Source organism: Leucopleurus acutus (assembly GCF_964270905.1).
Source record: "Leucopleurus acutus genome assembly, chromosome: X".
In the NCBI taxonomy this organism is placed as follows: Eukaryota; Metazoa; Chordata; class Mammalia; order Artiodactyla; family Delphinidae; genus Leucopleurus; species Leucopleurus acutus.
In genome coordinates this window covers 40,408,252-40,552,430 of record NC_139148.1, presented here as the reverse complement: position 1 = coordinate 40,552,430, position 144,179 = coordinate 40,408,252, and the positions used below count along the sequence as shown (strand labels likewise).

Below are 144,179 nucleotides of genomic sequence, written 5' to 3'. Positions count from 1 at the left end.
AGACTTTTTAATGATGGCCATTCTGACCGGTGCGAGGTGGTACCTCATTGTAGTTTTGATTTGCATTTCTCTAATAATTAGCGATGTTGAGCATCTTTTCATGTGCCTATTGGCCATCTGTATGTCTTCTTTGGAGAAATGTCTATTTAGGTCTTCTGCCCATTTTTTTTATTAGGCCGTTTGTTTTTTTGTTATTGAGTTGTATGAGCTCTTTGTATATTTTGGAAATTAAGCCCTTGTCGGTCACATCACTTGTAAATATTTTCTCCCATTTCATAGGTTGTCTTTTCATTTTGTTTCTGGTTTCCTTTGCTGTGCAAAAGCTAATGTTTGATAAGGTTCCATTTGTTTATTTCTGCTTTCATTTCTATTGCCTTGGTAGACTGACCTAAGAAAACATTGGTAGGATTTATGTCAGAGAATGTTCTCTTCTAGGAGTTTTATGGTGTCCTGTTTTATATTTAAGTCTTCAAACCATTTTGAGTTTATTTTTGTGTGTGGTGTGAGGGTGTGTTCTAACTTCATTGATTTACATGCAGCTGTCCAACTTTGCCAAAACACCTTGCTGAAGAGACTGTCTTTTCTCCACTGTATATTCTTGCCTGCTTTGTCAAATATTAATCGACTGTAGGTGTGTGGGTTTATTTCTGGGCTCTCTATTCTGTTCCATTGATTCATATATCTGTTTTTGTGCCAATATCATGCTTTTTTTTAACATCTTTATTGGGGTATAATTGCTTTACAATGGTGTGTTAGTTTCTGCTTTATAACAAAGTGAATCAGTTATACATATACATATGTTCCCATATCTCTTCCCTCTTGCGTCTCCCTCCCTCCCACCCCCCCCATCCCACCTCTCCAGGCTGTCACAAAGCACCGAGCCGATATCCCTGTGCCATGCGGCTGCTTCCCACTAGCTATCTACCTTACTACGTTTGTTAGTGTGTATATGTCCATGACTCTCTCTCGCCCCGTCACAGCTCACCCTTCCCCCTCCCCATAACCTCAAGTCCGTTCTCTAGGAGGTCTGCGTCTTTATTCCTGCCTTACCCCTAGGTTCTTCATGACATTTTTTTTCTTAAATTCCATATATATGAGTTAGCATACGGTATTTGTCTTTTTCTTTCTGACTTACTTCACTGTGTATGACAGACTCTAGGTCTATCCACCTCATTACAAATAGCTCAATTTCGTTTCTTTTTATGGCTGAGTAATATTCCATTGTATATATGTGCCACATCTTCTTTATCCATTCATCCGATGATGGGCACTTAGGTTGTTTCCATCTCCGGGCTATTGTAAATAGAGCTGCAATGAACATTTTGGTACATGACTCTTTTTGAATTTCGGTTTTCTCAGGGTATATGCCCAGTAGTGGGATTGCTGGGTCCTATGGTAGTTCTATTTGTAGTTTTTTAAGGAACCTCCATACTGTTCTCCATAGTGGCTGAACCAATTCACATTCCCACCAGCAGTGCAAGAGGGTTCCCTTTTCTCCACACCCTCTCCAGCATTTATTGTTTCTAGATTTTTTGATGATGGCCATTCTGACTGGTGTGACATGATATCTCATTGTAGTTTTGATTTGCATTTCTCTAATGATTAATGATGTTGAGCATTCTTTCATGTGTTTGTTGGCAGTCTGTATATCTTCTTTGGAGAAATGTCTATTTAGGTCTTCTGCCCATTTTTGGATTGGGTTGTTTGTTTTCTTGTTATTGAGCTGCATGAGCTGCTTGTAAATTTTGGAGATTAATCCTTTGTCGGTTGCTTCATTTGCAAATATTTTCTCCCATTCTGAGGGTTGTCTTTTGGTCTTGTTTATGGTTTCCTTTGCTGTGCAAAAGCTTTGAAGTTTCATTAGGTCCCATTTGGTTATTTTTGTTTTTATTTCCATTTCTCTAGGAGCTGGGTCAGAAAGGATCTTGCTGTGATTTATGTCATAGAGTGTTCTGCCTATGTTTTCCTCTAAGAGTTTGATAGTTTCTGGCCTTACATTTAGGTCTTTAATCCATTTTGAGCTTATTTTTGTGTATGGTGTTAGGAAGTGATCTAATCTCATACTTTTACATGTACCTGTCCAGTTTTCCCAGCACCACTTATTGAAGAGGCTGTCCTTTCTCCACTGTACATTACTGCCACCTTTATCAAAGATAAGGTGTCCATATGTGCATGGGTTTATCTCTGGGCTTTCTATTCTGTTCCATTGATCTATCTTTCTGTTTTTGTGCCAGTACCATACCGTCTTGATAACTGTAGCTTTGTAGTATAGTCTGAAGCCAGGGAGCCTGATTCCTCCAGTTCCTTCTTTCGTTCTCAAGATTGCTTTGGCTATTCAGGGTCTTTTGTGTTTCCATACAAATTGCAAAATTTTTTGTTCTAGTTCTGTGAAAAATGCCAGTGGTAGTTTGATAGGGATTGCATTGAATCTGTAGATTGCTTTGGGTAGTAGAGTCATTTTCACAATGTTGATTCTTCCAATCCAAGAACATGGTATATCTCTCCATCTATTTGTACCATCTTTAATTTCTTTCATCAGTGTCTTATAATTTTCTGCATACAGGTCTTTTGTCTCCTTAGGTAGGTTTAATCCTAGATATTTTATTCTTTTTGTTGCAATGGTAAATGGGAGTGTTTTCTTGATTTCACTTTCAGATTTTTCATCATTAGTATATAGGAATGCCAGAGATTTCTGTGCATTAATTTTGTATCCTGCCACTTTACCAAATTCATTGATTAGCTCTAGTAGTTTTCTGGTAGCATCTTTAGGGTTCTCTAGGTATAGGATCATGTCATCTGCAAACAGTGACAGCTTTACTTCTTCTTTTCCGATTTGGATTCCTTTTATTTCCTTTTCTTCTCTGATTGCTGTGGCTAAAACTTCCAAAACTATGCTGAATAAGAGTGGTGAGAGTGGGCAACCTTGTCTTGTTCCTGATCTTAGTGGAAATGCTTTCAGTTTTTCACCATTGAGGATGATGTTTGCTGTGGGCTTGTCATATATGGCCTTTATTATGTTGAGGAAAGTTCACTCTATGCCTATTTTCTGCAGGGTTTTTATCATAAATGGGTGTTGAATTTTGTCAAAAGCTTTCTCTGCATCTATTGAGATGATCATATGGTTTTTCTCCTTCAATTTGTTAATATGGTTTATCACATTGATAGATTTGCGTATATTGAAGAATCCTTGCATTCCTGGAATAAACCCCACTTGATCATGGTGTATGATCCTTTTAATGTGCTGTTGGATTCTGCTTGTTAGTATTTTGTTGAGGATTTTTGCATCTATGTTCATCAGTGATATTGGCCTGTAGTTTTCTTTCTTTGTGACATCCTTGTCTGGTTTTGGTATCAAGGTGATGGTGGCCTCGTAGAAGGAGTTTGGGAGTGTTCCTCCCTCTGCTATATTTCGCCTGTGAAGCCATCTGGTCCTGGGCTTTTCTTTGTTGGAAGATTTTTAATCACAGTTTCAATTTCAGTGCTTGTGATTGGTCTGTTCATATTTTCTATTTCTTCCTGATTCAGTCTTGGCAGGTTGTGCATTTCTAACAATTTGTCCATTTCTTCCAGATTGTCCATTTTATTGGCATAGAGTTGCTTGTAGTAATCTCTCATGATCTCTTTTATTTCTGCAGTGTCAGTTGTTACTTCTCCTTTTTCATTTCTAATTCTATGATTTGAGTCTTCTCCCTTTTTTTCTTGATGAGTCTGGGTAGTGGTTTATCTATTTTGTTTATCTTCTCAAAGAACCAGCTTTTAGTTTTATTGATCTTTGTTATTGTTTCCTTCATTTCTTTTTCATTTATTTCTGATCTGATTTTTATGATTTCTTCCCTTCTGCTAGCTTTGGGGTGTTTTTGTTCTTCTTTCTCTAATTGCTTGAGGTGCAAGGTTAGGTTGTTTATTTGAGATGTTTCCTGCTTCTTAAGGTGGGCTTGTATTGCTATAAACTTCCCCCTTAGAACTGCTTTGGCTGCATCCCACAGGTTTTGCGTCGTTGTGTCTCCATTGTCATTTGTTTCTAGGTATTTTTTGATTTCCTCTTTGATTTCTTCAGTGATCACTTCATTATTAAGTAGTGTATTGTTTAGCCTCCATGTGTTTGTATTTTTTACAGATCTTTTCCTGTAATTGATATCTAGTCTCATGGTGTTGTGGTCAGAAAAGATACTTGATACAATTTCAATTTTCTTAAATTTACCAAGGCCTGATTTGTGACCCAAGATATGATCTATCCTGGAGAATGTTCCATGAGCACTTGAGAAAAATGTGTATTCTGTTGTTTTTGGATGGAGTGTCCTATAAATATCAATTAAGTCCATCTTGTTTAATGTATTATTTAAAGCTTGTGTTTCCTCATTTATTTTCATTTTGGATGATCTGTCCATGGGTGAAAGTGGGGTGTTTAAGTCCCCTACTATGAATGTGTTACTGTCGATTTCCCCTTTTATGGCTGTTAGTATTTGCCTTATGTATTGAGGTGCTCCTATGTTGGGTGCATAAATATTTACAATTGCTATATCTTTTCTTGGATCGATCCCTTGATCATTATGTAGTGTCCTTCTTTGTCTCTTTTAATAGTCCTTATTTTAAAGTCTATTTTGTCTGATATGAGAATTGCTACTCCAGCTTTCTTTTGGTTTCCATTTGCATGGAATATCTTTTTCCATCCCCTTACTTTCAGTCTGTATGTGTCTCTAGGTCTGAAGTGGGTCTCTTGTAGACAGCATATATAAGGGTCTTGTTTTTGTATCCATTCAGCTAATCTGTGTCTTTTGGTGGGAGCATTTAGTCCATTTACATTTAAGGTAATTATCGATATGTATGTTCCTATTCCCATTTTCTAAATTGTTTTGGGTTCGTTATTATAGGTCTTTTCCTTCTCTTGTGTTTCTTGTCTAGAGAAGATCCTTTAGCATTTGTTGTAAAGCTGGTTTGGTGGTGCTGAACTCTCTCAGCTTTTGCTTGTCTGTAAAGGTTTTAATTTCTCCATCAAATCTGAATGAGATCCTTGCTGGGTAGAGTAGTCTTGGCTGCAGGTTTTTCTCCTTCATCACTTTCAGTATGTCCTGCCACTCCCTTCTGGCTTGTAGGGTTTCTGCTGAGAGATCAGCTGTTAACCTTATGGGGATTCCCTTATGTGTTATTTGTTGTTTTTCCCTTGCTGCTTTTAATATGCTTTCTTTGTATTTAATTTTTGACAGTTTCATTAATATGTGTCTTGGCGTATTTCTCCTTGGATTTATCCTGTATGGGACTCTTTGCACTTCCTGGACTTGATTAACTATTTCCTTTCCCATATTAGAGAAGTTTTCAACTATAATCTCTTCAAATATTTTCTCAGTCCCTTTCTTTTTCTCTTCTTCTTCTGGAACCCCTATAATTCGAATGTTGGTGCGTTTAATGTTGTCCCAGAGGTCTCTGAGACTGTCCTCAGTTCTTTTCATTCTTTTTTCTTTATTCTGCTCTGCAGTAGTTATTTCCACTATTTTATCTTCCAGGTCACTTATCCGTTCTTCTGCCTCAGTTATTCTGCTATTGATCCCATCTAGAGTACTTTTAATTTCATTTATTGTGTTGTTCATCGTTGCTTGTTTCATCTTTAGTTCTTCTAGGTCCTTGTTAACTGATTCTTGCATTTTGTCCATTCTATTGTCCATTCTATCTCCAAGATTTCGGATCAACCTTACTATCATTATTCTGAATTCTTTTTCAGGTAGACTGCCTATTTCCTCTTCATTTGTTAGGTCTGGTGCATTTTTATCTTGCTCCTTTATCTGCTGTGTGTTTTTCTGTCTTCTCATTTTGCTTATCTTACTGTGTTTGGGGTCTCCTTTTTGCAGGCTGCAGGTTCGTAGTTCCTTCTGTTTTTGATGTCTGTCTCCAGTGGCTAAGGTTGGTTCAGTGGGTTGTGTAGGCTTCCTGGTGGAGGGGACTAGTGCCTGTGTTGTGGTGGATGAGGCTGGATCTTGTCTCTCTAGTGGGCAGGTTCACGTCTGGTGGTGTGTTTTGGGGTGTCTGTGGCCTTATGATTTTAGGCAGCCTCTCAACTAATGGGTGGGGTTGTGTTCCTGTTTTGCTAGTTGTTTGGCATAGGTTTTCCAGCACTGTGGCTTGCTGGTCGTTGAGTGAAGCTGGGTGCTGGTGTTAAGATGGAGGTCTCTGGGAGATTTTCGCCATTTGATATTATGTGGAGCTGGGAGGTCTCTTGTTGACCAGTGTCCTGATGTTGGCTCTCCTACCTCAGAGGCAGAGCCCTGCCTCCTGGCTGGAGCACCAAGAGCTTTTCATCCACACAGCTCAGAATAAAAGGGAGAAAAAGTAGAGGGAATTAGTAGAAGTATGAGGAAAGAAAGAAGGAAAGGAGGGTAGGAAGGAAGGAAGAAAGAAAGAAGCAAAGAAGGAAAGAAGGCAAGAAGGAAAGAAAGGAGGGAGGAAGGAAGGAAGGAGGGAAAGAAGGAAAAAAGACAGAAAGAAAGAAGATACAGTAAAAATAAAATATAATAAAGTTATTGAATTAAAAAATTCTTATTTAGAAAAAAAAAAAGGGATGGATAGAACCTTAGGACAAATGTTGGAAGCAAAGCTATACAGACAAAATCTTACACAGAAGCATACACATACACCCTCACTAAAAGAGGTAAATGGGGAAAAATCATAAATCTTGCTGTCAGAGACCACCTCCTCAATTTGGGATGATTTGTTGTCTAAAGGAGGGAAGGAAGGAAGGAAAGAAAGAAAGAAAGAAAGAAAGAAAGGAAGAAAGAAAGAAAGAAAGAACGAAGGTAAAGTATAATAACGTTATTAAAATTAATTATTAAGAAAAAAAATTAAAAAAAAAACATGGACGGATAGAATCCTAGGACAAATGGTGGAAGCAAGACTATACAGACAAGATCTCACACAGAAGCATACACATACACATTCACAAAAAGAGGAAAGGGGAAAAATCATAGATCTTGCTCCTAAAGTCCACCTCCTCAATTTGGAATCATTCCTTGTCTATTCAGGTATTCCACAGATGCAGGGTATATCAAGTTGATTGTGGAGCTTTAATCCGCTGCTTCTGAGGCTGCTGGGAGAGATTTCCCTTTCTCTTCTTTGTTCTCACAGCTCCCAAGGCTCAGCTTTGGATTTGGCCCTGCCACTGCGTGTAGGTCGCTGGAGGGCGTCTGTTTTTTGCTCAGACAGGATGGGGTTAAAAGAGCCGCTGATTCGGGGGCTCTGGCGCACACAGGCCGGTGGGGAGGGAGGGGCACGGAGTGCGGGGCGGGCCTGCGGTGGTAAAGGCCGGCGTGACTTTGCACCAGCCTGAGGCGCGCTGTGCGTTCTCCCGGGGAAGTTGTCCCTGGATCCCAGGAACCTGGCAGTGGCGGGCTGCACAGGCTCCGCGGAAGAGGGGTGTGGAGAGTGACCTGTGCTCGCACACAGGCCCCTTGGTGGCGGCAGCAGCAGCCTTAACGTCTCCCGCCCGCCTCTGGGGTCCGCGCTTTTAGCCGTGGCCCGCGCCCGTCTCTGGATTCCGCGCTTTTAGCCGCGGCTGGCGCCCGTCTCTGGGGTTCACGCTTTTAGCCGCGGCTCACTCCCGTCTCTGGAGTTCCTTTAAGCAGCGTTCTTAAACCCCTCTCCTCACGCCCCAGGAAACAAAGAGGGAAGGAAAAGTCTCCTGCCTCTTCGGCAGGTGCAGACTTTTCCCCGGACTCCCTCCCGGCTAGCTGTGGTGCACTAACCCCTTCAGGCTATGTTCAAGCCGCCAACCCCAGTCCTCTCCCTGCGCTCCGTCCGAAACCGAAACCCGAGCCTCAGAGCCTCAGCTCGCAGCCCCGCCCGCCCCGGCGGGTGAGCAGACAAGCCGCTCGGGCTGGTGAGTGCCGGTCGGCACCGATCCTCTGTGCGGGAATCTCCCCGCTTTGCCCTCCGCACCCGTTGCTGTGCACTCCTCCGCGGCTTCGAAGCTCCCCCCTCCGCCTCCCGCAGTCTCCGCCCGCGAAGGGGCTTCCTAGTGTGTGGAAACTTTTCCTCCTTCACAGCTCCCTCCCACTGGTGCAGGTGCCATCCCTATTCTTTTTCTCTGTTTTTTCTTTTTCTCTTTTGCCCTACCCAGGTACGTGGGGAGTTTCTTGCCGTTTGGGAGGTCTGAGGTCTTCTGCCAGCCTTCAGTAGGTGTTCTATAGGAGTTGTTCCACGTGTAGATGTATTTCTGGTGTATCTGTGGGGAGGAAGGTGATCTCCGCGTCTTACTCTTCCGCCATCTTCCGCCTTCCCCTTTGATGTGATTTTAAAAGGGGTTGTTTTTTTACTTTCCCTTTCTGATATTTCACTGTTAGTGTAAAGAAATGTAACTGATTTCTGGATGTTAATCTTGTATCCTGCTACCATGCTGAATTTATCAGTTCTAGTAGTTTTTGTGTGGAGTCTTTAGGGATTTCTATATATAGTATCATATCAGGCTTTTGATTTCTTATATATAACATCCTTCTTTCCAGTTTCCTTGACCAGTGGGGAATCTTTCTAGTTCCTGTTTAACACACATGGATGCCCTTTGTGGCGCCTACTTTTAGTGCAAATTATATTCTAGTTTCCTGAACATTTGTGCCCTGTGGTCTGGATTCCCCTGCAAATCTTCAACCTTCAGTTTCTGTTCACCCCATCCCTTTAAACTCTCACTTCAGTTTTGACACCTAAAAACTTTCTTTTCTTGGTTTTGAGCTTGACTGGGTATTAAATTATTTTCTGTTAAATGTGGGCCAGCATTTGTTTGTATTTACAGTTGAGGGAGGTGGTGGTGGTGGAGCATAGGGAGGTTTCATTCACATCAGCTCAGGTCCATTAATAGGAGTTCACAGCAGGGCATTTATGAATGAATTTTATGCCATAACATTATAGTAGAAATATTTACAAGTTTGATGATTCATTGCATTTTTTCCCTAGAATTCTGGCAAGTTGGTGACCCAATAGATAATCATAAGGAAAGCCAAGACAAACCTCTGTGGCAAGCTGCATCCGTTGATAAGGAAACACTGAAGGATGGAAGTGGCCCAAAATTCAGAACATACAGAAAAATCATTTATCCAAGCACAAACTTTGTTTCTATAAGACAAAGACTCCCTAAATATGATTCATGGGGAAAGTGTTCAAAACATAATTTAAATTTTCTTAGTCAAAGTAGAAGCTATGTAAGAAAGAAAGATGATGAATGTAAGGCATATTGGAAATTATGCTTCCATTCTAATCTTGATAAAGCTCAACCTGGAGAGAAATTCTTTGAGCTTAATGAACATGGAAAAGCCTTCCACCATAAGCAATCCCTTAATAAAAGTCCAAGAATTCAAACTGGGGAGAAATTCTATAAATGTTCTGAATGTGGAAAAGTATTTATCCAGAAAGCAAACCTTGTTGTACATCAGAGAACTCACACCGGAGAGAAACCTTATGAATGCTGTGAATGTGCAAAAACCTTCAGCCAAAAGTCAACCCTCATTGCACACCAGAGAACTCATACAGGGGAGAAGCCGTATGAATGCAGTGAATGTGGGAAAACATTTATCCAGAAGTCAACTCTGATTAAACATCAGCGAACTCATACAGGAGAGAAACCATTTGTATGTGGTGAATGTGCAAAAGCTTTTAAGAGTTCATATCACCTTATTAGACATGAAAAAACACACATTAGACAAGCATTTCATGAAGCTATCAAATGTGGTAAGTCCAGCCTTACACATCAAAGGACTCATACAGGTGAGAAACCTGAGTGCAATAAACATGGGAAAGCCTTTGATGAGACGCCCACCCCCATTAAACATCAAGGAACTCATACAAAAGAGAAACCTTATGAGTGCAGTAAATGCGGAAAAGGCTTCAGGGGAAAGTCACACCTTTCTGTTCATCAGAGAGTTCATACAGGAGAGAAACCCTATGAATGCAGCATATGTGGGAAGACTTTCAGTGGAAAATCACACCTCTCTGTCCATCAGAGAACTCATACAGGAGAGAAACCTTATGAATGCAGAAGATGTGGGAAAGCATTTGGTGAGAAGTCAACCCTTATTGTACATCAGAGAACTCATACAGGAGAAAAACCCTATAAATGCAACGAATGTGGGAAAGCCTTCAGTGAAAAGTCACCACTGACTAAACATCAGAGAATTCATACAGGAGAGAGACCCTATGAATGCAGTGACTGTAGGAAAGCATTCAGTAGGAAATCAACTCTCATTAAACATCAGAGAATTCATACAGGAGAAAAACCCTATGAATGTAGTGAATGTGGCAAAGCCTTCAGTGTGAAATCAACTCTCATTGTACATCACAGAACTCATACAGGAGAGAAACCTTATGAATGCAGAGAATGTGGCAAAGCCTTCAGTGGGAAGTCAACACTCATTAAACATCAGAAAAGTCATACAGGAGAGAAAACCTATTAAGATACTTTACTGTGAGATAATTTCACTAGTTACACCTCATTATATTATATATCAATTCATCCTGGGGAGTAACCTTATAAATATCAAAAAATGTCAAAAACTCTTCATATATTATTTAATGTTCATTTAACTTAATAAAAGGCACAAAAGTATAATTCCAGAAGGATATAATAAATGTGATCAATTTTTCACTCAGAATTCTTACACAAGTGGAGAACTGTATACCAGAGAATTCAAAAGTGGGAAAACTGTGAATATATTGATGTGGAAAAGACTTTAGAAAGAATTTAAATATCCTTGCCTATCCGAGTATTTATGCTGACCTATCAGAGTATTTATGCTGAGGAAAAACAAAGAATTTAATGAGTTTAGAAAACTGTGTTAGAAATTATGAGAGAAATATGTTCCATAGTCTATACCACACATTTTGTGTGAAAGGTGCAGAGGTTGCAAACAAGCACTCAATAATTAAGATATGTTCACTGTGGAGTAGAGGATGACATTTTTGAAATAAAAATATAAAGCAAAAATTGTTAATCCTAGCTAGGGCAAACTCCCAGTTTACTTCTTAAACAAAATAGAAAAATTGCTTCCTTAAGTGGTGTGACGGAGGATGAGTCATCATGATCCCTGAAACAAAGGAGCTCAAACAGGAGATCTCACACATATTCATCAACACTTTCAGTGCAGAAATGCAAACCCCTTACAGAAAAGGCATATATTAAGCTTTGACACACCTCACTTAGGAACAGTGCTTATAACTTAATATTTAAGGGTAATCATTTTATGGTTACATTTATGCCTCATTTTATTAGTCAGTAAAAGTTCTTTAATTTTCAGCTTATCTACCTTAACATAATACTATTTAAAACAGAAAAAAAATAAATTGAATATCCAATAGTCAATTGATTAAAAACTGACATATCAATAAGATAGAATAGTATGTTCTAATGAAAAATTTTTCATGTTTGAGGATTTGGGGAAATGTTCATGGTAATTGGCTAAGTGAAAAAACATAAAACAATGTACCACATAGTTTACATTATAAAAAAATACATCAAGGATGGATAATGCACCATTATATCAGTGACTCTGGATGGCAGAAAAGTAGCAGTTTTATGCTGAGTAAAATTATTTGCACATATATATGTGTACAAATATATTTGTTTTATATTTGTATCTGTTGTAGGTGTGTGTGTATAGGTAGACACAGAACAAAAAGCTCGGAAGGAAATACAACAAATTATTAAGCAGATTATCCAGATTATCGTTTGGGTGGTAGGATTATTGAGTTTTTAATTTTTTAAATGTCATCTGCAGAAACTACCCATAAAATGATCTTGTGCATAGTAGATTCTGTCTTCCAATCCATTTTCCCATTCAGCTTTGTCTTTAATATGTGACACAATTCTCTTCTTAAAATGATCCCATTTTCACATATGTCTATATATTCCCTATTCCTTTTCCATGTGGTTGTCTGAGTGTATGGTTTTGAGTATATGTTTTGCACCTTAAAAATGGGTATCCTGTGATTGTAATATCTGTATGTGATTTTTTTGGGTAAAAATAAGTTATCTCCATAGTTCTTTACACTGTAACCACTGAATACTGTTACATAAATTATCAGCTAACAAACTTTACAGGTGAGGAGAGAGGTAGTAAATGGTCCAACTGATAAGTATATGAATTCCAATTATACACTAGAAGACTGAGGAAATCACCACTGGATGGGTCTGCATGTGCAGTGGGCTACTGTGAATCAGGTTTAAGCGAGGACTCAGTGTAACACCTGTACCCAGTAAGCCCCCACTCTTAACAGGAGGGCCATGGTGATGCTTTGCATATCTGGGTATTAATGTCAACTCAGAAAGCTGTGTCCAATAGTCCTAAAAATATTCCCTTTTCCCCAATGACCATAGTCACCCAGATAAATGGCCATAGGTTCCCTTGGAAAAGGACTAAGGTAAGTATTTTATGTTTGCTACAATGTTGTAGGGTTCTTCCTATAAGGGACATGGGCACCTCTCTAGACAATTGGTTCCAGATCTAAAATTTGGCTCAGGTCTGGGAACTCAGCAAGGGACCCTCACTTTTTAATGAAGCATTTGCCCTCAGACTTCTCTCTTTGAATCTTGCCTTTTTTTTATTTTTTGCCGTACCAGCTGGCTTGCAGGATCTTAGTTCTCTGACCAGGGATCGAACTCGAGCCCCCTGCAATGGAAACACAGAGTCCAGTGGTTAGTCCCTGGTTAGGCCAGGGAATTCCCAAATCTTGCCCTTTTCTGATTGTAATATTAAACTGCAATTCTGTTGGTGCCCATCAATCTTACTCCTAGGGATGCCAGGCTCATCATAGACTCATTACAACCAAGGAAAGAATTAATGAGCTTGAGAGAAAATGTTTAGGCTTGTACCATTCAATATGGTGTTGGCGTTTTATAAATGCCCTTTAACAGACTGAGGAAGTTCCTTTCTATTCCTAGTTTATTAAGGGATTTTTTAAAATCATGAACATATATTAATTTTGCCACATTATTTTCCTGTAACCATTGAGATGATCATATGCTTTTGCCTTTATTCTGTTAATATATTTAATTAAATTGAATTCTGAATGTTAACCTTGCATTCATTTTCAAATATTATTGGATTCCATTTGCTAAATATTTTGTCAAGGGTTTGTACATCAATATTCATGAGATTTATTGGTCTGTACTTTTCTTTCCCTTTAATTTCTTGGTCAGGTGTCAGGGTAATGCTGGTCTAAAAAACTTGCTGGGAATTATTTCCTCCTTATTTTCCTAAAGGGTTTGTATAGGATTGATATTGTATCATTATAAATATTGGAGGACAATCTCCATGAGACCATTCTCACTTGCCTGGTAGAGCTGAAGGCCACTAGCAAAGCCTTTTTTTTTTGTCCATCCCAACTCCAGTAAACCAGGTAGGATAATTTCCCTGAGGTTAAAGACTCTGCGTTTCAGACTTCGAGGGCCCACAGTATGCCAAGTAAAGAGGAAACATCACCCCTCCATCTGCTTGTCTTCTGATGAACACACAAATGCCCAAGAGATGGGGAAAGTCCCAACAGCTTCCAGAAAGGAGAGGGAGGAGGAAGGAGACAAGGCTGGGCACGTCTCCCTAGCCACCCAGATGCTGGAAGGTGGAGACGGGATCTACAGAACAGCAGTGGCTGCCTCTGTCTGAACCCCAAGAACAAGGGGCTGCAGAGGGGCAGCAGGTGGGGCATCGTGTGGCTATCACAGCAGCTCGTTCCATCAGACCCGAATTGTGTCCCCAAGTCTGGGGTTTCTGAGAAGAACTCCTGGGCGCGCCCCCGAGGCCAAGCTCTCCCTGACCCACCAGGTCCCCTTGCCCTGGCCCAACTGGCCCGGCACGGGCTCACCTGGACACCTCCGTGTTGGGCTTTCTCCAGCTGCCATCCTGGCCTCCTCTTCTCCTTGTCCCAACCTGAAGGTCCTACCTGGTTGGGCCACGAGGAATCCTGTTAAGGGGAAATGACAGAGGACTTTCTAATTGACACATGAGGCATTCCGGAACCGAGGCCCATCCTTGCAGGGCAGAGATGGTCTGGCCTCGGTGACTGCCCCGTGAGCCCAGCTAGTGGGCCCTCAGTGCAGACCATCCACAGAGAAGGTGAGAGCACAGACATCCCGTGCAGGGTGCAAACGCCATTATGGATTCTTGACCCTGAGCCTGAGGCCCGATTCATTCAGGGCCCAGACGCCCCTGAGCTGCAGCAGCCGACAGACAGGGAGCCCCGGGGGGTGCGTTCCAGTCACCCTGTGAAGGGTCCCTCACCCACGGAGACAAGGTGGCTGTAGTTCTCCAGCATGACATCCTTGCAGAGGTTCTTCTGAGTGGCATCCAGCTGCTGCCACTCCTCCAGGGTGAAGTCCACAAACACATCCCTGAAGGTCAACATTTCCTGCAACAGCACACTCCTCCTTAGCCCACTGTCAAAACAAGTGGGCAGTGGGGGGGGGGGGCACTGGCATCTAGAGGGTAGAGGCCATCGATGTTGCTAAATATCCTCCAATGCACATGGCAGCCCTCCACAACACAGCATTATCTTGCCCAAAGGTCAAGAGGGCAGAGGTGAGAAAACCTGGGGTTGAGCAGTGAAATGGAATGATCATGAAAAGGACTAGAATGTGCTGTAATATGCGAAAAGAAGAACAGAAAAAGGGATTCATATCAAGATAGATAAATAGGCACACATGATTTTTGGAAGAATGCATGAAAAAATGAAGGAGACACAAAGACGGGTGAGAGGGAAAATTATTTTTCACCTTTTGATGAACAAAGTTTTGTTTGAATTTTTTGCCATATGCACAGAGTACTTTTTAAAAGACTCAATTCAATTTATTAATGCTCTATTCAGAACATGTTTTTAGAATTTTGGCATCCATATTCTTAAGTGAAAGTGGTCTTTCACCTTTTGCTTTCTTGTAGTATCTTCCTTGAATTTAAGTTAACTGGCATCATAATATGTACTGGGTTCCTTTTCACCTTTTAACAGCCTGGAAAAGTTGAACACAGAAATTATCTGCTCTTTAAAATTTTGTGAAAGCAGCAATTAGTCCAGGATTTGGAAGAGCAAATTTAAAGTGTGAACACCTTTGATTCAAAAATCCTACTTCCAGGTGTATTCTCCATAAATACCTGTACTAATGGGCCAAGAGATACATAGAAAGTTGTTCCTGAGGCACTGTATATAATAGAAAAGAAAATTAAAAATCTAAGTGTCCATTTGTAGAGAAATAGTTAAATGATACTTCTATACCACGAAATAGGAACTGAAATAATCTTTATGTACTGATGAGGAACAAAACCCAGAATATAATCAGGTGGGAAAAGCAAGATGGGTATGGGAGTGTGATGGCACTTGTGCAAAAACACATGTTACATATATGTCTATTTCTAGTTAAATTGATGTAAATGTATCTACAGCACCTTATCACCAAATTGTTAACAGTGGGCATCTGCGAGGAAGATGTGGTACTGGGGAGAGAAGAAGTAGGGATCTTTTGGATACTGTTTTTATGCATATTGGAACATGAGACATGGATTTACTTTCATTATTTCAAACATAATGAAAAAGCAAAAAGTGAACTGAAAGTGAAGAAATAGAAAAAGCAAGATGAGTCTATGTATTTAAACAATCTTCTCTGAGAAGGAAAAGAAAAAAAAGAAGAGCAGTCCCAAGAGTAAGAAGTAGATTTTAAAAGTCTTTTCCTTTCTATCTTGTTCCTTTTTTTTTTCTCTGTTTTTTTGGTGGGGAGGGGAAGGATTGGAGAATCTGAGGTGGATGACAGGTTGAACAGAAAACAGCCAGAGCTAAGTGGACTAATAGATTTTTCAAGGCTGCAATATAATTTCCTAATTGCTGCCTCAAATTCACTGGAAACAAAGTAGGGGGTAAATTAGGAACTCACCTGGGACACGGCCATCTGGCTCTGCCCTGACAAAGGATGGAGATCTAGGAAGGCAGAATTAGGAGGGTCGAGATCAGTGCATACAGCCATGAGACCACCATCACCAGCTTAATAACAATCACTCTTGCCCCACAGTGGGGATGATCTGGACACGTGGCCTGGTAGCTCCAGCCTGTTCCCCTGGGACACGGCTAAGATCCTGTGGGTTTTCCACATGAATTTATTTTCTCTTCCTGTACAGATTTATGACTTGTGTTTAAAGACATCTCCTCAGAAGCCATTAACAACCTGACATCTCCTTTCTCTCAGGAATTCTATGCCTGGAAATTTATCGTAAAAAGGCAATCATAAATAAGCACAGGCTACAAGGATGTTAACTGTAGGTGTTTCCACCATTCAACAATTTGGAAGCAACTAAACCTCCAGCAAAGTGGACTCAGATCAGAAATTAGACACACAACATGGGAAATACCGCATGGGCTTTAAAAATGCAATGCAATCCTGTTCTCATTTCTTAACATATTTAAAAGTAGGTTACCAGAAAGCAAGTGTAGTGCGATCCCCTTTGTTAAGCAATATGTATTTATTGAGGAAGAGCAGTCCAGAAGAGCATTTATGAAAACGTTGACACTGCTTACATTCCAGTGGTAATTCCACCTTTCCTCTTTTATTTACTTGCATTTTTTCATTTTTCACAATATCATTTACTAGTAAAACAGAAAGGAGAAATTATTACAAATCACCTCTTATCACACTGAGCCCTGGAGGTGATAGACCCTGAGCAAAGTCTGGAGGACAGGGACAGCTTGCTGTGGTTTGGAGGAAGGAGACAAACCAGAGCTGAGCGCAGGGCAGAAGGGAGGGGCGAGGAGGGAGGAGAGGCGGGGGGTAGACGGAGGTTAAGGGCCAGGCATTGGTCACTTCCACATGGAGCTGGAAACCACCGACCTTGCGCCAGGCTCCTTCGGACCTACAGTGGGCCACCGCCACCCTGTTCCCGCCCCAATACTTCCTTATTTCCCATTATGTCCATTTGATCGCCACGCTCTCCCTTATTTGGCGGTGTTCAAAACACAGTTTCAGCAAGGAGCTTTTGTTAACCATTGCTACTGTAGCAATCCCTGCCTTAGGATCAGGACAACAGGGCTCAGCAAGATGCAGCTTAATGAGTCACTTCCCAGACCCAGTTACTAGCATCAAAATGAGAGGCAGCAGAGCTAGGTGATGGCCTACCTAGAGACCACGCTGAAAGGTCACAGACACACAGAAACCAAAGACACCTCTTGGGTCATCTAGTCAGGGTAGAGGAGATTCAACAGAAAAGGAAAGAAGCAGCTCTATTCAGAACATGCCATCATGCGAGTAATATGCTCTGAAGTTTATTTATTTTTTTAATACATAGAGATAACACAAAAGACAAAATAATTGAGTGGGCGGGAAGTATTGACAAGAGGAGGAATCTAACAACAGGCGGAAAAAGTCAGATTTGGAAGAGCCTCAGAGAAATAAGAAAACAGAAAGCTGTGTGAAATGGACACTGTTTAACCACAAAGTGAGGGCAGACAAGGGCATGGTGGTACTTGGCCTGGTGGAGCTGAAGGCCACTAGCAAAGCCTTTTTTTTTTTGTCCATCCCAACTCCAGTAAACCAGGTAGGATAATTTCCCTGAGGTTAAAGACTCTGCGTTTCAGACTTCGAGGGCCCACAGTATGCCAAGTAAAGAGGAAACATCACCCCTCCATCTGCTTGTCTTCTGATGAACACACAAATGCCCAAGAGATGGGAAAGTCCCAACAGCTTCCAGAAAGGAGAGGGAGGAGGAAGGAGACAAGGCTGGGCACGTCTCCCTAGCCACCCAGATGCTGGAAGGTGGAGACGGGATCTACAGAACAGCAGTGGCTGCCTCTGTCTGAACCCCAAGAACAAGGGGCTGCAGAGGGGCAGCAGGTGGGGCATCGTGTGGCTATCACAGCAGCTCGTTCCATCAGACCCGAATTGTGTCCCCAAGTCTGGGGTTTCTGAGAAGAACTCCTGGGCGCGCCCCCGAGGCCAAGCTCTCCCTGACCCACCAGGTCCCCTTGCTCTGGCCCAACTGGCCCGGCACGGGCTCACCTGGACACCTCCGTGTTGGGCTTTCTCCAGCTGCCATCCTGGCCTCCTCTTCTCCTTGTCCCAACCTGAAGGTCCTACCTGGTTGGGCCACGAGGAATCCTGTTAAGGGGAAATGACAGAGGACTTTCTAATTGACACATGAGGCATTCCGGAACCGAGGCCCATCCTTGCAGGGCAGAGATGGTCTGGCCTCGGTGACTGCCCCGTGAGCCCAGCTAGTGGGCCCTCAGTGCAGACCATCCACAGAGAAGGTGAGAGCACAGACATCCCGTGCAGGGTGCAAACGCCATTATGGATTCTTGACCCTGAGCCTGAGGCCCGATTCATTCAGGGCCCAGACGCCCCTGAGCTGCAGCAGCCGACAGACAGGGAGCCCCGGGGGGTGCGTTCCAGTCACCCTGTGAAGGGTCCCTCACCCACGGAGACAAGGTGGCTGTAGTTCTCCAGCATGACATCCTTGCAGAGGTTCTTCTGAGTGGCGTCCAGCTGCTGCCACTCCTCCAGGGTGAAGTCCACAAACACATCCCTGAAGGTCAACGTTTCCTGCAACAGCACACTCTTCTTTAGCCCAGTGATGGGCTTGCAGATGGAGACAGTATGTTACATCAAGTGCCCACTCTGTGCCCATCCTATGTCCTTCACACGTAGAAAGATTTCAGTCCTCCCCACCACCCAGGAGAACCCTGACAGATGAGGACAGGAAGGCTCACAGAGTGTGAGGTCACCTGCTCAGGATCACACAGGTAGGAATTAAGGATTAAAGTCCATTCAGTCTGGTTTCCGCACGCACTTTTTAGACACTGCATTGCCTTTCTCTACGTAATTGTTCTTATGCTATTCACCATCCACAATTTGACACAGTATAGTATATAGGGTGCTTATGTAACTAAAATTATTTTAAACTCTATGGGGAAAGAGATCGAGTGTTAGAAATATTTTACCCTGGAAATTCATTCTTCCAACACATATTTATTGACTGGAGAGCAAGCTGCTAAGTTCTAAGGATGTAAAGGTTAATAAAAACAAACACCTCCTGAATTGAAGGAGCTACATACAGTCTAGTAGAGGGAGAAAAACAACACTTACAAACTCATACATGAAAGGGTGGGAGGAAAGGAAGGAGGCAATGGCAGAGGTAGGGCAGGGAACCCAGAAGTGGAAGAAGTCAGTTCTGCTTAGGGCTGACAGAGAAGGCTTTGAAGGGGATGTAGATCTAGAAGAAACAGTTCGAAACACAGCTACTCAATCATGACCAACAGTGCTGATTATCCAATCAATCATGAGTCAAAGAACAGGACTATATCTGGCCTGGTCAGCAGATTGAGATAAAAAAGGAAAGGTCTGTACTTGATCTTATCACCACCAAATAAGAATTTACTTCTCTAAGTACCTGGATTCCTATCAGAGAGCAATAATCCACCTATTTACATTCTGGATTCCATCCTGTCCCACCCACACTTGGTGGCTTTAAATTCAAGGAGACATTTTGCACCCACAAGGCCCCCATGGGCCATATGTGGCACCAGTTTACTCAGCTTTGCAGAGGGAGACAGGAAACAGTGGGCCAAAGGGCAGTGACACCAGCAAGAGGAGTTCTCAGTAGCTCAACCTGCCCCTGCCCACCTGAGGTGCCCGGGAACAGGGCCACACTGGCAAGTGCAGGCAGTATCTGGCTTGGAAGCCAGAAGCTGCTCCATGTACCAGTATCTCTTGTAACAGGCCCCTGAGCACATCTTCCAAGGTCCTGGCAAAGGACATGCCCAGTTTATGAGAGTTACACTGGACTCAGGAAAACCCAAATCGGTGGCTTCCTATCAGCTATTTTCAGTTATTCACAGTCCTCCCAGTCCAGGTGCAGTCATTGTGGCTTTTACATCCGGGAAGCTTCGAGTTTAGGTTAAGGAAGCTGAACTAATTGTTCCAGTGGATGATGGAAACTGTAACAAGGTATCAAGAAATCCAAAGCGATATGAGTGAAGTCTTATTTAGCATCCTGCAGTACACTGCTAAACGTGATCTTAAATCTCAAGTGTGGTATTTAAACGGAGAATAAATGAGTGCTTCCTTGCTATATAAATAAAATGCTTGATTTGTACAGATTAAAAAGAAAAGAGTCATTTTGATCCTACGTAACAACGCCTGGTAATACAGCTGTCATTCCACCATTATTGGGTTTCCAGGGACACAAAGCTAAAACCAGGTTAACTCAAGGTCAGATTTCCCTAATGAGGAGGAAGAATTTTATTCATGCTATACTTAGTGTTATGCTTCAGTAATGACAATGAAGAAAGTTAAAAACCCCTAACAGATCCTACACACACAGGGTCAGAATTTAGTTCAGAATGAAAGTATCTCAAATCGCTGTAGAAAAGAAGTCATTAGCAAAATCTGGCTAGGTATTTATGCAGGGAAAAAGCATACCATAAAGCTGCATTAGCTATCTCACTCCGAACTCCAAAATAAATTACAGATATGTCAGAGATTTAAATGTGTGCAGGATGACCATAAAATTACTAGTTGAAAGTTTTTATAATTCTAGAGTGGCGAAAGTCTTTCTAAGCCATCCCCAAATTCAGAAGACATATAGCTAAAGACTGGCAAACTTGATTACCTAGACATTAGAAATTTCTAAATAGCAGAAAGAAAATAATTTTTTAAATTCTCAAAGATCAGTATCAAAGTGGTAAAAATATTTGTAAGCTACATAACAATGATCTAATTTCCTTCATACACTAAAATTCTAACAAATCTTTAAGAAAGAGACCACAACCTAATACAGTATAACTGGAGGAATGTGAAATAAATTTATAATAGTATACCATTTATCACCCTTCAGATTCTTTTTCTTCTTGAGATATAATTAACATATAACATTGTGTAAGTTTAAGATGTACAATGTGTTGATTTGATACATTTACATTTTGCAGTATGATTACCAACCGTCCAGTAGCATTAGCTAACACCTCTATCACGTCACACAATTATCATTTCTTTTTTGTAGTGAGAACAATTAAGATCTAGTCTCTCGGCAACTTTGAAGTTTATAATACAGTACTGTTTACTATAATCACTATGCTGGGCATTAGATCTCCAGGATTTATTTATACCCTTCAGCTTCTTCAACATTCAACAGGTTGATAATACCTACTGCAGTCAAGTGTGTAGAAAAACACCAAAGAAGTTATAAACTATTTATTGCCTTCGGGGGGAGGGGGTGGAGCAACAGGTTAATATACATCAAAATGTATGTTGCAAATACTCTTTAATGCAGCAGTGCCCTTTCTAGGATTGTTACCCTAGACTTTTTGATGTCAGTTAAGAAAAGACAACTCAATAAAATAGACAAAAGATTCATAGCAACAAAAATATAAGCATAAACATACAAATAGATTATAAACCTCATTAAAGTTCAAATACATGCTAATTAAACAGTAAGATACTGTCTTTTACCTTATAAGGTTGGTAAACATTCAAATGATAGAGAAGAGCCACTGTTCACGAGCGGCTCACTGTTCGTGAGCCACTGTTCCTCATATAGGAACATGAATACTCTCATAGAAGGCTGGTTGACAGGTAGTTTGGCAGTACCTATTACATTTTTTCTCATATTTTAACCAGGACTCTATCCTACTGAAATATTTATATGGGCATAAGGATGGTCAAGGCAGCATTATTTGTATTAGCAAAAAATAAGGGGAGATGACCCTCAATGTCCTGTGTTCCTGGGAATCTAATAATGGTGGCATGACAGCTATATCACCAGGCAACATTGATTCTGATAAGAATGAACCCTGATAGTCAACAAGCTGCATCTGGACTGGTGGATGACAGAGTGGTTAAATAAATTGTTATGGCTATACTCTAAAACGGCCATTATAAAAATTGGCTGACATGAAAGGATGTCTGATATATTTTTGTTAAATGAAAAAAAGCAGAGTATGCATAGTAGTAGCATATTTTCATTAAAAATAACCCGTGCAAAAATTTTGGGTTTTTTGTACACACACACACACACACACACACACACACACACACACACATACACACTTCCACCTGGAAGGCAAACAGTTAGCAGAAGGGCCAAGACTGGTTTCATTTGTTGGAATGCAACAGAAAAGGAGGAATAAAAATGAGCCATAAGGAAAAGGTAAACATCTTCCCTTATGGCATCACCCACTTTTTTTTTTGGATTGTCTGTATTATCTTTCTATTTTTCTATCACATTTTTGGTCTTTTTTGTATCATCAGTTTGCATTTTCTGTATATAAATCCTCTGTGTACCATGCACCGCCTTTCAGCCTCAAATGTCTTTTGACTGTACAGATTTTAACATTTTAATGCAGTCTAATCTGACAGTCTTTCTCTGTATGGTTTCTGGGTTTTGTATTTCATTAAAAATATTTCTTGCATTGAGCAAGGTTACAGAAATATCCTCTTAAATTTTCATCTAATTCCTCAAATATATATGTAGTTCTTTAATCAATCTGGCATTTTACTTTCCTATGATGTAGAAGAGTCTAGCTTTGTTTCCATCCAGATGGAAACTCAGTTGTGCCACCATCATTCATTAACCACTCCTTTTCCCATAACTGAAATGACATTTTTATAATCTTGACTCACAAAAGCCTTTTGAAGCAATACATGAAATCTGGAAGCCACTAAAGATTGTGAAATTAGATCACATTTTAAAAATTTAAGTGTCTACTCTCCAAGATATGTAAACCCAGTCAAATGAGAAACCATGAAAAAATATTTACAACATACATGATAGAGGTCTAATTTACTTATTAAGTTAACATAAAGAGCTAGCAATCAGCAATCAAAGTAATTCCACACCCAAGAGAAAAATGTGCAAACAACTTAGAATAATCATCTGAAAGGAAAAAGTGCAAATGACATTTAAAAATATGAACAGACACTCAATTCAAGAAATGCAAATTAAAATGCACCACTCTTTTTTCCCCTCACAATGGCAAAAATCACTGTGATTGCCTGTTTATGGGAAAAGGCATCATACTGCTGCTAGGAGTACAAACTGCTACGTGCTATTTGGAGGGCAATTTGACAATCTTAAATCAAAATTCAAAATGTCTGTAACCACTGACCTAGAAATGTCACTTCTAGAAAGATATACTCATATGCATACAACTGGAATGTACATGGATATTCACTGCTATGTTGTTTATGGTAGCAAAAGCCTAGAAATATCCTAAATATACATCACTAGTAGAAAGGTAAATAATAAATGGCATTTCCATCCAGTAGAATATCAAGTGGCTATTTTTGTAAATAAGGTAGACCACTGGTTTGAAACCTTGTGTAATTTTGTCCCCCAGGAGACACTTGGCAATGTCGGGAGACATTCTGGTTGTCAAAACTGGGGGAGGGAGTGCTACTGGCATCTAGCGGATAGAGGCCAGGGATGCTGCTATACATGGTAAAATGCACAGGACCGTCCCAAACAACAAAGAATAATCTGGCCCAAAATGGCGAGAGTGCCACAGTTCAGAATCCCTGGGATAAGCTATGTACAACTGCAATGGAATGATCATTAAGACAAGGACCACAATGTGCTTTAATTTGCAAAACAAATTTTTTAAGAGATTCATATATCTAGATAGAGATGCATACATTATCTCTGGAAGAATGTATGAAACACTGAAGGAGACATGGGGACAGAGTGAGAGGGAGAATTACTTTTTACCTTTTCTTGAACAAAGCTTTTGCTTGAAATTTTTACCCTGTGCATGCATTACTTTAAAAAATGTGTAATTCAATTTATTACTGTTCTATGCAGAATATTTTTAAATTTTGGGAATTCATATTCTTAAGCAAAGCTGGTCTATAATTTTCTTTTTCGTAGTATCTTCATCAAATTTTTTTTTTTGGCGGTATGCGGGCCTCTCACTGTTGTGGCCTCTCCTGTTGTGGAGCACAGGCTCCGGACGCACAGGCTCAGTGGCCATGGCTCACGGGCCCAGCTGCTCCGCGGCATGTGGGATCTTCCCGGACCGGGGCACGAACCCATGTCCCCTGCATCGGCAGGCAGACTCTCAACCACTGTGCCACCAGGGAAGCCCTCTTCATCAAATTTAAGTGGCTTCATAAAATGAATTGGGTGCCTTTTCATCTTACATTTAAATTTGTACTCCCAAATCCTTCATAATTACTACTTTCATTAATTTTCGAAGACCAGATAATTTCTGTGATCCAATTTTCCAGGCTTTTATTCAGCAATCTGATTTCCATGTGAACACTCCACAACACTTATACTACTGAGCTTATAGGTATATAGAAAGCTGTTCATGAGGCACTGTTTATAATAGTAAAAAAAATGAATAAAAACCCCAATATCTACGAATAGAGAAATAGTTAAATGATACATCCATACCACGAAATAGGAACTGAAATAATCTTTATGTATTGATGAGAAACAACACCCAGGATATAATCATGTGGGGAAAGCAAGATGGGTATGGGAATGTGATGGCATTTGTGCAAAAACATGTTACACATATGTCTATTTTCACTTAATTACACTGATGTAAATGCATCTACAGTGCCTTATCACCAAAATGTTAACAGTGGGCATCTATGAGGAAAATTGAGGTACTGGGGGGAGAAGAAATACGGATGATTGGGCTACTATTTTTATATGCATTTTAAAACATTAAGCATCAATTTACTTTCATTATTTCCCCTAATTAAAAAGAAAAAAGTGAACTGGAAGAAAGGTAAGTCTATGTATGTAAACAATCTTCTCTTAGAAGGAAAAGAGGAAAAGATGAAGTGCAGTTCCAAAAGGGAAGTAGTTGGGGCTTCTGGGAAGATGGCGGAAGAGTAAGACGCAGAGATCACCTTCCTCCCCACAGATACACCAGAAATACATCTACACGTGGAACATCTCCTACAGAACACCTACTGAACGCTGGCAGAAGACCTCAGACCTCCCAAAAGTCAGGAAAGCCCCCACGTACCTGGGTAGGGCAAAAGAAAAAGAATAAACAGAGACAAAAGGATAGGGACAGGACCTGGACCAGTGGGAGGGAGCTGTGAAGGAGGAAGGGTTTCCACACACTAGGAAGCCCCTTCGCGGGCGGAGACTGTGGGTGGCGGAGGGGGAAGGTTTCGGAGCCGTGGTGGAGAGCGCAGCCACAGGGGTGCGGAGGGCAAAGCAGAGAGATTTCCGCACAGAGGATCAGGGCCCACCGGCACTCACCAGCCCGAGAGACTTGTCTACTCACCCGCCGGGGCAGGCGGGGCTGGGAGTTGAGGCTCGGGCTTCGGTCGGAGCGCAGGGAGAGGACGGGGGTTGGCGGCATGAACACAGCCTGCAGGGGGTTAGTGCACCACGGCTAGCCGGGAGGGAGTCCAGGGAAAAGTCTGGACCTGCCGAAGAGGCAAGAGACTTTTTCTTCCCTCGTTGTTTCCTGGTGCACCAGGAGAGGGGATTAAGAGCACTGCTTAAAGGAACTCCAGAGATGGGAGCGAGCCGTGGCTAAAAGCGCGGACCCCAGGGACGGGCATGAGACGCTAAGGCTGCTGCTGCCGCCACCACAAAGCCTGTGTGCGAGCTCAGGTTACTATCCACACCCCCTTTCGGGGGAGCCTGTGCAGCCCGCCACTGCCAGGGTCCCGGGATCCAGGGACAACTCCCCCGGGAGAACGCACAGCTCGCCTCAAGCTGGTGCAATGTCACGCCGGCCTCTGCTGCCGCAGGCTCGCCCCACACTCCGTGCCCCTTCCTCCCCCCCGGCCTGAGTGAGCCAGAGCCCCCGAATCAGCGTCTCCTTTAACCCCATCCTGTCTGAGCGAAGAACAGATGCCCTCCAGCGACCTACACGCAGAGGCGGGGCCAAATCCAAAGCTGAGCCCCTGGGAGCTGTGAGAACAAAGAAGAGAAAGGGAAATCTCTCCCAGCAGCCTCAGGAGCAGCGGATTAAATCTCCACAATCAACTTGATGTACCCTGCATCTGTGGAATACATGAATATACAAGGAATCATCCCAAATTGAGGAGGTGGACTTTGAGAGCAAGATTTATGATTTTTTCCCCTTTTCCTCTTTTTGTGAGTGTGTATGTGTATGCTTCTGTGTGAGATTATGTCTGTATAGCTCTGCTTCCACCATTTGTCCTAGGGTTCTATCCGTCCATTTTTTTTTAACAATTATTTTTTTATTTTAATAACTTTATTATATTTTATCTTACTTTTATTTTACTTTATCTTCTTTCTTTTTTTCTTTTTTTCCTTCCTTCCCTCCTTCCTCCCTTCCTTCCTCCCTCCCTCCTTTCTTTCTTTCTTTCTTCTTCTACTAATTCTTTCCTTCTACTTTTACTCCCTTTTATTCTGAGCCGAGTGGATGAAAGGCTCTTGGTGCTGCAGTCAGGAGTCAGTGCTGTGCCTCTGAGTTGGGAGAGCCAACTTCAGGTCACTGGTCCACAAGAGACCTCCCAGCTCCACATAATATCAAACGGCGAAAATCTCCCAGAGATCTCCATCTCAACACCAGCACTCAGCTTCACTCAACGACCAGCAAGTTACAGTGCTGGACATCCTATGCCAAACAACTAGCAAGACAGGAACACAACCCCACCCATTAGCAGAGAGGCTGCCTAAAATAATAAGTCCACAGACACCCCAAAACACACCACCAGATGTGGACCTGCCCACCAGAAGACAAGATCCAGCTTCATCCACCAGAACACAGGCACTAGTCCCCTCCACCAGGAAGCCTACACAACCCACTGAACCAACCTTAGCCACTGGGGACAGACACCAAAAACAACGGGAACTACGAACCTGCAGCCTGCAAAAAGGAGACCCCAAACACAGTAAGATAAGCAAAATGAGAAGACAGAAAAACACACAGCACATGAAGGAGCAAGATAAAAACCCACATGACGTAACAAATGAAGAGGAAATAGGCAGTCTACCTGAAAAAGAATTCAGAATAATGATAGTAAAGATGATCCAAAATCTTGGAAATAGAATGGACAAAATGCAGGAAACATTTAACAAAGACCTAGAAGAACTAAAGAAGAAACAAACAATGATGAACAACACAATAAATGAAATGAAAAAGACTCTAGATGGGATCAATAGCAGAATAACTGAGGCAGAAGAACGGATAAGTGACCTGGAAGATAAAATAGTGGAAATAACTACTGCAGAGCAGAATAAAGAAAAAAGAATGAAAAGAACTGAGGACAGTCTCAGAGACCTCTGGGACAACATTAAACGCACCAACATTCGAATTATGGGGGTTCCAGAAGAAGAAGAGAAAAAGAAAGGGACTGAGAAAATATTTGAAGAGATTATAGTTGAAAACTTCCCTAATATGGGAAAGGAAAAAGTTAATCAAGTCCAGGAAGCACAGAGAGTCCCATACAGGATAAATCTAAGGAGAAATACGCCAAGACACATATTAATGAAACTGTCAAAAATTAAATACAAAGAAAACATATTAAAAGCAGCAAGGGAAAAACAACAAATAACACACAAGGGAATCCCCATAAGGTTAACAGCTGACCTTTCAGCAGAAACGCTGCAAGCCAGAAGGAACTGGCAGGACATATTTAAAGTGATGAAGGAGAAAACCTGCAACCAAGATTACTCTACCCAGCAAGGATCTCATTCAGATGTGATGGAGAAATTAAAACCTTTACAGACAAGCAAAAGCTGAGAGTTCAGCACCACCAAACCAGCTTTACAACAACTGCTAAAGGAACTTATGTAGGCAAGAAACACAAGAGAAGGAAAAGACCTACAATAACGAACCCAAAACAATTAAGAAAATGGGAATAGGAACATACACATTGATAATTACCTTAAAAGTAAATGGACTAAATGCTCCCACCAAAAGACACAGATTGGCTGAAGGGATGCAAAAACAAGGCTCATATATTTGCTGTCTACAAGACACCCACTTCAGACCTAGAGATACATACAGACTGAAAGTAAGGGGATGGAAAAAGATATTCCATGCAAACGGAAACCAAAAGAAAGCTGGAGTAGCAATTCTCATATGCGACAAAATAGACTTTAAAATAAAGAGTATTAGAAGAGACAAAGAAGGACACTACATAATGATCAAGGGATCGATCCAAGAAGAAGATATAGCAATTGTAAATATTTATGCACCCAACATAGGAGCAGCTCAATACATAAGGCAAATACTAACAGCCATAAAAGGGGAAATCAACAGTAACACATTCATACTAGGGAACTTTAACACCCCACTTTCACCAATGGAGAGATCATCCAAAATGAAAATAAATAAGGAAACACAAGCTTTAAATGATACATTAAACAAGATGGACTTAATTGATATTTATAGGACACTCCATCCAAAAACAACAGAATACACATTTTTCTCAAGTGCTCATGGAACATTCTCCAGGATAGATCATATCTTGGGTCACAAGTCAAGCCTTGGTAAATTTAAGAAAACTGAAATTGTTTCAAGTATCTTTTCCGACCACAACGCTATGAAACTAGATACCAATTACAGGAAAAGATCTGTAAAAAATACAAACACATGGAGGCTAAACAATACACTACTTAATAATGAAGTGATCACTGAAGAAATCAAAGAGGAAATAAAAAAATACCTAGAAACAAATGACAATGGAGACACAACGACCCAAAATATACGGGATGCAGCAAAAGCAGTTCTTAGAGGGAAGTTTATAGCAATACAATCCTACCTTAAGAAACAGGGAACATCTCGAATAAACAACCTAACCTTGCACCTAAAGCAATTAGAGAAAGAAGAACAAAAAAACCCCAAAGTTAGCAGAAGGAAAGAAATCATAAAAATCAGATCAGAAATAAATGAAAAAGAAATGAAGGATACAATAGCAAAGATCAATAAAACTAAAAGCTGGTTCTTTGTGAAGATAAACAAAATTGATAAACCATTAGCCAGACTCATCAAGAAAAAAAGGGAGAAGACTCAAATCAATAGAATTAGAAATGAAAAAGGAGAAGTAACAACTGACACTGTAGAAATACAAAAGATCATGAGAGATTACTACAAGCAACTCTATGCCAATAAAATGGACAACCTGGAGGAAATGGACAAATTCTTAGAAATGCACAACCTGCTGAGACTGAACCAGGAAGAAATAGAAAATATGAACAGACCAATCACAAGCACTGAAATTGAAACTGTAATTAAAAATCTTCCAACAAAGAAAAGCCCAGGACCAGATGGCTTATCAGGCAAATTCTATCAAGCATTTAGAGAAGAGCTAACACATATCCTTCTCAAACTCGTCCAAAATATAGCAGAGGGAGGAACACTCTCAAACTCATTCTACAAGGCCACCATCACCTTGATACCAAAATCAGACAAGGATGTCACAAAGAAAGAAAACTACAGGCCAATATCACTGATGAACATAGATGCAAAAATCCTCAACAAAATACTAGCAAACAGAATCTAACAGCACATTAAAAGGATTATACACCATGATCAAGTGGGGTTTATTCCAGGAATGCAAGTATTCTTTAATATACGCAAAACAATTAATGTGATAAACCATATTAACAAATTGAAGGAGTAAAACCATATGATCATCTCAACAGATGCAGAAAAAGCTTTTGACGAAATTCAACACCCATTTACGATAAAAACCCTGCAGAAAGTAGGCATAGAGGGAACTCTTCTCAACAAAAGAAAGGCCATATATGACAAACCCACAGCCAACATCGTCCTCAATTGTGAAAAACTGAAAGCATGTCCACTAAGATCAGGAACAAGACAAGGTTTCCCACGCTCACCACTCTTATTCAACATAGTTTTGGAAGTTTTAGCCACAGCAATCAGAGAAGAAAAGGAAATAAAAGGAATCCAAATCGGAAAAGAAGTAAAGCTGTCACTCTTTGCAGATGACATAATACTATACATAGAGAATCCTAAAGATGCTACCAGAAAACTACTAGAGCTAATCAATGAATTTGGTAAACTAGCAGGATACAAAATTAATGCACAGAAATCTCTGGCATTCCTATACACTAATGATGAAAAATCTGAAAATGAAATCAAGAAAATACTCCCATTTACCACTGCAAGGAAAAGAATACAATAGCTAGGAATAAACCTACCTAAGGAGACAAAAGACCTGTATGCAGAAAATTATAAGACACTGATGAAAGAAATTAAAGATGATACAAAGAGATGGAGAGATATACCATGTTCTTGGATTGGAAGAATCAACATTGTGAAAATGACTCTACTACCGAAAGCAATCTACAGATTCAATGCAATCCCTATCAAACTACCACTGGTATTTTTACAGAACTAGAACAAAAAATTTCACAACTTGTATGGAAACACAAAAGACCCCGAATAGCCAAAGCAATCTTGAGAACGAAAAACGGAGCTGGAGGAATCAGGCTTCCTGAATTCAGACTATACTACAAAGCTACAGTAATCAAGACAGTATGGTACTGGCACAAAAACAGAAATATAGATCAATGGAACAGGATAGAAAGCCCAGAGATAAACCCACGCACATATGGTCACCTTAGATTTGATAAAGGAGGCAGGAATGTACAGTGGAGAAAGGACAGCCTCTTCAATAAGTGGTGCTGGGAAAACTGGACAGGTACATGTAAAAGTATGAGATTAGATCACTCCCTAACACCATACACAAAAATAAGCTCAAAATGGATTAAAGACCTAAATGTAAGGCCAGAAACTATCAAACTCTTAGAGGAAAACATAGGCAGAACACTCTATGACATAAATCACAGCAAGATCCTTTCTGACCCACCTCCCAGAGGAATGGAAATGAAAACAAAAATAAACAAATGGGACCTAATGAAACTTCAAAGCTTTTGCACAGCAAAGGAAACCATAAACAAGACCAAAAGACAACCCTCAGAATGGGAGAAAATATTTGCAAATGAAGCAACTGACAAAGGATTGATCTCCAAAATTTATAAGCAGCTCATGCAGCTCAATAACAAAAAAACAAACAACCCAATCCAAAAATGGGCAGAAGACATAAATAGACATTTCTCCAAAGAAGATATACTGACTGCCAACAAACACATGAAAGAATGCTGAACTTCATTAATCATTAGAGAAACTGAAATCAAAACTACAATGAGATATCATGTCACACCGGTCAGAATGGCCATCATCAAAAAATCTAGAAACAATAAATGCTGGAGAGGGTGTGGAGAAAACGGAACCCTCTTGCACTGTTGGTGGGAATGTAAATTGATACAGCCACTGTGGAGAACAGTATGGAGGTTACTTAAAAAAGTACAAGTAGAACTACCATATGACCCAGCAATCCCACTACTGGGCATATACCCTGAGAAAACCATAATTCAAAAAGAGTCATGTACCAAGATGTTCATTGCAGCTCTATTTACAATAGCCCGGAGATCAAAACAACCTACGTGTCCATCATCGGATGAATGGATAAAGAAGATGTGGCACATATATACATTGGGATATTACTCAGCCATAAAAAGAAAAGAAATTGAGCTATTTGTAATGAGGTGGATAGACCCAGAGTCTGTCATACAGAGTGAAGTAAGTCAGAAAGAGAAAGACAAATACCGTATGCTAACACATATATATGGAATTTAAGAAAAAAAAAGCTCATGAAGAGCCTAGGGGTAAGACAGGAATAAAGACACAGAACTACTAGAAAATGGACTTGAGGATATGGGGAGGGGGAAAGATAAGCTGTGACAAAGCGAGAGAGAGGCATGGACATATATACACTACCAAACGTAAGGTAGATAGCTAGCGGGAAGCAGCCGCATAGCACAGGGAGATCAGCTCGGTGCTTTGTGACCGCCTGGAGCGGTGGGATAGGGAGGGTGGGAGGGAGGGAGACGTAAGAGGGAAGAGATATGGGAACATATGTATATGTATAACTGATTCACTTTGTTATAAAGCAGAAACTAACACACCATTGTAAAGCAATTATACTCCAATAAAGATGTTAAAAAAAAAAAAGGGAAGCAGTTGAGAGGTGTCTTTCATTTTACCCTTTTTTTTTTTTTTTTTTTTGGTGGGGAAGAGAAGGATTGGAGAAACCTGAGGTCGATGACAGGTTGAACAGAAAACAGCCAGAGCTAAGTGGACTAATAGATTTTTCAAGGCTGCAATATAATTTCCTAATTGCTGCTTCAAATTCACTGGAAACAAAGTAGGGGGTAAATTAGGAACTCACCTGGGACACGGCCATGTGGCTCCGCCCTGACAAAGGATGGAGATCTAGGAAGGCAGAATTAGGGGGGTCGAGATCAGTGCATACAGCCATGAGACCACCATCACCAGCTTAATAACAATCACTCTTGCCCCACAGTGGGGATGATCTGGACACGTGGCCTGGTAGCTCCAGCCTGTTCCCCTGGGACACGGCTAAGATCCTGTGGGTTTTCCACATGAATTTATTTTCTCTTCCTGTACAGATTTATGACTTGTGTTTAAAGACATCTCCTCAGAAGCCATTAACAACCTGACATCTCCTTTCTCTCAGGAATTCTATGCCTGGAAATTTATCGTAAAAAGGCAATCATAAATAAGCACAGGCTACAAGGATGTTAACTGTAGGTGTTTCCACCATTCAACAATTTGGAAGCAACTAAACCTCCAGCAAAGGGTACTCAGATCAAAAATTAGACACACAACATGGGAAATACCACATGGGGTTTAAAAATGCAATGCAATCCTGTTCTCATTTCTTAACATATTTAAAAGTAGGTTACCAGAAAGCAAGTGTAGTGTGATCTCCTTTGTTAAGCAATATGTATTTAGTGAGGAAGAGCAGCCCAGAAGAGCATTTATGAAAACATTGAGAGTGCTTACCTTCCAGTGGTAACTCCACCTTTCCTCTTTTATTTACTTGCATTTTTTTCATTTTTCACAATATCATTTACTAGTAAAATAGAAAGGAGAAATTATTACAAATCACCTATTAACACACTAAGCCCTGGAGGTGATAGACCCTGAGCAAAGTCTGGAGGACAGGGACAGCTTGCTGTGGTTTGGAGGAAGGAGACAAACCAGAGCTGAGCGCAGGGCAGAAGGGAGGGGCGAGGAGGGAGGAGAGGAGGTGGGTAGAGGGAGGTTAAGGGCCAGGCATTGGTCAGTTCCTCATGGAGCTGGAAACCACTGACCTTGCGCCAGGCTCCTTCGGCCCTTCAGTGGGCCACTGCCACCCTGTTCCCGCCCCAATACTTCCTTATTTCCCATTACGTCCATTTGATCGCCATGCTCTCCCTTATTTGGCGGTGTTCAAAACACAGTTTCAGCAAGGAGCTTTTGTTAACCATTGCTACTGTAGCAATCCCTGCCTTAGGATCAGGACAACAGGGCTCAGCAAGATGCAGCTTAATGAGTCACTTCCCAGACCCAGTTACTAGCATCAAAATGAGAGGCAGCAGAGCTAGGTGATGGCCTACCTAGAGACCACGCTGAAAGGTCACAGACACACAGAAACCAAAGACACCTCTTTGGTCATCTAGTCAGGGTAGAGGAGATTCAACATTTCTGCTACAGGTAAGTGGGTTGTGTATACTATGGGACTGACTCAAATCCAAAAATAGCCCAGGGGACTTCCCTGGCCGAACAGTGGGTAAGACTCTGTGCTTCCACCGCAGGGGGCGCGGGTTCCATCCCTGGTTGGGGAACTAAAATCCCGCATGCCGCGCGGGGCAGTCAAAAACAAAAAACAAACAAACAAAACAAAAATAGCCCATGGCACAAGAGGGAAATATAATGATGTGTGCACAAATGTGTCAGGAGTGGAGAAAGTCCCGTGAGGCAGGTGGTCAATCTTTCCAGCCTGATCCTGCCTTTGCAGGCACTACAGCAGGGCAGCGTCCCTCCATCCGTCTGTAACTTTCATCCCTCTCCTCTAATAGGGGTTCAACTGACCACCATCACACAGCTCTTGATGGTGGCTAGAAGTTGAGTCACCGAGTCAGCCTTGCTCTCTCTCAGCTGAAGGAAGGGACAGAGGGCACTGAAGGTCCAGTTCTTCTAGGACCTGCTATCCTGTGAGCTCCCTCCCTCTAACCAGAGCATCTGGGTCTGTCCTGTGAGCCTTCCCCCTCTGCCCCTGGGGTCTGGGCTGGCGCTCCTCTTCCAACTCCCCTCAGAGGAGCTATTTTATTTCTAAGGAGGCAGGACCTAAGGATTCAAAGACAAAGGTACCTTTGCTGGGACCATCACTTCAGGACCATGTCTCTGCCTCTGACCCGAGGAGCTCACCTCCTTCTGAGGCCTCAGACTGGGTCTTCTGTAGTCTAACTAAGGAAGCCCATGGCAGATCAGCTGGTGTCTGAAGCTGCTGAGCCGTGGGCTCACTTATGAACCCTGACCCTGGAAAGGCAATGACCACACAGGCGATGCAATTAGCAACCTCCATGATGGAGCGAAGTTGAGGAAAACCCCAAAGTTTTCCTTGCCATCAGAAGGCACAGTGCCTCACTGTAGTTTTAAGAATTGACATTCAGTAAGAGCTCAATTACCGCCCGATAAGGTCTGGGCTCTGGAACGAAACTGACTGCCTGCTCTGCCGCTTTTATTCGTTTCATAAGAGGTCAGGGCCTACTGTGTGCCTGTTGTTCTACGGGTTCTACTGTTCTACGTGAACAAAACTTCAGAGTTCCGCCATCTTGCGGAGCCATACTCTTAGCAGGGGAGATACAGACAGTGAGCCAGCAAAGTGATAAATTTAGGGTGCGTTTGTTGGAAAGGCATAAGCGTTATGCCGAAAAAACGAAAAAAGAAAAAGGATCCCTCCACTTTACTGTGTGACTTTGGTTAGGTTTCCCACCCTTTCTGTTCTTGCTTTCTCTCTGTAAAACAAAGAGCATCGTAGTACCTACTCACAGGGCTATTGTGAACAGACTACTGTGAAACACAGGGGTGTCCGGCATTTACTAGGCACTGAGGAAACGGTCGCTGAATGAATCAAGCAATGAACCAATCACTCGCTGACCCCCGTAGCCCCCCCTCCCCTCACCACCGCGGCCCTGTCACTCAACCCCCCAGGGGCGCGACCTCATTGCCCAAGGCTCCTCCAACCTCCCCATCCAGCCCATCCCCAACTCCGCCTCCCCTTACTCCACCTCCAGGAACCTGAGGTCTCAGGGCAGATAACAACCGGAAGCGTCAACTCGCACCGCCCTCGGGGTCAGCAGGGCACTTCCGCTCGCCCTCGCCCTGGGAGCCCGAGCGCTGTGCACGCGCAGGAGCGGGCTTTGGGGGCGGGGGTACAACACAGCCAATGGGCAACACGGCGCCTTTCGGGGACAAAGGATTCTGACGTGGTTCCCTCTGAGGTTAGATGGAGCGACGAGAGCGTGCGAGCATTTTCCGCGACGAGTCGTATGAGAATCTGGGGAGGCGTGTCGGGCGGCGGGAGGCGAGCGGGCTCCGCGCGGACTGTCGTGGCGATCCGAGTCCGCCGCCTCCGAGGCCGAGGCCCGCTCTCCCAGTCCGTTCTCCCGCGCGGCCCGGCCTCCTTGTTGCTGTGCTCCCTGGGGAGTTCCCGCCCCTCCATCTTCCAAAGCCACGCTCTCCTCTTTCTTTAGATCCTCAGAATAAGAAACCGGTAGTCGTGCCTGCTGCCTCCACGGCGGCACATGGGCGCGGCCATCTTGGGCGCGGGGTGGAGCCGTCGGAGCCGGACTCTGGTCTCAGGCCAGGGGTCGGGGAGCAGGGTTCAGGCTCAGTCGGGGAAGCAGCATGCAGGAGGGGCTGGGAGTTGTGCTGCAGGGCAGGCAGCATGCACAAATGAGGAAACCATGATGCCTGATTCTCCTGAAATAAATGGAGGAACTCCGGTTTCTGGGACCTTGGGGATCCTTGGAGACTCTGGGCTTTGCCGGTTGGAAAGCACAGCATAAAGTGGAGGGAGAGCTGTTTCTCTGACGATGCCAGCCAGTGGCAACATGGCCTGCTAAAAGTCCTGTAGTGCCCTTGAGGAAAGTTTTCTGTTCCCTGTCGGGGTCTGGGGAAAGAGGCCAAGTGTGTGCCGTGTGCTTGTGGTACCCGCCTGGTCACCAAGCAGAACTCCTTGGGCTGGGCAAGGCAGGGTCTGGGCTCAGTACACCCAATTCCTTCTGTGCTACAGCCAACAGGTGCCAGGCACTGTTGAGAGAAGCAAGTGACAAAAGCAGTCATGGAAGCCAACATACATTTATTTACTCTTCCATCTGAACATACTGCTTTCTCCCTGTCTTTCCCTTTCGCCTCTGAGGAGGTGGTGGCATGTGTGATATTCCCAGGTTGGTTGGATGAACCATTGCCCAGATCTACAACCTGGAGGTCTCCTGGGAAGTGACTCTGTCCCAGTCTTGTGTAGAAGTCCCGGGAGAAGAGTGTGTTTTCTGTCAGGCACGTGACTGGGGACTTGGCCCCCACTGTGATTCTTTGTGCCTTAAATGTTGGCCAGGTTTAGGGATGCTAACCTATTTATTTCCAGAAGAGAGGTGACCTGATAAGTTTTTCTGACACCACTGTCAGGAGGCAGGAGAAAGTTAATAGAATTAGTATGACAGTGTCCTGAGGACAGTAGAGAAACCCCCAGCTGCAGAAAGACCTGGTCATTGGCCCTGGTCAGACGCTCCGCATATCCTGACTCTGCAGGAATGAATGCTTTCTCAAAGAGAAGGGGCTGGCGAAGGGCGTGCAGTTGTTGCTCATGCCGTGCCAGCATGTCCTAGTGTGACTTGGGCATCCAGGAACCAAGAAACATGCCAAGGTGTTCTTCCAGCCCACACTCTGCCCAGCTGTTGGGATCTACCGATCCGTAGAAGAGAAGGCTTGCCTCCACCACTTACCGGCCCTTTGGGCCTCTTGTACGTCATAGGTAAAGACCGCACATCCCAACGGGCTGTCAGGATTGTTTAAAGGAACATCTCTAGCGCCCCCAGCCCAGAATGTGTCCTAAGGCCGGCGCCTGGTAAGTGGTGATATTACCAAAGCAAGCTTGGGTCCACTCACCCACACCCCATAAAACTTATGTACTGACACCAGGTCGTGGTGAAGGAAAGTACAGCATGTACTGCAGGGCACCAAGCAAGGAGTCCAGGCAACGTGCTCAAAAGGCCTGAACTCCCCGATGGCTTTCAGGGAAGGGTTTTTAAAGACAGAGTGAGGCAGGAGGTTGTGGGATGTGTGATCAGCTGATGGCCATTCTTCTGATTGGTTGCTGGTGAGGTAATCGGGGAGTCAACCTCATCAACCTTCTGCTTCCAACCAGTCTGGGGTCTAAGTGCTTGTGGTCAGCATGCAGTTAAGGTCTTCCACCTGATGGGGATTTCAGTATCTGCAAAACAGCTCACAGGATATGGCTCCGGATATTATCTATAGCCCTTGGGGAGGAACTAAAGGTCCTTGACTTTGTTTAATGGCTAAACTATTATTTTGTCTTGCTGACTGTTTTCCTTTGTTTCTGCATTTTCTGACTTATCTGATTAAATTATTCTTTGAAACTTGGGGAAGACCAAGGAGGCTAGAGGTTTTCTACAGATGAGAAGCAGGTGGAGGACATGGGAGGGGTCTGTCCCGGGAAGGCCTCTAGGGTCCTGCTTGGTTACCATGGCAGTTTCTGCTGTCCTCTCCCCAACACTAGGGGGCGTGCTGGTGCCAATGCTGCTCCTTCCTGCACTGTGTGCTTCCCTCCCCTTCGCCACCAACCTTGCCCAGGGTCACCACTGAAAACGTCTGTTTTTTTTTTGTTTTTGCCCAGGGCCCAGGAGTGAACCCGGGCCCTTGGCGGTGAGAGCACAGAGTCCTAACCACTGGACCGCCAGGAATTCCCTGAAAACATGTTTTTAAATGGCAATTAGGCCTCTAATTAAGTTAAAATTCATTGTAAAGTGTAACCCCAGCAGGCCCAGGTTACTCAAGCCCTTACGTTCCAAGAAAAGCCTGTCTCGGGAAGACTGGTCCTTGCCCCACTCCTGGGAGAGCGCCACAAAGAGCCTGGCGTGTTCTGCCTAGTAGGGTATTTCTGTAATCCAGGCACCTCTGTTCCATCTGACCAGGTGCTTCATGCTAATGGTGTGACGTATGGTGAGGGTCTGTTTTGTATGTCTGAGGCCCTTGGCTGTGCTGTATTAGTTTGACATCTGGGGGCTGTAGACCGAGTAGCTAAAGTGAGTGACGTGGAAGCTGCATGCCTGCACGACTGACCTCCAGTCAAATCTCTGGACCCCTAGGCATGGGTGAGCTTCCCTGACTGGCAACACTTTGCATGTGTTGTCACACATCATTTCTGGGAGAATTAAGCATTGTCCATGTGACTCCTTTGGGAGAGGACAACTGGATCTCACCACTGGTTTCCACTGTACTTCACCCCTGCACCTTTTGCCTTTGCTGATTTTACTTTCACTGTCATAAATCCTAACTATGTGTATGGGACTTCCCTGGTGGTCCAGTGGTTAAGACTCCATGCTCCGAATGCAGGGGGCCTGGGTTCGATCCCTGGTCAGGGAACTAGAGCCCGCATGCCACAACTAAAGAGCCCGCATGCCACAACTAAGACCTGGTGCAGCCAAATAAATAAGTAAATAAATAAATAAATTTATTTAAAAAAAAATAATAATTCTGTATATAACAGCTCAGCTGAACTCACAGACTCTGAAAAGAACTAACAGCTTTTCTGAGTTCCGAGTCCTTCTAGGGAATCTTCAAGCCTGAGGGTGGTCCTGGGGAACCCGAACGTACTGTTCCTGTAGATTCTGAGGTTGGTTTGTTTCAACCATCCCAGTGGGTGGACCTCATGAACACAGTGTGACTCCGCCCCCAGCAATACACTTGCTTGGTGCTTGTGCGGAGGTTGCAGACCTGAGGAGCAGCAGCCGAGGGCACTGCTGTGATTTTCCCGCCTCCGAGGAGCAGAGGTCCTGAGCACTTGCAGTGGGCGGCAGCTGAGGGAGCTTGCTGTCTTGCTGTGGTGCAGGGTTCTGCTGAGGGTCCCTGGTACCTGCCTCTTCCTGGAAGTTTTCCCTGCAGTGACTGAGGTGACAGGTCCATCAAGCAATGTCTTGATGGCGTTCTGCTCTTTGAACTGGGTGAGTTCCTGTAGGAAAGGGAAGGCCAGTTGCAAGTGTTCATCTCCTGCTGCACTGCATCGCTGTGTGTGCCACTGCCTCTGCAGATTTCCCACAGGCAGGAGAGAGTGCAGAGTGAATGGGGCTGGAATAGACAAAATGGGAATCCACCCCAGGGAACTGGTTGATGGCTCCAATATGTTGGCATGAAGCCAATCACATGACTGTCAGGTGGCACAGAGGTTAGAGCTTCAGTCTTTGGATGACTGTGTCTGTTAGTTGAGAAGTGTGTGTACCACAATAAACCCCAAAGGAGGAAGACTTCAGCTAGCTGATGACGATTCTACTTTCAAGGTCTTTCTGTTATTGAAGGATGTTGTAATAAGCCAGAGTATAATAATATGTACTGTGGACTGAGACTATGCCAGGCACTGTGCTATGTTATTTATATTCATTTGTAATTTAAAATTATTAGTAGAATACCTCACTATTATTATACCATACCTTCCAGATCGGGAGACTGAAGCATACAGATGTCAAGTGAGTTATCCAACACTTCACAGCTAATAAATGAAATAAAGAGTTAAGATTAGGCGGTTTGGCTCCAGAATGCATACCCTTGACTTCTATACCATTCAGTAGTCATGAGCACATCGTCATTTAAGAAAAGGATCTGGATGTTTACATGTCTTGGTGAATTTTGTGGAATAAGTAAGTGGCAGAACTCAAACTAGAATTTAGGTGTCCTGACTCCAGATCCCATTCATTTTTCAAGGTGATTCGTCTTTTCCCCCCGTCCTCTGGAGCAGTACATCTTAGACTTGAATTTATATAGGGTTCCCCTAGGGATCTTGTTAAATTGCAGCTTCTGATTCAGCAGTTCTGTTGGGGATGCTGAGTGTCTGCATTTCTCACAAGCTCCCGGGTGGTGCTAATATGCTGGTCCTCAGAACACACTTTGAGTCCAAATAAGGTTTTACGGACCCTCTGGTTTAGCAGCTATGACTTCTGCTTGGAACACACACACACACACACACACACACACACACACACACACACACACACACACACACATACACATGGAGACACAGTGATGAGGGAGTAGGATTGGGGTGCTCTCTGATCTCACTAGTGAGACCCCTCACTAATTCCCTTTTGGGGTTAAAGACTCTGAGGCCCATGGAGGGAGAGGATGCTTGAGGGAGTTGTTAACAGGCTGAGACTGGGACCTGTTCCACTTGACTTCCCAGCCAATGTGCCCCTCTCCTCCTTCCCTCCCTCTGTTGCACAGGAGCTTCTGGGGGAAGAGAATAGTAAAGGAATGGGCATTGTTCAATGATGGATTATTTAAGACTTTATAAGAACCACCAGCGTGATCTCCATTCTAGGCCTCCTTGTCTCCATGTTGTACTGAACACAGGTCTCAGCGGCCCAAGAGGACCCAGCTGTACTGAGCCCAGGTCAAAAGGTCAAAATATTGCGTTGGCCAAAAAGTTTGTTTGGGTTTTTCCATAAGATGTTACAGAAAAACCCGAACAAACTTTTGGGCCAACCCCAATAGCTCTCCTCATAGGTCTGCATACCCATGCAGGCACCACTCTGGGGAAAACGGACCCACAGAGGTCTCTCTGATGGTCAGACACTATTTGTAAGCACACCGCTGTCTACAACCCCAGGGACTACCAGTAACTAGATACATGCTACAACTCTTATATTAGTCTGGGTAAGCCAAACTACTGGAATAATTAGACGGAAAATATAATGGCTCAGACACAACCTTTCTTGCTCACATAAGAATCAACCATGGGTAGTCCATATTGACCGGTGGTGTTCCTCCATATAGATCGAGGCTGTTGGCATCTCTGCCCTCTTCAGCATGGCTTCCAGGGCACTCTGTCATCATTCCTGGAAGTGAGAAAGAGAATGGAGGAGCACAGGTCAGGAGCCACCACTAGCTTTCAGGATCACCATGGTACAGAAAGTCAGGAAGTTTTTTCTGAGACCCAGAGGTCAAAAAACTGCAGAAAACCATTGCTGACAGCACAGGTGTCCCATGGCCCCAGGGTGGTTGGGTGATTAGCATAGCAAGGAGTCTAGCAGGTGCTGCAAAACTCACATCTGCTTACAGCAGAAATTAATACAACATTGTAAATCAACTATACTTAAATAAAATTAAAACCAAACAAAACTCACATCTGCTGAAAAATACTTGCCTACTCTTCCTGCTAGAGGAAAAGTATGGTTTCTAACTCTTCCTTCCAAATTTCATGCAGAGAGGTCACATTGGCAAGCAAGTCTGAGAAATGTAATCTCAATGCTTCCAGCCCCGGCAGTACAGGAGAGGGGATGGGAATGGGAATGTCGCAGAGTGCCAACAGACAATACCTGGCACATCTTTGAAAATCCCATTAAAATTGAAAGATTAGTCTCCCTTTTCCTCCTTCCAGACTGAAGTTGATCCCTGCCGATGTCTCCAGTGTCACTCTGCAAACTGAAGCATCAACTGCTGAGGCAAGCAACAGTGGTTTGTGTCATGGAATTGTCTTCTTCTCCTGGCCCTGGACCCTATGGATATCAAGTGAGCCCTAATTTGTGCTCCCCACTATCTTTGTACACACTTGTACATGTATGTTCTTATAGATGTGCGGGTACATACACACAGACCCACATCTCAGACAGCAGATCCTCAAGTGCAAAGTACTGGCCTCCAAAGCCCTGAGCAGCTTCACAGTGGAGAAGCCCAAAACATTCATAGGTGTTAGGGCCAAGGAGGCTTCAGAGAGTTGGGAGAAATTTCTGGATTCTGCCCAAATGCCCCTGACCTCAGAGGCCAAGGCTGTAGTCATGGGGGCATTCGGGTAAAGAGCATCCTCCTGGGTACTGAGCTTGGAGATGGATTCCAGGATTTATTTCATATGACACCTCTGAGAGCATGCCTTTCAATGGAAAGAATTTTCTCCCCTTCCTGAGAGACCAGTCTACTCAGTAAAGACTCAGTGAACATGAGCAAATTATAATGAATGAAGACTCACATTTCCCAAGTTGTGTTCCTGTTGGAGGAATTCTTAAGTCACCGATTCTGACCTAGAGGAATCTTTTGCCAGAGAAAATAAAGCTAGAGAACCTAGATCAAGACTGGCAAATCTGTTGCCCTTATGCTGCCATTATATTCTACATACACGGCAGCTATCGTTTGTCAATAATGTGAATTGGGAGATTGGGATTGACATATATACACTAATATGTATAAAATAGATAACTAATAAGAATCTGCTGTATAAAAAAATAAAATAAAATTCAAAAAAAAATGTTACTCTTTCTGGTCAAGGTCAGACAGGCTCTTAGAATTCTTCTCAACAGTATGTTCTAGTCTACCTCTACCAATCAGAGTTGGTAATTATGTTGGAACCTATTTGCTATGCCTGCCCTAGGTCAGCATTTCACAAAATGTCTTCCATGAAACACTGGTTCTCTAGCTTATTAACAATCATGATGTGAGTAAAAGGTTCTATGATCATAAAAACTTGGGAAACATTGTTTAGATGTGGTTTTTTTTTTAATGGAGAGACTTCTACAACCACTAGGATACTATGTAGGTAGGATACTATATAGATCTCCCAAAAGGTCTGTAAAATACAGCATTTTCCAGGGGCTTCCCTGGTGGTGCAGTGGTTGAGAGTCCGCCTGCTGATGCAGGGGACATGGGTTCGTGCCCCGGTCCGGGAAGATCCCACATGCCGCGGAGCAGCTGGGCCCGTGAGCCATGGCCGCTGGGCCTGCGCGTCCGGAGCCTGTGCTCCGCAATGGGAGAGGCCACAGCAGTGAGAGGCCCACGTACCTCAAAAAAAAAAAAAAAAAGGTGAAAAAAAAGGTAAAAAAAAATACAGCATTTTCCAAATGTATTTCACCATAGAACTCTTTCCAAAGAACGTGTTGGGAGACAAAAAGGATTATACGTGGAATAATAAGAGGCTTTCTCTGGGTGGCCTGACAGTGGGCTAGGCGGGACCAGTGGCTCCTCCTCCCCCAGATAGAGTGAGGGGCTTCTCATGATCTCAACTTCCCACAAGGTTGCTGGGCAGCTGTCATTTTCAGCATTCCCCTGAACATCTGGCACCTGAGCTCAAATACTTTTCCTCTGCTTACAATGGCACTTTCATGCTCATGCTGTGAAAAGGAAGATTGTCAGGGGTGGTCCTGGTCCAGCTGCACCTAACCCAAGCATGTCTCTCTACAGGATAACGAGAGAATGTGAGACTTGTGCTTTGTGCTGATCCATGTGTCTGTGACCCAGCCTGCCTCAATGATGCTTGCTAGTGATTGAGCCCTTTGCCTGACAGTGGTACCTAATGTGGAGTGAACATGGCAGAAAAGTTGAACTGTTTCACTTGAGGGGTGGGAAGCATCCTCTCTGGGGTTGAGGACAAATCACCAGTAGTGCTAATGATTGAATGGCCTCATTTTCTGTGGGCCACAAATGCCCCTGAACTGGCAGGCCATGTGAACTTATGGCCTTATGATTGTATGGCCACAATGTCTATAGGTCCCAGAAACACTGCTGAATGGGCAGTTCATTTGCTTCTTGGTGGCTAGTCACTGTGTAGTTAAAATGTCTAGGGGCCACAGATGCACACCTGAATGGGCAGATAATTTGGCTGTGTCACTATGAAAAACTGAGGCTGAGAGACAAGGCTGCCTGTTGTTAGATCTCTCGTTTACTCTACTTTTGAGCTTTTTTTTTTTTTTTTTTTTTTTTTTTGCGGTACACTGGGCTCTCACTGCTGTGGCCTGTCCCGTTGCGGAGCACAGGCTCCAGACGTGCAGGCTCAGCGGCCATGGCTCACGGGCCCAGCCGCTCCACAGCATGTGGGATCTTCCCGGACCAGGACACGAACCCGTGTCCCCTGCATCGGCAGACAGACTGTCAACCACTGCGCCACCAGGGAAACCCTACTTTTGAGCTTTAAAGATGAAAAGAAAGGGACAAGAGAGGGCCCCTCAAATCCGGACACCACTGTGGCAGCTGATGCAGCCCAACCCCTCAGATTTTATCATCATTCAGTGTACCAGATAGAGGACTTTTGGAGAAAGTCAGGTGCATGTAAAAATGTGACACTTCATGGAAATAGTAAGGCTTCCCCCAAGACTGGTACCATGAAGGGCTGAAGGAATCTGAGAGATTGGATAATTTGTCTAGATGAATCAATTAACTTTTTTTTTTTTAAATTTTTGGCTGTGCCACATGGCATTCGGAATCTTAGTTCCCCGACCAGGGATCGAACCCATGTCCCCTACACTGGAAGCACGGAGTCCCAACCACTGCACCACCAGGGAAGTCCCTTGATTAACTTTTATCATTCCATTTCCCTTCTATTGCCCTGTTAGTTTTGCAGTCTTTAATTATTATTTTTTCTTTTTTTTTTTGCTGTACGCGGGCCTCTCACTGTTGTGGCCTCTCCCATTGTGGAGCACAGGCTCCGGACGCGCAGGCTCAGTGGCCATGGCTCACGGGCCCAGCCGCTCTGCGGCATGTGGGATCTTCCCAGACCAGGGCACGAACCCATGTCCCCTGCATCGGCAGGCGGACTCTCAACCACTGCACCACCAGGGAAGCCCCCTAATTATTATTTTAGTGGTTACCCTAGAGATTATGACATACATGCCTCAATTTATGTCTTCTGTAGATTAATACTTTTACTGCTTCTTCCACCATTCAATGATAGAAAATATTTTAGGTCAATCCCCTCTTATCATTTATACTATTGTTGACCTGAATTTTAATTCTACATATATTTTAAGTCTCTCTATGCATTATTATAATTGCTTAATACAGGCAGTGTTCATATAGTTTTATCCACATATTTACTCTTTATTCTTCATAACGCTTTCACTTTTTATTTTTTAAGCATCATTATTTCCTAACTTTAAGAAATCCCTTTAGTGTTTATTTTAGTGTAGGTCTGCTGGCAATTAATTATATCAGTTTTGGTTTTTCTGAAATCAGCTTTATTTCATCTTCGTTTAAAAGGATATTTTACTTGAGAATAGAATTCTAAGTTAGCAGTTATTTTATTTCAGCACTTTAAAGATATCATTTCATTGTATTTGTTGAAAAGTCAGTTGCCGTTCTTATTGTTTCTCCTTTGAATGTAATGTGCCTTTTTTCTCTGGCTGCAATTAGATTTTCCTTTTTTCTCTTTTGTTTTCAGCAGTTTGACTATGATGTGCCTAGTTATGATTTCCTTTGTATTCATTCTGTTTGAGATTAGTAGAGCTTTTTGAGTCAGTGGCTTGATATCATTTGTCAATTCTGGTATCTTTTCAATCTGGTATTCCTTCCAATTAAACATATATTGAACCTTTACACCATGTTCCATGTCTCTTACACTCTTCCCATTATTTTTCGTTCCTTTTTTTCATAATGCTCCAGCCTGAATAGTCTCTGCTAACTCATTTCCAGTTCACTAAACTTCTATTATGCTATATCTAACATCTACTTAGTGCTTAATTTAAGCTGTGTTTTTTAGTTCTAGAATCCCCATGTGATTCTTTCTAATGTCAATAATTTTGTCACCTAATTTCATTTTATTTTTATGTGGACCATTTTGAAAGTTTTTATTGTATTTGTTACAATATTGCTTCTGTTTTATGTTTTGGTTGTTTTGGCTGCGAGGCATGTGGGATCTTAGCTCCCTGACCAGGGATCAAACCTGCACCCCCTGCTTTGGAAGGTGAAGTCTTAACCACTGGACCACTGGAGAAGTCCCTGTCACCTAATTTCTTGAACATAATAATCATAGTTTTTTTTTTAAAGTTGTGTCTGATAACTCAAATATTTGGATCACTATTGGGTTTATTTATATCACCTGTTTTATCTTGGTTTCCTTCATCTGATTCATGGCATGTCTGTGATATTTTTTTGTTGTTGAATGCCAGAAATTGTATATGAAGTGTTTTAAAAAATTTCTCTGGATAATGTTTCATCCTCTAGAAATAATTTACTTTTCTTCTGGGGGCCAGATATAGTAGAAGCAGATAACCTTGGTCCATCAAGGATTAAGATGAGGTCTTCCCTGGTGGCGCAGTGGTTAAGAATCTGCCTGCCAATGCAGGGGACACGGGTTCGAGCCCTGGTCCGGGAAGATCCCCCATGCTGTGGAGCGACTAAGCCCGTGCGCCACAACTACTGAGCCTACACTCTAGACCCCGCGAGCCACAACTACTGAGCCCACGTGCCACAACTACTGATGCCCATGCTCCTAGAGCCCGTGCTTCAGCAACAAGTGAAGCCACCGCAATGAGGAGCCCACGCACCTCAACGAAGAGTAGCCCCTGCTCGCCGCAACTAGAGAAAGCCCGTGCGAAGCAATGAAGAACCAACGCAGCCAAAAATAAATTAAATAAATAAATAAATAAATTTTAGAAAAGGATTAAGATGATCTGAGAATCTATTTCATCTTCATGAGGGCTGATGTATAACTGGTTTGCCTCTCCTAGGACAAAGCCATTCAGGATTTTTACCTGAAAGCCTGGTAGACCCTGATCTCTAGTTTTCTAGTTTTTGTCTCTGTTACTATGAGACTTCCAAAAGCTCTGCTTAAGTTTTTAGCTTTTTAGTTGCTGCTTTCTGCTTGACTTCATGACATCTTGTCTTGTGTAGTTTAGAAATTGAACTATGCTCACAATTTGGAGCTCAGTTTTCTGTGGTTCCTTTTTTTTTTGTTGGATCTTGACCTTCAAGTCTTGGCTGCCTTAATAACAAGCAGTAAATCCAATTTTTGTGCCCTACTTCATGAGACTTCTCAAAGCTATGAATCGCTATTTTCTGCTCTTCACCTTGGCTCTTCACCTTGGCTCCACACAGCTTAGGAACTGACAAATGCCTCAAGGGAGAAAGAAGCAGCTCACCTCAGTGTGTTTCCCTTTACTTAATCATCTAGACCTCTCTAATGCTGGTTTCCTTGCTTTATCTCTGATGCCTTTAAAAAGCTGTGATCTTTTGGTGTTTTGTCTAGTTTTCATAGTTTCTATCAGCCAAAGAATTGGTATGAGAGAAGATAACCTGTCACATTTGGAAGAAAAAAATCCTTGCTATAGAATTTCTGTAGATATCAGTTACCAGTTGAAGAAAGATTCCTTCTATCCCTGGTTTGCAAAGAGGCTTTAATATGAATGGATGTTACATTTATTAAATGCCTTCTCTGTATCTATTGAGATGTGATTTTTCTTCTTTATTCTATCATTATAACATTGCATTCATTGATTTATGAATATTACATTCCCAGAATAAACCCAGTTTAGTAATGACCTATTATCTTTTAATATATTTATGGAGTTAATGTACTAATGTTTCATTTAGAATGTCATGAAAAAGATTGAACTAAATTTTCCTTTCTTGTAATGTTCTTGTCAGCTTTTGGATCAAAGTAATGCTGACCTCATAAAACGAGATGGAAAAGGTGCCCTTCATTCTTCTCTTTGAAAGAGTTCCTTTTCTTTTTGTTTTGTTTTGTTTTGTTTTTTCTTTGCGGTACGTGGGCCTCTCACTGTTGTGGCCTCTCCCGTTGTGGAGCACAGGCTCCGGACGCGCAGGCTCAGCGGCCATGGCTCACGGGCCCAGCCACTCCGCGGCATGTGGGATCTTCCCGGACCGGGGCACGAACCCGTGTCCCCTGCATCGGCAGGCGGACTCTCAACCACTGCGCCACCAGGGAAGCCCTGAAAGAGTTCCTTTTCTTTGGAAGAGTTTGTGTAATATTGGTGTTAGTTCTTCCTTAGCTCCCTGATAAAATTTGTCAAGTAAGCCATGTGAACCTTGAGTTTTCTGTATGGAAAAGTTTTAAATTATGGATTAAATGTTTATAAATAGATGCAGGAAAGTTTAGATTCTCTACTCATGTGTCAGTTTGTTACAGTATTTCCTTAGAATTTAGCTCATTGCATCTCAGTTTCATATTTTTAGTAAAAGCTTTTCATAATCTTTTCTAATGACCTTTTTAGTGTCTGTAAGATCTGTGGTGATATTCCCTTTTTCATTCCTGATATTAATTTATTTGTGACCTCCCACCTTAATCCAGTCAGGTATTGAGCTAATTTAAGTCCAAGCTTCATTCCTAGGAATGATCTATTTCAGTTCACACTTATTCCAGTTAAAATCTTGGAGTGTTTATAAAGACCTCTCTGCATTGGCATGCCCTGAACTTTCAACGACCATGAGAGTGCTGAAATCTCTGAGTTGCAGCTCTCACTTGTAGAATGCGCAGAATGGTGATCACTTTGAGAGGAAAGCCAGCCGTTCTTGGCTTCCTTCTACTTCTGGGTCTTAGCTGTACAAAGTCTTAATGCCTATGATTCTATGATGCCTTCAAACAGTTGTTTTTATATTTTCCCCAGGTTTTCTAGTTGTTTTCCCTGGGATAGTTGGTCCAAAACACGTAATTCATCTTTTGCTAGAATTTTTTCTTATATGATGTTAATATTATACCTCAGTTATATTGAGAAAACTAAAAATTCTTCTCCAGTGAACAAGGATCACATTTTTTATAGTGTATCTTGTCTTCAGATACACATACTAAATATAAGTACTTTGAGGTCTTTTTGTTCAAAGGAATCCTTTTTTACATGAATCAAGCTTTGTCACACTTTGTCAAAGTTTTACCTAACGGAATTATCTAGTGGGAAGAATGTTGGCTTTAGTGCAGATACCACAAGAGGTACTTTCAACATCCATTCTTGATTCCTTCTAACTTTCCCTCCTTTTAACAGTTATTGGAAGTTAAGAAATAAAACCCCTCAGTTTTCTCACCTACCTTATATTGAGTTGAACTCGTGACAGTTCTGTCCAATAATGATTAAGTGGAATTACATGGAGAGGGCATCTTTCTCAAATTAAAAAAAACAAAGCCTGGAAAGGAGAAAACTTTTTTACCATTAACCTCTTTATCTTTGCTTATTTTTGCCTAGAATATAGATAATATCTGGTAGGAGCCCAGTCATTTTGTAAGAACAAGAAAAGAAACATGAGAACAAACTAAGAAGTGGTTAAATAGTAACAATCGGGGTCCCTGACAGGATTATTGAGCCATTGCATCAGTCCCAGACTGGCTATCATCAGACTCCTTATTAGAGGAGCTAACTAAACATCTTGTTTTTCCCAGGCCATTGTGAGTCAGCTTCCCGTTATTTGCAGCTGAAAATATTTCTAACTAATAGAGACTGAGATTCAGGAGAACTTGGTTCTAATTCTAATGTGACCACAGTGAAATGTCTATGCAAAAGTAAATTGTATTTCTGTATACCAGCAAAAAGACATTTAGAAAATGAAATTAAAAGAAAACATTTTATCCCTGGTGCCCAGATCTTGATCTTTAACCACCATTCCCACTAAAAGGGAACCAGAGATTTTTAGAGAAATACCTGATTCTGGGTCTGGACCTAGAAGAATACATGATGAGCATAGGTTATCTTCTTGTGCTAGAAAAGACACACTTAAAGATTAATGTCTAGGGCTTCCCTGGTGGTGCAGTGGTTGAGCGTCCGCCTGCCAATGCAGGGGACACAGGTTCTTGCCCCAGTCCGGGAAGATCCCACATGCCGCAGAGCGGCTAGGCCCGTGAGCCATGGCCGCTGAGCCTGCGCGTCCGGAGCCTGTGCTCTGCAACAGGAGAGGCCACAGCAGTGAGAGGCCCACGTACCGCAAAATAAGTAAATAAATAAATAAAAGATTATGTCTAAAGGACATAGGAGGCATCATGAAGGGCCTTCACTGGCCACATTTGATCATTTGAGCACCAAGACGAAAATGGCTGCAATTTGTTGTAATACATTAAATAAATACAAAACCATGAGTTCATACTGATACTCCAAAAACAGTCAAATGAAAAAAAGATGAAAGAAAAAGAGAAGAAAGCTCTTTGTCATTGTCTTAGAATGAGTTCTGGGTTAACAAAAATGGAAAGTTACATACAGAAGGTTTATTGGGGAGAAACATCTGTAAGAGGTTGAGGAAGATAGGATTGGACAGAGGGAGAATTTATCCTCAATGCAGTTGCAACTGAGGCCTCAGACAGTCTTACAGGGAGCTCTGGAGCTGGGATGGCCCTTCAGAGTTGTCCCAAATGGAAGGCTGGACCTTTGTGTTCCTGCATAAGACATTTAATACTGCCTGCTCCCTGAGCAGAGGTGGAGAGGTGAGGGCATAACTTTGAGTGAGGCAGTTGCCTGTAGCTGAGGGCAGTTCCCAATGAGAGAGATAGCTATGAGGTCAGTAATGATTTTCCCAGAAACTGGGGGATAATGTATTGGCCCCGAAAAAGAGATTTGAGTGGAGCAACACAGTATTCACTACAGCAATTATTTATAGAAGAATGCCACCCAATAAATAGAGTAAGAATTAGATAATTGATTCAGGTAAGGAACCTCAAGAGATGTTACTTTAGTCAGCTTAAGGTGTTAAAACAAAATGCCATAAACTGAGTGGCTTATCAACAACAGAACTTTATTTTTCACAGTTCTGGAGCCTGGAAATTGGAGCTCATGGTGCCAGTATGGTTGGGTTCTTGGTGAGGGCCCACTTCTGGGTTGTAGCTAGCTGAACTTCTTGTTGTATCCTCACATGGTGGAAAAGGAGCAAGCTAGCCCTCTGGTCTCTTCTTACTAGGGCAGCAATCCCATTCATGAGGCTCCACCCTCCTGACCTAATCAACTTCCAAAGGCCCCACCTCCTAACACTATCACATTGAGGGTTAGGATTTCAACATATGGATTTGGGGGGGATACATTCAGTCCATAGCAGATGTTAAATGCATTTGATAAAAGGTTGTTTGAACAAGATGCTCACATAGAACCAAAATGTTATTCTACAAATTATTTGCTAATTGCATCCTTAATAGGGGGTTGCATAGTAGCACCTATGAAATATTCTTGGCAGTTATTAAGTATTTGTGTTAAAAATGCTTAACCTGGGCTTCCCTGGTGGTGCAGTGGTTAAGAATCCGCCTGCCAATGCAAGGGACACGGGTTCGAGCCCTGGTCCGGGAAGATCCCACATGCCGCGGAGCCACTAAGCCCATGTGCCACAACTACTGAGGCTGCGCTCTAGAGCCCATGAGCCACAAATACTGAGCCCACATGCCACAACTACTGAAGCCTGCGCACCTAGAGCCCGTGCTCTGCAACAAGAGAAGCCACTGCAACGAGAAGTCCGCACACTGCAACGAAGAGTAGCCCCTGCTTGCTGCAACTAGAGAAAGCCTGTGCACAGCAACAAAGACCCAATGCAGCCAAAAATAAAATAAATAAATTTAAAAAAATGCTTAACCTAAAACTGATCAAACTTCTATACCTAACTTCAAGTCTGTAGAAAATACAGGAGAGAAAAGAAAAGTTGAGATGAGAGCATAGGAAACAATCAGATGACACGGAACATGGGACATTCTACAAGTCAACTAGCACTGTTTCTTCAAAAAGTCAGTATTAGGCTAACAGGTCATGGCAAGGTGATGATGGTGTAGATTTGATTTCTCTAAATACTGTCTTAAAAATAGAACCATTATGATAGCAAAAGAAAAACTTCACAGACTACATTTTGAACAAAACAAGGTGACAAGCATCCCCAGGAACCTTATAATGCAAATGAGTGAAACCAGAACATTAATAACAGCAAGATCTTTGCACAGGTTTAGCAGTACGGAAGAGTACCAGATGGAATATAGGGTCATTCTGATGGTCCATGATCCCAAGAGCACTGAATTCCTCAGTGTTTACTCCTCAGCTCACTTACTTACTGCCTCAGTTTCTACCACAGGGGTTACCCCTACCCCTAGTGTCCTCACCTGACAGACTGTCCACTTGGGTCAAGACCCTTTAAGATTCTTCCAGCTGGATGCCTTCTGTGGCATCCACTTGGCCCCTGGGAAAACCCAAACACTCTCACTCCACCAAACTCTGGACATGCAAACTGTCTTCACCACTGCTCTTTCTTCATCTTGCCATTTCAGGCTGCTATACCAGCCTCTGCTCTACAGGTTCATCTAGGTGGGAGAAGTCATCAGTCATTATCTTCACCAACACTCCAAAGTCCTGAGGACAAGCTTTACCAACAACTCTCTCAAGTTGCACCCAAGAGACAGGATTGGTCTGTGAATTTCTGCAGCTCAGCAGCTGGGGAAGAAACAGATGTCAGCCTCCCCATCAGAAAGGCAACCTCCATTATTCTGAGTTATCTTGGGACTCCCCTTCTTAACTTGAGGTGGTGGTGGTGAGATCCAAAAGAAAGCAGCAAAGTAATCTCTAAAGCAAGATTTCCTTTCAAAAAATACTTTTAAAAAAGAAATATCCAACCTACTCTCAAAAAGGTTGAAGGAAAATGATGGACTGATAACCCAAGAACTTGGCCACCTTACAGTTAAATTTTCCAGAGTGTGTCTAGACACCACATAAGAGAATGAATCTTCCAGAAATTAATAGATATAAATAAAATATTTGTACTCTTCCCATTTTATCTTTGTACCTGCCTGTAGGATGGGATACCTAGTATTTTGTAAAGCCAAAATAACCTTATTTTTAATTTTTAAAAAAATTTAATTTAATATTTTTTAACATCTTTATTGGAGTATAATTGCTTTACAATGGTGTGTTAGTTTCTGCTTTATAAAAAAGTGAATCAGCTATACATATACATATATCCCCATATCTCCTCCCTCTTGCGTCTCCCTCCCACCCTCCCTATCCCACCCTCTAGGTGGTCACAAAGCACCGAGCTGATCTCCCTGTGCTATGCGGCTGCTTCCCACTAGCTATCTATTTTACATTTGGTAGTGTATATAAGTCCATGCCACTCTCTCACTTTGTCCCAGCTTACCCTTGCCCCTCCCCATGTCCTCAAGTCCATTCTCTACGTCTGCGTCTTTATTCCTGTCCTGCCCCTAGGTTCTTCATAACCATTTTTTTCTCAGATTCCATATATATGTGTTAGCATACGGTATTTGTTTTTCTCTTTCTGACTTACTTCACTCTGTATGACAGACTCTAGGTCGATCCACCTCACTACAAATAACTCAATTTCGTTTCTTTTTATGGCTGAGTAATATTCCACTGTATATATGTGCTACATCTTCCTTATCCATTCATCTTTCGATGGGCACTTAGGTTGCTTCCATTTCCTGGCTATTGTAAATAGAACTGCAATGAACACTGTGGTACATGATGCTTTTTGAATTATGGTTTTCTCAGGGTATATGCCCAGTAGTGGGATTGCTGGGTCATATGGTAGTTCTATTTTTAGTTTTTTTAAGGAACCTCCGTACTGTTCTACATAGTGGCTGTATCAATTTACACTCCCACCAACAGTGCAAGAGGGTTCCCTTTTCTGCACACCCTCTCCTGCATTTATTGTTTGTAGATGTTTTGGTGATGGCCATTCTGACTGGTGTGAGGTGATATCTCACTGTAGTTTTGATTTGCATTTCTCTAATGATTCGTGATGTTGAGCATCCTTTCATGTGTTCGTTGGCAATCTGTATGTCTTCTTTTGCGAAATGTCTATTTAGGTCTTCTGCCCATTTTTGGATTGGGTTGTTTGTTTTTTTCATATTGAGCTGCATGAGCTGCTTGTAAATTTTGGAGATTAATCCTTTGTCAGTTGCTTCATTTGCAAATATTTTCTCCCATTCTGAGGGTTATCTTTTCGTCTTGTTTATGGTTTCCTTTGCTGTGCAAAAGCTTTTAAGATTCATTACCTCACATTTGTTTATTTCCATTTCTTTAGGAGGTAGGTCAAAAAGGATCTTGCTGTGATTTATGTCATAGAGTGTTCTGCCTATGTTTTCCTCTAAGAGTTTTATACTGTCTGGCCTTACATTTAGGTCTTTAATCCATTTTGAGCTTATTTTTGTGTATGGTGTTAGGGAGTGTTCTAATCTCATTCTTTTAAATGTAGCTGTCCAGTTTTCCCAGCAGCACTTATTGAAGAGGAGGTCTTTTCACCGTTGTATATTTTTGCCTCCTGTATCAAAACTAAGGTGACCGTATGTGCGTGGGTTTATCTCTGGGCTTTCTATCCTGTTCCATTGATCTATATTTCTGTTTTTGTGCCAGTATCATACTGTCTTGATTACTGTAGCTTTGTAGTGTAGTCTGAAGTCAGGGAGCCTGATTCCTTCAGCTCCGTTTTTCTTTCTCAAGATTGCTTTGGCTATTGTGGGTCTTCTGTGTTTCCATACAAATTGTGAATTTTTTGTTCTAGTTCTGTGAAAAATGCCATTGGTAGTTTGATAGGGTTTGCACTGAATCTGTAGTTTGCTTAGGGTAGTATAGTCATTTTTACAATGTTTATTCTTCGAATCCAAGAGCATGATTTATCTCTCCATCTGTTTGCATCATCTGTAATTTCTTTCATCAGTGTCTTATAGTTTTCTGCATGCAGGTCTTTTGTCTCCTTAGGTAGGTTTATCCCTAGGTATTTTATTCTTTTTGTGCAGTGGTAAATGGGAGTGTTTCCTTAATTTCTCTTTCAGATTTTTCATCATTAGCGTATAGGAATGCAAAATATTTCTGTGCATTAATTTTGTATCCTTCTACTTTACCAAATTCATTGATTAGCTCTAGTAGTTTTCTGGTAGCGTCTTTAGGATTCTGTATGTAGAGTATCATGTCATCTGCAAACAGTGACAGCTTTACTTCTTTTCTGATTTGGATTCCTTTTATTTCTTTTTTTTCTCTGATTGCTGTGTCTAAAACTTCCAAAATTATGTTGAATAATAGTGGTGAGAGTGGGCAACCTTGTCTTGTTGCTGGTCTTAGAGGAAATGGTTTCAGTTTTTCACCATTGAGAATGATCTTGGCTGTGAGTTTGTCATATATGGCCTTTATTATGTTGAGATAAGTTCCCTCTATGCCTACTTTCTGGAGGGTTTTTATCATAAATTGGGGCTGAATTTTGTCGAAAGCTTTTCCTTCATCTATTGAGATGATCATACGGTTTTTCTCCTTCACTTTGTTAATATGGTGTATCACATTGATTGACTTGCGTATAGTGAAGAGTCCTTGCATTCCTGGGATAAACCCCACTTGATCATGTTGTATGATCCTTTTAATGTGTTGTTGGATTCTGTTTGCTAGTATTTTGTTGAGGATTTTTGCATCTATGTTCATCAGTGATATTGGCCTATAGATTTCTTTCTTTGTGACATCTTTGTTTGGTTTTGGTATCAGGGTGATGGTGGCCTCATAGAATGAGTTTGGGAGTGTTCCTCCCTCTGCTATATTTTGGAAGAGTTTGAGAAGGATAGATGTTAGCCCTTCTCCAAATGCTTGATAGAATTTGCCCGAAAGCCATCTGGTCCTGGGCTTTTGTTTGTTGGAAGATTTTTAATCACAGTTTCAACTTCAGTGCTTGTGATTGGTCTGTTCATATTTTCTATTTCTTCCTGATTCAGTTCTGGCAGGTTGTGCTTTTCTAAGAATTTGTCCATTTCTTCCAGGTTGTCCATTATATTGGCATATAGTTGCTTGTAGTAATCTCTCATGATCCTTTGTATTTCTGCAGTGTCAGTTGTTACTTCTCCTTTTTCATTTTTAATTCTATTGATTTGAGTCTTCTCCCGTTTTTTTTCATGAGTTTGGCTAATGTTTTCTCAATTTTTAAAATTTTCTCAAAGAACCAGCTTTTAGTTTTATTGATCTTTGCTATTGTTTTCTTCATTTCTTTTTCATTTATTTCTGATCTGATGTTTATGATTTCTTTCCTTCTTCTAACTTTGGGGATTTGTTTTGTTCTTCTTTCTCTAATTGCTCTAGGTGTAAGGTTAGGTTGTTTATTTGAGATGTTTCTTGTCTCTTGAGGTAGGATTGTATTGCTATAAACTTCCCTCTTAGAACTGCTTTTGTTGCATCCCATAGGTTTTGGTTCATCGTGTTTTCATTGTTATTTGTTTCTAGGTATTTTTTGATTTCCTCTTTGATTTCTTCAGTGATCTCATGGTTATTAAGTAGTGTATTGTTTAGCCTCCATGTGTTTGTATTTTTTACAAATTTTTTCCAATAATTGATATCTAGTCTCATAGCATTGTGGTTGGAAAAGATACTTGATACGATTTCAGTTTTCTTAAATTACCAAGGCTTGATTTGTGACCCAAGATATGATCCTTCCTGGCAAATGTTCGATGAGCAATTGACATGAAAGTGTATTCTGTTGTTTTTGGATGGAATGTCCTATAAATATCAGTTAAGTCCATCTTGTTTAATGTATCGTTTAAAGCTTGTGTTTCCTTATTTATTTTCATTTTGGATGATCTGTCCATTGGTGAAAGTGGGGTGTTAATGTCCCCTACTATGATTGTGTTACTGTTGATATCCCCTCTTATAACTGTTAGCATTTGCCTTATGTGTTGAAGTGCTCCTTTATTGGGTGTATAAATATTTACAATTGTTATGTCTTTTCCTTGGGTTGATCCCTTGATCATTATGTAGTGTCTTTCTTTGTCTCTTGTACTAATCTTTACTTTAAAGTCTATTTTGTCTGATATGAGAATTGCTACTCCAGCTTCTTCTGATTTCCATTTGCATGGAATATCTTTTTCCATCCCTTCATTTTCAGTCTGTATGTGTCCCTAGGTCTGAAGTGGGTCTCTTGTAGACAGCATTTATATGGGTTTTGTTTTTGTATCCATTCAGCCAGTCTATGTCTTTTGGTTGGAGCATTTAATCCATTTACATTTAAGGTAATTATCAATATGTATGTTCCTATTACCATTTTCTTAATTGTTTTGGGTTTGTTTTTGTAGGTCTTTTCCTTCTCTTGTGTTTCCTGCCTAGAGAAGTTCCTTTAGCATTTGTTGTAAAACTGGTTTGGTGATGCTGAATTCTCTGAACCTTTGCTTGTCTGTAAAGGTTTTAATTTCTCCATCGAATCTGAATGAGATCCTTGCTGGATAGAGTAATCTTGGTTGTAGGTTTTTCCCTTTCATCACTTTAAATGTGTCCTGACATGCTGTTCTGGCTTGCAGAGTTTCTACTGAAAGATCAGCTGTTAACCTTATGGGAATTCCCTTGTGTGTTATTTGTTTTTTTTCCCTTGCTGCTTTTAATATTTTCTCTTTGTATTTAATTTTTGATAGTTTGATTAATATGTGTCTTGGTGTGTTTCTCCTTAGATTTATCCTGTATGGGACTCTCTGCGCCTCCTGGACTTAATTAACTATTTCCATTTACATATTAGGGAAGTTTTCAATTATAATGTCTTCAAATATTTTCTCAGTCACTTTCTTTTTCTCTTCTTCTTCTGGGACCCCTATAATTTGAATGTTGGTGCGTTTAATTTTGTCCCAGAGGTTTCTGAGACTGTCCTCAATTCTTTTCATTCTTTTTTCTTTATTCTGCTCTGCAATAGTTATTTCCACTATTTTATCTTCCAGGTCACTTATCCGTTCTTCTGCCTCAGTTATTCTGCTACCGATTCCTTGTAGAGAATTTTTAACTTCATTTATTGTTTTGTTCATCATTGTTTGTTTGCTCTTAAGTTCTTCTAGGTCCTTGTTAAACGTTTCTTGTATTTTTTCCATTCTATTTCCTAGATTTTGTATCACCTTTACTATCATTACTCTGAAATATTTTTCAGGTAGACTGCCTATTTCCTCTTCATTTGTTTGGTCTGGTGGGTTTATACCTTGCTCCTTCATCTTCTGTGTGTTTTTTTGTCTTCTCATTTTGCTTATCTTACTGTGTTTGGGGTCTCCTTTCGCAGGCTGCAGATTCGTAGTTCCCGTTGTTTTTGGTGTCTACCCCCAGTGGCTAAGGTTGGTTCAGTGGGTTGTGTAGGCTTTCTGGTGGAGGGAACTAGTGCCTGTGTTCTGGTGGATGAGCCTGGATCTTGAATTTCTGGTGGGCAGGACCCTGTCCAGTGGTGTGTTTTGTGGTGTCTGTGACCTTATTATGATTTGAGTCAGCCTCTTTGCTAATAAGTGGGGTTGTGTTCCTGTCTTGCTACTTTTTTGGCATATGGTGTCCAGCACTGTAGGTTGCTGGTCGTTGAGTGGAGCTGGGTCTTAGCATTGAGACGGAGATCTCTGGGAGAGCTTTTGCTGTTTGATATTATGTGGAGCTGGGAGTTCTCTGGTGGACCAATGTCCTGAACTCGGCTATCCCACATCAGAGGCACAGGCCTGACACCCGGTCAGAGCACCAAGAGTTTGTCAGCCACATGGCTCAGAAGAAAAAGGAGAAAAAAAGAAAGGAAGAAAGAAAAAAATAAAATAAAGTTATTAAATTTAAAAATAAAAAATAATTTTTAAAAATGAAAAAAATTTAAAAGTAATAAAAAAAGAAAATAAAAGAGAAGGAAAGAAGAGAGCATTCAAGCCAAATAACAAATCCACCAATGAAAAGCACCAAAAACTGTACTAGAAAACAAAAACAACAACAACAACAACAAAATAATGGGCAGGCAGAACCCTAGGACAAATGGTTAAAGCAAAGCTATACAGACAAAATCACACGAAGAGGCATACCCATACACACTCACAAAAAGAGGAAAAGGAAATATATATATATATATCGTTGCTCCCAAAATCCACCACCTCAATTTTGGGATGATTCATTATCTATTCAGATATTCCAGACATGCAGGGTACATCAAGTTGATTGTGGAGATTTAATTCACTGCTCCTGAGGCTGCTAGGAGAGATTTCCCTTTCTCTTCTTTGTTTGCACAGTTCCTGGGGTTCAGCTTTGGATTTGGCCACGCCTCTGCATGTAGGTCGCCTGAGGGTGTCTGTTCTTCGCTCAGAGAGAACGGGGTTAAAGTAGCAGCTGATTATGGGGCTCTGGCTCACTCAGGCCGGGTGGGAGGGAGGACCATGGAATGTGTGGTGAGCCTGCGGCAGCAGAGGCCATCATGACATTGCAACAGGCGTGCTGTGTGTTCTGCTGGGGAAGTTGTCCCTGGATCACAGGACCCTGGCCGTGGTGGGCTGCCCAGACTCCTGGGAGGGAAGGTGTGGATAGTGACCTGTGCTTGCACACAGGCTTCTTGGTGGCTGCAGCAGCAGTCTTAGCTTTTCATACCCATCTCTGGTGTCTGCGCTGATAGCCACAGCTCACGCCCATCTCTGGAGATTGTTTACGCGGTGCTCTGAATCCCCTCTCCTCGTGCAACCTGAAACAGTGGTCTCTTGCCTCTTAAGCGGTTTCAGACTTTTTCCTGGACTCCCTCCCAGCTGGCTGTGGCACACTAGCCCATTCAGGCTGTGTTCATGCAGCCAACCCCAGTCCTCTCCCTGGGATCTGACCACTGAAGAAGCCAGAGCCTCAGCTCCCAGCCCCCACCTGTCCCAGCCAGCGGGCGAGCAGACAAGCCTCTCAGGCTGGTGAGTGCTGGTCGGGCACCAATCCTCTGTGCGGGAATCTCTCTGCTTTGCTCTTTGCACCCCTGTTGCTGTGCTCTCCTCTGTGGCTCTGAAGCTTCCCCTCCGCCACACCCCATCTCCGCCAGTGAAGGGGCTTCCTAGTGTGTGGAAACTTTTCCTCCTTCACAGCTCCCTCCCAGTGGTGCAGGTTCCATCCCTATTCTTTTGTCTCTGTTTTTTCTTTTTTCTTTTGCCCTACCCAGGCGCGTGGGGAGTTTCTTGCCTTTTGGGAAGTCTGAGGTCTTCTGCCAGCGTTCAGTAGGTGTTCTGTAGGAGTTGTTCCACATATAGATGTATTTCTGATGTATTTGTGGGGAGGAAGGTGATCTCCAAGTCTTACTCCTCTGCCATCTTGAAGGTCTCTCCAATAACCTTATTTTTTATAGACAGATTTTTTTTCTAGAAATAATACATATAGTCCTTCAAGCTGACAGGAAATGACACTAGGTGGTAACTCTAATTCACCTAGAAAAATTAAAAGTTCCAGAAAAAGATAAAATGTAGGTAAATATAAAATGCTATATATATTTAAAACATTTTCTTAACAAATTTAAAAGAAATAAGGTGTCATAAAATAATAATTATAAGCCTCTTTTGTTCAGCTTGTAACATATAAAGATATAATATATGACAATAATAGCACAAAGAAGGGGGAGGAAGAAATGGAGCTATGTTAGTGTAATTTTTCTATATTTTGCCAAAGGTAAGTTAGTATTAATATGAAGTAGATAGTGACAAGTTAAAATACATATAGTAATCCCTAGAGCAACAACTAAGACCATAACTTAAAAAAAATAGTGAAACAATTCGGCAAAGGAATTTACATGGTATAATATAGAAAAATGTATAACAGCAAAGAAGAAAGTAAAGGAGGAACAGTGAAACAAAAAAGACATGGGACATATAAATAATAACAAAATGGGAGATGTAAATCCACCATATAAATAATTACATTAAATGTGAGTAGATTAAGCATTCCAGTCAAAAACCAGACATTGTTAGGACAGAAAACAAGATCCAACTTTATGCTGTCTGTAAGAGACACACTTTATTTTGGAGGACACAGGTACATTAAAAGTAAAAGGATGAAAAAAGATATACAATGCAAACAGCAACTAAGAAAGTGTTGAAGTGGCCATGCTAATATCTGACAAAATAGAGTTTAAGACAAAAAAGTATTATCAGAGTTAAAGGAGGATATTTCATGATGATAAAAGTGTAAATTGACCAGGAATCTATAACAATTATGAACCTATATGCACATGACAATAGAGCCCCAAAATGCACTAAGCAAAAGCTGATAGAACTGAAAGGAGAAATAGACATTTAACAATCATAGCTGGAGATGTCAACACCCTACTCTAAATAATAAATAAAAATCTAGATAGAAAATCAGCAAGGATATAAATTACTTGAACAAGATTAGCAAACTTGAACTGACTGACATCTATAAAACATTCCATCCAACCAAAGCAGAATACATATTATTTTCAAGTGCAAATGGAACATTCTCTAGGATAGACCATATTAGTCCATAAAAAGTCTCAGTAAATTTAAAAGATTTGAAATCATGCAAAGCATATTCCCTGGCCACAACAGAAATGTATTAGAAACCACAAAGAATGAAATTTGGGAAATTTCCAAATATTTGGAAACTAAGTAACAAACTTCTAAATAACTCTTGAGTGAAAGAAAAAATCAGAAAAGGAATTTAAAAATATGTTGAAGTGAAAGAAAATGAAAATATAACATATCAAATTTTATGGGATGCAGCTAAGGCAGTGCTTAGAGGGATATTTTATAGCTTTAAACACGTATATTAGAAAAGATAGAGAAGATACCAAGTCAATAACCTAAGCTTATGTCTTAAGAAATTAGAAAAAGAAGAACAAACTGAAACAAACAGAAGGAAGAATATAATAAAGATTAGAGGAGAAATCAATTAAATAGATAACAAAAACAAAACTTTTGAGAAAATCAATGAAACCAAAAGTTGGTTTTTAGAAAAAAATCCACGCATTTGAAAAACCCTTAGTTAGACTGACTAAGAAAAAAAGAGAGGCACAAATTACCACAATCTGGCATGAAAGAGGCATCATCATTATTGATCTTTCACTATTGATGAAAAGAACGGTTGGGGAATACTATGAACAACTTTATGCGAACAAATTAGAAAATGTAGATAATATGGACCAGTTATTAGAAATATATAAATCACCAAAACTGATAGAGTATAGATAAAACTGATAGAAATAGAGAATCTGAATAGACCTGTAATAAGTAAATGCAGTGAATTTAGTAATTAAAATTTTGCCCACAAAGAAAAGTTGAGGCTCAGATTGTTTCACTGGTGAATTCTATGTAATATGTAAAGAAGAATTAACATTGATTCTCACAAACTTTTCTAGAAAACAGAGAAGGGAACACTTCCCAATTCATTCTATGAGACCAGTATTACCCTGATACCCAAACCTGATAAGGATAGCACAAGAAAAAAGTAAATAATACTGACTGATAACCTTCATGAACATAGATACAGTAATCCTCAACAAAATATTAGCAAACCAAATCCAACAGCATATTAAAAAGATTATACACCATTACCAAGTGGAATTTATTTCAAGAATGCAAGATTGACTTTATCATCTCAAAATCAATTTATATAATAAATTGTATTAGCGAGTAATGGATTAAAAATGCATGAATCATTTCAATAGATACAGAAAAAACATTTAATAAAATCTAACATTCAAGATAAAAACACAAACCAAAACCTGTCAGCAAACTAGTAATAAGCAGGGACTTCTCAATTAGATAAATGGCATCTATGAAAAACCTACAGGTAAAATCCTATGTAATAATGAAAGACTGAATGCTTTCCCTAAATTGGGAAAAAGGCAAGATGTTTACTCTTGCCACTTTTATTCAACATTGAACTGTATGTTCTAGCCAGTGCAACAAGAGGAAAAATTAAAGGTATCAAGATTGGAAAGAAAGAAGTAAAACTATCTTTCTTTGCAGATTATAGGACCCTGTATGTAAGAAAATCCTATGGGAATCCACAAAAAGCAATTACTAGATCTAATAAACAAGGTGAAAAAGGTTGTGGGACACAAGATTGATACACAAAAATCAATTGTATTTTTATATACTAGCAATGAACCATCTGAAAATGAAATTTAAGGGAAGGATTCCATCCACACTAGCACCAAAGACAATAAAATACTCAGGAATCAATGTAACAAAAGAAATGCAAGACTTGTACACCGAAAATACAAAATATTGCTGAGGAATTAAAGAAGATCTAAGTAAATGGAGAGACAGTCCATGTTCATAGATTAGAAAACCAAATTCTGTTAGCTAGATCTATAGATTCAACTCAATCCTTACAAAAATCCTAACTAGCTTCCCCCTGCCCCCCAGAAATTTACAAGTTGATCCTAAAATGGCCCAGAATAGCAAAAGGATTTTTGAGAAAGAAGAACAAAGTTGAAGGACTTTCACTTCTTCATTTCAAAAACTTACTAAAAAGCTACAGTAATCAAGACAGTGTGGTACAGGCAGACAGTGGTACAGAATCAAGACTCCAGAAATAAACCCTTATATTTATGGTCAGTAGATTTTTGACAATTGAAATGCCAAACCCAATAATGCCAAGAGAGAAGAGGAGACCAAGATGGTGGAGAAGGAGGAGGTGGAACTCAACTCCCCCTATGAACACATCAAAAATACATCCACATGTGGAACAATTTTCCCTGAAAACTAACAGGAGACTGGCAGAACTACTCCTGTACAGCCAAGGCTGTAAGAAAGGTCCACACAGAATCGGATAGGAAGAGAAGAGAAGTGATCAGGGTGGGACCTGTGCCCCTAGGAGGGGACTCAGAAGAGGAGGGGGATTACACAGGTAGAGATCCTCCCTGGGGAGTGGTGGTTTGAGCCACAGGTTGGGTGCCTCAGCCCTTGGGTCTGACACTAGGAGGATGAGTCCCCTTGGCTGGTTGGAGGGTCAGTGGGACTAACAGGAGGGCTGTGGGAAGCCTGGACTTCACTCATGAAGAGTGAGCACACATTTACTCCTGAAACAGGGTAGAGAGGGCAGATTGAATCTTCATGGGTCACTGGCCAGTTTCCCCCACCACCCTGGTGTGCACCCCAGTCTGAGCTGAGTGACAGCTTCATGGCACAGCTCCACACTGGGGCAAGGACTGCCGCAGCCAAGGATAAAGGTGACCCAGTCCCAGAGCAGCATCTGAGCAGGGCAAGGGCAGCCATTACTGGTGCTTACACAGGCAAGGCATCAAAAGCGGTCAGGGTCACTGACTGTGGCTTGACCCCCACAGCCTGCACCCCAACCCATGCCCAGCACCTGCATCAACTCCTGCCCCAGCACTGCTCCCCTCTGGGGCGAGGGTGCTGGTGCTGGGAATGGGCAGAGCACACACTTAAAGGGAATGGAGCTAGCTGGGACTCAACCCTCAGGGTTTCTACTCCAGCAACTTGAGATCCAGTCCCAACCCAGAAAGGGCAGGGATGGCCACTGAGCAGAGGAGAACCCTCAGCTCACACCTGGCTCAGCCCCTAGCCCCTCAATCTCCAGCCCTACCTCCTATCAAGGTGATAACTGCCTGCACACCCTGGGGAAAGATGTGACTTATGTTCATGTCAGATCCAGTTCCTCCTTCAAAGCCACGGGACACATGCAGGCAGTATAGTGTTGCTCCCACACAAGGACACCCCTTCAAGACCGCAATAGGTAACTGTTTCACCTACTTTCATAGAGACAGAGAAAGTTAAGCAAAATGCGAAGACAGAGGAATTTGTTTCAATTGAAAGAGCAAGAGAAAACCCCTGAAAAAAGCAACTAATGAAACAGAAATAAACAATTTACCAGAACAAGAATTCAAAACATTAGTAGTAATAATGTTAACTGAATTAGGGAAAAGAATAGATGAACACAATGACAATTTTAACACGGAAATAGAAAATGTTAAAATGATCCAGTCAGAACTGAAGAATTCAATAACTGAAATGAAAAACACACTAGAAGGAATTAACAGCAGACTAGGTTATATAGAAGAACACATAAGTGATCTGAAAGATAGGATAATAGAAATCACCCAATCAGACAGCAAAAAGAAAAGCAAATAAAAAAATTAGAAAGGGATCTTTGGACAATATTAAGCATACCAACATTTGCATTATAGGGGTCCCAGAAGGAGAAGAGAAGAGAAGGAGGTAAAAAAATGTGCTTGATGAAATTATGGCTGAAAACTTTCCAAAAAAGAAGAAGGAAACAGATATCCAGGTATAGGAAGCAGAGAGTCCCAAACAAGATGAACCCAAACAGACCTACACCAAGACATAATTAAAATGGCAAAAGCTAAACATAGAGAATTCTAAAGGCAGCAAGAGAAAAACAAAGAGTAATATAGAAGGGAACCCCTGTAAGGCAATTGCCTGATTTTTCTGCAGAAACGTTGCAGGCCAGAAGTGAGTCACATAATATATTCAAAGTGCTGAAGGGAAAAACCTGCAACCTAAGATACTCTACCCAGCAAGATTATCATTTAGAATTGAAGGAGAGATAAAGAACTTCTCAGACAAGCAAAAACGAAAAGAGTTCATCAACACTAAACTGACCCTAAAAGAAATGGTAAAGGGTCTTCTCCAAGTGGAAAAGAAAAGGCTATAACAAGAAGTATCTATAGGAAAAGAAATATCGCACTAGTAAAGACAAATATATGTTAAAGGCTGAAGATCAACCAGTTATATAAGCTAGTACAAATATTAAAAGACAAAAATTGTAAAACAACTATAACTACAATAATGAGTAAGGGGATGAACATGAAGATGTAATATAGGACATCAAAAACACAAAATGTGTCAGAGGAGAGGAAAAATGTAGATCTTTTAGAATGTATTTGAATTTAAATGACTACCAGTGTAAAACTAGTAGATATAGTTATAAGTCAACATATATGAACCCCATGGTAACCACAAATCAAAAACCTACAGTAGATACATAAAAACTAAAGAGAAAGGAACTCAAGCATACCACTAAAGGAAATCATCAAACCACAAATGAATAAACTAGAAGACTTAGAAAAGAACAGAGAAGAACTACAAAACAACAAGAAAACAAGTAACAAAATGGCAATAAGAACATACCTATCAATAATCACTTTAAATGTCAATGGACTAAATGTCCCAATCAAAAGACATAGGGTGGCTGATTGGATAAAAAAAAAACAAGACCCATCTATATGCTGCTTACAAGAGACTTACTTCAGAGCTAAAGACACACAGAGACTGAAAGAGAGGGAATGGGAAAAGGTATTTCATGCAAATGCAAATGACAAGAAAGCAGGTGTAGCAATACTCAGACAAAATAGACCTTAAAACAAAGTCTATAACAAAAGACAAAGAAGAACATTATATAGTGATAAAGGGGTAAATATTAGAAGAAGATCTAATGCTCATTAACATATATGCACCTATTACAGGAACACCTAAATACATAAAGCAAATATTAACAGACATAAAGGAAGAAATTGACAATAACACAATAATACTAGGGTACTTAACACTCTACTTATATCAGTAGACATATCATCCAGACAGAAAATCAATAAAGAAACAGTAGTCTTTTAAGACATATTAGACCAGTTGGACTTAATAGATATTTACAGGACATTCCATCCAAAAACAGCAGAATGCACATTCTTTTCAAGTCCACATGGAACGTTCTCCAGGATAGATCACATGCTGGGGCACAAAACAAGCCTCAACAAATTTAAGAGGTTAGAAATCATACCAAACATTCATTCTGACCACAACAGTGTGAAATCAGAAATCAATTACAGGAAGAAAAGTGGGAAAAGCACAAACATGTGGAGACTAAACAACATGCTACTAAAAAACCAATGGGTTGGGCTTCCCTGGTGGCACAGTGGTTGAGGGTCCACCTGCCGATGCAGGGCACGTGGGTTCGTGCCCAGCTCTGGGAGGATCCCACATGCCGCGGAGCAGCTGGGCCTGTGAGCCATGGCCGCTGGGCCTGTACGTCTGGAGGCTGTGCTCCGCAACGGGAGAGGCTGCAGCAGTGAGAGGCCTGTGTACCGCAAAAAAAATCCCCAAAAAACAACAAAAAAAAATGGGTCAATGAGGAAGTCAAAGAGGAAATCAGAAAATACCTTGAGACAAATGAAAATGGAAACACAATTTTCCTAAATCTATGGGATTCAGCAAAAGCAGTTCTAAGAGGGAAGTTTATAGTGATATAAGCCTACCTCAAGAAACAAAAATCTTAAATAGACACTCTAACCAACCATCTAAAGGAATTAGAAAAAGAAGAACAAACAAAGCCCAAAGTCAGCAGAAGGAAGGAAATAATAAGGATAAGAGAGGAAATAAATAAAAGAGATCAAAAAACAATAGAAAAGATCAATGAAACCAAGAGCTGTTTTTTTTTGAAAAGGTAAATAAAATTGATAAATCTTGTCAGGCTCATCAAGGAAAAAAGAGGACCCAAGTAAAATGAGAAATGAAAGAGGAGAAATAATAATCAATATCATAGAGATACAGAAAATAATAAGAGAAATTATGAACGGGTATATATCAATAAATTGGACAACCTAGAAGACATGGAAAAATTTCTAGAAACATAAAATTTTCCAAGGCTGAATCAAGAAGAAATAGACAATCTGAACAGACTTATCTCTAATAATGAAATTGAATTTGTAATAAACTCCCAGCAAGCAGAAGTCCAGGACTGGATGGCTTCACAGGGGAATTCTACCAAACATATAAAGAAGAGCTAATACCTGTCTTTCTCGAACTATTCCAAAAAATTGAAGAGGATGGAATACTCCCAAATTCATTCTATGAGGCCATTATTACTCTGATACCAAAAACAGATAAACACACTACAAAAAAAGAAAATTACAGGCCAATATGAATTAGATGCAAAATCCTCAAAAAGCTATTAACAAACTGAATTTGACAATGTATAAAAAGGATCATACACCATGATCATGTGGGATTTATTCCAGGGAGTTTCAATATTTGTCTACAAATAACAAATGTTGGCGAGGATGAGGAGAAAAGGGAACACTTGTACACCTATAGTGGGAATGTAAATTGTTGCAGCCACTATGGAAAACGAGTGTGGAGGTTCCTCAAAAAACTAAATATAGAATTACCATATGATCCAGCAATTCCACTGCTGGGTATATATCTGAAAAAAACCCCAAAAACACTAATTCAAAAAGATGCATCACCCTAACAGTCATAGCAGCACTATTTACAATAGCCAAGATATGGAAGCAATCCAAGTGTCCATCAACTGATGAATGGCTAAAGAAGATGTGGTACATATATACAATGGAATATTACTCAGGCATAAAAATGAATAAAATTCCGCTACTTGCATCAGTGTGGATGGACCTAGAAGATATTATACTTAGTGAAATAAGTCAGATGGAAAAATACAAATACTTTATGTTATCACTTATATGTGGAATCTAAAAACTAGGGACTTCCCTGATGGCGCAGTGGTTAAGAATCTGCCTGCCAATGCAGGGGACACGGGTTCGAGCCCTGGTCCAGAAAGATCCCACATGCTGTGGAGCAATGAAGCCCGTACGCCACAACTACTGAGCCTGCACTCTAGAGCCCGTGTGCCACAACTACTGAAGCCCGTGCGCCTAGAGCCTGTGCTCTGCAACAAGAGAAGCCACTGCAATGAGAAGCTCGCGCACCACAACGAAGAGTAGCTCCCTCTCTCCACAACTAGAGAAAGCCCGCGCACAGCAACGAAGACCCAATGCAGCCAAAAATAAAAAAAATAATAAGTAAAATAAAAAAACAAACGAATGTATATAACAAAATAGAAACAGACTGACACGTAGAGGACAAACTAATGGTTACCAATGGGGAGAGGTAAGGGGGGGAGGGGTAAAATAGGGATATGGGGTTAAGAGATGCAAACTACCGTGTATAGAATAAATAAGCATCAAGGATATATTGAACAGCACAGGGAAATATAGCCATTATTTTGTAATAACTTTAAATGAAGTATAATCTATAAAAAAAACTGAATCACTATGTTGTACACCTGAGACTAATATAATATTGAAATCAACTATACTTCAGAAGAAAACTGTGCCAAGACAATTCAATGGAGAAAGGGTAGTCTTTTCAACAGATGGTGCTGGGATAATTGGATATCCATATGTAAAAGGATAGATTTGTACCCTTAATTCACAACATACACAAACATTCAGTTAAAATGGATCATAGACCTAAATGTAAGTGCTAAAACTGTAAAACTTTAAAAGGAAAATGCAGGAGAAAATCTTGGTGGTGTTGGGTTAGGCAAAAATGTCTTATATATAACACCAAATGCAAAATACATGAAAGAACAAATTAACAAATTGGACTGCATCAAAATTATAAAACTTTTGTGTTTCAAAGGACATTATTAAGAAATTGAAAAGACAATCCACAGACCAGAAAAAAATATTTGCAAATTGTATTTCTGGCAAAGGACTGTGTCCAGAATGTAAAAAGAACTTTTATAACTCAATAATAAAAAGGCAACTAAATTTTAAAATGGGCAAAATTTTGAATACACATTTCACCAAAGAAGACATACAAATGACCAATAAACAGACGAAAGGTTGCTCAACACTCATTAATCTTTAGGGAAATGCAAATAAAAACCACAATGACATACCACTTCATACCCATTAGAATGTTGGTAAGGATGTGGAGAAATTGGAACATTCACACATTGCTGGTGAGAATATATAATAAAATGTGACAACCACTTTGGAAAAAACCAGTTTGGCTGTTTCTTAAATAAAGTTACCATAAATTCAGCAAATCTCTAGCTATCTAATGAAGAGAAATGAAAACATAACATAGAAAGACTATATCTTGACCTTCAATGTTCATAGTAACATTATTCATAATAGTTGAAAAGTGGGAAGAATTCAAATGTCCATCAACTGACATATGAATACAAAATGGGTTATATCCACTCAATGGACAAGTAAAAGGAATGAAGTACATATACATGTAATAACATGGAAGAAGCCAGAAGCAAAATAACATGTATGATTCCATTTATATGAAATGTCCAGAAAAGGCAAATCTATAGGGATGGAAAGCAGTTTAATGGTTGCTTGGAGTGAGGAGTTGGAGTGGGGATTGCAAACATCATACAGGATATTTTTGGAGTGATGGAAATGTTCTTAAACTCGATTGTGTTGATGGTTTCCCAATTCTATAAATTTACTAAAAATCATTGAATTGTACATTCAAAATGGGTGAATTTTGTGGCATATAAATTATTCATCAATAAACCTGTTTTTTTAAAAGTCAAAGCAGGCATGGTTTATACCCATGAGATGCAAGGTGCCTGACATTTAGCTGAGGTAACAGACAGATCTCTAAATGTAATATTTTAAGCTAATTTCATTTATAGAAATATATTCAACGTGCCATGGTTTTCTTTCCCATTATATTTCATACCTGATGTTAAAATTCAAAATTCTTCTTGGGAAAGGTGGATTTAAATAATAGTATCCTGAACTCTCCTCTCATTATTGTGTGTCTCTCTCTCCATATATATATCCCATTGTAATAGTGTAGGAGAAGGCAAAATGGAAAGGCAACGTGCAGTCCTTACTTTTGAATAGTTTATATATAAGTTCCTACTCATTCTTTCTCTTTGTCTTTTTTTCTTTGTCTCTTTCTATCTTTGGCTCTGTTTTTTCCTTCGGGTGGAAGATACTGAATTATTGGCTTGAAATAAATATGGGAGAATAATTTGATTCAGTAGTTGTTGGCCTCTGTACAGAGAAAAACAAATGTATTTGCTTGGCTAAACTTACTGCATGACAGATTTTTAAGGAGTGGGTGTAGGATGGAAAGATTATTTGAAGGAGACCTGAAAATAACAGATATGAAACTTGGTTGAAATTCTTCACAACTCTCACAGCACGTAGCTAAGATGTTGGTTGAAGTAGCTTCCATAATTTGCTTACTGAATTCCTGGACATGAACTGTTTTACCAGTTTGGATATTGCAGAAACTTATGGAATTTAGAATGCCAGAACAAGGGCCTTCAATTCAGAAAGATAAACCAGAATTTACTACTGGGATCTCTTAGGCTGTCTTGGAGAGATTTAATTTTTTTTCAATTTTTATCATTGGATTTTCTTAGGGACACAGAAAAAGAGAAGCCCCTTACCCAAGACTGTACCCTTATTCTCCACAATTCTTAATTTCACATTTTTGATGTTGGTGTGTGAGACGTACTTTCATGTGATTAAGGAAAGTAAAGGATGAACTGTGGCCACATGGGGGCAGCAGACACTTGGCTTTTCTAGCTTTCTCTCCTGGAACTGTGGTAAATGGAGAGATCGATTCTCTTTGATCTAAATGCCTTTTCCAGACTGCCCGACTAAGAGAAATGACTATCCTTAAAATACTAATAACAGAAACTGCACGAGTTAATTAGAGGTTGGGCAGGAGCTTGCTTTTTTTTTAATGAATTTTTCAGTGGTCACTGAGAGCAAGGGACTGTTTTTTAGTCATTGGATATCCTCAGGGCAATCATAGTGCCTGGCGTTTAGTGAGGGCTCAATAAATGTTTGGTTTTCATTAGTGTTTTTAGAAGGTAACTGCTACAACTCACCAAAGCATAAACTCTAAGCTCTTGGACCACCGCATACAGAGGGGGCTATATCTCTTTAGCTAAGGGTGCTCACACTGTCTAGAAGATCTGCACAGTTTCTACAGTTCTACTGTCATGAATCTATACATAATTCAGTCACTGGCTTCTCAAGGAAACTTATAAAATCAGTGATTCTGGGGGCAAGAACATGGTGCTGGGGCAAGAACTACAGTGGAGGTCTGAGGTTGGGAGGGCCAAGGTTGCCATCCTGTGTGTATCACGCCCTTCATCCTGCCTGTCCCCCTACCAGCCTTAAACATCAGGGCCTCCTAGAGGAAGTGAGACACTTATGCCCACCCTGCCAACTGCCTAGCTCTTTAGCTCTTTCACTGGCTCTACCTCATTTGTTTCACCCATTTGTTGAATGCCTACTCTTCCTTAGGTGCTCCTCACATATAACTCATTTAATATTTCACTACATTGTAGGAAAGCTGGTTCATGTCTTATTTATTAAAAATAATTTTATTTATTTATTTGGTTGCATCGGGTCTTATTGCAGCATTTGTGATCTTTAGCTGCAGCATGTGGGATCTAGTTCCCTAACCAGGTTTTGAACCCAGGCCCCCTGCACTGGGAGTGTGGAGTCTTAGCCACTGGACCACCAGGGAAGTCCCTGTTCACATTATTTTTGCAGGTGCTACTCTTTCTGCCCAGAATACCCTTTCCTTTTTCTCAATCTAATTCCTATGTGTCTTTACAGTCCAGCTAAAAGCACACCCTGTTCTGGGAACCCCGGTACAATTTAGATGTGGCCTCAATAGACTCTCATAGCACCTGGTCTTACCCTGAGCACAGTGCTGGATCACAGAGCTCCTCTTCCTCTCCTATGAGACCATAAAGTCCCTGAGGCCAGAGCTCTGTCTCATTTGGCTTTGCCTTCCCAGAGTCTAGCAGAGTTCCTGGCACCTTGGAGCTGCTCCATACATGTTTGTGGAATGAGTAAATGAATCAATCCATTTATCACTGAATGAGATGTTTCCCTTCCCTTCCTTTCCCGAGTTAAAATGCCTTGATATTTTAAAAAAAATCTTCCTTACAAAATTATTTTTAAAACAAGCAGTCAGCTTTTACCTCCTACACAGGGGACATCAGAAAATACCAATGAACTGTAATTTATAAGTGGGACTTGCTGAAGGAAGAAGCTTGTAGTGTGAACTTCTCAACATCCCAGGCTCTGTGCAGTCCTATGGTGATATGGGCCTAGCTCCAGGCATGCAGCCCTGGGAGATGCCCCCTATCGGGCTTCCAGAAGCCTCTCAGTGTTCTAAGGATGCTATTTGTCAATTCTCACAGCATCTCTGAATGATAAGCAGGAGAAATGGAGAATTTCTTTCCTTCCTTCTCTCTCTCTCTTTTTCTTTCTCCTTCTTTCTTCCCCCGCCCCTTCTTACAGTTGGAGAGTTACAACACAGAGAAAGACCTAAGCAAATTGCCTAGCATCACTTAAAAGAGAACAGTCAAGCCAGGACACACTCTGGTGCTCATTCCACAAAGCTGTGCTTCCTGTAGCAGAAACAGGTCTGTGTTTTAATGAATTCGTGGCATATGGGCCATAATAATCAAAGTGCCTGGCATTTCCTGGAATTTATGATCAGGTGGGGGATAGGTTATTTCTACTTTTGAATGAATTCTCACATGCCTAGCTCTGGAGTTAAGAAACTTGACATAAGTGAAAATAGTTTCTGGAATAAGTAAGGCTTTTTTGTTTGCTTTTTCTACTATCTGGGCCCGTATCTTCTCTTTCTCACCTCAAACCTCATCCCTACCCATGAACTGCCATAACTCTTTCTTCCCTGGCATTTTAATAGTGAGTGCAAGATATTGTCCTCAAAGTCGGTGTCATGGGGGAAGAAACATTATTTTGTTTGCTAGCTTCTCTGCGAAGAGAAGTTCACAGTCCTTCATCAACCTACAGTTGTTGCACACTTGCTTGTAGACAAAGAACTCTCCTTCTGTCTATTTTCTTTTTCTGGTTTCCAAAAAGCCTTGTCGAGCCAGGTAGCAGTGAATGTCTGTGAATTCCAAACTAGCCTGACCAATGTTTTCTATGTTTGGCGGTCTTCTGGAGTTTTCTTGAGTGTAAGAACAGTAGCTGGATCCCGAGGATCTGTTAGGTCCCACTTGCTGAGAAAGTTGCCATTGAGTATTTGTTGTGGCCATTTAATTCTCAGTAAAGTTTACACCAATTGATGCAGTGAGCTTAAGCAAATACCTGTGCTACTGATATTGATGTTTGTGTTATGTTCTTGAAGTGAATTGAAGTTCCCCCTAAGCCTGACCTTTTCTTCTCCAGCAAATCTCTGGTTGCAATGATGGCAGATTGTTTTTCCTAAGAACTTCAAATTGAGTTTCTCAGGAGTACCTTTGAAAGGAGATTTCTCCATGCTTTTTTTTTCTTTCTTTCTAATATCTTATGTGTGCAGTTCTTGCCAGCTTATAAGAACTCTTTAAAGTGGAATCCCTGAATATGTCTGTGAAGTGCATTCTTTTCTAAGACAGACTGTCATGGGAGCTATTTAGAGCCCACATCATTCTGTTTCAGAGCTGAATGATGCACTTTTCCAAGCATATTCTTAACTCAAACAACAAAAGCCTGCAAGTTTGTTGAATATTTCCAGGCCCAGGCAATTTGTCAGTGAACGGTAGATCTTCAGGATCTTCTCTCGCACCAGCAGCCCTCCAGAAGCATCCCTGGAATTTCCAGAATGAGTCCTCAGCATGTTGAAGCCACTGGCATGACCCTAGGTTCACTGGCATCCAGGAAAGTCCTTTTCTCTGTGTTAAAGTTACCCCTGCCATACACCTTGGTTAAAATATTTGGAATTCCTAAGCTAATATAATAATGAGGAAACTTCTAGGTTTCAGAGGTCCCAGTTCAAATCTAAACATCAGGAAAAGTAGAAAGTAAGTCTCCTGGGTTTGGAATTCATTATAGATGTGCAAGTCTTGGGGTGTATGGGGGCACACAAAGCCCTCCTCTAACTGAGGAGAGACAGATGCTGGGGGAGAAAAGAGAAGCATCTCCCAGGGAACTCAATTCAGGCAGGTACACAGTATCTGCATCGGATCTTGTTAGTGTCTGATGGGGCAAGAGGGTTCCAATGGCAATTCCCTGAGGTTAATCAGCTGTGACAGGAGAAAGTGATAGCCACATGATTCATGAATGTGTATAACCAAACTGTCCCAGGCAAAGTTCACGGGGTCACATAGAAACCAGTGTCTGAGGTCAGGTTTCAGGCCGCTGCATGTGCTGTCCTCTGAGCAGACAGAAAGAGAAGCAGTAAGTGTCAACCTGAATAATACCCCCATCCATGATTCAACACCACTTAGGATGGAATTTGTTAGGGGCATAAGATGAAGTGTTTTTTCTCTTTCTTTCTTTCTTTCCTCTCCTAGGAGAAAAATAGAAAGCTCATAATTTTACTTGGATTTCATTGAGAGTAGACTGGTATCATTTAATTGATTTGGATCTTATAGGGCTTCTCAGATTCACAACTGACTTACCTGGTTTGTGAATTGGTTATTTTAAAACTTGAATGATGCACAGTAACATTCCACAGTTCACCGTGGGAAGAATTTAGAAGGGGAAAAAAATGACCCATGGTGTAAGGCCGTAGGCATGTCAAAATCAGAATCTGTACTAGCTAAAATAACTTCCTCTTGAATCTCAGATTACCTTGGGAAAATGTATGATTTTCTGTACCAGTACTTCAAAACATTTAAGCTTCCGTAATGCCTGCTTGATTTAATTCCAAATGCATCACCTTCTACAGATAGAACATGAGAGCAGGGATTGACTTTGTAAATAGTGTAGATCAAATGAGGCCCAGTGACTTGCCCAAGCTAATAAGTGCCGAAGCCAAGACCAGAAAATCAGAATACAGGGTTTGTTTTTCTTTTTTTAATTTATTTATTTAATTTATTTATTTTTGGCTGTGTTGGGTCTTGGCTGTTGCGCGTGGGCTTTCGCTAGTTGCGGCGAGCGGGGGTTACTCTTCGTTGAGGTGCACAGGCTTCTCATTGTGGTGGCTTCTCTTGTTGTGGAGCACCGGCTCTACACGTGCGGGCTTCAGTAGTTGTGGCTCGTGGGCTCTAGAGCACAGGCTCAGTAGTTGTGGTGCACTGGCTTAGTTGCTCTGCAGCATCTTCCCGGACCAGGGCTCGAACCCGTGTCCCCTGCATTGACAGGTGGATTCTTAACCACTGTGCCACCAGGGAAGCCCCGGGAATACAGGGCTTTATCTTCTGAGCTAGTTTACCTTAGTTTTTACTCCCTTTGGCTGCCCAAACAGTGTTAAATTTTGAGGTGATACATTTATCAGATGGATTCTACTTCAGTCATTCAGTCGTATACTTTCCTCTTTTTCTTACAAATAGTAGTACAGGAAAGAAATGTTGATATTACATTTTCAGATTTGTTATTTACATTTTGTATCACATGAAGCACAAACAAAATTGAAGTCACTTTTGTGTGCTTTTATAGTGTTAGGTTTAGAAATCTTATCTTAGTAGAATAGACATGTTTATAAATGTTCTTGAATTTTTTTGAGTAAATCTAGTGTTATAAGAAACTGCTCTTCAAGCCAGTAGTTTAAAAACTTGCTTTCCTATAAGCATAGGCTTAGAATAAGCCGAAACCAGATTGAGCAGGCTTATCAACTGAAGTTCAAGAGGCATTGTTGATCTCATTATAACACATTTCTATTTTGACAGTTAAGTTAGTGAATTCTTTACTTTAAAATGGATTCTATTAAGAATGATATATTAAACAATGAGATTGCTTAATCCAGCATAAGTTTTGCCCTGTATTTTCAACTAGTCCCACAATTGGTAGGGAAAAGTCCTGGTTTACAATAATGAGACAGTCCCTTTTACTCTTTTAATTTATTTTTTGATTTTTATTTTCAAGTAATACTATTATATTTTTGCTTGTAGCGGAATTGTGGAATGCCTTTTATCCTTTCACAGAGAATGGAAATCCTACTCATGTTCCATGAATATGTTCAAATACTAGTTCCTTTGTGAGGCATTATTGATTTCTACCCCTCCACAGATACTGGAATAGATTCCTTCCTCTTCAATATTCTCAAGGCTGTTTCATTACACATCTATTCTGGTACTTAATTTAAATCTGCCTTCTGAGTTGATTTATTTGTTGGGCCCCTCTATGTATTAGGTGCTAGTCTGGGCCTAGGGATAGAACAGTGAATGAAATAGACTGAAGTGAATGAAATAGACAGTCTCCAGTGTCATGGAGATTATGTTCTAGTGAATAAATGAATAACCATTGAGAAGAAAACAAAACAATGTAAGAGAGTTAGGGAGTGCTAGAAAGAGATAGGTTACTATTTTTTATTGGGTGATTGGGGAATGCCTTGGCGGGAAGGTGACATTGGGTAAAAATCTTAAGGAAGGGAGGAAGTGAGCCATGCAGATATTTTGGGTAAGAGCATTCCAAGCAGAGGGAAGAAAGGCCCTAAGGTAGGATGGTGCTTGGCGTGTTTGAGGAAGGGCAAGGAGGACAGAGACGTAGAGTGAGTGAGGGGGAAAGCATAAGATAAAATTGGACTATGGAAAGGACTTGGGTTTTTACTCTGGTGGGATGTGAAGCCACTGGAAGGTGTTGAGTTGAGGAATGACAGGGCTGCAGTGTTGATAGACTGTTGATGGGCAAAGAGTGAAGAGCTGATAGTGGCTTGCACTGGGAAGTGGTGAGAAGGGATCATCTGGACATAGTTTTTGGGTAGAGCAGAATTGTAGAATTGATGGATTGGACATGGGGTATCAGAAATCAAGGATGACTCCAATGTTTCTGCCCAGAACAGATAGAAATACTGAATTGCTAAATCCCAGGATGGGGAAGATGGTGCAAGGAGCAGGTGAGGGGGGCAAGATCAGGAGTTTTATTTTGGATTTGTTACATTTTTTTTTACTTTAAAAATAATTTTAATTGAAATATCACATTCTAACAGAAAAGTGCTCATTGAATTTTCACAAAGTGACTGCATGCATAACCTGCATCTGGCTCAAGGAATAAAACACTATAACAGACACAGAAGTAGAGATTTCAAGTAGACATTTGGGTATACAAGTCTGTAGCCCAGCGGAGAAATAAATTTGAGATTTGTCAGCATATAGATGGTAGTTAAAGCCATGAAACAAGATGAAATCACCTAGGAAGAGGATATGGTTAAGGAGGGGGTTTGAGGACCGAACTGTGGGAACTTCTAACCTTTAATGATTGGGGAGATGAAGAAGACAACAAAGGAGACTGAGAAGGAGCAGACACGGAAGTAGGAGGAGACACCAAGAAAGAATGAGAAGAAAGGAAGAGCACCTACTAAGTATAAGATTTCTGCTAGGTATTGGGGATAAAGCAGTGAACAAGATCGACCATGTCCCTGCCCTCATGGACCTTATGTCAAGTGGGGTATACAGACAGGTTAAAAAAAATCATCCATATCATCTATCATCTCTCTCTCTCTCTGTGTCTCTTTCTCTCGGTCTCTCTCTCTCTCTCCCCCGCTCTCTCTCATTATGGAGTATAATACAGGCTCTGAAGGAAAAGCATAATGAAAATATATACAGGGGGGATCTGATTTAGTTAGGAAAGGCTTCTCTGAGGAAGTGATATTTTAGTCAAAGATTGAAGGATAGAAAGGGATCATCCAAGATAAAATTGGGGGGATATATTAGTTTGATAGGGCTGCCATAACAAAATACTATAAGCTGGGTGGCTTAAAACAACAGAATTTTATTCTCTTGCGGTTCTGGAAGTTAGAAGTCAGAAATCAAGGTGCAGCAAGACCAAGTTCTCTCTGAAGACTCTAGGGAAGAATCCGTTCTTGCCTCTTCCAGCTTCTGGTAGCCCCAGGCATTCATTGGCATGTGGCAGCATAACTCCAATCTCTGCTTGTGTCTTCACATAGCCTTCTTCTCTGTGCATATGTCTCCGTCTCCTCTCCTCTTATAAGGACACCAATTATTTGATTTAGGGCCCACCTTAAATCTAGCATGATTTCATCTTGAGATCCTCAACTAATTAAATCTGCAAAGCCCCTATTTCCAAATAAGTTCACATTCAGAGCTTCTGAGTAAGCGTGAATTTTGGGGGAATACTATTCAACCTACTACAGGGGATGACCAGAAGAAATAATATGTTTGAAGCAGTGATGTGCGGAAGTTGGCTCGAATGCACTCTTAAGAGCTGATTGTTAATTTTTCAGCAATTTTGTTATTTGGTTGACTTTACATCAGTAACTTGAAATTGGCCGTGATGGGAGTACTTACACCATGGAAATTGTTGAATGCTACAAATCAGATTTGTTTATTTTTCTTCTGGAGAGGCAATTGTTAAACATTCAATCAGTGCATTACTGTTTTAAAAACCTTGAGTCCAAAAAGAGATGTGTCTCACTAATTATTAGAGAAATGCAAATCAAAACTACAATGAAGTATCACCTCACACAGATCAGAATGACTATCATCAAAAAGTCTACATGTAAATGCTGCAGAGGGTGTGGAGAAAAGAGAACCCTCCTACACTGTTGGTGGGAATGTAAATTGGTGCAGCCAATCCTCAAAAAACTAAAAGTAGAGCTACCATATTACCCAGCAATCCCACTCCTGGGCACATATCTGGAAAAGATGAAAACTCTAATTCGAAAAGATACGTGCACCCCAGTGTTCATAGCAGCACTATTTACAATAGCCAAGTCATGGAAACAACCTAAATGTCCATTGACAGATGAATGGATAAAGAAAATGTGGTATATATACAATGGAATATTACTCAGCCATAAAAAAGAATGAAATAATGCCACTTGCAGCAACATGGATGCAACTAGAGATTATCATACTAAGTGAAGTAAGTCAGAAAGAGAAAGACAAATATCATATGATATCACTTATATGTGGAATCTAAAATATGACACAAGTGAACCTATCTACGAAACAGAAACAGACTCATAGACATAGAAAACTAACTTATGGTTACCAAAGGGGAAAGTGGGGAGGGATAAATTAGGAGTTTGAGATTAACAGATACACACTACTATGTGTAAAATAGATAAACAAGGACCTACTGTATAGCACAGGGCACTATATTCAATATCTTGTAATAACCTATAATGGAAAAGAATCTGGAAAAGAATATATATATATATAACTGAATCACTTTGCTATACACCAGAAACTAACACAACATTGTAAGTCAAGTATACTTCTATTAAAAAAAAAAGACATGTGTCTCCTATGGCTGGACCATAATGAAGTGTGGCTGGAGGGGAGGTGCAGACCAAGTCATACAGGGCCTTGAAAACCACAGCAAGGATTTTGGATTTTAACCCAAGTATATCTAGGGGCTATCTGAGAGTTTAAATCAGGAGAGTTGCAGGGTCAGATTTGTGTTCTTGCTCTAGTTGTTTATATGCCAGTCTTTCCTATCAGAGAGGAAGCTCCTTTTATTTTCTGCTTCTTTTTTTTAAGAGTGCAAGCTCCTTGAGAGGGATTTCATCTTCATTATTTTTTTTAAAATTATATATTTATTTATTTATTTTTAGCTGCATCAGGTCTTAGTTGCAGTATGCAGGATCTTTCGTTGAGGCAAGTGGGCTTCTCTCTAGTTGTGGTACACGGGTTCTCTTAGTTGTGGTGTGCAGGCTCAATAGTTGCGGTGCGTGGGCTCTCTAGTTGTGGCACATGGGTTCTGTAGTTGTGGCACACAGCCTCTCTAGTTGTGGCGCGTGGGCTCAGTAGTTGCCGCGCTTGGGCTTAGCTGCCCCGCGGCATGTGGGACCTTAGTTCTCCGACCAGGGATCAAACCCACGTCCCCTGCATTGGAAGGTGGATTCTCAACCACTGGACCACCAGGGAAGTCCCTATCTTCATTATTTTTTGTATCTCCTGTAAAATTTTGCACACAATAGACAATTTGTAAATGCTGGTTGATCTAATGGAGTTTCATAAATACCATAGAGATTGGTAAAAATAATGGTTAGTGAAGCCAGCAAACATGATCAAACAGGAGTATGTCATGGAGGAATTACAAGACAGTTGTGTCATTATTATATGCCATCCATTTAGCAGGCATGCACTTAGAACTTACTGTCTACAGGCACTGTGGTGAGATTGCAGTGGAGAAGACAGATTCCTACCCATAAGTTGGAATCTTGTAGAGAACACAACAAAAGCCTGTTTGAGCCCCTTGTGACAAACTGTATGACAAGGTAAACATTAGAGGATCTCCTGAATTTGGGGGGCTTGGGGAAGCCCTTAGGCTTAGGAAACACAAGTTTTAGAGTACTGTGCTCTGAGTTCAGTATTGCCCTCTTAAAAGGGTGGTAAGCACGCTTGGAGGAATAAGGGAGCTGAAGGGTTTGTGCTTTTGAAATGACCCTGGAGGCTTGTTATACCCACTACTTGCCCACTTTCGCTATTTCTGTCACCTTTATCCGTTTGGGCTGTGGTAGGCAGAATTCTAAGATGGCTCCCCATGAGCCTTGCTCTTGTATAATCCTCTCCCCTTTGAGTGTGGTTGGAACCTGTGAATATATTACTCCTGTGCTGATGTTATGTTATGTAGCAAAGGGAGGTTATCCTGAGTGGGCCTGACCTAATCAGGTGAGCCCTTTAAAAGCAAAGAGTGAGGACTTCCCTGGTGGTGCAGTGGTTGAGAGTCCGCCTGCCGATGCAGGGGACGCGGGTTCGTGCCCCGGTCCAGGAGGATCCTGCATGCCGCAGAGCGGCTGGGCCCGTGAGCCATGGCCACTGGGCCTGCGCGTCCGGAGCCTGTGCTCCGCAACGGGAGAGGCCACAGCAGTGAGAGGCCCGCGTACCGCAAACAAACAAACAAAAAAAAGCAAAGAGTGTCCTCTGGCTGGCTGCCAAAAAGGAGGGCAGAGATTTGAAGCACAAGAACCAAGGTGGAGAAAGACAAGTATCATATGATATCACTTACATGTGGAATCTTAAAAAAATGATATAAATGAACTTATTTACAAAACAGAAACAGACTCACAGACATAAAAAACAAACCAGAGGGGATAGTGGGGTGGGGAGATAAATTGGGAATTTGGGATTAACAGATAGACATTACTATATATAAAATAGATAAACAACAGGGAACTACTGTATAGCACAGGGAACTCTATTCAATATTTTGTAATAAGCTATAATGGAAAAGAATCTGAAAAATATATATACATAAAACTGAATCACTTTGCTGTACACCTGAAACTAATAAAACATTGTAAATTAACTATACTTCAATTAAAAAATGGTTAAAAAAAGTCAAGGCACTGAGAAATAATGATGTATTTCTAAGAGCAGGGCATGGCCCCCCGTTGAGAACTAGCCAGGAAATGGGGACTCCAGTCCTAGAGCTTGCAAGGAACTGAATTTTGCCAACAATCAGAATGAGCTTCGAAGTAGATTTTCTCCCCAGAGCATCCAGACAAGAACCCAGCCAGGCCAACACCTGGATATCAACCATGTCACACCCTGAGCAGAGAGCCAGCCATGCTGTGCCTGACTTACAGAACTGTGAGGTCCTAAATTTATGTTGTTTAAGCTGCTGCATTTGTGGTAATTTCCTACCTAACGATAGAAAACTAATACAAGGACCTCCACTCTGGAGGTCCAGCTCAGACACAGTGAGGACAAAATTTCTTTCACTCCTACTAAGTTGAAGAGAGGAAAGCTTAGTGCTAGTTTGCAGCACAGGAGCTGAGAACAAAGAAATGTGCGTGAGGCTCCTAAGGGGACAGGAGTGACGTTATTTTACAAGGTGTTATTACATATGATTATGACTTCACAACTGTCCTGTAAATTACAATCACATTTACGGTTTTCTGTCCTAGTTCTTATGTGTTGTGCTGTTACAAATAAGGATAATGCCAGGATTTGCATGTAAGCCCTGATGCAAATCCTGGCCACGGAAAAGGGTCTTATGAGACACTGCATCGTGTTCTTTCAGAATCCAAGTTGCTCTCTTGGAATGTAGTTGTTCTCTTTTTGCAGGTTAGGCAGGGGCTCTTGAGGATGTGGGGCCTTGGAGAGAACTCCAGACTTCTATTTGCTATATAGAAGCAGCAGCTTGCACAATGGAATCCTAGTGACAAAAAGAATCGCAATGTTTCTAGAGGTTTCCAGTCTGTGTAGGGGGAATAGCTTGGCCCTTGCATGAATGCATCTCAGAAGAGAATTTCTGATTCAGTGATCCATGATAGACATTTATTTTACTTTGTATGTATTGATATAACTGGTTTTATGAAGCATGCTCTGATGAACAATGCTGACGAGTGATAGATGGTCCATGGCTGCACTTTGAGTTAGTTTTTTCATGTCCATTTCCTTCAGACCCTCCCTAAACATGAGTTCTGACTCGAATTTCATGCTACCTAGCTTCTCTCATTTACTTAAGGTTAGGTCTCTATAGGAATAAGCAATCTCACTTGATTCTATGTAAAATCAATGCATGTTGTAGGTATAGATGATGGGGGAATGGCTTGTAGGAAATCTTTAAAGGAAACAAAAGCATCTGCTCCCATGCAGATGTCTTTGAAAAATAATATAATAATGACATAATACCTTTCCTTTCTATAGCACTTTCGAATCAAAAGCAGTTATTATCTCTATTTCACATATACATAAACAGTGAAGATCAATAGCTTCCCATTGAGAAAAAATAAATCTGAAACTAGATATGTGAATGAGAAGAGAATTATCAGAGCAGAGCACTGGGTAACAATACCAATGCTAATGATAATGATGAGGACAATGATTTTGGAAGAGTGTTGGAATGAGAGGGACCTTCCCAGATGCGTAATATTGAAAACCACACAACTCAGATGGGATTTGAATGCAGCCAAAACTCAGATTGGGACTTGAACCCACAGATTGGGACTCAAACCCACTACCTTTTAATTGAAATTGCACACCTGGTCTCAGGACTTAATGAAGCTCAGGTTCTTTATGTCTCAGCACAGAAGGAATTCAGCCAGAGGCAAAGTGATAGGTAAAAAGTGGATTTATTTAGAGAGATACACATTCCATAGACAGAACATGGTCCGTCTCAAAAGGCGAGAGAGGCCCTGAAATATGGCGTGGTTAGTTTTTATGGCCTGAATAATTTCATAGGCTAGAGTTGGAAGATTATTCCAACTAATTTGGAGAAGGGGTGGGGAGTTCCAGGAATTGGGCCACCGCCCACTTTTTAGCCTATTATGGTTAGCCCCAGAACTGTCATGGTGCCTGTGGGTGTGTCATTTAGTGTATGCTAATATATTAAAATGAGCATATAATGAGGCTCAAGGTCTACTGGAAGTTGAATCTTCTGCCATCTTGGGCCTAGTTGATTCTAACCAGTTTATGTCATACCCACAACGGCTCTGTCGTTCTTTAAGGGTCGTGCCCTGCCCCCTTCCCTCCTGTTTCAATATGGATCTTGATTAAAAAATTTTTTTTTCATTTCAGATAACTTCTAGTAGTGGACTGAGAAGGAAGGATATCTCCCACTTGATAAAGATAAATTCAAAGGGGCAAACTGAGTTTTATTAATTTGACCTAAAACATTTCTTGCAAAAAATATTTCCTGGCCTGGTAGTATAGGGGAGGAAATCTCTTTCCCCCTCTATCCTCCTGGAGCCTGTGAATCAAATTGATAAAATACCAATTAACAAGAGAAAAAAACAATTTTAATTATGTATGTGCACATGAGAAATCACAAAGAAAACTGTAGCTCAAGTAGGTGGCCAGATGATGGAAGCTTTATATACCACCTTAGGCTAAACAAAGGAAAAGGGGTTTGGGGCTTCTGGGTGGGGGAGGTAAATTATGGGAAGGGGAGGGGAGGAAATGTGTGGTAAATAAGGGTTATCTTGTATGCAGGTAAGAGTCTCTCAGGTGCTGAGTTGTCTCCTGAGAAGTAGCTCTCTTCCTGGTGGGAGACAGCTTTACAAATGGAAATTTCCTTTATAAATGTAAATTCCCTATACAAAAGGGGAAATTTATACTTTATTTTCAGGCAGTGAGGGGGAGATAAAGAGCTTTCCCTGTGTCTGCTGGTTCTCAATTGACTCAAAATAATCCATATGTCAAAGATGCATATTTTCGGGTGGCATGTTCTGATCTCTTCAGTAGGCACATATCAACTTTCCTTTAGAAGTGGCTTTTTCAATGTCATTTTATTTTGCACATATTTTTTCCACATATTTTTGCCTCTTTAAGTTAAAGATAGAAGAAAAAAACCTGTCCAATCGATTTACAGCAATATTCCTTTATACATTACTTGAGGTGAGACATATGTGGGGGAACACTTGGGCAGAGACAGAAGAAATCCAGGTCAGTTCATTCAACAAATAACTATTGAACCAGCGGTACAGATAAGGTCCCTGCCTTCACAGAGCTTACAGTATAGTGATGAGGAGATAGCAATTTAAGAAAATGAAACTTAATAAGAAAATTTAAGGTGGGAAAGGGGATCAGAATATGTCATCCCAAAATATGCCACTTTGGTATATTATTTTGAGCTGAAAGCAATTAAGAAACAGTAGACACAGGAGGATCTCTTTGCCTTCTCCCTTTCTGCCTTAAAGCAGGGCAAAAATTTCCGTTTGTAATGGTGTCTCCTTTTCACAAAAGAGGAAGAGGAGAATACTCTTAATCACCAGTGATGACTCTTATCACTGGAGATGGCACTGACTTTAATCTACATAACAAACCTTACTAAACAACCCTCATCTAGCATTAGTTTCCCCCATATATTTACCTTCCCACAATTTATAGCCCCTAGGAGCTCAAATCCCTTTTTACTTTGACTAGTTACTGTTCCACAATTTATCACTCTTTTGTTAAAATGGTACCTAAGCCCCGGAGTCTAACCGGGGCTTAGATAAAGTCTAACACTTTGGAGTTTTCACTTCTTTTCTGTATAGCACCTCCCCCCAACATAAAATTAGAAATATGAATTAACTATGTATGCCTTTTTCTCCTGTTAAGCTGTCTTTTGTCTGTTTAATTCAAGGTCTCAGGTACTGACCCTAAGAGGGTAGAGGAAAAGTCCCTCCCACCCCTATAGTGATAACTGTTATGAAGATAAGAAAAGAAAGTAATGAGATAGGGGATTGAGGAAGGTGACTTTTTAAAGTATTTAGGGAAGGCTCCTCTGAGGAGATGACATCTTAGTTCAGACCTGTAAGATGAAAAGGCATAGGCCATACCAAGACCTCAGGAAATGCATTCCAGGCAGAGGGAGTAAGAAGTGAAACATTCCCGAGTTAGACATCAGCCTGGAGTATTTAACAGGCAGAAAGAAGGCCAGAGTGGTTAGAGGGTTAGAGCAGAGTGGACAAGGCGGGGAGCGGAACTAGATGAGGTCAGAAGTGTTGAAAAGGACCAGACTGTGTGGCATCTGGTAACTCAGGGGTTCCCACACTTCAGTGAGCATCAGAATCACCTGGAGGGCCTATTAAAGATAGGTTATTGGGCCCCATCCTTAGAGTTTCTGATTCTGAGAATCTGGAGTGGGTCCAATAATTTTCACAGGATGAATGAACTCAGGTTAGAATGACCTGAGTTCTTATCCTACTTTGCTTCTTCTTGAATGAAACCATTGATGTCACTGAGCCTCAATTTCCTACCTGAATATTAAACATCAGAAATGAAAACTTCATAGGTGTTAAATGATTTCATATATGCGCTAGAACTGGGAAAACTTAAAGTCTTATGATTCTTAACAAAGATTACATTTCTGGGTTGCAAACAAAGGAAATCAAAAAGTAGTTGTGGGCTGTGGTAAATGAAAGGATGTAAGTAAAGAAGAAGGAGGAGTCATGGAGAGTTACAGGCAGGTATGATTTTAAAAGAATTTATTTTATTCACTTATTTTTGGCTGTGTTGGGTCTTCGTTGCTGCCCAAGGGCTTCCTCTAGTTGCGGGGAGCGGGGTTCACTCTTTGTTGCCGTGCGCGGGCCGCTCACTGCGGTGGCTTCTCTTGTTGCGGAGGGTGGGTTCTAGGTGTGCGGGCTTCAGTAGTTGTGGCACACAGGCTCAGTAGTTGTGGCTCGCGGGTTTTAGAGCACAGGCTCAGTAGTTGTGGCACACGAGCTTAGTTGCTCTGTGGCATGTGGGATCTTCCTGGACCAGGGCTCGAACCCATGCCCCCTGCATTGGCAGGCAGATTCTTAACCACTGCACCACCAGGGAAGCCCCAGGCATGATTTTTTTAAATTAAATTTAAATTAAAAATTTTGTTAAATTGAGAGCCCAACTTGGGCCAGAGATTAGATTTTTAGACTGAACTTGAATGCCTTCATGAATTTACTTATTCATGGAATTATGTGACTTTGACCTTTTGAAAAATAAAATACTTTCTTAGAGGCTCAAAAGACTTTTGTCAGATGAGACCAGTAAGCAACTCTTAAAACCTTTTCGAAGTGGAAATGATTCAGAGTACCTAATATTTCACCCATCAGGGGAGAGGGTTTGGTGAGGCTCACCCTAGGGGCTGTCTTTGACTGTACCCTTAATGCTGATAACAGCTGGGAATTTAACCTAAAGATATTTGAGCATAATGTGTGTGTATGAGAAGAGTCAATATTTATTAATTTTAGATAACACAATTGAGAAAGACTGGAGGTGGAAAAGAGGTGTGTGTGTGTGTGTGTGTGTGTGTGTGTGTGTGTTTGTGTGTGTGTTTACATGTATGTAGGATACTTCTGTTTCCAGTCTGATACCATTCTGAGGAAATCTACTTGATCTGTGGAGAAGTTGGAGAGGAGTGTGGTAGTTAAAGCACTCCTATTTTCTTAAATGCCTTTTATGACTGGTGTCAACCAGTCCTCACACATTTCTAGGGACAGAGAGACCAACAATCTTATAGTTTTATATTTAGGAAATCCCTATGTGTCTTGGTTTGGTCACAGCTTAATAGTAACCCCAAGTGTTTTATGTTTGAGCTGTTTGAAACTAGAACCTGATGGCAGAGGGACTTTCTCTGAAGGTTTCTGAGGAAAGGGTAGACTCCTATCTCGTAGGAATAGTGTCTGTGTCATGCTTTGTGGATGTGAGCCAGATCAGGATTTCAAGATACATGTTCTCAAGAGAGAGAGATGGGGCTGGAGAAGGCTTTGCTTGGGTATCCCTTATTGGAATTGAGATATTCCAGGAACCCGTCACACTTTCAATTCTGATCAGTTAACAGGGATTGAGACTGACACCTAGATAGGTGGGGTGGGAACCCAGGAGCAAAAAGGGGGTGATGTCAGAAGTGGTGGGCTGGTGTTGCCAACAAAAGAATGTCACTCGCCATCTGGCTCTGCAAAGATTGAGTTATTGGCCACTGCAGTTGCTAACCTTTAGAACCCTCTGAAAGGAGTTCAGGGTGGAGATCAAGAATGAGGCATTCTGTGCTCTGGGAAAACTGGCAGAAAAGGCTTCAGATGGTTAGATATTTTCAGGAGAAATTTTTATGAACCCCATTTCTTGCATCTTCCCATACTTAGAAAAGCACTAAAACCATTAACTAAGATATCTGTCCTTCATGACTAGCAGCAACCTGACGAGATGTGTGCTTGGTTGCATGTACCCCCTTTGCCAGTATCACATATATACTAACATCTCCCCTTACCTCTTTGGAACAGTTTCTCAGAGCTCTCTGAGACGCTGTGTCCCAGGCTGTGGTCTTCAGTAAGACACTGAATACATTCGACTCACAGCTTTTACATTGTACTTTTCTTTTTCAGTCGACAGTGTCAAAGGCAGACTTTGACCAAAGTTTGGCTTGGAGCCCTCTCCTTCACCCCAGATGCAGCAGGTCCTACATGATGGTGGGGAAGGGTTTGGGTAGGACTCGGGTTACTTAGGCTAGATACTGGCTCCATTGTGGTGTCATTTTGAAGAAACTTTTTTGTTTTGTACTGTACAGAATAAATACCTACCTGATATCACGTTCTTTAGACATTTCTCTCATGTGTCCAACAGCTACATAATGTGCTTTTCCCCTCTGGAGGTTGTACTGGAGGACTCATTCTCCTCATGCCTCCTCTCATCTCTCTTCCTGCTCTCAAAACTCCATTGTCAGCCTCCATGAAGTAGGTCATTCCAGGATGGATGATTTGTGGTGCAGGGAACTGCTGGCGAATCAGGGAGGTCTTAGGCAAGGAACTTGGTCTATGGAGTCAAACAGAGCTGGATCAAAAGTCTAGCTTTGTGCTTCCAGGGTCTATAGCATCAGGCACCCCTGTATCAGTCAGGATTAGGACAACAAAACAGAAATTACTCTCGGTATTTAAATCAATAAGGGTGATAACACACAGACTTGGTTGCTTATGTGACTGTTGGAAGGGCTGGAAGAGCAAAGGTCAGGGAAAGCCACTGGTAGCTCTCAGATTCCCTGCTGGCTCTCAGAGACTCAGGAAGTTGCTTCAGCTGTTCAGCAAAGGAATTGCAGGACACTGCCACCAGTGGTCGCAGCTGCTGGCACCATCAGGGAGGGTGATTAGCAGAGAAACATCTGGAGGCTAATTAAAAGAATTCATATCTGTTGATACATATAGGTCTACCTGCTGGTACCTTTTCTCCACCTACCCAATTTCGTGCATATCCATTTCATTAGGGGAACCTAAACTGAATCCAGAATCCTGTTGGCAAGGAAATCTGGGGAATGTGGTTCCCAGATTTCTAACCCCTGAAAACCAGGCAAGGTATAGAAGGAGGTACAAAGAATGCTGAGTGCCAGCACAGTCCAGCACAACTGGACTACACAGGCATTATGTCCCTGAGCCTGTGTCGTCATTAGTAAAATAGATATCATAATATTCACAACTACAGCTATCACACACACACACAAAATGTGCACAAAGTAACTGTGATACAAAGCTCAAAATGATTTGTCCCTTTTCCTCCAATGGAAAAATCATCATAGGATCACAGAAATCCAAAACACTTTTTGAACGAAAAACTAAAAAAGAACTTTTGTACTATTTATTCTTTTAAAATATAAGAATAGGGCTTCCCCGGTGGCACAGTGGATAGGAATCTGCCTGCCAATGCAGGGGACACGGGTTCGGTCCCTGGTCCAGGAAGATCCCACATGCGGTGGAGCGGCTGAGCCCGTGCGCCACAACTACTGAGCCTGTGATCTAGAGCCCGCGAGCCACAACTACTGAAGCCCACGCACCTAGAGCCCGTGCTCCGCAATGAGAGAAGACACCACAGTGAGAAGCCCGCGTGCTGCAATGAAGAGTGGCCCCCACTGTCCGCAACTAGAGAAAGCCCATGCGCAGCAGTGAAGACCTAACACAGCCCAAAACAAAAATAAATAAATAAATTTTAAAAATTAAAAAAAATAATAAATAAAATATAAGGATAATGAAGGCATTCAGAGTATGCCTCCCCAAAATATGCTACTCCAGCATAAAGGTTGTTTTGAGCTGAAGGCAATTGAGAAGAAGCAGACACAAGAAAAACTCTCTGCCCTCTCCTTCTTTACCAGGAAGGGCAGGAAGAGTCTTAATCCCTGGAGACAACTCTAGACTCTCATCAGCCCAGAAAGGGCACCAGAAGAATCTACATAACAAACTTTACCAGCTAGCCCTTATTTTCCATTAGTTTCCCCATGTATTTGCTGTCCCACAGTTTTTTGCCCCCCAAAACTCAAAGTCCTCTCCTTTGTCTTGTTACTTTGCTAAAATGTATTGTTCTTTAGTTAAGATGCTATATAAGCCCAAGTTCTAACCACCTCTTTGAGTTACTCATCACTGAGTATTCCTGTGTATATGCACAATGCACATGTTAATAAACTCTGTTTATTATCTCTTATTAATCTATCTTTTGTCAGTCTAATCTGCAGAGCCCCAACTGAAAAACCTAGGAGAGTAGAGGAAAAAAGTTTTTCCTGTCCTACAATAATCAATACTGATTGTAAAAATTTTGAAAATACCATCAAAGACAAAATGCACTGGACAATTAAGGAGATGATTTTATGCAGGCTATTGCAATAAGGAGAATGTTCATTAATAACGAACATCTCAAAGGAGAAAGAGAACACCTGAAGTTTTACACAGGCAAGTAGTAAACAAGGGAGTCATGGGGCAGGGTAGACAGGGAGTCTTGTGGGAGTCAGGAGGAGCCACAAGGAATGGTGGAGGTGGGTCTTTATCTCTGAATACCAAGGGCAGGTGGTCCTTTGCACTTACTCTTTTCTGGAAAGGGATGGTGAAATTCTTAACCCTTGCTGCTTTCTAGGAGCACAGGCTTCAGATAAAATTCAGTGCAGTCAATCTCCGCTTTTGTTCAAGACAAATATCATGAGTCAGTTAACAACACAGAGGTGATCAGAAACTTCCTGAGTGGAGGAAGCAGGGTCTAAGAAATAGTCTTTCCAGGACTCTTGTTGGCATTGTTCCTGTAAAACCAGTGAAACCATCTGTTGAGATTTGCTGGCAAAGGTAAGTTGTTTTAGGATCCTGGAGACCAGGCATTTCAAAAGAGGGTTGCCCCAAGTGAAAAAGAGAAACACCAATATAAAAATAAAAAGTTATGTTGAAGTGTCAGGAGTTGAACACTAAGGGTAACCAGTCCACTAGATTCCAAGAAATGGGTGGAGGAAAATATTTAGCTCAAGAGTCAGGAGAATTGCAGACACCTGACAAATTTCTTTGTTGGCCTCTCAAATGTGATTATATGAAGATGTCAAAGAAGTTTCGGGAAACAAGTTTAGAATAGTTGCTTCCACTTACTGTGCATGCACCCTGTCTGGAAAACAGAATTATGTGAGCACCAGTTGGTTAGGCAGCACAGCTCACTGACTTTCTTGAAGCTCTCAAGTTAGTATGTTCATGCTCATGGCCATGTTGTCCACAGTCTTGGTTGCCTCTCATATAAGGGCATGTGTGGCCTGATCATTTCACTGGACATCCTTAAGTGGTCCAGGCAGTGGCTTGTCCATGCAGAATTCTAGCCCATGCCCGGTCTGCTGGGGTAGTGAGTCCTTCAAGGTTTTTATGGAGTCTTGCTGATTCAGCTTGCAAGGTTTCTTCAAGTCCTAGGGGAAAAGGCCAGCTGCAAGGGAGCGCAGGGTCTCAATAGGGATCTGGGTAGTCAGGTTTTAGCTCTTGGTGACTCTGAGTCAGGCAGGAGGGAGAAAAATTGGATATGTTAGTTTGGAGGGTTGTAGCCAGATTTTGAAGAAAACTGGAAGAATGGACAATGTGTTAAGAATGGACAATTTGGGTAAAGTAATAGGATCCAGTCCAGTTTGCAGGTAAGAACCCAAACTGGTTTTTCCAGAGGGAGAGGAAGTCAATTAAATCTCCCGTCAGACAAGGTAGACTTTGAATATTTACTATTTACCTGTAATTTACAAAGAGATTCAAAACAGTTCAAAGACAATGAACAGGACCAGAATCTGATAACCCAAAGGGTGTGCTATAAAAGATGCAGTGTTCTCCATTGAAACAAAATTTTTCTCTGTAATACTGAAGAGTATTTACTTACCAATTCTGTGAACATTTGTTATATAGTTGAAACCATAATGAATATTCAATTCAGTATTTGGATTTATTTTTTGTGTGGTTTTTTTCCCTCTCAAAAAGGAATTCTTTAGAAAGGGAAAATATTATATATGTCTAGAATGGCAAATCACTCTGAAAACAGAATCTATTTTCAGTGCCAAAAAGTTAACAAAGTTCAAAAATCAACAGGATAGGGCTTCCCTGGTGGTGCAGTGGTTGAGAATCCATCTGCCAATGCAGGGAACACAGGTTTGAGCCCTGGTCTGGGAGGATCCCACATGCCGCGGAGCAACTGGGCCCGTGAGCCACAACTACTGAGCCTGCGCGTCTGGAGCCTGTGCTCCGCAACAGGAGAGGCCGTGACAGTGAGAGGCCTGCACACCGCAATGAAGAGTGGCCCCCGCTCGCTGCAACTAGGGAAAGATCTCGCACAGAAACGAAGACCCAACACAGCCAAAAATAAATAAATAAATAAATAAATAAAAAATTTAAAAAATCAACAGGGTATAAATTGGGAAATAGAGGGGAAGGAAATGATACTACAAAATGCCAAATATTTATGTACTGGATGCTCACAAGTGACTTTTCACATATTTATTTTTGCATCCCTCCAGCAGGAACATAGTCATCAGCACTGAGAAGCCCTTTATTGAAGTATAGGAATGAGTGTTTTTTGATCTTAATTGGAAACAGAGTTTTGTCTGCCTCAGTGAAAGGAGAAACTGAAGAAACACAGCAGCCATTGTTCCTGCTAATTTGATGTTATGATTCAATACAGGGCTGGAAAACTATGCCCCTTGGGGCAAGTCCAACTTTTGGGGAGAAAAACACCTTTTTATCTACCCTCTTAGGTTCAGTGCTCAGAGACCTGCAAATTAAACTGACAAAAGAGAGATTAGCAAGAAAAAAAGACAGGTGTTTATTTGCATAGGTACTCAACAGTTCGCAGAAAAATGTGACTCAAGGCGGTGGTTAGAGTTTGGAGCTTATATATCATTTCAATAGGAGATGGGGAGGGGCAGGGGGTACTTCTGGGAGGACAAATGACTTTTTAGAGAGGGGTTGGGGACAGAGAAAGGGTACTAATGGAAACACAAATGACTTTTTGGAAAGATAAATGGGTCCTTAGGAACATAGATGGGAGTTATGATAGTTTATGGTAATGTCTGTTTGAGTGTGATGTCAACTCCTCCTTTCCTGGAGAAGAGAAGATGGGATTTGCTCCTGGGGAGAGATTTGTGACAATTGAGTTCTTGTGGGAGGCTCTGCTTTTAGGCTGATAAGGAATTTCTGGAACTCAAATGCCTTCAGCTCAAAATAATTCTTAATGCCAGGGTGACATCCTGGTCCCTTTCATGGCCCACTGCCTGCTTTTATAAATAAAGTTTTACTGGAATACAGTCATGCCCATTTGTTTATACGTCTATGCCTATTTTTGCCATAAAAGTAACAGAGATCTTATGGTTCATAAAGCCTAAAATATTTACTGTCTGGCTCTTTTCAGGAGAAGTTTACTGATCCCTGATTTAGATATATACATATGTTTGTATATTCCACAGTTTGTCCCTGAAGATAAAATAAATCTCATACAGATAAAAACCATGTACACAGGAATGTATTGTGTGGCCTGGCTGTTGTTAATAAGCTTCAGTTTAATACATGATGATGATTATCCTTTTGAGCTCCTACTATGTGCCAGGCCCCATGCTTGAAGTACACACTTTACCTCTGCTCTCCGAGGGCTTTTCTAGCAGAACAAGAGGCCAGAGGGCCTGTAATCTGAGGCAGCCTGTGGAAATGTTAGAACAGAGAAGAGCCAATCAAGGGAAGAGCAGACATAGTCAAGGGACGGACTCTGTAAGGGTCATCAGGGAAGGATTGTGGAGGAGGAATGATTTAAATGATGTATGGAGGGAACTGATAGTACATAGACAGGTAAGGATGGGAGAAAAGACCATTCCACACAGGGGGAACACCATTCATTCACTCATTTATTTAACAAATATTTATAGTACACCAAGCAAAATTTCCATTTTCACAGAACTTATAGTATTTTGAAGCAAAAAAAAAAAAAAAAAAAAGCCCTAGTAGGAGAATGCAAGGTGTTTTAGGGACCTATTGCATTGTCTTCTGTGACTACAGAGTATGGTGCAGGGGATGGGATATTGGGAAGCCATCTTGTCTGGAAAAATAAACAGTGATCAGATCATGGGAGGCCTTTAATGCGAAACTGAGAACTGCATTTTGTTTTGTATTGTTTTGCTTGTTTCTGGTTTGGCAATAGGGAATCACTGGAGGTTTTGAAGATGATCTATGTGCTTTATGTTAATTGACTGATGTGCTTTTGTAGATAAAACTCTCTGGCTAAATATAAGACAGAGTAGGAAGAAGGGAAAGAAGCCACTTCAGAGGCAAGAGTTAAGAAGGATCTGAAGTAGGATACAGGTGGTTGCAACAGACAGGGAGCAGGAAGGAAACGATTGCAGAGATAGAATTATTGTAATTAGTAAACTGACAGAACATAGAGCTGTTCAGATGTTTTAAGCCAGAGAGAGAAGTTATTGCTATTAGAGAGATTGGAAGTACGGGAGGGGGAGGTTGAGGTGTGGGTTATTATAGATTACTTACCTGCTTCCCTCTGCCAAAGGACAATCTAGAACTTCACAGTTCCAAGATGTGAGCTTCATCTGGATAAGTCTGCTAAACTAATTATTTTTAAAAAATCATTCAAACTAGCTGTTTCCAGCTCTGATTTTGAGACTTCCCCTCTAAAAAATAATAATTTGAAGCACATTCACAATATCTTTAACAGCTTTGAAACCTATATTTTTTCCATTTTAATTTAAAACAAAAATATCAGCTATCCAACACTTTCAGGAATGGGATACATTAGCAAATAAAAATTGTAGCACTCAATTCTTCAGACGTGGCAAATTAATGTCAGATTGACTGTGAATTTTATTTTTCATACTGATATTTTGGCTTTCTCTAGAGAGAGCCTCTGTAATTTTTACAATGACAGTTTCCATGCTGAATGAGTTAATCATGGCATTGTCCTTTGCATGTCTGCGAAAGAAGAGGCTGTAAAGACCTGGGAGTAAAGAATCAGTCTCAACACAGGGAGCAAGAGTTGCTTAAAGGGAGGAATCAGAAATACATGGGCTGACTCCTGACTGTCACTTGCTAGTTGTGTTAGGCTCTATACAGCTAGCTTGACAGGTTAGTTAGTCTATTGATGCCTCTGTCTCCTCGTTTTAAGATGGAAATAAAAATATCTATTTCAGATGGTTGCCATGAGAGTTAAATAATCAAATGCAGGTATGAAGTAGCCAGTGTGGGGCCTGACCTTGGTCAACACCAGCTATGGTTATATTTCTATTGGACGTTCTCAGCCCTTGGTCCATGAGCAGGGCTACTATTTTCACAGGCTTGTACTCTGTGTGCCTCTGCTCAGTCAACCCAAAGGATTCCTGTTTTTGTTTTCTGCACACCATCAATGTAGTGAAGCAGAAGCTTGGTGTGAAAACAGGAAATTCCTTTTAGAGATGTTACCCTTTGTATTCTGATTTTCTCTTTTAAGGATACGGTGTTAGTCCTTCTGCCTCTTTTGGGGAAATTGTTTACGTACGGGAAAGAGAGATTTGTTTCTTAACAGGTTTGATTTTTTACTTCCCAGTAGGGTTCTGTTCCCACATTTCCAAGTACTAGAGCTAATCACTCTTACTGAAGCTCAGGTATTCAGAAGGTGTATTTGAGGCTAGTGTTAGGATGGGATTTCTGATGATTGATGTTTTATAAACATCTGTGGTGAGTTTCTATGTCTTGCCTATGGATATTTTAACAATTTGAATATGACCATCCCTTCCCACTATCACTTTATACCTTGGAAGTTTGGGGTTAACCTTCTGAGTATTTATATCACCAGGTGATATAAAAAGCCATGCTTTCTACATTCCACAAAAACATTGGTATATTATTTAGGATGCTCCAGAGAAGCAGAACCAATAGGATAGATAGATAGATAGATAGATAGATAGATAGATAGATAGATAATTATAGGAATTGGCTCATGCAGTTATGGAAGCTGAGAAGTTACCTGATCTGCTGCCTGCAAGCTGGAGAACCAGGAAACCTGGTGGTATACCAGTCTGAGTCCGAAGGCCTGAGAACCAGAAGCACTAACGTCCAAGGGCAGGAGAAGATGGATATCTCAGCTTAAGCAGAGAGAGTGAACTTTCCCTTTCTCCCCCTTTTTGTTCCACTCAGGCCTTCAATGGATTGGATGCTGCCCACCTGCATTGGTGAGGGGAATCTTCTTTACTCAGTCTACTGATTCAAATGCCAATCTCTTCCAGAAACACTCTCACAGACACATCCAGAAATAATGCTTTGCCAGATATCCGGGCATCCCTTAGTTCAGTCAAGTTGACACATAAAACTAACAATCACAATTGGCCACCTATCGAAGGACTTTCCACTTTCAGTTGTGTGTTTTGTGAGGAAAAAAAATGCCTTAAATCAAGTTGCCAATAGCCAGTATTATAGAAAATAAGGCCTTTCCTCATCCCCTCACCACTTCCATGAGCACAAGTAAAGTGGTGGTAAAATAGGTAAGAAAAGTACCTGTTTTGTTAGGTTGTTTTCAAATGCACTCCCTTCTAGTTTCTTGAGTCCTTTCAGCTTGGTTTCCATTGGATTTTGGAATTTGTGAGGAAACATGCTGGGGTTTTTGCTCTGGGCAGGTACTTGTACTCTTGGCCTTATGATATGAGAAGTGTGGGAGGGCAGATCAAGGGCTGTGGCCCTGAAACTCATGTCATTGAAAGCTGGATAACTGATCCAAGCCAACGACTTAGAAGAAAAAAAAGGACTCTGAATGCTAGAATTATGTCTTCAGTTAAAATCGATCATCTTTCCATAATTGGAGAAATAATTGACATAAGCAGTCATATATGTGTCAGTTGACTGTCAAAGCAAAAGTGTTTCCTCCTCATCACGCTTTCAGAGAACTGGCAAATTCTACCATTCTGGAGAGTATTTATCTTTGTGATAAAGAGATAAAAAGAGATGTGTCTCTACAAAATGTAAAATAGATAGCTAGTGGGAAGCAGCCGCATAGCACAGGGAGATCAGCTCGGTGCTTTGTGACCACCTAGAGGGGTGGGATAGGGAGGGTGGGAGGGAGATGCAAGAGGGAGGAGATATGGGGATATATGTATACGTATAGCTGATTCACTTTGTTATACAGCAGAAACTAACACAACATTGTAAAGCAGTTATACTTCAAAAAAGGTGTTAAAAAAAAAGAGAGATGTGTCTAGAACAAGATCTAGGAGGGTTTTCCTGTCTTATGCTTACTTTGAATTCAGAGCACAATGTGTTTAAGGATGGTCAGCTGTGAGGGGGAAGTTATAAACTTTGCTCCCTGCCCATCTCTGTTTCTGTACCGTTTTGAGCATGCTCTTCTCTAGGGGTTCTTGGTACATTTAGGGGCAGAACGTGACTCTGTTCATTCTCATTTGTATTAATTAAGGCATGTTCACCTTTTATACAGTTCTCATAACTGAGTTTTAAGTTCGACATTAGCTGATCTATTGTTGTAATTGTATGTATTAACTTTCCCTTCCAACTTAATTTCATATGCATATTTTTCTCTCTCATATGTATTCTTTGAGGATAACATCTCTAAAAACTCCTTATATTCCCTGGTACCTTTGTGTGAATTAACTCAGCAAAATACTTCAGTTCATTTGTTTAAGTGTATGACCATAGCTTTCCTCTTTCTCAGTGAGAAATAATTCTTTTCTCATCTCTTTCATTTTTTTAAAGATTTTTTTCATGTGGACCATTTTTAAAGTCTTTATTGAATTTGTTACAATATTGCTTCTGTTTTATGTCTTGGTGTTTTGCTGTGAGGCATGTGGGATCCTAGCTCCCCGACCAGGGATTGAACCCACACCCCCTGCACTGGAAGGTGAAGTCTTAACCACTTGGACCGCCAGGGAAGTCCCTCATCTCTTTCATTTAATATCAAACTTTCTTATTCATCTCTGTGTTATGTAAGGGCCTAATCAATGACCCACAAAAGATTACTCATGGGAGTGAAGAAATTGACCTTGTCAAAGGTGCCTTTAAGTAGAGAAAATGTGATAGCTTCCTCACAGGCAGTCATGGTTTGGACGTATTGGTTTTTGTTCCCTGAGATCCAGTTTTCTTGTTTTGTTTTTAAATTTGAGTTTTTTACAGTTTGTAAACAACCATCTCAGCTCCTGCATACACAACACATATGTACGCACACTCACACAACACACACTAGCTTATTTGGTTAATGAAATTAAGCAACTGGATGGTTAGGTTTTTCAAAGTTGAGTCAGTTGTCTGACACTTAGGGAGAAAAAAGCTTTGATGGGATCAGTTTGTTGCTCAAAGCCAGGCATGAGGGAGCAGGTTCCACAAGTCCACAGCAGCTATCCCAACTCTTGCTGATACATGTCACAGATTTCAGCAGAAGAAAAACCTTTACTCAAGGATGCTGTGATAATGCCTCAAACAACTGTGGAATGATGGTTCTGCAAACCAGAAATGGATATGTTCTTCTTGTAGTCATTTATTGCTCGCACAGAAACAATATGTTCAATGGTTATTTGAGTAAATGAGTCCTTACTTGTAGAGACAAGATGAAGCAGTCTCTCAAAAGAAGTATTTTCAAAAATCAAAAAGGTCAACACTGGGACTTCCCTGGTGGCGCAGTGGTTAAGAATCTGCCTGCCAATGCAGGGGACACGGGTTCAAGCCCTGGTCCGAGAAGATTCCACATGCCACGGAGCAGCTAAGCCCACACGCCACAACTACTGATCCTGTGCTCAAGAGCCCGCGAGCCACAACTACTGAAGCCCACGCGCCTGGAGCGAGTGTTCCGCAACAAGAGAAGCCACGGCAGTGAGAAGCCCACACACCACAACGAAGAGTAGCCCCCCGCCGCAACTAGAGAAAGCCTGCGTGCAGCAACGAAGACCCAATGCAGCCAAAAATAAATAAAATTTTTAAAAGTTATTTAAAAAAGAAAGTCAACACTCGTAATAAAAAAGAACTATGCTAAAATCCACTGCACAGATTTTTGTAGATATTTGATTGAATATTGATATCTTAGACCACTAAATATAGAGAACAACCATTAGCAATGTTACTGATTGAGATCATATTTCTATTTTTATTATTAATTAAAAATAGTATATGTATTTGGTTGCGCCGGGTCTTAGTTGCGGCACGTAGGCTCCTTAGTTGTGGCTTGAGGGCTCCTTAGTTGCGACAGGCTGTCTCCTTAGTTGTGGCATGCAAACCCTTAGTGGTGGCATGCATGTGGGATCTAGTTGCCTGACCAGGGATCAAACCCGGGCCCCCTGCATTGGGAGCACAGAGTCTTAACCACTGCGCCGACAGGGAAGTCCCAGGACCTTATGTTTCAATGAAGGGCATCAACATGAAAAGATACTGTCACTATATGATAGAAGTAACTGGGTACTATGGGGTCCAGTAGAGCATCAGCCCTACAGAAGTGGGAGATGATTCAGGAAGCCTTCTAAAGGTGATATTGAGTCTTCTTTTTCATTTCCAGAGTTTTTTAAAAATTGAAGTACAGTTAATTTACAGTGTTGTGTTAGTTTCAAGTGTACAGCAAAATGATTCAGTTACACATATATATTCTTTTCCATTATAGGTTATAACAAGATATTGAATATAGTTCCCTGTGCTATACAGTAGGCCCTTGTTGTTTACCTATTTTAAATATAGTAGTGTATATCTGTTAATCCAAAACTCCCAATTTATCCCTCCCCCACCTTTCCCCTTTGGTCACCATAAGTTTGTTTTCTATGTCTGTGAGTCTATTTCTGTTTTATATATAAGTTCATTTGTATCATTTTTTTAGATTCCATGCATAAGTGGTATATGATATTTGTCTTTCTCTGTCTGACTTACTTCACTTAGTATGATAAATCTCTAGGTCCATCCATGTTGCTGCAAATGGCATTATTTCATTCTTTTTTATGTTTGAGTAATATTCCATTGTGTATATATACATGACATCTTTATCCATTCATCTGTCGATGGAGACATCGAGTCTTGAAAGATGAGAAGAAGTTAGCCAGATGGAGAAGGGGAAGTCACTGTAGACAAATAAACATTATTGCTTTTGTTGTGGTGGTGATTAAGAATGAAAAATTCCATCAGAGTTGGGTGCTTGCATACACACTCAATTATAAATGGTACCTCTAGAGAGTTGAAAAAGGCTTTTGAATTTTCACATCTAGAGATCCTTAGGAGTTAAATGTTTTTAAAAATTTGATAGTAAAAACTTACTTTATGCAACTATCTTTCCTGTACATGAGCAAAAAAATCAATGTATTTTATATATTCTATAACTTACTCCTATAGAACTATGAAGTTTATGTTTCTATTTCAACTAAATAGCCATTTACAAGACACTTATGTGGAAAGCATTAATATTGCAGGACTGCTCCATAGAGTTGGGCAGACTGTACACTGCACACCTCCAGAGGGCGCATCTACATAGAGCAGGATGCATAGCCTGCACAACTATTATATGGAGGCCCTACTTTGGGACAAAATGATAAATAAGAATCCTGAACTCAGATTTATACTATAAGAGGAAGAATAGGACAAATGCCAAAAATGACTCTTTTCTCTTTATAAAGCTTCAAAGGGCAATGAGGTCACAGTTAATTGAGGCTTCTTGGGAGAAGATAAACAGGTAGTATTCTAGTGGAGATGGAGTTGGTAGGGAAAGAAATAAGGAAAGGAGTAGGGAGAGCAGCATGAACCAAGAAGGGTGTGAGAAAAGCCTGAACAAATTGATTGATGAGCATGTGGTCCCTTTAGGATGTAAGACAGATTAAGAAACATTCAGTAGAGGGATATTTGGCTGGAAAAGGTCCATATTATAGAGGAACTCGAAGTCCTGGCAGTGATGTTGACACAAATTTGGTGAAGGAGATCAAGCAAACATTGCAAACCGCTGACCCCATGGTGTAGCACTTGTATGATTATACACTGCCTAACCCTAAGGGTACTGTTTATGTTATGTTCTACATGAATGGTGCCTATAGGGTTTTGCAGTACATAGCCTACACAACCATACACAATGGCTCTGACCCATAGGCTCTATTCAGCTGCTAGAGGTGTTTGGCCCCTACACCAATGGCTTGCATACATATTTTTTCAATTATGTAATTAGTTGCCAATATTTAAAATATGTCATGTAATAATATGGATATCAGTGTATTACTGTACACAAGTAGTGTATTCCATCCTTAGATTCAGCCATTTCTCCAGGGAACCCGAGTTCCTTTTATTAGAGAGTAGTATTTAAAAGCCAAGATCTGGGCACTGGGAGTGCTCATTGGTACTGAGATGTCATTGCTTCTAGACCCTTTCAGCAGACAGAGAAAGGAAATATATGTATGTATACTAACTCCTGTATACACAAATATCTATAATTCTGTATCAATCTATCTATAATTATCTATCTACCTACCTTCCCACTTACCTACCTACCTGTATTCATACTGATATTTCTGATTCTAATCTAGCACCCCAGCACCTCTGGGTTTATTCTAGCTTATCCCACTTGCTTATTTGTAAGTTCTTTCTCTGACAGGGAGAAATCTGGGTCCTATTACCACAATTTGCTTACTTATTTGTTCAACAATAAAAATGTAAAGTAGTTTTAGAATTGTTGCTGTGAGAAACAAAATTATCAACTAGAATACAGTGTTTATGTAAAGTTCTTTTTGTATTTAGCCTTAGATTGTTCAGTGAAAACACTGTTTTCACAAGTTAATCAGAAATGCTTGAATAAATAGATAAATGGGGGAGGAGAGACAAGTCTTGCTTACAAAAGAATTCCAAATAATATAGGTGGATACTCCCTCCGAGGGTGGGCTAGACTTAGTGGCTCATATCCAAAGTAAAGTAGGGAAAAGGAAAAATAGTAACCCTACAGTGGAGAGACATGGCAAACACTACATTAACCAAGTGATGTGAAGGTTGGCATCATCAGTAATAAGTGAAGTTGATAATATATACCAACTGATATGATGTGATAAGAAAGACACTTCACCTCTGTGGTATTCTTCCCCAAAACTAATAATACCAGTATAATCCTGAGAAAAACATCAGACAAACTCAGACTGAGGGACATTTTACTGGATATAAGGCCAGTATTCCTCAAGAGTGTGAAGGTCATGGAAAACAAGGAAAGACTGAGAAACTGTCAAAGACCAGAAGAGACTGGGGAGACATAAATAAATGCAATGTATCCTGGATTAGATCCTGGAACAGAAAAGAGAATGTTAATAGAAAAACTGGTGACATCCAAATAAAGTCTACAGTTTGGTTAATAGTAATGTACTAATGTTGGTTTCTTAGTTGACAAATGTACCATGAAAATGAGAGATGTTGACAATAGAGAAAATTGAATAAGGAACTCTGTACTATCTTTGTAACTTTTCTGTAAATCTAAAATTATTCAAAAATAGGCCTATTTTTAAAAAAATTAATGAGGTTGGCTTTTTTTCTCTCACAGCCTTCAGTGAAGTCATGTCATGCATTTGTAATATACTGAAATTCATTTGTCACATGTTTCATTCCATCCTGGGATGCCCTGATATCTTGGTTGACGTTTTTTACTTGCATAAGGTTTACTTTTTGTTTTGTAAAATTCTATGGGTTTTTACAAATGCATAGAATCATGGATCCACCACTCTAGTACCATACTGAAGAGTCAGTCCCATAACAGAAAAATTTTCCTGTGCAATCCACTTGTAGTTAACTTGTCTTCTACCCCAACATCTGGCAACTACTGATCTTTTTTCCATCCCTATAGTTTTACCTTTTGCAGAATGACATATAGATAGAATCATACAATACATAGCCTTTTGTATATGGCTTTTTTCACTTATAAAAATACATTTATGATTCATCCACATTGTTGCATGAATCAAGTATGTTCTTTTTATTGCCAACTAGTATTCCATTGCATAGCTATAACATAGTTTTTTTTTTTGTTTTTCTTTTGTTTTCTTTGACAGTTGTGGTTGTTTCCAGTTTGGAGTGATTATGAATAAAATTACTCTGAAATTAGCATACAGGTTTTTTGGTGTGAGTATAGTCTTTCAGTTCACCTGGGTAAATACTTAAGAGCAGAATTGCCAGATCATGTGGTAAGTCTATTATATGAGTTTACATTTATAAGAAACTGCCAAATTTTCTTCCGAAGTGGCTGTACCACTTTGCATTTCCACCAACAATAAATGAGATTCCTGTTACTCTGTCTTTGACAATATTTGGTATTGTTGTCAGAGGGACCCTAACCCCACCCTTAAGTTCAATAATTCACTATAAGAACTCACAGAACTCAAAAAAAGCTGTTAAGCTCATAGTTATGGTTTATTACAGTGACAGGATACAGATTAAAATCAGCAAAGGGAAGAGGTGCATAGGACAGGGTCCAGGAGAGTTCCAAGTGAGAAGCTTCCAACTGTCCTCTCCCAGAAGAGTCATGGACAAAGCTAACTCCTCTCAGCAATGATGTGTAACAATACACACAGATTATTATCAACCAGGGAAGCTCACCTGAGCCTTGGTGTCCAGAGATTTTATTGGGGCTCAGTCACATAGACACAGATGACTGCCTGTGTGGCCAATCTTAGTTTCCAGCTCCTCCAGAGGGGAGCTGATACCACATGACCCAAAGCCCCACCGTAAATCACATTGTTAGAGTATCTGGTATGGCTGCCCCCCCACCAAGTAAAACAAAGACACTCATCAGGTGGGACTACTAAGGACTTAAACATTAATTACCTCCCTAGAGCCATGGACACAAGCCAGACTTTTGTTTGGGTAAGGTTAATTCTCAACTATGCAAATAAGAACTTAATATTTTCTAATCCATTATCTGAGTTTACATGAAAAAAAAAAGAAGCTTTTTCTGTAAACAAAAATAGTTAACTTTTCACTAAAAAGCCATAGTACTGTGGTGAGTGTGTTTGCATGTGTGTGTGTGTGTGTGTGTGTAGAAAGAAAGAGTAGTGACAAGGAGGGAGGAAGAGGTAAGGAGAGACTGAGATTATAGTAATAATATATTTAGGAAACTTTCTTAGATTGTATTACTGTCATTTATATGTTTGGTTTTCTTCTTCATTTTAGTTGCTAGGAGGTATGAGATGAAGTTACAAAGTCTTTTGTCTATTGTTTCCTCTTTTACAAACTTCTGATATCAATACTGTTGAGGTTTTAGTTAGATTGTAAATTTGTGTTTTACTTTATTTCATTGCATCTTTTATTATTTTAAGGTTGATAGGACACAAGCATCCTGGACAAATTTTTCAAATGTCATTGTTAGGTCATTGTCAGATTTCAAGCACAAGATGAGAAACCAACACTTGTATTTGTCTTGCCTTTTTCCAAAATCCTAGTGAAACATCCAAATAGATATTTTTAAAAATATTCATCCATAAAAGCTCTGAAAAAAGAAGGATATCATCAGTGGACCAGAACTTTTAAGTAATTTTTGGAAGATGGAAAGTGGAAAGGTTCCTAATTGATGAGAAAACCGAAAGAGGACAGCTGCCTGGAGAGGGCCCCCTTCTTCCCCAGAGACCCAAAGACATACCAAACTCTGAGTTCACAAGCACAGAGGAAGAATGGTCATAATTATAGTAAGGAGGTACTCTAGTGAAGATATAACTTGTATGTTTAGTGCCTCCAAGTCCATAACAGCACCTTCTGCATACAAGATGGTGCCCCTTCTTGGCAAATGAATTACAAAATGGCATGTCTTCCTCATGGGTTTGCCCACACCAAGACACAGAGTTTTGAAAGGCGAATATAACTGATTTCAGTCCTATTCACTGCCTCAGTGGGATGTCTCTGTTCAGGGAAAAACCTCTACAGCCTTAGCTGGTTGCCCTGTTTGTTTTTTTGTGTGGTTTTTTTTTTCTGTTTTGTTGTGTCTGCAAGATAGGTACGTGAGAGTTCCTCTGTCTTTCCTAGGGAAAGTGGTTCTTCAGGTGCTACGTGGAAAGGTTCCTCTAAGGTAGCACAAACAGCATTGTATGTTTTTCACATCTGGGCCCTCTTCAGAGGCTCTCAAATCTAATATTCACTTCCAGTTCTGTCTGAGATGGAGTAGCCCCATTCCTACCACATCCTATCTCTTACAACTTAAAAAAAAAAAAACAAAACCCTGGAAATAGCACACAAACAAGCATAAGAAGAATCTGAAATGTGGAAAGAAGATGGTAGATGGTCCAGGGACCTCAGGACTTGAGGAACAACATGGTAGTGAGTTTCCTTGGCTTCCTTATTGCCTCTACATTCTGGACAATGGCTGCAGAAGCCTCCAATCTGGAACTTCCAACAGGCACAGAGCAAAAAAAAAAAAGAAAAGGAACAAAAAGCTCCAAGAAAAGCCTAGTTTCCCTAGCCAAAGGAACAGGAAAAGGGTGGCCTTCCAGAACAGAAAATCTTTTTGATAATACACACCCTACTCCAGGGGGGCCAAACAGGGAACTGATCTTCCACCCAACCCCCCTCCTTGGCCCTATGGAAACAGGCAGTGGCATTCCAATGTCCCTACCCGGTGGTGTTAGGGGGCCAAGCAGATTACATTATGTAGGACCTTTTAGGTGATGGTAAAGACTTGGAGTTTTACTCTGAGAAACCAGTTGATGGTTTTGAGCAGGGAGTGACATGATCTGACTTAGTTTTAACAGGATCTGCCTGGGGAGTTGAGGATAGACAGGGAAGGGGCAGAAACAGGCTGTATTTTCTTTGTTGAACTGCAAGACAACTCAACAAAGTTGTCAGGGCATGTTTTATCACGGCGTTTTTTGGTTAAGACAACTGAGACTCAGAGAGGTAAAGTAGCATGTTCAAGGTCACACAGCTAGTATAGGAGAGAGCTGCATCTAGCACCCGGACCTTCAAACTTCTGTGAAAGGAGTAGCTAAATTTACAGAATGCAATATCACTTCAGGAAGATTTTTAAAGAATCCCTACTAAAATGCTGCCAAGTATTTGTGAAAATTGCATCAGAAAGGGGGAAGGGGGGAAAGCAGAGATTAAAAAAAAAAGGGTGGAAGGATGCTAAATGTAGGCCTGCACTGTCTCCCTTCCACCATTAGATGGCAATTTTCTATTTGTTACGGAGGAAATGGCGCCACAGTTTCCTGGGCAGTTGACAGAAATGAAGGAATTACGAAATGAAACTAATGAATAAGTGGATCGAGGCTTTGAAAAAAAACAAAATTCAATTGATCCAGTACATGTGTGGGGTGGTAAGAGAGCGGGATCCGGGATTTAAGAGCAGTGGTAGAATGAACAAAATAATTTAACAATCACTGCTGACAGCACAAATTAGAACATTGATTTTCAAACAGCAGGTTGTAAAGAAGAGCAGTTCCTAAAATCAATTCAGTGAGAGGCAACTAACAATCTTTTAATTCAAAAGAACAAAATAGAAAACGTTGGAATGCATTGCAGATAATAAGATCAGAATTAATTTGTGACTCTTGTCTGGTTTTATAATAATAAATACATATGTATTGAGCCATAATGCAAAATGTATTAAAAAATTTTTATCATGAGTACGGTCAAAAGAAGTTTAGAAGACTCTGGGCTAGATGAAATGTAAATGAGCAGGATTGCACCTACTTGAAACACATGATTTTGTGGAGGTGTTTATCTTGGTTTTAAACTTCCTTTTTTCTCTCCTCCCCACCCACATCCAGTCTCAGGGCCTGTTATGGGCTGAATTTGTGTCCCTCCCACCAAATTCACACGTTGAAGCCCTAACCCCCAGTACCTCGGAATGTGACTGTATTTGGAGATAGGGCCTTTACGAAGGTGATTAAATTAGAATGAGGCCATTGGGGTGGGCCCTGATCCAATCTGACTGGTGTCAAAGGAAAATTTGAATACAAAAAGAGACACCAGGCACGTGCATGCACAGAGGAGAGAACGTGTGAGGACACAGGGAGAAGTAGGCCATCTACAAGCCAAGGAGAGAGGCCTCAGGAGACACCAAACCTACCAACATCTTGATCTTGGACTTCTAGCTTCCAGAACTGTGAGAATATTAATTTCTGTTGTTGAATCACCCAGTTTGTGGTATTTTGTTATGGTAGCCCTAGCAAACTAATACAGAGTTAGAGTGTGATATTTTGTTTCTGAGACCTGGGACAAGAAAAGACCTGGGCCAACTGAATGTCCTGCTGCTTTCCAAATGAGAGTTTCTGGATTCGATTCAGTTCTTCACAGAGGAAAGCGCATAAGCTCTTATGCCAAATGTACCTGCATTCTCCATCATTTTAATAAAGGTGTAATTTTGGCTTAGTTAACCTCTCCAAGATGAAATTTCTTCGTATATAAAATTGCACTAATAATACTTTTCCTGCAATGTTGATGTAAAGATTAAATGATATACAGTTGGCTCCCCATATCCACAGGTTCCACATCTGCAGATTCAACCAACTCTGGATCAGAAATATTTGGGAAAAAAATTCCAGAAAGTTCCAAAGAGCAAAACTTGAATTTGCTGCATGCCAGCAACTATTTACATAGCATTTATATTGTATTAGGTATTATAAATAATCTAGAGATGATTTAAAGTATACGGGAAGATGTGCATAGGTTATATGCAGATATTCTGCCATGACATTTTATATAAGGGACTTGAGAATCCATGGATTTTGGTGTCCACAGGGGGTCCTGGAGCCAATCCCCTGTGGATACCAAGGGACAGCTGTAATTATCTAGAATTCCTAGCAGTTAATAAATCATTGTAGTTTTTCCTGCTGTCATCATTGTAGTTGCTTGTTAGTGTTATATATTCATTTTGTGGCTGTTCCAATTTCTGTCTTTCCTTGAAAGTATGTTGTCTTCTGGAACATTCACTAAAATGGTTAAGAGGTAGAAAGTGGGCATGAGAGAAGTTGAAAAGACCAAAATTATTTGATCCAATGTAAAAAGATTTGACTCGGGTAGAAGAGTTGTTGCCACATGCCACGTTTGACTAGGGGAGAGGAGTGGTTGCCACCATGTGACGCAGCACTAGTTCAGGAGATTAAGAGGTTAATTAGTAAATGGATCAGAGATTTTAATAATAATAAAAATAATAGACAAAAACATGAATGAATTTCTTTTTAAAAATTTTGGGATAATTGTGGATTCATATACAGTTGTAAGAAATAATACAGAGAGATCCTGTGTAGCCTTTAGCAGTTTTCCCCAATGATAACATCTTGCAAAACTATAGTACAAACAGGCAGATTCATAGAGACAGAAAGTAGAATAGAAGTTGCCAGGGGCTGAGAGGGGAAATGGGGAGTTATTATTTAATGGTTATAGAGTTTTTGTTTTGAGTGATGGAAAAGTTTTGGAAATAGATAGCAGTGATGGTTATATCACACTGTGAAAGTGCTTAATGCTACTAAATTATGCTGTTAAAAATGGTCAGAATGGCAAACTTCATGCTATCACAATAATAAAAATTTATCACAGTAATAAAAAGAAACCTTGTTATGGACTGAATGTTCTCTCCCAAAATTCATATGTTGAAGCCCTAACCCCTAATGTGATAATATTTGGAGGTAGGGCCTTTGTGAGTTAATTAGGTTTAGATGAGGTCATGAGAGTGGGGCCCCCATGATGGTATTAGTACCCTTATAAGAAGAGGAAGAGACACCAGAGTTCTCTCTCTTGGCCATGTCAGGATACAGCAAGAAGGTAGCCATTTGCAAGCCAGGAAGAGGGCCCTTACAATAAACTGAATCTGTCAGGACCTTGATTTTAGATTTCATAGCCTTCAGAACTGTAAGAAATAAATGTCTGTTGCTTAAACCACCAGTCTATGGTATTTTGTTATGGAGGCCTGAGCAGACTAACACACCTACAGTACAATATCACAACCAGGATGCAGTCAAGATACAGAACAGTTGTATCACCACACGGATCCCTCATGTTGTCTTTTATAGTCACGCTCTCCTCCCTTATCCCTGACCTATGGCCACTACTAATCTGGTCTCCATTTCTATAATTTTATAATTTCAAGAATATTGTATAGATAAAGCCATGTAGTATGTGACCTTTTGGGATTGGCTTTTTTCTCTCAGCCTAATTCCCTTGAGACCCATCCAAACTGTTGCTGTATCGATAGTTTGTTCCTTTTTATTGCTAAGTGGTGTTCCATTGGTATGGACGTATCACAGTTTGTTTAACCAGTCCCCCACTGAAGGACATTTGGGTTATTTCCAGTTTTAGATTATTATTAATAAAGCTTATATGAACATTTGTATACAGATATTTGTATGAACATAAGTGTTCATTTCTTTGGGATATATGCCAAATAGTGCAATTTCTGGGTTGTATGGTAAGCCATGTTTAGTTTTCTAAGAAGGTGCTGCCCTCTTTATCAGAGTGGCTGTACCATTTTCCATTCCCACTAGCCATGTATGAGTGATCCAGTTTCTCCACATCTTTGCAAACATTAGGTGTTTGTACTATTGTTTTTTATTATAGCTATTCTGGTATTCAAATGTTGAACCAGCCTTTCACACTTAGAATAAATCCCACTTGGTTATGGTGTATAATTACTTTTATATATTGCTGGATTAGATTTGCTAATATTTTATTGAGGACTTTTTGTGTTTAAGTTCATGAGAGATATTGTTCTACAGTTTTTCTTTTTCTTTTTCTTTTCTTTTTCTTGTTACTGTCTTTGGTTTTGGTATCTGGGTAATATTAGCATCATAAAATGAGTTGGAGAGTTTTCCCATCTGCTATTTTCTGGAAAAGATTGTGTAAAATTGGTGTTAATTCTTCTGTAAATGTTTGGTAGAATTCCCAGTGAAACCATTCAGGAGCTTTTTAATTACAAATTCATTTTTTTCAGTGCTTATAGGACTATTTAGGTTGCCTGTTTTATTGAGGTTGAGTATGGTAGTTTGTGGATTTGGAGGAACTGGTCCCCTTCTAAGTTTTCAAATTTATGAGCATACAGTTCATAGTATTCCTTTATTATCCTTTTAATGCCTTCAGGATCTGAAATGATATCTGATGTTTTATTTCTTATATTGATGATATGTGTCTTCTCTCTTTTTTCCTCTTTGTCAGTCTTGCTAAAGGTTTATCAGTTTTTATCAATTTCTTAAGAAGAACTTTCTGTTTCATTGATTTTCTGTCTTATGTACCTGTGTTTAATTTCATTGATTTCTGCTCATATCTTTATTTTTTCCCTTCCTCTGGGTTTATTTTGTTCTTCTATTTCTAATTTCTTGCTTTTACCCATTCTGATGTTCTTCTTTCCGTTTTGAAGTTCCAAGCCTTCTTCTCTTATCATCTTTGCTATTTAGAGAAACTTCTTTAGCCATTCTTTAAAGGTAGGTTTGCTAGTAACAAATTTTCTTAGTTTCCTTTGACCAAGAATGCCTTTACTTCCTCTTAATTCCTGAATGATATTTTCACTTGATATAGGATTCACAATTGACAGATCTTTTCTTTCACTACTTGAAAAATATTGTGCTATTTCCTGCTGGCCTCCATGGTTTCCTTTGAGAAATACCCTGTGATTCAAATTGGTATTCCACTATAAGTAATGCATTATTTCTCTCTGGCTGCTTTCATGATTTCTTTTTTTTTCCTTTTTGGTTTTCAAAACTTTTCAGAAGTTTTGTGTCTTGACATGAATTTTGCTAGGTTTATCCCTGTTTGAGTTTCACTCAGTTTCTTGAGTCTTCTTGAATTCACCACATTTGGGAAGTTTTCAGCCATTATTTCCTCAAAAATATTTTCAGTTCCATTCTCTCTCTCTCTTTTCTGCTATCCCATGATACAAATGTTAGATCTTTTGTTATTACTCCATTAGTCTCTGAGACTGTTCATTTTTTTCTCTTGTTGTTCAGATTGGGAAAATTCTATTGATGTGTCCTCAAATGCACAGATTTTTGCTTCTGTCATCTCCACTCTTTTTATTATTGTATTTTTCAGTTCTGTAATCTCTATTTGGTTTTCTCATATAACTTGTATTTCTTTGCTGATATTTTCTATATTTTTTCATTTGTTTGAAGAGAATTTGTAATTGCCTGTTGAAGCATTTTTATGATGGTTGCTTTAAAATTCTTGTCAGATCATTCCATCATCTGATTCATTTCCATGTTGGTGTCTATTGATGGTCTTTTCTCATTCATGTTGTGATTTTCCGGTTCTTGGTATGATGAGTGACTTTTTGATTGTATCCTGAAAACTTTGGATACTATATCAGTAGACTCTGGATCCTATTAATTCTTTTTTTTTTTTTTTAAACAGTCAGTCCCCTGGTTGAGTTGCAGCAGGAGGGCTGAGTGGTGTATATGTTCATCTTCCCTCTGGTGCCCGATGATACTACCCCAGCAAACGTAGGCAGTGACTCCACTGCCATATTTTAGATATGTGGGCTGGAAGTTCAGCTCCCCCCTTGGCTCCATGGACACCTTCCCAGTGAAAATAGGGCACTGACTCATGACATCTCATTGCCTCCTAGTGTGGATGTAAGCTCAGCTCCCTGCTGGTTCCCACTGACATTAGTGAGGGGTAAAGCCAAGGGTTGACTCACTGCTTTTTTGCTACAGGGTAGGGGCAGTAGCTTGGCTTTGTGCTGAGCCCCTCAAACATACAGGGAGAGGAAGGGGAAAGTGAATGCCAACAAACCTCACCTCTCACCACCTCCTTCTGCCTTGTTGATGCCTGGTAGGGATGGAGGTTCATCTCCTGACTGGGTCCCACTGATACTAGGGGAGGGAGAAAGCAAAGTTTGGGTTAGCTCACATCTCGCCATCTCATTCAGCCTCATCATTAAGGTTGGGTGGTACTGGAGGCCCACCTCTCCACTGGGACCTGCTGATGGGAGCAGACGGGAGAGAAAAGGAACGCCTGCTAGCCCTGTTTCACACCACCTTATTCAATCTTGTTGCTACTGGGTTGCTGTGGAGATTCAGCTTCCTACTGGACCATGCTGACACAAGAAGCAGGAGAATAGTGGATGGTGTAGCACTGACTAGACCTGATTAGCACCACCTTGTCCAGTGTCATTGATGCCAGATGGGGGTGGATACTTAGTTCCCCACTGCTGGGCCCTGCTAACACTTGGGATGGGGGGAGATCAGAGTACTGACTAGTTTCATTTCTCACTGCCTCGTTAAGTCCCCCTACTACCCAGTGGGGGTGGAGGCTCAGCTCACTGCTGGATCTGCTGATACTACCCTATGGGTGGGGAATCAGAGCACTGCCTGCTTCCTTGCACAGGGATAGAAGCTCAGCTCTCTGCTCAGCCCCATCAGTACCCCTGCAGGGAAATTAGAACACCACCTGCTTCTTCCAGTGGGGCTTGGAAGATCCCACATAAGGAGACGTGCTTTTTTTCTGTTGGTTGGTTGGAGTAGTGCTGGTGTTGCCAAAAGAGTTTTCTGTTGTTTTGCCATCCTTTTTCTGGTCCCTCAACTAGGGGTATCCAGCTTTTCTTGAAGCTTTTTCTTTTATCTGTACCTGTTGGCAATTCTTGGTTTGAGGTTTCTACCGGGCCCTGTCTGGGATATAAGGGAGGCAGTAAGGAAACCCAGGGATCTCCCCTGCGTTGTCATGTTTCAGGTCCCTGGGAAGTTTGACTTCTTTCCACCTTTCAGAGTCTTCCTAAGCTTGTTTGTTGTGTTATAGCCAGGGTTTCTTAGTTGTAAAGGGAAAGCCCTGGGAGGAATGAGGCACTCCATCTTGGCCCAAACCAGAAGTTCCTTGTATTTCTTTTTAATATGGGAGTAGAGAAAGCTTTTCGAACTGACTCAACATTTAGAATCAATCAATAAAAGATTAATACATTTTCTTACATTAAAAACACATAATCATAATCAAATGTAAACCTGGAGAAAATATTTGACATGTATATGACAGACAAAAGATTAATTTCCCTAATAAATAAAGAGATCTTAACAATGAAGACAAAAAAGTCTAAAATCTTGATAGAAAAAATTGTCAAATGGCAGAGTTCGCAGAGAAATGCAAATGAACATTTGAAAAGATGCTTACTTTCACTCATAATAATAGGAATGCCAATTAAAACTACACTGTTACCATTTTACCAAAATCACATTGGCTAAAATCCTCAAGTTTGACAGAACACACTGTTGACAGGCCTGTGAAGAAACAAGTACTCTCATACGTTGCTGGTGGGAGTGCAACATGGTACAATTCCCAAGGAAGGGAATTTGGTTTATCTAACAAAATTACACTTACCCCTTGACTTAGCAATCTCACTGCTAGGAATTTACCTGGTAGGTATGCTTCTATAATTATGAAATAATAAATGCACAAGGTTATTTATTGTGGCATTATGTTTAATAATGAAGACTGGAACTCTGAAATGTCCACCAATAAAGGACCTATTGAATAAACAAAGGTATAGCCTCATAATGAAGTATTATACAATTGTATAAAAAGAATGAGAAGTTGACTATGTACTGATATGGAGGTTATTTTGCTAAAAAGATGTGCAGAGCATTTATATAGTGTTTTTTTTTATTTTTTTTAATCTTTTTAACATCTTTATTGGGGTATAATTGCTTTACAATGGTGTGTTAGTTTCTGCTTTATAACAAAGTGAATCAGTCATACATAAACATATGTTCCCATATGTCTTCCCTGTTGCGTCTCCCTCCCACCCTTATATAGTGTTTTATCTTTTGTATATAAAAGAAAGGAAGTAAGAATATGTGTATATGTTTGCTCTCCCCTCCCCCCAAATACCAGAAACTAATAGAAACAGTTACCTGTAGAGAGCTTGGGAAGGGACTGAAGAGGAGAGAATAGGAATTGGAGAGAGATTTCCCTGAGTATGCCTTTTTATATAGCTTGACTTTTGAAATATATAAATGTTTAGCTTCCAAAAAATGCAATGAAATAAAAAAGAAGACAAAGCAAAGCCTAAAATTGGAAAGAAACGAATAAACCTGACTCTATATCAAAGGTAACAGAATTGCTCAGAGACAAGAATTATTTCAAATAATTTATGAACATAGTATTTCAACTGTACTGAAGTCAAAAAGAAGTGAAAAGAATCTTAAATGTTACTTTGTAGTTTTATTGTTAGTGGTAGCATTGGTATTGAAATTTTGAAACTCATGTAGGTGTATGTTTGTATTATAGATAAAGCAAATAAGTAATTATGTTAATTATATATAGAACTAAAATCTTCAGTATAATAGGAAATAAATATATGTATAAAATAACTTTTGAAAAAGCCTTATAATGTTAAATTTGAGTGGAAAATATCAGTATGATCTCATGATTAATATATATCATATATATCAAGCATGATATCATGATTAATATATATATATGTTATTATATATATAAAAATATAAAACGTATATGTATTTTTCAGGACCAGCGACATAATTTGTGTGGCCCAGTGCAAAACGAAAATGTGGGGCTATTTGTTCAAAAACCAGGAATAAAGTGCCATTAAAGGTAAAACATAAAGGCTTTTCCTTTCTTCTACAGTCTCTCACTCACTCAACTTGTCATGGTGTTTTTTTATTTGCCATTTAATGGTGTTCTAAGTAAAGAAAAATTAAAAATTTAAATTATTAGCATGAATTTTACCCTTAGTCTTTATATTGTACAATGTCAGTTTTAAAAGCAAATGTAAGAGCATTTGACTTGCATGTGGAATAGCTGAAACGTCACAATTTGTATTTTGTGACTTATCCTGGAGACTGTCTTGAGCTGGCCGGAAGAGACTAACACAAACCAGATTTAGGAAATGCAAAGGAGGAAGAAAAGGTATCCCTTTGCATGGGATACTCAGGAGGCAAGTACAGATGCTCCCAGGCCCCCAGGGGCCCTGCCCTGTGACAATGGGGCATGACTAATGTGATATGATGTACACCCCGGGCCAGGGGCAGGGAAGTCAAGCGAGCCATTTCCCCTTCCTATGGGCCTGCTGCTCCAACTCAACAGCTAATGGGAGACCTCCAAGCATATTGGAACTTTAGTGCTGGGATACACTAGTGATCTGGATTGGTGGTGGGGGAGAGGCTATCCTTGCTTGGTCACCTGCTAAATGTGATGTGGCACTGCTAACCTGGGGTGGGGACACCACCACCATGCCTTGTCCCAAGATGTTGTGGGGCAAATGCACCCAACCCTGACCTTCCCTACACTCATACCCAGGCTCCCATTCGGGACAGAGGGCAGCCAACAGTGGTTGCTAGGAAGGGTTGGAGATGGGGAGGCTGGGCAGGGCCCAGGGCACCAAGAGGCACAGGAGCAGCCCCTGGGAACCTGTCCTGGGGACCCAAGCATGAACTGAGGCTCCAAGCCCCTGGCGCATGCTCCATTATCACATTGGGCTCTACTGACCAAATACAAATATAAAGATAAAATTGCAAATAATTTCAAGACAGTGATTACAGAGTATTAAATTCCAAGCACACGGCCCTTCTGGGCACAAGTGCCTGTGTGACTTCCTGGTAGCTTGCCCATGAAGTTGGCCCATCTATTTCATAGCGCTGTTCACTTCTCTGGTCTAGAAGCAATGACATCCCAATAGCAATAAGCTTACATTGAAACCAGATCTTGGTTTCTAAATTCCCTAATAGAAGGAAACAATGCTTCTTGGAGAAATGGCTTATTTCTGGCTTGGTACAGACAATATATAAGGTGAGGCTGGGGCTTCTTATGCCAGAAATTAAGAAAGCACCAAAAGACCAATGGGAACAGTTGAGCATCAAGAGGAATAATGAATGCCTTTGCTTATGATGATTGAATAAATTAAAACCATGAGTATCATGAGTCCATCATGACACTCAAATGAGAGAAAAACCTCATTAGTGATTGGTGATGACTATTATACAAACACTTTATTCTGAAAATTGGCAACCAAAGGAAAGAGTTAAGCGTTTACCCCGACTTTTAAGGAAAAACTTGTTTGTCTCCTTTTGATTCTTCTTTATAGAAGAATGCCAGCTAACAGTTGCAAATGAATTTTTACAGTAGCATCATTTTGGCATCTTCCAAGAATATAATCCATTCAGGCAAGGATCATTAAGGAATGCTAAAACAATTGGGTGACATTGATGGAGGCCGTATACTTATGTGGTATCTAAGTATCACCCCTCAAGTTCCTTTTTAATTACAAAGAGAAAAACTTAGCTTGGTTGTCATGACCTTAACCCTGTGATCACAGTTAACACCACTTACAGTGAGGCAGACTGAGGCTATGTGGTGTAATATGATGTGATGCAATATGAAGACCACAGTGTCACCTAGGTAGCATTCTTGCCAAAAATGTTTAACCTGAATCTAATCAAGCCTCTAGACCTAACATCCAGTTTATAGCCTAGTTTACTAGGCTGCCATAACACAGTACCACAAACTGAGTGGCTTAAACAACAGAAATTTATTATCTCACAGTTCTGGAGACTGGACGTATGAGATTAAGGTGTGGGTAGGGTTGGTTCCTTCTGAGGGCTGTGAGGATCTGTTCCATGCCACTCTCCTAGCTTCTGATGGTTTGTTGGCAATCTTTCATCTTCCTTGATGTGTAGAAGCATCACCTTGATCTCTGCCTTCATGTTCACATGGTGTTGTCCCTGTGTGCACATCTATCTCCACATTTTTCCTTTTATAAGGACACCAGTCATTTTGGATTAGGGACCCACCCTACTCCAGTATGACCTCATCCTAACTAATTACGTCTACAATGACACGATTTCCAAATAAGGTCATATTCTAAAGCACTGGGGGTTAGGGCCTTATAGAGGAGGAAAAATAAATTTCCCTCTACCTTTCTAGGTTCTTGGCTGAGACCTCCCTGTAATAAAAAGACAGATGAACAGGAGAAAAACAAACAGAAGTTTAAGAACATGTATACTGCCTATTTACATGGGAGAGACCCAGGAAAGCTGAGTAATCCCCCCAAGTGGCTCAAGCCACCACCTTAAATACCATCTCCAGCTAAAGACAAAGACAGATGGGAGGACAGGGGAGGCAGTTATGGTAGGCTACCAGGAAAAGCACAAGGAAAATGAAGTAAAAAAGGGTATGGTTGTTATGAATATTTGAGTCCATGCCTTCTCCACTGATAAGAGTTTCCAGAGATTTAGTCATCATCTCTTCCTGGTACAGAGAGGGAGACACCCTTACAAATGGAGACCTCCCTTATAAATGTAAATGTCCCTTACAAAGAGTAACTTCTACTTGGTTTTCAGAGCTTTTCCTGTGTCTGCACTTTCTTAAAAAATAATCAACCAAAAATAATCCTTATGCCAAAGAGGCAGATTTTAAGGTGACAAATTCTGCACACCTTCAGCTTCAACATATGATTTCAGGGGACAGACACAATTCAACTCATAACAACAGGAGATCTAGGAGAGAGAAGAACAAGTTAAATATCACCACAAGGAAATAATCAGACAAGTCCAGAATGTGAGACTTCCTATAAAGTCTCTTCAGAAAGATAATGTCATTTATAAAAAGAAGTAGGGGGACTATTCCAAAAAAGACTAAAGAAACCAAATGTATGAATTGTGATTGGATCCTGGTTTAAAAAAGAAACTGCTATAAGACATTATGATGGAAATTGGGGTGATTTGACTATGGTCTGGGTATTCTAAGAGTTAAATGATATTATGGAATTACTGTTAATTTTCTTAGGGGTGCTCGTTCTGTGATAGCTATATATGAGAATGAACTTATATTAGGATATGCAGGCTAAAGTGTTTGGGGTGAAGTGTCATGTTGTCTCCAATTTACTTTTGTTTTTATAATGCAGTCTTTTAGGAATTTTATCATTTTATTTAATTTTTATTTTATATTGGAGTATAGTTGATTTACAATATTGTGTTAGCTTCAGGTGAACAGCAAAGTGATTCAGTTATACATATATCCATTCTTTTTCAGATTCTTTTCCCATATAGGTTATTACAGTAGAGTTCCCAGTGCTATACAGTAGGTCCCTGTTGATTATCTATTTTATATATAGTAGTGTGTGTATGTTAATGTCAAACTCCTAATTTATCCCTCTCCCACCCCCTTTCCACTTTGGTAACCATAAGTTTGTTTTCTATGTCTGTGAGTCTGTTTCTGTTTTGTAAATAAGTTGATTTGTATCATTTTCTTAGACTCCACATATAAGTGATATCATATGATATTTGTCTTTGTCTGACTTTCTTCACTTAAAATGATACTCTCTAGGTCCATCCATGTTGCTGCAAATGGCATTATTTCATTCTTTTTTATGGATGAGTAGTATTCCATTGTGTGTGTGTATATATATATATACCACATCTTCTTTATCCATCCTCTCTTGATGGACATTTAGGTTGCTTCCATGTCTTGGCTATTATAAATAGTGCTGCTATGAATATTGGGGTGTATGAATCTTTTCGAATTAGTGTTTTTGTCTTTTCTGGGTATATACCCAGGAGTGGGATTGCTGGGTCACATGGTAGTTCTATTTTTAATTTTTTAAGGACCCTCCATACTGTTCTCCATAGTGGCTGTATCAATTTACATTCCCACCAACAGTGCAAGAGGGTTCCCTTTTCTCCACACCCTCTCCAGCATTTATTGTTTGTAGACTTTTTGATGATGGCCATTCTGTCTGGTGTGAGGTGACACCTCATTGTAGTTTTTTTTTTTTTTTTTGTGGTACGCAGGCCTCTCACTGTTGTGGCCTCTCCCTTTGCGGAGCACAGGCTCCGGAGCGCAGGCCCAGCAGCCATGGCTCACGGGCCCAGCCGCTCCGCGGCATGTGGGATCTTCCTGGACCGGGGCATGAACCTGTGTCCCCTGCATCGGCAGGCGGACTCTCAACCACTGCGCCACCAGGGAAGCCCCCTCATTGTACTTTTTTTTTTTTTTTTTTTTTTTTCGTTATGTGGGCCTCTCACTGTCGTGGCCTCTCTCATTGCGGAGCACAGGCTCCGGACGCGCAGGCTCAGCGGCCATGGCTCATGGGCCCAGCCGCTCCGCGGCATGTGGGATCCTCCCGGACCGGGGCACGAACCCGCATCCCCTGCATCGGCAGGTGGACTCCCAACCACTGCGCCACCAGGGAAGCCCTCATTGTACTTTTGATTTGCATTTCTCTAATAATTAGTGATGTTGAGCATCTTTTCATGTGCTTGTTGGCCATCTGTATATCTTCTTTGGAGAAATGTCTGTTTAGGTCTTCTGCCCATTTTTGGATTGGGTGGTTTGGTTTTTTTTGATATTGAGCTGCATGAGCTGTTTGTATATTTTGGAGATTAATTGAGCTGCATGAGCTGTTTGTATATTTTGGAGATTAATCCTTTGTTGGTTGCTTCATTTGCAAATATTTTCTCCCATTCTGTGTGTTGTCTTTTTGTTTATTATTTATTTTTAAAAATTTTTATTGGAGTATAGTTGCTTTACAATGTTGTGTTAGTTTCTACTGTACAGCAAAGTGAATCAGCTATATGTATACATATATCCCCTCTTTTTTGGATTTCCTTCCCATTTAGATCACCACAGAGCACTGAGTAGAGTTCCCTGTGCTCTATAGTAGGTTCTCATTAGTTATCTATTTTATACATAGTATCAGTAGTGTATATATGTCAATCCCAATCTCCCAATTCATCCCACACACCCCTTTCCCCCTTGACACCCATATGTTTATTCTCTATGTCGGTGTCTCTATTTCTGCTTTGTAAATAAGATCGTCTATACCAATTTTTTCAGATTCCACATATATGCATTAATACATGATATTTGTTTTTCTCTTTCTGACTTACTTCACTCTGTATGACAGTCTCTAGGTCCATCCACGTCTCTACAAATGACCCAATTTCGTTCCTTTTTGTGGCTAATATTCCATTGTATATATGTACCACATCTTCTTTATCCATTCGTCTGTCGATGGACATTTAGGTTGCTTCCATGACCTGGCTCTTGTAAGTAGTGCTGCAATGAATATTGGGGTGCATGTGTCTTTTTGAATTATGGTTTTCTCAGTGTATATGCCCAGTAGTGGTATTGCTGGGTCGTATGGTAGTTTTATTTTTATTTTTTTAAGGAACCTCCATACTGTTCTCCACAGTGGCTGTATCAATTTACATTCCCACCAACAGTGCAGGAGGGTTCCCTTTTCTCCACACCCTCTCCAGCATTTATTGTTTGTAGATTTTCTAATGATGCCTATTCTAATCGGTGTGAGGTTATACCTTATTGTAGTTTTGACTTGCATTTCTTTAATAACTAGTGATGTTGAGCATCTTTTCATGTTCCTCTTGGCCATCTGTATGTCTTCTTTGGAGAAATGTCTATTTAGGTCTCCTGCCCATTTTTTGATTAGGTTGTTTGTTTTTTTGATATTGAGCTACATGAGCTGTTTGTGTATTTTGGAGATTAATCCTTTGTCAGTTTTTCGTTTGCAAATGTTTTCTCCCATTCTGAGGGTTGTCTTTTCATCTCATTTATGGTTTCCTTTGCTTGCAAAAGCTTTTGAGTTTAATTAGGTCCCATTTGTTGATTTTTGTTTTTATTTCCATTACTCTAGGAGGTGGATCCCAAAAGATCTTGCTGTGATTAATGTCAAAGAGTGTTCTGCCTATGTTTTTCTCTAAGAGTTTTATAGTATTCGGTCTTACATTTAGGTCTCCAATTTACTTTTAAATAGACCAACAAAAAAATGTATATACGTACATAAAGCAAATATGTATGTACAGTGTGTATATAGATAAAGCAAATATACCAAAAGGTCAGCATTTGTTGAATTTTAATGGTGGGTATATGGGGTGTTCACAGTACTATTTGTTCAACTTTCCTGTATGTTAGACATTTTTCATAATAAAATGTTGACAGCAAATAAAGAAAAAAGTTTTTTTTTTAAAAAAGAAGATTCTGCCCACCAACTCTCAAATGAAAATGGAAAAATTCAACACGCTTAAAGTACAGAAGGCGAAAATCCAGTTAGTGAAAAGGAGAAATTCGCCGTCAAGGTTGTTAAACAGTTGGGCTGCTTTCCAATTGATTCCTTCCCTCAAAGTCTTCATTACTGGGAGTTGGAAGCTAGAGTACAAGGCTCTCAATCAAGATGATTTGAGGGCCCCCCAAAGACCTGTTGACCTCTAAATATCTCCCCTGCTGGCTTCCCATGTGGCCTGAAATCCCTGTAACCTGGGTCAGTTCTTAGGAATAAAGTATTTTCTCACTATTCTGGGGCCTCCTTTTAAAATGCAAAGCTAGGAGGATGCTGGGGCCCATTAATTGGGAACAATTGTCTTCGGAGCCAGTGCCCGCCCAGAGGCCCTCCATTCTAATAGCTCCTTTCCCAACCTCTTACCACCGCTGTGACTGGACAATACGTGCTCTAGGAAACTGAAATTGGACAATGTGTGCTCTAAGCAACTTCTTAGGTGAGGATACCATTTCAAGAAAGCTTACTTTTCGTGAATAAAATGGGGTGCATAAGGTCATTGCTGTTTTTACTTTGTCAACTGGGTGGCCTCTGAAAGCTTCTTAAAACACTTCAAAGGAAGCCTTCTCAACTCTTCCAGCCCTCCACCCCTTCCCTTTGTAACTGAATTCTTACTGACCCCGAAGCTTTTCACTGAATGAAGAGTTTCCAAGGGGTCTAAAAAATACCTGAGACAATTAGAGAAATGAAAACCAGGGGGTCAAGATGAATTGACCCTTGGCGGAGGATTTACATAAATAGGTCCTAACCTCTGGCTGTGAATAAAAGATAAATGCCCCATTAGGGTCAGAACCACAGTTCAAGGGCGTTTGCAGGGCCAAGCCTGGCTTCTCTGCTATGTCAGGAATTTCAGGAATGCCACTGATCATTGTGTGTTGGCAGAGCGCAGGGGGTTGCAGGCCGGATAACAGAAACCCAGCCCTGCCCACTGGGTGAAGCTGCAGCTCTCCCACACAGCGATCTGCAAATCGAGAGCGTGAGAAACCTGCAAGTAGAGAGAGGAGCCAGAAGTAATGCCTTCGAAAATGGAACGGATGCCTTCTCCTGAAAGGTGACTAAATTCATGTTTTGGATGGCGGTATTAACCTGTAAGATTAGAGGGGAGAAAGGGCATGTCCCCTGAGAAGAGCCAGTTCGCTCCCCTTACCTGTAGATCAGATGACCCCGTGCTAGCCTCCTGCAGCCTGAAGGGCTCCACCATGTTTCCTTCTGCTACCCAATAAAGAAGTCTTACAAGGGTGTTACAAGACAATTTTTAGAAAAAAGGTAAAATCCTGATCCTCATACAGACATAAAAATGAACATGTGTTAAAGATTTTATTTTACTCGTAATAACTGAGGGAACTAGGCACGTGTTATAACTGATTTAAAAAAGAAGCAGCCCAGATTTATAGGGAGTAAAGAATGTTGAAATGAATTACAAATGGAGGCAAACGTTCCCCGGCCCCAGCCCCCCACAATGAAGGAGGTAAGTTGAACCAGGCAGGACAGAATTCACATGTCTATCCCTTCTCTACAACTTACAGAGTTATAGAATAGCTCCTGTAGGAAACAAGTGCTTTAGGCAATAAAGAGTTTTCCCCTGAAGTATGAATTTTCTCTACAAGGGCAAGAAATTTTGCTTTCTACATATTGCCTTAAGAGAAGTGTCCCCTCTATCTGCTTACCTCTAACCCCTGCCCTGTCTCTGCACTCCCCCCTCCACCCCCTAGAAAACCGTATGTGTACTTTTTAACCAAAGACTGAAGTGGGCTTGAGAACCTTTGGCCAAAGTTGATTTCCCTCTTCCACAATTTTCTACCTTATTTTATTTCTTTGTCACATAAAAATGCATAGAATCCTGGTTGGGTTGTTCCTTGGCAAGATGAGAAGGATGACGAAGATGCTGCTTTGCCCATGTCATCTTGCTCTCTGTCACACCTCTTGCACTAAAGAGAAATCACAAGGAGAATGGGAACTTGGGATGGAGAACCCAATTGCTCTGCAGCTCTTTTGGCCAGCAGATGCCTTAATCCTGATGGCCATTTTGGGCTTATTTTGCTGAGAGTCTCCAAAGTGACCCATTGCATCATGGAGACAAAGAGCAGGGATATCTTGGATTCTACGGCTTAGAAAGTGTGTCTTTTTTTCCCCTGTTGCATCAAAGAGATCTGTCAAGCTTTCTAAAAGTACTAACTCTGACCTGATATCTAAAGTAACAGATGGAAATATGGGCTCTTTAGATGGAGCTCTTTCCCCAAACCTGTATCTAAGTGAAGAGGTAGAGATTCAAAACAAAACCATGTTGGAGAATTACTTCTCATTCCTGGATTTAATGTCTTATTTTTATATTGTTGCATAAGAAATTGACTCTAAAAAGCATCTGTTTTCGAATTCGGGAAATATTGTTCTAGGCTCATTTATTTAAAGACAAACAACCAAAAACACCAAACCCACTAGCCCAGGCTTTGATTGGCCACCTCCTCCCCCATTTTCCTCTGGAGCAGTGATTTTCGGGCCACTGCATGAATTTCAATCTATTATCTAACGAAGACCGCCGAGGCTGGTGATACTGAGAAAGCATGAGAGAAAAAAAGATATCACAGTGACAACACACTTCTGCAGAGTTACATCCGAAAGCAAATAAGTGACCTACTTACTGTTCTGTAAAGCACAGGGCAGATTCTCACGTGGAAAAATGCCCTCAGAAGTACATGGTATGGGTAAAAGAATTTATGCAGGGCTGTCTTCACATAGGCATGCAGGTATGTGAGTGTGGGTTAGCAGACATTCCTTTCTGACTCATTACCCATTTTGCCCCTGCATTCCCCATTCCTTAGTGCTTGAGGCACTTTTTTTTTCCAGATTTCCCTAGGCTGGGACAGAGATTGATGGTATCTTGGAGCTCTCTAAAGAGAAACTGTGCCCCTTTGCACTTTCCTTTTGTGGCTAATCATTAAGACTTGCTGCCAAGCTCTGTCATATGAGCATGGCACAGCTGCCTCTGAGCTGAGAGCTCTTACCTGTCACAGGCTCTGGTACATGTAGACTCTCCTGGCAGTCTGTCAGCCGATACGTATTTTTTAAAAATATTTAATTTATTTATTTGGCTGCGTCAGTTCTTAGTTGTGGCACGCGGTATTTTCGTTGCCGCATGTGGGATCTTCATTGTGGCATGTGGGATCTTTAGTTGTGGCATGCGAACTCTTAGTTGCAGCATGTGGGATCTAGTTCCCTGACCAGGGATTGAACCTAGGCTCTCTGCATTGAGAGCGTGAAGTCTTAGCCACTGGACCACGATGAAAGTCCCAGTCAACACATATTTATCAACTAGACAGACAGTGAGACAGACAGTAATTTAGGGGAGAAAAACTTTTACTCTCTCCTCTTCTGTTCTATAGCTGGGACCTGCGAATTAAAGTGACAAACAATAGATTCACAGGAGAAATTGATGTTAATATGTTTTTCATTCATGGGGGCTTCACAGAAAAGAAGTGAAATCCCCCAAAATTTATCAAGCTTGAGTGCTTATATACCATTTTAACAAAGGGTGATAAACTGTGACTAGGTAAAGGAAAGGGAGTTTGGGCTTTCAGGGGCAATAAAATGTAGGAAGGTGACTAGGAAATATGTCGGGGAAATTAATGGTGGACAAAGGCTATTTAACAGGTTTGCTTATGCAGACTCATCTTGGTACCTTCTCTGTCTCAGTGATGTGTTTTTATCCTCTTCCTGATATGGGAAAGGGGGACATGTTCACAAGGGAAACTTGTGAGAGAACTCTTCTTATGATTGCTTTTTCTCAATTGTCTTCAGTTCAAAATAATCCTTATGCCAAAGTGGCATAATTTGGGGTGTCATATTCTGATCCCCTTCAGTGAGAGGCATCAGAATGTTTTACAGGGCTTTAAAATATAATACTTGTATCACTGGAATAAGGAAGTGAACTTCCTAGCATAGCCTAGAGATCCGGAGGCCGTGGTAGATGAGGCCAACTTCCCCGATTTGAGTAGAGGACTCAGAAGCCTGGGGAAGCCAAAAGCAGGGATGGGAGTCAAGGAGGAGGAGTTCCAGGAAGGGCCTGAGAAAGAGGGTCTTTGATCAAGCCTTACCTGTAGGCCACAGCTGCCCCTATTCCCCCAAAGCTACATCCTGAGGTGGGATGAAGAAAAAGCCAAAGTTTAGCATCTTATATTCTGAAAAGAGACTGAGGGAGAGAAGAAGATGGAGAAAGGAGTAATGAGATGTGAACCCACTTTTGTGCCTCAAATTCCTGGGAGTTTCTCATTGGTTCCTGTGTTCTGTTGCTGTCTACCGTCTGCAAAGGAAAGATGAAATCGATTGCCTTGCAGGCATAGATATAATCACCAATGAAGGGGATGCTACCCTAGAACATGCTACCCTAAAATATGCCATTTTGGCATAAAGATGATTTGAGTTGAAGGCAATTGAGAAGCAGCAGACAAAGGAAGAACTCCCCCTTTCTGCCTAAAAGCAGGGCATAAATTTCCCATGGTAAAAGTGACATAAACTTCCATTTGTAAAGGTGTCCCCCTCTTCTATACAAGGAAGAGGACAAGACTCTTATCAGAGAGCAACTTGAGTCTGTATAACAGATTCTACTGAACAACCCTATCTACCATACATTTCCTAGTCACCTTCCCACAGTTTACTGCCCCTAAGAACCCAAACCCCTTTTCCTTGTCTAATCATTTCTCCACAATTTATTGCCCTTTGTTAAAAGATCTAACTGCCTTTGGGCTTCACTTTGTTTCTGTGAAGCCCCTGTACACATAAAAATATTAGCATCGATAAAGAAACATATGCCTTTTCTCCCGTTAATCTGTCTTTTGTCAGTTTAATTCACAGGCCCCAAGAACAGAGTCTAAGAGGGTAGAGAAAAGTTTTCCTCAGCTATACCACCATTAGTATTCCTTTGTTTGATTGCTCAGGAAACGAGTTATTGGGTTTCTTTCCCCCTGTTTCTATTAAACATATGGTTTACCATTGTGCTGGCTGAGTAGCAATTAGAGATCTCCATAGAGGCTCCTCTAACATGTTGCTTATTCTGGAAGACAGCTATTAAGACCCTCATGACCATGTGTTTAAAGTGTGCTGCCCTGAGGGCTGCTGCTTTGTACCTTGGCAGTGTTGCCTTACTGAGTCCCAGCAGTCCAGGAAAATTCCTTGGATTCAGACTTTCCCATTATTCTGGAAAATTCATTTTTTCCTTTCTCCCACATGGGCCTGCTTAGACAGAGTGACTATAGACCACTGACTATAAGGTCATGGTCAATTAAAGAAAATGACTTCTCCATTTCATGCCTTCAGGGTTAATAACAGAGGCCCAGGGACTCCTGAGGTGTCCGAGGGAGGCAGTAGGCTAGTCTCCCAGTGAAACCAAATAGAGAAAAGCAAAGAGAGGAATCATCATGGGGGCTGTTGTTTGAATTTTATGTTTGCAATTTAATTCTATAAATCAAATAAGGGAAATTCACACTGGTTCTGTATAGCACGTGATAAACCACAGCATTGCTACCAACAACTTTTTTCTCTCTTTATGATCAGTGGCCTCATCAAAAGTGCATATTTTGAGTTTTACAATACCTGACACATAAGTTGTAAAGAAGAGGAGTTTTTCACAGGTTAAAGAGATATAAGGAAAGCAGCAAGATCTTATATCTGGAACATTTCTGAGGGGTATATGTTTATGAGAGTATCCAGTTATTCTATGACTAACTTCATTTTCTATGGTTTTTCTTAAGAAAACATTTGTGGAAGTATTCAGTTATGATCACAAACTACTTCTTGTGAATTATCATCTGTGATGACTACATTGATTTCCCCTGAAGATTTATACAGCCAGGATGTTTGAAAGCTTGGACATCATCTCCTCTGACATAAACAATTTTCTGTGAAACCTTTCCATGTTAACTTGTAGTACCTGATTCTCAAGCCTGATATACAATTAATGTATTCTCTTCTCCCACAAAATGTGTTTGTCGCTGTTTTGCTGTTATCCTCAAAGTATACACTTTCTTCTCCTAACCGTGGGCCCCAAATCCCACACAATGAGGGCAAACCACAGAGTAGCAGAGAGAAAAGAACATTGCTTTTCTTACATGAAGACTTTTCATCCAATTCCACCTCTCTGTTCTGTGGATACTATTTGGTGTTGGGGAAATAGTAGCATTCACAATTTGGTCTTCTAGATTTAATTTATACTACTTCAATTGGTGCCTTAAAAAAAAGCACCTCAAAAAAGCAAAATGGGGTGCCCTAAATGCTGGGTTTTCTCCGCCTTTGGTCCAAGGGGTACCCAAGGCTCAGTGTATATTCATCATCACCAAAATATTGCCTTGTAGATATTTTTGAGAGCCAGAGATGAGTTTATAATGTTTTACAGGCCTGGTTTGGAGCTCTACGTCCTTTTCCTTTTTGGTAGTCAACTTGTTATATCTGTGATGAAAACAGTCACTGTGTGTGCCTAAGTACATTCAGAACCAGAAACCAACAAAAAAATCAAGATTCCAATAACTCAGGAGAACCTACCAGATTCTGACCATCTGACAGTCTCATCTCGACACCTACCAGTCTTCACTGATCAGAAAGGTGATCAGAGCCCTGAGCTCTTGATTTTATCACAAAGCGTTTTTTCTTTGTGGGTACCTTGGATCTGGAGATAGAGCATCGGGCGATCAGATAAAGCCATGTGGAGGGCTGAAAGTTTGCTGGAATGATGCTTGGGGCACAGTTTATGCTGTTGGAGCATTTCCTGTGTGCACTTTGAAACCTCTGAACTCAGTTCTTCAAAGTGAGAGCTACCTTATTCTGTCTTTCCGCTGAACAATGCATCTGCCACTTATCATTGTGGGTTTTTTTTTTGGCCACCTCCACCCTAATTGACTTAGCTAACATTGATTTATCAAAGCAAAAGCATGGCCCTGACTGAGTCATAAGTTACACTTTTACCTGACATTATCTGGACCTTTGGAAATGAAACATGCAAATAATGGACGTTTTGTGCATGGGTCTACACACACGCACATATATGTGTCTTTCTGTTTGCTTCATTCATCATGTTCTCTATACTCCCACTGTTTTTCTCCATACTCCCACTGTTCTTCTCCCCCCTCGCACCCCTTCTCACCCATAGTAGTTTAGGAGAGAGTTATGTTTTCTCATGAGCCAAAAGGTCATTTTTCAAGTTGAGCCCTGTTAACCTCAGTGACAAATGCTTGTTTTTCAGAAGTTTCCTCTTTGCAAAACTCTGTTTTTAGGACAGAAGATTTATTTCGCTTTAGAGAGCCAGTGTGGTAAGAGGAAACTGAAGCTGGTCTCTGGGTGTGTGTTTGTGCTAATTTGCTGTACAGTCAAATGTGGATATAGGTCAATAAAAGCTGTTCTTTGATCTATTGCTGCAAAAGATTCATTGTAAATACATTACTGGATACAAGGGTTATGGCTGTGTAACTGCCCCTTGCAAACAGTGCCGTGCCCTGTGCCATCCTTTAGCACGTACAAGAAGTGAGACATCTGGCTTCAACCTGCCTGGGGTTTTTTTTTTTTATTGAGGTAAAAAACATAACAAAATTTACCATCTTAACCATCTTTTTTTTTAATATTTAACAAATTTAATTTTTTAAACATTATTTTGGTTCCAAAAATACCTGGCATGGTGGTTAAATATAACAGCTGTTGCATCTTAACCATTTTTAAGTGTACCTTACAGTGGTGTTAAGTACAGCCTCCCTGGGTTTTACTTTGCTGATTTATTTATTTTTAATAGGTAGCCACGATATCATTTCATTTCTGGGTATCCCCATAAAAGGATAGCATTCGGGCAGAGAAATAACCTTAAAATAACAATAACAGCAACAAACGCTTAGCAACAAGAAGTGAATAAAACGAAACAAGGCCAATATTCCTACAGCTAACTCTTTTGAGTTAATACCTGTTATTATTATGTGTCTAGCACTGGCCAAGGCATTGTAAAGAATGCAATGAGATATGATCAGTGACCTCAAGAGGTTTACCCTCCTCTTACGGGATGCAGGTATCAGAGTAAATCACATTCACTAAAATAGGAATCAAGGCTTCAGCCATATCTCCCTTACTCAGTGATTGTATATGGAGACACATTTCCTTTTACCCATAAATGCATAGTCTGTGTAATTAAGTAGCGAAGCAGAGCAGCCAGTTGAAAAGGTCATTGTTTGAAGTCATAGGCCCTATCTAGGTGTGACAAGCAACCCATGGTGGCAGGGGATTTGGAACGAACCTCTGCTGAGGGCTGGTTGGGCCAGCGTGGCCCATAGGAATCTCAGTGGGAGAACAGGGAAAAGGCTTTGTGAGATTGATGCGATCTTGACACTGAATTTCAGGTTTCCATGGTCAGCCTCTAAGCCTTTCTCCTCTTACCTGCCTTGTGAGACTGGAGGGCAAACTGGGTTTGAAAACCAAAAGATACAACCGCTTCCCCCCAGATTGCTTGATTGTCAAGACAAATAAACATTCCCCTCCTTCCCTTCCTTCCTTCCTTCCTTCCTTCCTCCCTCCCTCCTTCCCATATTTGGAGATATGTCTGGGTGTGGGATGAGCCGTTGGGAAGAGGTGGATCATGAAATCCCTAACACAAAGCTGGTGTGTGTTCCATGGATAAAGACCCCACCTCTCAGATCTCATTTAGACGACATCCCTGCAATGTTTACACTGCTTGCTGTCATAGTCAGCCTTCAAATACAGGCCATTCACTTAAGCCAAGTTGATCCTCTAACAAGTGATAATTCATACGAAAGCATTTGTAATGTCTAATGTGCTAAGAAAATATGAATGGTATGGTTTCAGTTTTTATATTATTAAAATCAACCTTTAAATGTCATTTCTCTGCCGTTTCCTGTAAAAGCAGCATCACCCACCCTGGGTCCTGGGGGGAAAGATGGAGGAAAGGAATTGACTTTCTCTGGTTCACACTGGAAATCAAACTGGGCCCACCTCTCCTGCAGTCTGAGTCAGCGACTCTCATTTGCTTTTATTTTTTCTTGTTTGCTTTGACCTATTCTGCAGTCAGCACATACAGGTGTACAACGCCCCCACAAGCAAATGCACTCGATAAAGCGTATTGTGCTACATCATTGCTATAGTGATAACCTTGAATCTGCTCTAATCTGTGAAAGAGCACATCATTCAGAACATCTCATACTTTATTATTAACAGATTACTTATGACTCACCTCATAAATGACCCCAACAACACCCGTGATTGTGACTCAATGTTCCCAGCGTCAGTCTGATGCTCTGGCAACAGAATTGTTCTGTTTCCCCTTGCATTGACTCCAGTTCTGGGAGGCTTCCAGATCCTTTCAGTTCAATGATTTCTATTCAATTCCGCAGACATTGAGCACCTACTGTGCTCAAGTACTCAGCCTGTTCAGGGGACACAGACATAAAGCAGCCCTGGTTTCCACCTTCCTGATGCGCACAGTCTAATGACGAGTTTTTTCCGTGATGCTGTCCCCAACTCTCTCTCTTCTTCTTCCATTGGTGCTTTCTGGCCCCAGCTTTCTCCCATCTCTCCACAACTGAGGTCCCAGGAAGGCTTGTAAGGGACCTTTCAGGGGTGTCTGAGACTCCTCTTTGCTTTCATAGACCTCTGGATTTATGTTAACCATTCCATTCCAAAGTACACTGTATTGCATCTTAGCCAATGTGCCAGGTGCTATGTACTTAGCCCTGTCTAATCCTCACAACCCTATGAAGTAGGTTCAGATGAGGAAACTAAAGCTAAAAAAGCCAAGTAGCCTGTCCAAAGTCACATAAGCAGTAGCAGAAGAGCCCCGGCCTGAACTAGGCAGTCTGATTCGAAAATCTTTGTACTATTCTAAGAGTGAAGCAAAACTTGGTACCCACGACTTATAACCATCAACAAGTGTGTGGCATTTAAGCAAATATTCTGACCATGATTATTTGAAGACCCTATACTTAAAATTTTTTTTATTGAAATATAATTGATTTACAATGTTGTGTTAGTTTCAGGTGTACAGCAAAGTGATTCAGTTGTACATATGTATATATCTATTCTTTTACAGATTCTTTTCCCTTATAGGTTGTTACTAGATACCAAGTATAGTTCCCTGTGCTACACAGTAGGTCCTTGTTGGTTATCTACTTTATAGACAGTAGTGTGTGTATGTTAATCCCAAACTCCTAATTTATCCTTCCCCCTCCTTTCCTCTTTGGTAACCATAAGTTTGTTTTCTATGTCTGTGAGTCTATTTCTGTTTTGTAAATAAGTTCATTTGTATCATGTTTTTAGATTCCACCTATAAGCGATATCATATGATATTTGTCTTTCTCTGTCTGACTTGAAGACCCTATACTTTTTTCCATTTCCAGATATCCCTGATTCACGATATTGGGTCTTAAGAATATTTTATGACTGCTATGTCCACTAAAATCTTAATACACTTATGGCAGGGATTAAAAAAATACAAATAACTTTTAAAAGACCCACTGCTTACCACCACCACCCCACCATTCCATGAGGTGAACCAGGATTCTAGCCTAATTGTCAAGCAAGCACATTTCCTGTGAGGTCCATCAACCTGTTGATGACATAGGGCCCCTGCCAGAGCCTACACAGTGGATTCAAGCATGGGGCAGAGCCTTGGACTCTGAGCAAATGTTTCTGTGGAGAAACAGCCTTCACTGCATATGTAAAAAGGCTTGGATTTGCTTTGTTTTGTTTCTGTTATGAGAAATGGCCAGAGGGTGGCCTGATGTGCCAGGTAAGGTAGAATCAATGAGAAGCAATTTACCAAATGGAGATACCAATATTATCTGTGTGGTTAATCTGTAGCACCTACCACCTTGTGACCCTCCATGAAGCTTTAAATCCTGTAAATTCAAACAGATTTTTCAATCCACTTTGCATTTAAAATCGCCCAGATCTGGGAGAAATTTGTTGTTACCATGGTAGCCAGCCTACATAACAGAAAGTTTTCCAATGTACTATTTTCTTTGCATGGGCTTCAGTTAATAACTCGTGGAGAGCTTCTACAGACCCTTAATATGCTGAGATCCACAGTCTAAGAGCTGGGCACGTTTCTCCCCCACTTATGAAAGGCTAAAGCCAAGGCTTGGACTGGCTATGCAGGGAACCTGGAAGGTCCCTTGACCTCTGGTGTGAGTGCTGTTAGGCGGCAACCAGAGCTGGCAAAAAACCCCAAAGGAATACAGACCTGCCATGTGTTCAAGAATACTCCTGCACACTCAAAAAGATAGGCCCAGTGTGGGAAGCAGCAGTGCTTGTCTTCCTGTTAAAAAGCCCACTGATGAAGCCGGATGCCTTGCCCCGGGTCAGTGAAGATTATATTGTTTTATCCTACTCTGCACAGAGAAAACAGATTAAGAAATGGAATTAGGCACTCCTCCTACACTTTCCCCCAGGATCCTCTCTGTTCTGATTGCCTATTGACCTGCTTTCCAAACTGGACTGCTAATTTCAAAGGGGCCAGGGCTATGCTTGTCTTGTTCATCCCATAGCAAGGACTTAATCAATATTTGCTGAAATGATGAAATGGCTGAATGAATGAGGCTTTGAAAATGCTCATTCGATGAAAAATTGATAATAGACCACCATTTCTATGGAATTCAGTGATCTGATTAGAGCCGGCATGGAGAGAAAGGGAAGCTGTTGAAAGAAACTGAGGCTCCGGGATGCGAAAGCATCCTCCCACTTGTGACAACATGGGTGGACCTTGAATGCATTAAGCTAAGGAGGATGTCACACAGAGAAAGACAAGTACTGTATGGTATCACTTGTATGTGGAATCTAAACAAGTGAAACCTATAAAAAACAGTAAAATGGTGGTTACCAGGGAATGGGGGGCAGGGGTATAAGAGTGATGGTGTTCAAGGGTACAGACTTGTAAAGAATAGTAAATGCACCATAGAGATCTAATGCACAGTATAATTAATATAGAAAATAATACTGTGCTGTAATTATATAATGTGATAAATAGAGATACATGGGCAAACATATTACAATATATAAATGTACACCTTCAATTCGTACTATGTTACATGCAAAATTTATTCAATAAAAGTTTGAGGTATCACATACCATTAAAAAAACAAAGAAATTGAGGCTCCAGGGGCATGCCATTTTACTCAAAGATAGAAGAGCTGTGGTGAGCGCTAGGAGAGGAACATCTTGGCTGATCAGAGGCAAATCAGTGGGATTTAGCTGCCCAGGTGATCTTTGTACTTTGGGGGAGCAGAGAAGCACAGTGGAAAGGAGGGTCGGGATACAATCTAGACTGAAGTGAAATCCTAGAGAATCAGAAACTCCCTCAGGGAGTTACGAGAGCTGACTTGCAAGTGGAGCAGGGAGCATGAGAGAGGAAATGGGCTGGGACAAGGAGAATGGTAGATGCCCTGAGCAGCATCCGGCTAGTTCCACGAGCAGCCAGGTGTTCCTTATGCCCAAGGCAACCCTGAGACAATTTCACAGTCAAGAGATTTTGCATCAAGGAGCTGACTCTTTAGTGGTGAGGGTCCTGGTGGGACTGCCTGCATGGCAAGCATGCAGACCCAGGATAGGCAAACTGGGGTCTTTGGGCTAAATCCAGTCTGCCACCTGTTTCCGTAAATAAAGTTTTTTTTCTTTTCTTTTTTAAATTTTTTATTGCAGTATAGTTGATTTACAATGTTGTGTTAGTTTCTGGTGTACAGCAAAGTGATTCAGTTATGTATATGTACACACACACATATATATATTCTTTTCCATTATGGTTTATTACAGGATATTTAATATAGTTCCCTGTGCTATACAGTAGGACCTATTGTTTATTTATTTTGTATATAGTAGTATGTATCTGCTAATCCCAAACTCCTAATTTATCCCTCCCCCACCCCCTTTCCCCTTTGGTAACCATAAGTTTGTTTTCTATGTTTGTGAGTCTGTTTCTGTTTTGTAAATAAGTTCATTTGCATCATATTTTAGATTACACATATAAGTTATATCATATGATAATTCTTTCTCTTTCTGACTGACTTCACTTAGTATGATAAACTCTAGTCCACCGTGTTGCTGCAAATGGCATTGTTTCATTCTTTTTTGTGGCTGAGTAATATTCCATTGTACATATATATACAATGGAATATATATATGTATGTGTATGTGTGTATATATATATATATATATATATATATATATATATATATATACCACATCTTCTTTATCCATTCATCTGTTGACAGATACTTAGGTTGCTTCCGTATCTTGGCTCTTGTAAATAGTGCTGCTGTGAACATTGGGGTGCATGTATCTCTTTGAATTAGAGTTCTCATCTTTTCCGGATACAGCAAGTCCCCTACATACGAACCTTAAAGTTGCAAACTTTCAGAGATGCAAATGGCTGTTCGCACGTCCAGTCACGTAAGTTAGTTCATGTGTCTGGTGTACACTGTCAGCGTGCGTGCATCCTCTACAAGTGGTTGTGCTTTTGTGTACTTTACTGTACAGTACTCTATAGAGTACAGTAGTACAGTATCTTTATTTCAAGCCCAGGATGTCTGAAAGCAAGTGTAAAGGCAGTGGTGATGTAGCTGGTACAGTACTACCCAGACATCACTGGATCCTTTTTTCAAGAGGCTAGATAGAACTGAATCCAGCAAGGAACCAGAGCCTGTGCCATCAGCGTCAGGCGTGAGGGAAATTGCAGCTTGCTTTCCATCTCCTATTGCTGACGATCCTTCAGTTCTACCATCTCCCACCTCCTCTCCCTCCTCCAGTCAGTAACTCTTCTTCCCTGTTCACTCGATGCCAGCCCCTGGATGCCAGCTGTTGTACTGTATTACGGTACTTTTCAAGGTACTGTACTATAAGATTAAAAATGTTTTCTTTATTTTTTGTATCTGTTTTTTTATGTATTATTTGTGTGAAAAGTATTATAAACCTATTACAGTAAAGTACTATATAGCTGATTGTATTAGTTGGGTACCTAGGCTAACTCTGTTGCTTATGAACAAATTGGACTTGCAAACTTGCTCTCCAAATGGAACTCGTTTGTATGTAGGGGACTTACTGTATGTGCCCAGGAGTGGGATTGCTGGATCATATGGCAACTCTATTTTTAGTTTTTTAAGGAGCCTCCATACTGTTTTCCATAGTGGCTGCACCAATTGTAAATAAAGTTTTTTGGCTCATAGCCACTCCCATTTCTTCACATATTATGGCTGCTTTCCTGCTACAATGGCAGAGTAGTTGTGACAGAGACCATATGGCCCACAAAGCCTAGACTCTTTACTATTTGGCCCTTTATAGAAAAAGTTTGCAGACCTTGGTGTAGACAATCAGTTCAGAGGGCCTCTCTGTGTACTCCGTGGTGATGAGAGGGGAGTAGGTTGAGCACGTTGTGTGGAGTGGAAGTGGCCTGCTTGTCCTTGACTCTGGTCTTAGTTCATTGCAGACAAGTCAGTTATGGGAGCGTGCTGTACCAATCATGGTGTGGCTTGTAATTACTACCCTTTCTATTTTTCAGGGTCTTGTGAGAAGCAAATGGGTGAAGCTGTGGGAAAATTACCCACAAAGTGCTCCAGTAAGTTGTCCCCCAGGACAGCCAGCTCAGGCATTAAGGAGTTATTTGTCACATGGGGCAGGCATGGAATTTTTGTGTTATACACCTTCTCCTAGGAAATCTGCAGCAAAGCCTCTATCCCATGATTTTTTGTCCCATTTTTTATTGTGATAAAATACACAGAATATAAAATTATCATCTTAAACATTTTAAAGTGTACATTTCAGTGGTATTAAATACATTCATAATGTTGTGCAACCATCACCACCATCAATTTCCAGAACTCTTCTCATCTTGTAAAACTGAAAGTCTCTATTCATTAAAAATAACTGCCCATTTCCGCCTCCCCGCCAGGCCCTTGAAACCACCATTCTACTTTTTGTCTCTATGATTTGATTACTCAAAGTATTCAAAATATGAGATACTTCGAGTATCTCATGTAAGTAGAATCATACAGTATTTGTCTTTTTGTGACTGATGTTTCACTTAGCATAATGTCCTCAACGTTCATCCTTGTCATAGCACATGCCAGAACTTCACTCCTTTTTTCTTTTTTAAATAAATTTATTTATTTATTTTTGACTGAGTTGGGTCTTTGTTGCTGCGTGCAGGCTTTCTCTAGTTGTGGTGAGAGGGGGCTACTCTTCATTGTGGTGCACGGGCTTCTCATTGCAGTGGCTTCTCTTGTTGTGGAGCATGGGCTCTAGGCATGTGGGCTTCAGTAGTTGTGGCACGTGGGCTCAGTAGTTGTGGCTCACGGGCTCTAGAGCATAGGCTCAGTAGTTGTGGTGCACGGGCTTAGTTGCTCCGCGGCATGTGGGATCTTCCCAGACCAGGGCTCGAACCTGTGTCCCCTGCAATGGCAGGTGGATTCTTAACCACTGCGCCACCAGGGAAGTCCCTTTCACTCCTTTTTAAAGCTGAATAATATTCCATTGTATGGATATACCACATTTTGCTTATTTATTTATCGATGGACACTTGGGTTGCTTCCATGTTTTAGCTATTGTGAATAATGCTGCTATGAACATGGGTGTACCACTACCTCTTTGAGACCCTGCTCTCAATTCTTTTGGGTATATATTGATTTTCTTGATTGGACTTCATCATCAAAAATTAGGAGTTTTTCATAAAATTTGGAATTCAGCCATTATTCCTAGAAATATTTTGTCTGCCCCTTTCTCCCTCTCCTTTCTTTCCAGCACTCCCATTATGCATATGTTGGTGTGCTTAATGATATCAACTGTCTCTGAGACTGTTCATTTTCTTCATTCTTTCCTCTTTCTTTTCTTCAGATTGCATAATCTCTTTTGATTTATCTTCAATCTCCTTGATTCTTTCTTCTGCCAGCTCACATCTACTGTTGAGCTCCTTTAGTAACTTTTTCATTTCAGTTATTATACTTTTCAATGCTACTTTTCTCTTTGGTTCTTTTAAAAATGTGTGTCTTTTTTTTTTTTTTTTTTTTTTTTTTTGGCTGCATGGCATGGCTTGCGGGATCTCAGTTCCCTGACCAGAGATTGAACCCAGGCCCCCTGCAGTGGAAGCATGGAGTCCTAACCACTGAACTGCCAGGGAATTCCCTAAAAATGTGTATTTCTTTATTGATATTCTTTATTTCATGAGCCGTGTCATCATACCTTAATTTTTTAAAACATGCTTTCCTTTGGTCTTTGGACATATTTATAATAGCTGCTTTGAAGTATTTTTCTACTAAGTTCAACATCTTGGCCCCCTCAGTGGCAGCTTCTATTGCCTGGTTTGCCCTATGCATGGATCACAGTCTCCTGTTTGTTTTTTTTTCCTTTCTTTCTTTCTTTTCTTTTCTTTTCTTTCTTTCTTTTTTCTTTCTTTTTTTTTTAACTATCTTACCATTTGGGGGAAAATTGGACATTTTACAGAATATGTTGGATTAACTCTGGATTCTGATTACCCAGGTCCACTTCCCTCCTGCCCCCCTCTTACCAGCCTTTTTGTTCTTGTTGCTCATTTTATGTTGTTTGTTTGCTTATTTGTTTAGTGACTTGCCTGGACTAATTCTGTAAAATCTATTTCTCTTGCAGTGTGCAGCTTGTGATATAACTGCTCATGTTTTTTCCTTATTCTTATTTTAAGCCTGGCATCCTGGAGGTCATCCGTGGTCAGCAGAGCTTATTGGTCAGTCAGTGATTGGCCAGAGGTTGAGCTTATGCCCCCTGAGCCAGTAAGCCTTCCACCCTTTGCTGTTGGATCTGTGTGTGGCTTGGGGACTGCTTTCAAAGTTCAGAGACTTTACAAGTATGTTCCACATTCAGTCAGGGACTGGAAGCTCACAAGTACCCTTTCTGGATGCTCCTAAGAGGGCACAGTCCTGCATATGCACGCAGTTTTCTGGAGCACCAAAGAAGAGTATGATTTTAGCAGGGTACTCTTTGCCTATCTTTTTCCTGGCTCTCCCTGTCAAATTTCTGGCTGGTCTGCCATTTTTTTGCCTGTCCTAGTATCATGTAGCTGTTAGTCTTCTCTAATTTCTAGCCAGTATAATCTCTAATGTTTCCAACATTACTCCTGGGCATAAATTTCTCCACGCTCTGTTCCAAATAAAGTCATCCCTCTTAGGCAGAGCCTCGGACCTGCCAGCCTTCACAGTTTCCCATGCCCTATCATCTCCCCCCACCCCAAGGAGAGTTTGAGCCATAGGGACATATATGGGCTACTGTTCTTCCTGGCCTGCTTTTCCCTGCTAGAGTCAACCCTTTGTGCTACAGATCTGGAGCTGTAGGGGAGACGTGCAGAGGGGAGCCACTGGCCACATGCCACCCCACCTAAAGTGGAACCTCCACACTGTGGAACCAGAACTGAAGGAGGGTGGGAGCTGCTGGTCTTCGTGGGCTGCCTTACGCATCCAGAATAGATCTTCCACAATACAGAGCTGGCGGGGATGGGAGCAGTCCCTGGCTCAAATGTTGCAGGCTCCCATTGTTCTTACTGAGATTCAGTAGATTTTATTGAATAAATGCTTCTCAATTTATTGTTGTTTTTAACAGTTTCCCCCAGTTTTATCACTGTTTTTCTGGGGAGAACATTGCTGAATTCCTTATACAGCCACTGTGGAAGTCCCACCTCCTATCCCATGATGTTTTCACAGCAACAGCTGAATGCTTCCTATTCTGTGAAAACATCAGATTCGTGGGATTTGGTGGGGTGGGGGGGGGCGATCATCAAAGTTCATGTGGAGACTCACAGGTTAGTTCCCTCTGGCTGTATTCCCTGATGAGGCACACTGTTTGTACCCTTTACTGAGGTGGATGGTTTTTGTTATACCCTCTGGGGCCCCTACTGATCCTTTGCCTCTCTGTTACAAGTGTTTGGCAGAGTGGATAGAATTTGTGTATCTCTAGCTCAGGGAAGATTGACAACCTGATAACAAAGGACTGTTCATACCTTTTCATGGGATCCTGGTTAGGCTCTCCTGACCTTTGCATACACTTCTCACCAGGTTCAGTGAGCACACACCCAGGTCATCTGTGGCTCCATTCCCTGCATCTTACTCTCCTCCCACTTGCCTAGATTAATTACTCTGGATACCTTTGGTCCAGCAGGCATCACACAATAGATATTGCTATTAATTGTTTATGCCTCTGCCTCCTCCTTGCCAGATTGCAGCCCCTTCGAGGCAGAGAATCTCGTCTTATCCAGGAGAGTACCTGATATATTATTGAAGTGGTAGTATTTACAATAGTAATAACTAAATATTATTATGACGATGATATCTAAAATTAAGTGCTAACTATGGCCCAGAAACTGTTCTAAACACTTTACTAACTCACTGAAGCCTCACAACCAGCCTATGAGGGGTGTATTATTATTATCTCCATTTTGCAGATGAGAAAACTGAGGCACAGAGCATGTATGTAATCTCTCAATATACTATATCTGCTAAGGGAATAATAATTATTTAAGTATTTAATTGAAATATAGTTGATTTACAACGTTGTGTTACTTTCTGATGTACAGCAAAGTGATTCAGTTATACATATATGTATATATTCTTTTTCATATTCTTTTCCATTAGAATAATAATTTAAAAAAAAATGTCAACTGCAGAAAAGGCAGCCAAGCCATCTCAAGTCTCAGATATAACAAAGCCCAGGGATGCAAGGGAGACAATGGAGTTTGCTGGTCTTGCTCTGATGTTAGGGGAACAATGATTTTGTGTTTCTAGGGCTTTGAAGCACACATCATCTCCCCCATGTGTCAGTCTGTGGCTCAGATACTTCATCCAGAGGCTTTGAGGTGCTACCGGGGATGGGGGTTTGAGGCTCTCCCTTGCTGCCCTCCTCTCAGAATTGCCAGGGCAACCTCCTGAGGGTGGGCTGTTCAGGTCAGGAATGAGCTCCTTGCAAGGGGCACATGCACTCTCAGGCCTGAAATCTTTTGTCATTTAAACTTCCTTCTTGGTTGTGCAGCAGCAATGTATTTTTGAGACCGCACATTTTACTTTCTTTCTCTCTCTCTCTTTTTTTTTTAAGTGAAAGCTAGAAACGTGTGACTATCCTGGAGCCATTTCTAATTTCTAGCTTTTTGGAAAAAATGTGAGTAAGAAGCATCCACTTGAGGGATGCAGGGGTGGAGATTCACACCAGTGTCAGAGCCCTCACGTTACGCCTTTTGTAATTGACTTTAGACATGACTATACATTACCTTTGCCATGGTAGCCCCACAGCTTTGCCTACACTCAAGCCATAATGTGGCAGAACCTGCAGGAAAAGCATTGCTCTTTGCTCGTGGCTGTGACCATTTTATTGACTAATTTCCAGCCTCAGAGGGCCCACAGCATCAGGCCTTTCACTCTGCCCTTCTTCCTAGAGGCCAGAGACCAAAATAAATGTGACAGCTTGAGGATTTTCCTAGTGGTTAATTGCTGCTCACTCCACCCATAGAAAGAAAAACTGGCAGGGATTTTATCCTTTGGGGTCGCAATTACTTTTTGAACAGGGGCAATTGCAACTGTGGAATGGCTGAGTCAGGGAATTTCCTCTGTCTTTAAGATAAAGATGCTATGGGCTCATGTCTTTGGTGACCTGGAGCCTCCCCTTCTACCCCCAAATCTCCTAAAGCCCTCTTATCGGGGTGTGGGTACCTGCCCCATATTTCCAACTCCTTCCTCTCAAAAGCCCTTTCCCGTATACAGCTGAAGTCAGGTTGTTCCATTTTTATGAGGTTGAACTATATGAAATGGCTGATATTTGATCACTTTTTACCTACAAAATGGTTCAGCCTAATTCAGTTTAGAGGTTTTCTTTTGAGCAGGAGAGAGAGAGAAACATCACAGTCAATATGAACTGAGAACCGGAGATGGTGCTACTTCTTGGAGGAGAGGCCTGGGGCCAGAGGCAAGGGGTGGACGGAGGTTCCCAGCCCCGTTCCCAGGTGTGGGCACTGCAGCTGGTGCACCCATGCCTTGACTTCACCCTGGAGAGAAGATGCTTATTGGAGTGGGGAGGACAAACGCCGAGGAACATCAACTTCACTGATGATGAGTCATGAAATCCTACAAAGTCAAAGCAGCTTGTTGCGGTTGAAAAATGCAAACGACTGTGTCTTCATCAGAGTTAGAAAACATTGCCCATATGCATGTGTAAAGGAGCACTTTCAACCTGCTGTATTTCCCTTGCTTGGGCAAATGCTGAGCTTTGATTTTTTTTTTTCTCTCTCTCATGTTCTTTATGGCAGTTGCTTTCCTAGATTAGAAAGGTTTGCATTTTCTCACATCTTTCTCTCATGCTGAGCATGGCTATGACATTACTCGAATCAAAGTAATAACCAAACCCCAATAGCTCCGCTAGAACATGTAGAGACTAGCCGGTTGGGGAACGAATGTAACCTTTTAATCTGCTAAGGAATGGGTTCTAAGTTGATTCATGCCAGTGAATAACTAGGAAAACAAAGATCACAATTTGAAATGGTGGACCCTTGCTTTTCTTCCTTAGTATCACAATAAAGTGTGATTCGTGCTCCTGTTGGTTGCAGCATAGGACACACAGGCTCTGTTGGGATTTATTTAGCTAGAGGCCACTGACAGAATTCCCTGGATTTTGTATCTTCTTCAGTAACCTACATGCTAAAAAGGATAGACTCTTTTCTCCTTGCGTCCTCATGAAATTTGCACCAAATAGCCAGAGAAACCCGAGAAGGTTTTCAGTTCTTGGGCAGTGTTCCCACCAACTGCTGGGCCCAAGGACTTGCAGCAGTGTCGCAGATGCTGGCTATTTTTCGTGCAAACCACAAATCATCCAATGCCACATTAGTGATCTTGATCCTGACCCTGGCTCTGCTATAGAAAACCTCCTGTCACTTGAACCCAGACCCCCAGAGCTCTCCTGGAAATAGTTTACTAGACTGGGTAAACCAATGCTCTCTACTCATCTCCTGTAAGGATTCTTATCACCTTAGTGGTGTAGCATTTGTTGTAGCCATTTGTTGTAGTTCAGCTAATCTGTAGTTCAGCTAACTAACTAACCAGTTTCTTCTGCAAACTGGTGTAATAACACGACCTTACAAAGATGTTGCTATAAGCATTAAGATTAGATTAGTTAAGGAGGGAAGGATTGGGAGTTTGGGATTAGCAGATGCAAACTATAATATACAGGATGGATAAACAACAAGGTCCTACTGTATAGCACAGGGAGCTGTATTTAATATCCTGTGATAAACCATAATGGAAAAGAATATGAAAAATAATATATATATGTGTAACTGAATCACTTTGCTGTACAGCAGAAATGAACACAACATTGTAAACCAACTATACTTCAATAAATTTTTTTAAAAGGCTAAAAGATTAGATTAGTTAAAGAGCCTGAAACAGGGGCTGACACATAACAGATGCTCAAGAAATATTTATTATCCTCAACTAAAAGCAACTCACTAATTTCAAGCATTTACTTTGTGATAACATATGAAAACTGAAATCCAGTGATTTCTACTTCACTTTGCTAATGGTTTGCTAACCATCCCGGGACTTGGACCCCACATCAACCTTCCTGGGCCCCAAGCTCAAGCCTCACAGCCTCACATTACGAGCTGGGGACCCCCTGGTGACTTTCGTCAGCTCTCTTCTAGGGCAGCTGTTCTCAAAAGCATGCTGTGGGACCAGCAGGAAGAGCAGCACCTAGGAACTTGTTAGAAATGCAAATTCTTGGGTCACATCCAGAGCTACTGAGTCAGACACCCTGGGGTTGGGGCCTAGCAGGTTTTGACAAGCTCTGCAGGTGATTCTGATGCACTAAGCGTGAGAACCACTGCTGCAAATGTGAGCCATGGGGAGAGGTAAGGGCAGGGAGGAAGGCTTGGCTTCCTTTCTCTGGGGGTCCCTTCTCCTTCCTTATCTCGAGATTTTAAAAAAAGCAGCAAGAAAATCCCCTTGCTATTGCCAGAAGAAGATGTCAGGAAACACCTTTCATTCAGCCCCTCAGTTCCCAAATGTTTTCCCTCTCCTCCAGGGACCTCGAGTTACAGCTCTAGCAGGTCTCCTTGGCTCCTGTGTTCTGGGTGCCAGCAGTCTGCCTCTGCATGTTGGGCTTTAGCTGAGAATAAATTTTTCTCTCATCTCCTTTCCCTTGTTATCGGAGTCAGACATATTGAGGCATACCCCTTAAAGGCTTAACTTCCCTGCCCTCCCAATATGCCTAGCTCTGTCCTTTTCCTCATTGATGCTTGCAGTCCTAACCCCAAGGAGGTAAGGAAAATGGGGTGGACTGGAAAAAGGGGAGGAAGATGCCTAGCAAAATGGGACCACCCTGGGTTTTGCTGTTAGGTGGTGAGTAATAATTCTCAGTCCAACTTCTTGTCCTGGATTTTCTTTTTTCTTTTTTTTTTTAATTGAGGTATAGTTAATTTACAATGTTGTGTTAGTTTCAAGTATACAGCAAACTGATATAGTTATACATACACATACACACATATATCTATTCTTTTTCCGATTCTTTTCTGTTATAGGTTATCACAAGATATTGAGTAGAGTTCCCTGTGCTATATGGTAGGTTCTTGCTGTTTATCTATTTTATATATAGTAGTGTGTATATGTTAATCCCAAACTCCTAATGGATTTCCTTTCAGGTTGTATCTGAAGTACCTTCGAAGCCATCCTTCTACTCCCTCCCCACCCACCCTCCGGGAGCCACTCCTTCCTAGTCTATTTACTAGTCCCTCTGTTGCTGAGAAGATTAAATCAGCAAATAGAAGCTCATCTGAAAGCATTAGGCAGCCCCTAGGAGGGGAGTGAAAAAGGCTGGTTATAATTTTTCCCGAGTGCAGTTTTTGTTCTGATGGAAACAAAACAGAACAAAAACAACCAAAAAACCCCACAAAACAAATATTGAACAAAAAATGAAAAAGGTTTGCCTTTTCTGTAACACACATCTGTGTCACCTCTCAAAAGTCATAGCAACCATCTACTTTCCTGAGACATGATCCCATTAAAATATTAGCTCAGTGAATGGTGATGAGAAATGAAAATTGGATGTGTTCTTATGGTTACCAAAGGGGAAACGGGGGGGGGGAGGATAAATTAGGAGTTTGTGATTACCAGATACACACTACTATATATATATAATAAACAACAAGGACCTACTGGATAACACAGGGAACTATGCTCAGTATTTTGTAATAATCTACAAGGGAAAAGAATCTGAGAAAGAAGCACTTTGCTGTATACCTGAAACTAACACAACATTGTAAATCAATTATACTTCAATAAAAATTAAAAAAAAGAAAATTGGATGTGTAAAACATCATATAGAATATATATGTTTTAGTATTTATTTTATTATGAGAATTTCAAACATAAAAATAAGCAGACAGAATAATATAATGAAACCCCCCTACCTATCACC

The 144,179-nt window shown here is 40.9% G+C and overlaps 1 long non-coding RNA gene across 1 annotated transcript; it reads left to right on the top strand.

Moving 5' to 3' along the window:
- The first annotated feature begins 35,199 nt into the window (after positions 1-35,199).
- LOC309977878 lies at positions 35,200-114,268 on the top strand. The gene is made up of 3 exons (XR_014327102.1): positions 35,200-35,315; positions 41,483-41,613; positions 114,183-114,268. It is a non-coding gene; the product is annotated as an uncharacterized lncRNA (long non-coding RNA).
- The last annotated feature ends 29,911 nt before the right edge of the window (positions 114,269-144,179 follow it).